The 144,179-nt window shown below is 40.2% G+C and overlaps 1 protein-coding gene across 3 annotated transcripts; it reads right to left on the reverse strand.

The window, feature by feature from the left end:
• Positions 1–13,293: 13,293 nt before the first annotated feature.
• Positions 13,294–82,221, reverse strand: epha4 (EPH receptor A4). 3 transcript variants are annotated; one of them, XM_023350914.1, is made up of 18 exons: positions 81,675–82,221; positions 80,174–80,241; positions 76,476–77,139; positions 52,970–53,125; positions 45,237–45,572; positions 34,939–35,063; positions 34,692–34,851; positions 33,105–33,216; positions 30,166–30,221; positions 29,583–29,696; positions 28,949–29,143; positions 24,295–24,356; positions 22,959–23,168; positions 22,705–22,854; positions 22,218–22,414; positions 19,848–20,006; positions 18,016–19,208; positions 13,294–14,838 (listed from the first exon to the last, which is right to left on the reverse strand). In XM_023350914.1, exons 1-17 carry the CDS (start codon positions 81,880–81,882, stop codon positions 19,094–19,096), a joined length of 3,087 nt encoding a protein of 1,028 aa, XP_023206682.1. In that variant the 5' UTR covers positions 81,883–82,221; the 3' UTR covers positions 13,294–14,838; positions 18,016–19,093. The 3 variants fall into 3 exon arrangements, with proteins under 3 accessions (XP_023206682.1, XP_023206681.1, XP_005805936.2); XM_023350913.1 differs by having other exon boundaries at positions 30,166–30,224; positions 81,675–82,213; XM_005805879.3 differs by having other exon boundaries at positions 28,958–29,143; positions 30,166–30,224; positions 81,675–82,209.
• Between the last annotated feature and the right edge of the window lie 61,958 nt (positions 82,222–144,179).

Below are 144,179 nucleotides of genomic sequence, written 5' to 3' on the forward strand. Positions count from 1 at the left end.
ACGGGATAAAAGCGATTCTTTTCACAAATCTGTAAGTTCAAATTCATTCATTATGAGTCGATACTTCGTAGGTCCACCCCTTCTGTTGCACTTCTAAGCATTTGGGGGTATATCTCTAAAAACTATCCTCTGTTTTAAACATTCTTCAGCTGACCACGTTATTTTTTAAGTTTGATTGTAGCTCTGGTTGTGTCTGAAAGCTTCTACAACGAGGTTTATCTTTTAGGCTTGCTCTGTATTTACCTCCATCTACCTTAGTGTTGGACCTATCCAGGATTTTCTCTAGTCTGTTTTGTACAAACAGTTGTTTTTGTACTGACATTAAATTAGACGGAGGTGTAATGTATTTATTTATTGGGATTTTATTTACTTACTATGTTCTTTTAAGATAATCATTAAAGCAGTTTTTTTTTATTTAAGGGTAACAGAGTGAAGGGAGCTGACTTCAAATTTTATTTGGACCAAATTTGGTGACCTGTGTATTTTTTTCCTGACACGTTACAATGAAGTATTACTGATCTGTCACGTAAATGCAAATAACATACACTGAAATGTACAAGTTAATTGTGTGTAAGTTCTTTATAATTAGTTTCATTTTAACAGTTTGATAACATATGATTGTCTTTCAGTGCTATTTTCAAACCGACACAGACCTTTTTCAGGGGTAAAATCTTGTATTATCTGTTGAACCAGAAGGCTTTTGTGCCCCTCAACAAGACCTGGAAAAAAAGTAATACATCTATTTTAAAATGAACTGGATTCTTCAAGTTTCCTTCAGTCTTTCTCCCTTTAGTCTCTTTTTTTCCCCCGTGGATACGTTAATCTCCTCTCAAACTACCCCCGCAGACACTTCATTTAGGCTAGAGATAGAGTAAGGAGAAGCAGGGGCGGCGGTGAGAGAACCCAGGGATGTCTGTGAGAAAAACTGATGCTGTTTTAAAAAAAGACATCCGATCTCTCACGTCCATATGGGTTTACAGCGTGTATCTTGCTTGAGAAAATTCTTGCTTAATTCCAGTCAAACGTTTTCAGACAAATCTTTGAGGCTGGAAAATTGAAGTGCTTGGTGAAGAAGCATGTCATCGTTCGAATGAGGTGCAAACCTGAAAACCAACAGAACATCTGTCACCGGGTTGGATGTGTCTCTCAGCTACACAGGAGTCCTGACTTGAAACAGAGCGGAGTGGAAAAATTAAAAATATTTCACAATACTGAGAGACTCTATTCTTTCTAAGCGTGTCTTATCTTTGTGTTGTCACTGACATGTGCTGCAGGAACAAATTGTGCAAGGAACGATCCAAAAAGTTGAGTAAGTGTCTTTATCCAGTTGGGTTTGGACATGTCTTTGTCCACATCTGGCGAAAGTAAAACAGCAACTGAGACATTGTTTTTAAGTCTGAGGTTTTTCCATCACTTTGTCTCTCCTGCACACAGTACACACTTCTTTAACCCAATATCTAGTTTCTACAAGGGCTTTAAGGGCAAACTTAGCCTTCATATTTCACTGCTGAGCTGCTTCCTTCATTATGGTAATATCACAAATCCTCACGAGACAGAGCGTGGCTGTTGGACGACAAGGAAATTTAAGTTAGTGGACCTATGTGGTTTGTTAGGAAAGGTTTCCTGACCCAATTTAATTGCCGTTTAATGAGAGGAAAGACTGGTTTCCATGGTGAATGTCTAACCTTAAGTTCCCTAGATGGATCCATTGACCTGCACTAATGATAGTAAAAATATACCAATTATAGTTATAAATGGGTACAGGATACAGAGCTGAGTGGAAAATAAAGGTTAGCGACCTGATCCAAAATTTAAATCTCTGGAGAATAGTGCATTTCAGTGGATTTCATGCTGCATTACTGTCACTTGGAATGATAAGTGACTTTAAATGTGCAGGTACATTAAAGCTTGTTTCCTTTTGACTCTTCTTCTTGTTTTAACTAATTCTTGTTTATAGCTACTAAATGGACAGTTCGATTAGTGTCAGGGGTTCAAAAAGAGCTAGCAATCTAACCAGTGAACCAAAGCATGATCTATTTCATCCAGTTAGCCTTCCAGTAATCTTATTATGATACAAGCCTGTCTCCATCAGGACCTGCTCAGTTGTCTTACATTGAAATAAAAAAAAAGTCCTAAATGTAACAATTTCTCCAACATGTATGGTAAAAATACATGTTGTGTTTGTAGGCCAAAGAGAACTGAAGAAGAATCTCAAAAGTTGAGCTTATATATTGCATGTCAGATGTTTATAATCACTGGATAAGAGCATGAATCTCATTTTGATTTTGGGCTTTATTAATTAAAGCATTTCAAATCCCAGGGTGGACTGTACAACAAATAACTTCAATAATTTTTAATTTGATGCATGAGGTTTTAATAAGTCATATTTAATTTCTGTTATCCAGACATAATAAAAATGTAAACAAGACCCTAGAATTGATTTTGATTGCAACACTAGCGGAACAAGTCAGCATCGGGCAGGGGGGCGGGGCTAAAGACCGGGCCCTATACCCAAATAATAAAGCTCATGATAATTTAACTTTACAACATAGATGTGCCTGCAACAGTGGATTTTACAAGTTCCACCACCACTTGTAAAACTGTTCTATCTAGTTTGAAATCTGCTGCCAAGTGACTGGTGATGATGTTGGTGGACGGCTGGTGACAAGCTTTACCCAGAATACACTTGGAGACAATATGGACGATCCACTTGTAATTTTGTGTGTCATTGCAAGTGGGTCATGGGTCATGTAGCACAATGTTTTATTTAATATTTTACACCCACTATGTCACTAAAATCAGTCGATCTTGTAACCATGAGTCAACAATGACTGGAGCAACCTACTATATAATCTACTGGGGCATCAGTTTACTGGTTACTCCTTGAAAAAGTAACTCAGTTAGATTACTGACTACTTGATTTGGAAAGTATCTAAGTTACATTAAAAGTAACTTTTTTAGTTACTTTCAGCAGCTGCTAACAACAACGCTGTGAAAATTACATTGATCTTTGCCAATACTTAATTGTAAGCTATTTTATAATGGTAACATCAACAATGTGTCTCCACCTATAAGGTTGAACTGAAGGGGAGATTTTTTTAATGGTTACAGTACAAAAAAAAAAACGTTAGTAATTTGTGCATGTTTTTGTGTGGTCCACTATTGTCTGGAAAACTCTAAGAAGGATTTTGAGCAAATGAGCAACTTCACATTCAAAAACGAGCCCAAAAAGCGCAACCCGCGACTCATTAAATTTGCTAGCGACTTTAAAATAATAATAATTTTTAAAAAAAAGCCCACAGCCGCTTATAATAATCGGACTTGGCGACAGAAACTCAAAGTAGTTCCTGTTTTTCTACCAACAAAATGCGCATCTCCCTTTTCCCTCAGTTGCGTGATGTAACGTAACGCGTTACTGACATCACTGCAGGAGCGGGCCCGTCTTCTCCAACTTTCATCAGACGTGATAAAGGGTTGGATCCTTGAAGTTTTTGCCTCCCATCTGGCACCCCTAGCCCCCTAATGCTTCGCCCCTAGATTGCAGCTCAACCAAACTCTTTGTCAGAAAGAGTTTTTGTCAACTCTTTCTGACAAAGCTAGTGATGTTAATTTAGAACGTTAATTATTACTGCTTTACTGCTTTATGCTTTCCAATATTTGGAAAGCATAAAGCAGGGTAATAATTAATTTGGAACACTAAGGTCCAATTAACCAAATAATATCTAGTGTGCATCTGTATTTCTACCTGTATGTACATATTATTTTTATCCTGTGGGGATTATAGAAAGTCCACAATCTGAACTGCAATGTTGTAATTGTTTGTAAGACTCACAGAATATGTTTCCTGTATCATCATTCCACCCAGCAAAAATAACACCTAAATCAATAAAAAAAAAAGTATATGCAAACTTCGGATTTTCGCTGCGCTCACAGAAATGCAACAACTCTCACCTTCTCTTCTCTTTTCCAAACTACTTAAAAGGTCTTGCTATTTTAAACTTTTATAGCCACAAGCACATTTTCTCACAAACGTACACAAACACTGCGCCTCTTTCCAGCACATTTATTTGTACGAAGTCTCCTGGGCTGATAACACACACACCCAAACACACGCACACATACCAACACAGACAGGCCGCAGCCAACTGGCCAGCCAGCCTTAGTTGTTTTAGGACTCAGGAGTCTAGTTAGCTAAAGCTAGCATCAATCATTTAGCTGGTGGAGAGCTGCTCAGTCGATGGGGTCGTCTGTGGGTGAGGAACTCAGCCCAGCTCCACCATTCCTCACACCAAGGGGGGCTTCGGGAGCCAGGACCGTGGGGGCCCAAGTTCAGAGAGTGGATGATGTCTTAAATACGACGCTAGGTCACTGAGACCAGAGGAGAGAAAATGTTTTTAAAAATATGCAAGCAAGTAACAGCCTCGCTTACTAGAAGTTCTCACTGGATGCTCATTATTCACAACTCATTTTAACTGTGTGAAGAACACAAGCTGTTATTTGTAGTGTCTGAAAACCATACGCCTTCCTCACATCCCCATATTCAATCTCTGGTTTGGCTGATTTGTCTTAATTTAGCAAGGCTTTAATGTTCTACCTGCTTTTGACCTTTTTTGGGATCACTGAGGGACTTCAGCCATTCCCAGCATGCAAGTAACTCTTTGGTTCTCCATACTGTACTTGAGGGCGATATGGGAATTAATGCATTACAACTTGTTCTGCACTGGGAAAGCAGTTTGAGTGTTGAGAACCAAAACGCAAGCTGCATAAAAATACTGAACCACCTTTTATTTCTCTCTGCTTTAAAGAGGCCATTATGCCACTTTTTCTTTAGGAAGATAATTCCCAAAGTGTTTTTTCTTTCTGGCTAAAACCTTGATGTATGCATGAACTAAAAGAATGACTTAAGAACTTGTGGTTGTATGACTCCATAGAATAATGTCTACCAGCTGTGGGATGGTTAAAGTTCTTTTGGTTTGATCATATTTGTTCACATTTTTGTAACAGCAGAGGCGTCATACAAAGTTTTTAGAAACAATTCTGTGAAAGTTACGTGTTTTTATTTATATATTATTAGGAAAAATCAACTGATATTCAATGGTTTAAATAATGGGTAGGTACAAAATGGAAATATGAAATGGGCAAATTGACCTGGAGACCTTTGTTCATTTTCATTGGTCTTTGTTGATTTGCTTTGTTTAATCTTGTATCTTAAACGGCTCAATATTTTATGTTATTGCTTGAACACCAGTATTCCAGTCTCCCAAACTTTTGCATAGCTGTTTACCCCTGCAATAATTTGTACCCCCATTTTGTATCAAAGCATTGGCATTTTGTTCATCCGTTCTATAAGCAAACATCTAGAACCAATGTTCTTTACAACTTAAAATGATTAAAATTTTATGGCATATTGTTTTCAGAGGATTTTTATTACAGTTGATTTAATAAACCATATTCCATAATTTTGGTTCTGATCCTAGTGTTGCTCAGCCAACTCTTAAGAAGTATAACTGATATTACCTCAAAAACAACCACTGATCAAAACAAAGTAAGTCTAAGCAACTTACTTCTGGCACATATTTACTGTAACAGTTTACTTAAAGTAGATTATAAGAAAATGACTTTACATTATTAGTTGCCAAAGCAGGTATGAAATTCCCCAGGATTAGTATAGTATTATGTGATTAAAATCTCCCCCTGTAACTGTTTCCATGTCCTACTCAAAAACCTCATAAAACAACTTAAGCTCAATTTGTTGAAGGTCCAAAATGACCAGTACTCAAACAATATTTCTTTAGTCCGTCAAATTGTTATGACTTGCAAGTTTTAACTGAAGGATTTTGCACTATGTTTTTGGATAGCTTCATGGAATCACTATGATCCTGCTATATACAGTGGTCATAAAAAGTCTGTAATATGTTCAATGTTTTATGACCCAATAAAACCAAAGCAAATCTTGAGTCTGGATGGTATTTGTTTTGGCCAACGAGTTGAAGTTGTAATCCATTCGCAACGTGAAATGTAAAACCACATTATCTTTCTTTATAAACCCTCATATCTCATTTTAGCAAACAACTCTGAGACATGGAGGAATACTTTTGTTGAAAGGCGCTAAGCTTTGACATACTGCACTTTTCCAGTTTTGATCTTATCTCACAATGTTGTACTACAATCCCCCCCTTTATGGCCGCTATTTTAATTCCTTTCTCCAACTTGCTGAAAAATGGGGATTAAAACTGTAAGGAATGAACCCTTAGCAGTGTATGCGCGTGGGGGTGAGTGTGTGTGTGTGGAGGGGTGTATTTGATACACTGTAAAGACCATTTTCCCAACAAATACTACTTTATGAGGACCCACTGCATCTTGTAGGGCCAAACCCCGGACCCTGTTAGAAGACGTGCTGTGCATTAGTTAGGCAAAAATTTATGGAAGTCCTTGTGAAGATAGAGAGACATACTTTAATGTACGTGTGTGTGGGGGGGGGTGCACGCATGCATTGGGTGCACACCTGTGAGCTCTGATGTAAATCTGATTGATGTCATCAGTCCAAAGGCCAAAGCCGTGGCGGACAGAGAAAACCCCTGAGCCTGACTCTCGATGGCATTACCCAGCTTTTTGTCTCCTTTTATCTACTCTCCTTTTTCTCACCAGAGATCAAACCAGCGGATGATGGATAGCTGTTATGTCACAATGTGTCTTTTTTCCCCCCCTCAATGTCGTTCACCCAATCATTTTCTCATATTACTTTTCAGTGTCAACTTTCTAAATTAAATAAAGAAAAAAAAAAGTCTTTGGAGGCAAAAGATTTGAACTGAATAACCTGACTATCTCAAAAGTTCTCCAATAGTTTTTTTTTACTTCTATTTTTCAATTTTCTGCCTTTGTCTTTCCATATATACATAGCTGTCTGTCCATTTCAGTCTTTCAGATAGTTCTCACTCTGATAACTAGGTTTCTGCTGGAGCTGATAGCCTGCTGAACCTTCATCAGGCTCCCATCCAGACCCTGTGGAGGGGGCCAGGAGAAAGAGGGGAGGAAGGGCTGTTTTGATTAACCTTCTCCTTTCTTGCAAGAATAGAGGCAAAATCCTCATAACCCCCAACACTCTGAGATCTGGTGGAAGGAAAACGTGTTTTGCTTTTGAGATTAGCATGTTTGATTGTGCTGATTTGGTTCTGTTCAGCGTGCGTATGCGCTTTGAGAAAAGTCAAAGGTTAGTCTATCAGGTGGGACCAGCAGTGTGGCCAGTTGTTCAGGATAAGAAGATCGAGTGGTCAAGTAGGCGTCCTTCGGTTGGGTTCATTTGAGAACAGACCACCCAGCAGCTCCAGTTGGTCTAGAGGAGAGATTAGTGTGGTTAGGTTGATAAAGCTCCACGTTCTCCCAGGAGACCAACAATCAGACAGGGTCCTGATTCTGGAGCGACAGAAGGTCTCCTACACAAATCAGGTGGTGAAAGTTACAAAATCCGTTCACCCCGAGGCTCTTCTTGCTATTGATTTGGTGTCTATTGACTTAAATCAACTCTAACTCCTTGGTTGTCCAGGTTTGCTGCAGCTGTTAATTTGAAAATAATAAAATATTTTCTGTAAACACTGATGACACTGATGCATATTATCAATCTAAAAATAGTTTAGCTTCACTGTTTATACTGAAAATGAACACTTTTTTAAAAAACATTTTTTAATCAGAAAAAATAATCAAAACATTTAAAAAAATAATCAAAACATTTTAAGATCTGGATCATCACATCCAGCATACGAGGTGACACAAAACAATGTTATGTTTATGAGAATGAGATTTCAGAAATTGGAATAGCTACTTGAATAATTTGTCCCAGCAGACTAACTAGGTTTAACCGTTCCATTAAAACTGTAAAGTGCTAAAATTAACTACTTTTGCATCACTTTTTTGGGATGCTTTTATTGTATAGTAGTTGAAGAAATCAAATCTGATATACGCTGAATCCAGACAGTTCAGGTAGTTATAGAGCTAAACTAGCAACCACTAAGACAAAGCTACTTTATGGTGGATAATATCTGGGGAGATCCAAACACAGTGTTCTGAATTTTTATTGAATTGAACAATACTATTTGTTTTTCTCTTTCTCTTAGTTCTCTATTTCACTTTGCATACTTTCCATTAATTTCATTTTAATTATGTCAGAGTGTTTGGTGGGTACATGGTGAGTATCTAAGAGAGGTTTCAAGTTAGACCTACTGTTCTGTCAGGTTTTACTCTTGTTTTTTATTTCAAGCATGCTTCACTTCCTTATTCCTTTGCTTTGGGCCTATCCTCTCAGGTGCTACACATTGTCAATCAAAGGTCCTCCGAGGTCACATACTAGGCCATCTCTAATGGAGGCCCCCAAATCAATATTCTGAGGCATTTTACAGGTCAGGTTATTTTTTTGGTTGTTTGCAATTTTCTTTCACCCTTTTATTTTTCAAATGAACATCACATCAACTTTTTTTTTCTCCTCAAAAAAAAAAAAAAAAAACACCCCATATTACCGCTTTTTTTAAGAAAAGACACTTTTTGTGATTAACACTGGGGGGCTGGATTAGAGATTTTAATACTGGATGGATTTAAGGATGCACTCAATAATGACAACACAAAAGACAAAATAAGTGTGAAGGGTTGCGCCCCATTGAGTGGCTTAGAGGTCCAACAGAGAGGGTTTTATCTGAAATCAGGAAATTTAATTATGAAACAAAGTGACCTAGTCAAAAAGATTGAAGTGACAGTCCTGAGAGGCAGGAGTTAAGCCTGTTTTCAGAGCAAGCACTTCACCTTACGGTTTCTTAATTAAATTGTCTGACAAAACCATTGAGCTTCCAAGCAGTGTGGGTGTAATCGGGTTTGATTGTTTGCTTTCACTTGACGATGGAGTCGGACCCCTAAAAAGAAATTACTTTAGGGGGACCTGTGATAACTCTTTGCATTAAATTTTAGTGCTCAAGACAAAGGTGTCTTGAGCACCTTTGTCAAGCTGCTTCCATCACATACCAACAATGTGATGGAAGAGTTCCTTCCATCACATTGTTGGTATGGTGTGGTCATTTTATGAACTGCAGTGTAATTTTTGTGCTAACCACACTGTAGAGTAATAGCCAAAAGGTTTCACTTTGGTTTAATCAGAGCATGCAGATTTTCCTACTTGATTTTAGGAAACTTTAATTGCCTTTTGGAAGTCTCAAATGATTTTGTCTTTTGCCTTTTCCTCAATTTTGGAGGTAGGATAAGTTCTTGATAATGTCATGGAAAGTCATGGATATTCTTTTGTACTCTTGCACTAAAGTTTTAACAATGAGAGCTCTCTGATAATTTGGAAACTCTCTGTGGTCGGTAATTTGAGATACAAGTAGGAAAATGTGAAGAAAAGCTAATGGTGAAACAAAACTTTCTCTACTTGGAGTGATGAAAAGTGTGTACTGCCTGGTATTAAACACAGGTTTGTAGCCAGATTCCACACCTATGCATCCATAGTATTTTAGTTTGTTACTTTTTATTTTTGCTGCACAAATATGTCAATATTATTCCCAGTTAGGCTTTACAGCTAGCAGGTCACATTACAAATCAAAAAGTTTGGAAAAAATCTTATTTTCTTTCTTTATAAGTGACAAATTTCACTATACAAAGGTGTGTACACCCAATGTCCACTGTCTACTGAGAGGACAGGAAAAAAGAAAAACCTGAAAGAAAGGATATAGTTCAGATTTGCATTATTGTGATTCCTTGAGAAACGTTATCAAATGGAGAAAACAGATCATTTATCAATACTGGTTTTCTTAGATCAAGTCTTGTTGTTTTCTACTACTGCTCATGAGCTGGTTTGCAAATTTTTATAACCTGCTGTGTGTTCTGCAGCACCCCAGTGAATGAGTGTTATTATCAGCATTAGTGTGGACAATGAGCTTTGGGCTGCACAGGGACATACTGTGAGAGTCATGGTGATCCGCAGTGGATGGCTAAGGTAGGCGTAAAATACAATTGCAAAGTCCTTTGTGAGTTATTTTCTATAATTGCTTTATTATTTACCACAATTCTTCAGAAAATTCAGAATTTGAAGAACTAGATTGACCAAGAAAGCTGCATAAATGATAAAACATGCAAAGAGTAACAACTGGCCTCAGAGGTAAGGCAAAACAAATAAATTGTGGCTCAATATTAGTGTAAAGGTAAGTTACCAGCCAGTGAATTATGTCCCTGGAGTGTCCCTATGAGGATGTGAAAATGAAAGTAACTCCAGGCTGCAGGCCTCCTTCAAACAGAATTTGTAACATAATTCTGGCATGACGTAGAAATGACAGACGCTGTGGGTTTAAGATGATCAGATGCTGTAATCAGTGGAACTGCTGGCAAAAACTTCTTATACTGCCTGCCTCTGGACTGCATTTCTAATCAGTCAGCATTTCATTCAGAGCCTCCCTGTGTTTGGACTGAGTGAGTTTTAGTAGTGAACAAACCTAATAAAAAGAGAGATCTAGTTAAAAATTAAATGGTATGTCAGAGTTTTCATCATAAATTCAAAGCCTCTGTAATAAGTCTATTGTAAAACACAATGATGGGTTTGTTTTCCTCACCATCTGTGTTTTATACTTAACCAAGCCACATTGTCTGAATGAGGTTTTGGATGATACTGTTTGTGTGAGGAAATAAGCAGCATGCCAGCTGACTCACAGCCACCTGAACTTTTCTTTCACTTAGTTGACGTTAGATTTTTTCCAAGTACTGCAGCTAGCCAGGTTGTCCTGCACTTCTAAAATCGTTGGGTCTGGATTGTGTTTTCTTGCTCTCTCCCTGTTCTGGCATTTAAAAATGCACTTATCATTTTTCTTTGTGTAACTTATCCTTATTTTGTTCTCTTAACACATTTAACACATTTTCTAGTTCTGAACTATGTTTGTTTATCCCTTTAGCTTTATACATATAGGTATTTCAATGTACTGTATGTTTCTACAGGCTTTTTCATTCAGAGACTGATTTTTCTTTAAAGACATTCGTCTCTTCAAAATAGCATAAGCTCAATCAAAAGATGTGATTCAGGACTTTGGTCTATTCCAACATATGAAGATGATTGGACTTAAATCAGTTTATAGCCACTTTGGCTGTATTATTTGGGTTGTTGTCCTGTTGGAAGGCAAAACCCTATCCCAGTGTTAAGTCTTTTTTAGTCTCTAATGGGTTTTCTTCCAGGATTATCTTTATTCGATAATATCCTTACAGATTACATGTCCCTGCTGAAGAAAAGCCTCCCCATAGCTGCCATCAACATGTTACACTGCTGGGATGTTGTGTTCAGGGCCTTGTAGAGTCAGTTTCTTCAGAAGGCAATTGGACAATCTGGATTTTCTTTGGGGGTTTTAGAGTAAAGGGGGCTGAAAACCTTTTAGAGATTTTTATTTTAAGTCACCTTTGACACCCATATGACATTTCCCTTCCACTTAAGAGTTGTGTATTTTTTGTGTTGGTCTAACAGGGATCAGAAACCTTTACAATCCTCCGAGTCATTTTAACGTTTGGTTCAGATAAAAATCTACTTACAGCCACAAAACCAACCTGAATCTTTAAAACAAAATAATTTATAGCTGCAATACACACTATAAGAAATATTTTAAGTCTTTTAAATTGTAGCAAGCTGTTTTATTTTAGTTTTTAGGTTTAATACATTTTCCTGTGTGGAACATTCAATTTCTGTGGAAAATTAAGAGAAATAAATCACAGTTTGCAAACTTTTGCAAAAAACCTCCATTATTTCTGTCATTCTATTTGAAAATATTAAGCATACATACTTTTGAATAAAAAAAGAACGATTTTTTTTAATTGTGCGGAAACTTGATATGGACACATGAGACACTCTTTAGAATAACATTAAGTAACTTTTCAGCTATAAATTTAATCATTCGCAATTTATCGAAATAAAAAAGGGTGTTCTCAGACAGAGGAAATTAATCAATCTCAGCCCGGCCAATCGTCTGTTTTACTTCCACGATAAGCTTGCCAGCAGTCTGCAGCAGAGGCATACTTTTCTTCTGAGGCAGATAGCCGTCTTCCTCTGCAACCTTCAGGGGTTTAATGCTTGTTAAAGCCTTTTCACTGCTGATGTCATAGAATGTAAAAAAAAAAAAAAACACAAACAACTTGGCTCAAGGTTTACATGAGCCCTGTCTAAAACCATCCTGTCCTCACCTCAAACTATCGGTCCTCCAAACTTAATTAAAGAGTCAAGACAATGAGAGTTTTATAGCTGCTGGAAATGAGAGCAAGAAGAATATGTTGTCCTGATTACACACAAGCACACGTGTTCTTTGTCAAGCGGCAAATGGCACAAGCAACAGCCTAAAGGCCTGACAGGAGTCGAGGGCCAATCTTTGAGACTTCCAGAGTTATGTTATCTCTGATCATGTGCTGTACTGAGCCTCAAGTTACCAACAAAGTGCCCATTTCTATCATTCTGAGAATCAATGTTTCTCTTTTCAGTTAAGTCAAGTAAGTGAGAAATCTTAAACAAAATAGATTGCTTGATGTGCTATTTTAATCCTTTTCCCTCTTACTAAATGGATTAATGTGACTCAGTGAAATACGGAGACAGGCTGGTGACTGGCTTAATGTTTAGCCTACTTGAGCAGAACTGGTCATTTGGACAGTCTTCAATGTGGACAATTTTACAGAGAAAAGAAGACTCAAATTCGGGTTATCTAGTGAGTCCCACCTGATCTAACCAAATGATCAGCCAACTTAACCTCAGTATCCCAAAAATTAAAACATTTGCAGATGTTATATGGCTGGAAGCGTAACAATGTCATTACGTCTGAGGCAAAAATTGTATAAATTAAGAATCCTACTAATATGAATATCGATCGCAGGTGGACTTGCTTTTCAGCAGTCCACAATGCCAACTTGACTTATACTAATCCCCGACTGCCAACCAATATATACGTAATGCTATATGTATGAGTATGAAAGTGTATTTCATACCACATTCAGTGTGAAAAAGTAGCTCTAAAGTACTTTGAATAGTTGGTATTGCCTGAAATGGAGTGTATAAATTCCAGATACACCTGTCTACTATAGGTAATGAAACATTTAGTGATAATACCTTAAAACTACCTCACTTAAAAGTGAAGTTCAAAAAATCCCAACTAGAAATGCCCTCCATGCTAACTGCTACATTGTAACATAACTTTCTAAAAACTAAAATTGTGTCTCTAGAGTTCTAGTCTCTCTAGTGTTTAGATGAAAATGTGTGAGGAACCGTAGGACGTGTGCAGAGAAAAGGCACAGAGTCAGTCACATAGTTTCTACTTTAATAGGAATGCACCTTGGCACCCCTTTTATTTACTTCACTTTAGGCTATTATTTTACAAACTAGATATAAAAGGACATAAATAAATGACATAAGTTACATGTACCTATAGCTCCTTAACCAAAAAACAAAAACAAAACAAAGAAATGATGTCCAAAAAAGAAAAAAAAATACAAAAAGGATCAAGAGGATGTTAGATCTACATGTCTAGATCATTATGGCATCGGAAGGCATACAATGACAAACATTAACCCTTGCGTTATGTTCATTTTTTTTTCTTTTTCTTTTTTTTAAACTTATCTGACATTTAAGTAAAGGAAAAAAGTATTTTACAGTACATTCTGGTTTCCTTCTCCTTCCAAGCATATCTTGCATATATCCAAGCAGGTCCATTTTCAAGAAATAACTCCCCAACCCGCCCAAAAAGGAAAACAATTAGAAAGGATTGCAGAGCTCTATTAAGGATGGAGGTGTTCTATTACTGTATATGAATTGTCTCTCAAGAGTTCAGAAACATTCATATGAGCATATAGTTTGTAGAGAAAAGGAAAAAAAATGAATATAGCCCATTGTGGTCAACCTGTAGCTTTATGATGTACTCCGGAAAATTAAACAAAAAATCCTCTTTAGACATACCCCACTCCCTCGCCCTCTGATCCTTTGTTCTGTCCAGGTGCGCAATTTTTGACCGCGCCCATTCTCACATCCAGAAAGTGTTTCCTCCATGATTCATAACGAGCACGGAGAGTCCAAACTCCAATATGCTTTTGTATGCACTGGAGACGTTTAGTGTCTCGGTTGTGTCTCTACGCGTCCAACTGCGTGCCGCTCCAAATGGGTTTCACACCAGAAAAGCTGTTCATTAAATGCTGTTGCTGAGGAAAGCATACATGACATGAGCAACACACCTTATGTTCTCTCTTTTTTTTTTTTTTACAGAAGACACAAAAAGAAAAAAATATAGTCCAGGCTTTTTCATTTTTTTAATATCAAAAACTATACAGCTCTGTTATCTCCTCCCTTCTCAACAGTGGCATGAAAACAGACACAATTACAAATGTCCATCAGAGAACACACACACACACACACGCACACAAACACACACACACACATATCTCATTCTCACAGTCAAATTAAACCCTATTTACTCTACATGCAAAGAGAACAAAAAAAAAATCACAATTGAAGTGAATTTAAAAAGTATTTTATCCACCAAAGCAGGTTTTCTCTGTTATATTACATTCTTCTTGTTGTTGTTTTTTTTTAAGCTGTTAAATTCATTCATAGCAACTCCAACTCATCGCCGGATGGCCACAGCCCCAGGGATGGCAACACTGTCAAGCCGAGATGCTGCTACGGTGAATATCCCAGGCGTGTGTGAACTGATTTGTCTTCTCATTGGTGGAGGAGACGCCCCGAAAGGAGAGGCTGAGAAGGAAGCAGGACGACGAGGAAGAAGAAGGAAGAGCGGCAAAAAAAATCCACTCGTGGCAAACGAGGCCAAGATTCCCATTATTGATGGACGGCAGCATCTGGGGAGAAAGAGAGAGGAAAGTTCTGAGAAGCTGCATCAGTCACGGCGGTTTTCAATGTAAACTGTTTCTACTCTGCATCTAATTCCAACCAACCATGCTGTTCTGCAGCTCGACGGCACATTGGACTCCCTGGCCAGAAAGTCCAGTGTCAGAGTGCCAGGCAGAGATAATGCAAAGTGTATGTGTGTGATATTCAATATGCGTCCTTGATTTATTGGCACAAATCAAAAGCACACAAATAGGCAGCTTTACAGCATCTGTGTTTGATAACTTTGAGCCGGTGCTGTTGGAGCAGGATATATTGGCAAGCTGTAATAACTCTTTTGTTCAGTCGTTAACAGTTTCTCATGAAGAAATTTGAAGAAATATGCATAGAGAAAAGTGAAGAAATAACTTAGTTAGCTAATAGCTGTTTAAGACACAAGCTTTTGTGATGATCCTTGAAACAAGAATCAAATTGAAAAACTTTATATCTGTGACGCAACGCTAGCAGATTAAGAAGATTCAAATCGTTGTTAAATTTGCAGCTGTTTTCTCAGCCAAATGAGGAGCATGTTGCTGCACTAAGGTGCTGTTGGTTCGCTAAGCTGCTACTCTGCAGATCAGTCCAAGTTCACCAAAAGTTACTGGTAAGCTTTTAGATTTTATCTGTTAGGATTTTATCCATCAACAACATGGAGCTGTGTGACGCAGATGTTAGAGCGAGTGCCCCGTCCTCTATGCCTTTGCTCTCTCTGCTCCCTTCCTGTCAGATTACGTTCAAATAAAGGCCACTGGTATTAAAAAAAGCTGTGGAACAACACTGAAGATAAGATAAGATAAATCTTTATTGTCATTGTCACAAGGACAACGAAATCGGTGCGTTCCTGTGCTTTTCTGTGTCTCGTCGTCGTTTGAGAATTTTCCTGGTGAACTCACAATCCGCTGAGCAGATGAAACGATGTGACGTGACAACTAACGTACAAACTTGTATGGTCCAGAAAATAGTGAGATACTAAACCGCAGACCATATTCATAATATTTAAAGTTTATATTGTTCTAAAATAAGCTAAAACAAACAGCTGCTTATCCAACTATTGCTTTCAGGATTTCTTCACAACTCTGCTCTAATATATTGAGGCTATGGATGGGCAATAAGGACTTTGATTAAAAATGTCTTGTTTTATTTATTGTGAAAATGATAAAAGTGACGACAAAGGGCTATTTGTGACTTCTCTGCAGTCTTATTTTTGGCAACTGTATGTCTGTGACTGCCACTCCCAGTTTTTAAAAAGGTTTCTATAGGATTTACCATTTACTTAAAGAAGTGGAATTTGTTTCACTAAAGTACAAACAGTAGCTGCATTTAAGCCCATTTTCAGACTACTTGATATTTATTGAGACTCTCATGAAACCACAAATAGTAAAAGTAACAATTGCAACAACAACTTCATCATTGGTATTTTCAAAATAACAAAAAAACAATCTTTTCACTAAATTTATAAATGATATGATAAATGCCCATATCCAGTTAGACCCAATATGGCTACTACAATTCACAGCATCTAACATTTAAAAAAATCCAGATCCCGGGTTTTATTTTTTTTAATGAAACTTTTCAGCACGGCTTGCTGAGTGGCAGGCTGAGAATTTTCTTTTCTTACGAAGGTGAATGTGGTGAAATTAGTAGCACCTATAACATATGGTGCTACATAATAATTATTAACCATAATAAATTTTTCTCTAACAATTTCTATTTTGCAATTTTTTCCATTTTGCAATGTTATTTGATTTCTACTTCACTTTTCTTGAATTTGGCCCAGGTCAAAGCATCTTTAAATATTAGCCAGTCAATAAAATTGCAAAGATTGGATACTTTTGGCAGATGTGCACTGATCACTGTTCTGCATGTCAGTAAAACAAGAATGTTAATATCTACAGTTACAGGAATAAATAAAACAATCGGAACAGGAATGTAATGTGTTAGTGATGGCCAGCCTATTTGGAATCAAACATTTCAATTTTAAAGCCCGTCTGAGTAAGGCTTTTTCCTTAATTAAAAAAAATCACTTATTTGCCCAGCATAAATATACAATATTTTAATGAAAAATCAATGGATTCAAATATTTATAGAAGAAGGATCTGTAAATTTTTGTAAATAAAAAATAAAAAAATCGAACAAATGTGAAACATGTGCATCTTTAAAGCAAAAGCATGCTGTTCCTTAAGATTTTATTTTAATGGGTTGATTTTTTTTCTATTCTTAATGTGTTCAGTCAGTTCTTTTAACAAAAACTCAATAGGAGTCCCTCATTTTGTCAAAAGGCTTGCAAATCGGCCAAGTTTGTTATCTGGTAAAAGTCTCCAGATGTTTGTGATTCCATTAGTAATAAAATGGCAGTATAAATAGCTAATAAATAAACAAAGACTTTACGTTGTAATTAACAATTTCCATTTTTAAAAAGTATAACAAAATCTCACTCTAATAGGGCAAAAATGCACATCTGCATCAAGTAAATTTCAAATGCTCACCATAGAGAATTGAAGCAAAGAGTGTCATTTTGGGGTAACAGTGGTGTTTTCATTAAAAAAAAATGTAAAAAAATCTCATATTGAGTTTTTATACACATCCAATAACACTGGAGCTCTGACTTGAGAAAGTGCTTATGGTGCTCAGTAGAGAATTAACTGGCTGTGTAAGCTAAATCTGTATTTCACCATCCTAATTAACTGAACTCATTAAAAAAATGCACATTTCTCAAGAGAGTACAGGCAAGAGGAGAAACTGTGACATCACTGATATTCACCAAAATACACCGAGACCGAAGCTGCACCTCGTGGTTGGATCTTTAAATTTTCCAAACCCTTTTCCAAAGCTCTGTTTGGCTGACTGGGTGTCAGCTGCTGATTAATTCTTCTCATTAAGATGCCAGAGGCAACAGGCCTGCAGACTGATCACAGAACAGTGCCTATTGATCTGCTCCGGTTGCCTGAGGTGGTGCAACCTGCGTGTTAATTAACACGGCTTCTGGAGCGCAGGGGCCAGTGTTGGGGAGGTCTGGGGGAGAGCTGGTGATTCTCACTTTGTAGCGACACATGCATGACATTAGAAACTCAACACCACAACAAAGGAAAGCCTAATTCAGTTTCTTTATGTGTTTGTTGGTTTGGGCAGCAGAATGGAAAAGTACTCACCTTAATGACAGCTTCAATAATCCTTCAATATTTTCTTGTTTTTCTTTTTTTCTTTTCTTTTTTTGTAGCTGATGATTGCGTTTCCATTTATATCCACATTGTCCTTTTGAGAGAAAGTAAAATCCATCATCTTGCCTCCGGTTTATGCAACCAATACAGGCGTTCCAAACAAGCGTCCATTCAGAGTGGTTACGAATAGTCTGTAGCTCCTGCAGTAACGGTGAGGTGAGGGCTTTGATTCCGATGGGAGACAAATGGAAGAATCCAAAGTGTGTGTTTATCGAAGGTGTAGGAGGGATTGTTTTTGGGAAGACGGGTGTGGGAAGTCTCCTTCGGAAGATCAAAGACATTCTCAGTAATGCCCAGCGGGCAGCAAAATCTGGCATTCTGGGAGAAAAACAAGGTCAGAAGAGAGGCAAGACCAAAAAAAAATCCTTGAAATAAGCTTTCACTGCACCAGCATTTCCCCAAAGACTGCAGTCCTCAACCTCTGAGATATTCACAGGTAGCATCCTCCACTTTCCAAGAGATATCAAACAGATCCAGCTGACGGAGAGAAAGAGAACAATGGTGGCCGGGGCAGCCTTTGAGTCCCGCAGAAACAAGTCATGTACTATAAACACAGTCACAGGAAATTCAAAAAGTCTGTTCCTTGGAGTATTCCAGAGGGAAAGTTCCAAGAGATAGCTGTTTGCCCAAGAGGAGGAAGAAATGTCAGATCCCAATACCGCCCTCCTTCCTTCCAGACCTTTAAAGGCACTCCAGATTGGCCTCTTGGAAGCACTTTTTCAGCCGCCCGCCCCGTGAATCCAAAAATGCTGCAGACAGAAGTGTTCCATTCTCCAAAACAACAAAAAGGGGAAGGTAAAGGTCAGATTTATGAAAAAGTGCCAGTTTAGACACCTTTTTTTCTTCATCAAGGTCTTGTTTTCTTTTAGATCCAATTTAAAGTGCGTTGATGAGGTAAACTATTTCTTCATAGTTTATTTGTCTCTTTTTTTATATTTAACTTTTTTTTATTATGTTTTCTTTCTTTTTTAAGAAAAAAATGTCTTTTTGATTCCTTTGCTTCCTCCTCTCAGACAGGAACCATTCTGCCTTGGATCTGTTGCATTTGGGACAGCATACTCTGGACGCTGGTCAGGATCTTGTTCTGATGCGCAGCAGAGGAGATGCCTATGCGTGCCATGTCCCTGAAAAAAACATAAGGAAAAAAAGTTTAGAACTCTAGAGGAAAAAAAAAAAAAAAATCTAGACGATGAATTTTACATCATGGGGATTGGCTAAACAGTTTCCCTGTATAAGTATTTTTTCTTACAAGCAAGCAAAACTTGTTCTGTGATCTTAGTGGTAGAAAAAAAGAGAAAAGATTAAAGACAAGAATGTGTTCAAATAGATGAATATAAAGCTATATGTTGGAACTATTGATGCTTCAGTTATTAAAAAACACTAACATATTTTAAATACACAGCAGAAAGAAATGTTTTAAATAGCCACCAATTAGCAGGCTATGTAGGAAGCAAAAAAAGATGCAGAATTTAACGTCTCCAGCTCGTGACATTGTTGTCATGTCTTCATGTATAAAAAACACACAGGTGTAGACATGAAGTGCATTATGGGGAACATCATGTTCTTTCATGTCTTAGAGGTGTGGATTATTTTTTCATCAACAAGTGTGATCATTGCTAAGGGATAGGTTTAAGGATTTTGCTAGCTATTTAAAGTCATAAAAACTTAAAAAGAAATTGCGAATTATTATTATGAATCAATTTTACTTCTTTTTTTCCAGTTTTTTCTTCCTTTTCTCTCTGTTACCACCCGTTTGTACTCACTCCTGTGTCATGTGGACCACAGCTTCCGGAGTGGTGTAGCCGGCTGCAGTGAAGTTGTCACTGTATCTCTCCATGCCAATGGCCTGCAGCCAGTCCTCCACTGTGCCCACTGCGGAGGATGCCTCAGGGCTCCCTGGCTCCAACAGGGTGGTGTTGGGCCTGAAGTGGGTGGAAGACAGAAAAAAAGACTATTTATTTTTGTCCTTTTTTATTTTAGTAAATACCACCATCTTCCACTCGAGCTCTGTTGTTATTATCTGTGTTGAAGTTTCTGCCTAAGTCATAAATCCAAACTATAACTTCTAAAGGAGTTTGCAAACTGACTTGAAACTTTGACTTGAAATATAAACGTACACATATTCCAGAGATGAAAACCAGTGACAAACAAAGACATCACAAACACGAGTCTCACATTTACCAGGAAACATTTTGATGATCCCTCAGAGTAAAATATTCAATTGACTGACGAGACAGTCCGCAGGCATGATGTTCTTTCCAGAAAATTAACTTAGTTTGAACTAAAATTTTATTGTAGCAACTTCATACTCCAAAACATTCTCCAAATCAATGTAAAAGGCTCATTGCCAGTTATGCCAAACACTTGATGGCGATCGTCGTGGCCAGTTATTAGGTTTAATTAGAGTCTCACACAGACCCAGTTTGGTTTGAGTAGCTTTTACCCCCTTAATAAAGAAAATGATCATTTGAAAACTGAAATTTTGATTTACTCAGGTTTTTTTTCTGACACTAAGCTTGTGTTGCCTAGCTGAAACATTTTAGTGTGCAAGAAACCAAAGAGAGAAGAAGTGTGTAAGGGGGAAATACTCCACAGCTCTGTCCAACATCAGTGCTACATGAAAAAATATCTCTCATTCTGCTGTATGATGAATATTACATCCTGTATGATGATGGAGAACTACCCACAGGCTGTGAAAATCACCACGCTACATTTCTCTTTAGCTGTTCTGCTTTGAGGGAAAGCGCACATCTGTCAGGGTCGCCTCTGGTTTGCGTCCCTGCCTTGTGGGTGCTACCAGAACGCAGGCCAAGTTCAACACCGTTCCCCCCTGATGTGACCGACACTGTTAGTTAATCCTTATTTTACACAAAACATGTAACCCCTTCACGAAGGTGCATTTTACAGCACAGCTGAGTCCCCGGCCACCTTCCCATATTCATCATCAAATCGCACACCCCTTCTTTTTTTTGCTGCTTCTCTCCTTTCTGTTGAAGCAGTCCTCTCAACCATGAAAAATCTACACGGAAGCAATGACTTATTCACTGTCGTCCCGCTCTGGTAACTTTCTCACCGTTCCATATTCTCTAAGCCTTTTTATGATCTTCTCTTCCATAAAAAAACGTATGCTGAGGTGAAGTAAGGTAATGTTGGACCCTTTAAGTCACCTCCACTCATTAGGTGGGAACAGAATGAGTCCGGAGATCCCTTTAAACCCACACACGCTTCTTGGTCCGTAACTGCAAAAGGCCTCAATTATAGGATCCAGCCCCGCTAATTATTCCACGAGGACTCCCTCCTAGCTCTCCCCTGGTCCCATTAGGTGACTGTGAGTCTGCGCAACCCGCTCGCGTGTGCTCACACACTCGTTAAAGTCAAACAGACTCCCGCTGCTCCGCGCCGAGTCTGTAAACACACACAGGTCATTCTTAACGCTTTTAGCTGCCGGAGAGTAATGGTGGCGGAGCTGCAGGGTCGTGTTTGTTTCTAACTCGCTGTTACATCGTAATTCTCCCCCCCTGTTAGAGCGACTGCATTCCTGAATGTACAGCGCCATTAACGCGAGTATGCAGAGAAATCCATTAGGGAGGGTATCTGTGCAGAAAACAGCCGCAAAATGCTGCTGGATAATGTTTAATGGTGATGTGAATAAAAAGCGTAGATGTGAGCGTGTGTCGGCGCGTGTGGCCAGATACTAACTACATAATATATTGTGAGTGCATTATGTGAGTTTAGTGGTTAGTACATAATTAATTACATATTTTAAACTCAAACAACTGTGTTTCCCCATTGTGTGGTTGATGTGCTGTCCATAAAATAAAGGCTTTTCATCAGTCTTCTTTGTGACAAAGCTCAAGCTCAGTCAGACTGGGTGGTGTGCAGTGTGTTTTATTTGTTGGACAGAAATCTCAAATTTGGCCCAGTTCTACCACAGCACTTTGTTCCTATTGTGTCCCTTGCATGGGTTGGTGCAAATTAAAAATGGGACTCCCATCTTGTCAATACCCTGCAGCTTTAAATCGGGTTCTCTTTTGATAATTTGTCTGCAAAGCTAAAACTTAAGTGTGCACAATCTTAACATCTGTAAAAATCGTCATCCCAGCATCACATTTTTTGTGGTCTCGCTCCGTCACCTGACTGCGGTCTCTCCCCCAGTCCTCTTCAGGGTGTTGGGGTTGCGGATAAGCTTATCCAGCATGTTGACGATCTGTCCGAACTTTGGCCGGTCAGCTCTCTCTCGTTGCCAGCAGTCCAGCATGAGCTGGTGGAGAGCCACAGGGCAGTCCATGGGTGGAGGCAGCCGATAGCCCTCATCAATAGCCTTGATCACCTAGCAAAACAGTAGATGGATGTTGATGTTAATTCCCAGGATTCTGGTAGTTTTTTTTTTTTAAAGGAAATGTAATTACTTGTAATCTACGTTTCCTTGAAAAAACTTTTGGTTTATGAGAAATTCAACTCTGTTTTATCATAAATGGAATATAAATGTCACAGAAACCAGGTCATGCTGCATGTTGTACATTCTTATCTAAATTAATGTTTACGGTGAAATGGTAAAACTAATACAGACTGTCTGTTATTTACGAGCTGTTACACATAATCATGTATCCTCAGACTTACGTCTTGATTACTCATGTCCCAGTATGGTCGCTCGCCATATGACATCACCTCCCACATGACGATGCCGTAACTCCACACATCACTGGCTGAGGTGAACTTCCTGTAAGCGATGGCCTCTGGGGCCGTCCAGCGAATGGGGATCTTGCCTCCCTGTAATTGGATGCTGGGCTGATTAATTAAAGCTGACAAATAAGGTGACCGGCGCATACACAGTTGGGCACACGGATGCAAAAGACACACGCTCACACACTCACCCTGGTGGTGTATGCAGCCTCCGGGTCGTCTTCCAGCACTCGTGACATGCCAAAGTCAGACACCTTGCACACCAGGTTGCTGTTCACCAGGATGTTGCGAGCGGCTAAGTCGCGGTGAACGTAGCTCATGTCTGACAGGTACTTCATGCCTGATGCAATGCCACGCAGGATGCCAACCAGCTGGATGACTGTGAAGCGACCATCGTTCTTCTGCAAAAAAAGGAAATTTCCACTGTTGTAAATATCAAGACTTCGAATCACTAGAAAAAGAAAATAAAAACCACCTGAGGAGATGGATTGTTTGTGAGTTTTTGAAATGTGAAAATCTGAGAATTGTGTAATCTTTGTAACAACAGCAACATTTTGTACTCGCATATATGATTTTTTTCTGCTTTATCTCATACATATACAGAACAACCTGCTGGGTAGGTCTACTGGGTAGTTTTTTGTGATGGCACAACACAAGACCATCTACTGTATCGGACATGACGATGACATAATGAAAACGATCAGGAGTTTGGTCCATTGTCCAAAGTGTACAGTATAAGTGGTGTGAAATCTTCCAGCATTTGGTTTTAAATAAAAATTTAAGCCACATTCTCCAAACTATTCTTGACTGACATGTTTTAGGAACTGGAAACATTCCCAACAAGTAAATTGCTTGTGTGTCTTTTTTTGTTTTTGTATGAATGAGAAAACTGTGATACCCTTGTCTTAGTAAATAGCAACAGCACTGCTGTTTTACTGTACGCTCCATACAACTGAAAAAAATTCTAGTTAGTTTCTGTTGCATCTCAAGTTTTGATGAGAAGTTGAAGGATTTTGGTAACCCTAACTTTGCAAAGTCTTGTTAAACTCTGACTTTGCCATATTAGTACACTTGTGTTTCTGAATGAATTATTCCATAAAGAAATAAAAAGTACCAAAAACTGACAACCATAAACGACAATGTTACAACTTTAATACTCAATATGTTGAAGAAAAAGGAGCTACTTTTAGATTATGTTATGTATTTTTGTTTAAAATGTCTAATGCATTAAGGTATTTGCAGCAGCAATTCCTCTTTTAAATGTCAGCCGACTTTCCCAGCATGTTCTGTGTATTGCCTAGGATCAGTGAGCACCTTGCGTGTAGTGAACCTGAAAAACAGAGGTGAAACCTCCTTGTCAGGAAAAGCATGAGTTGATCAAAGCGGATAAGGATTAGGGTCGGTGTTTGTGAACCAACACTTGTTATTTCAGCGGATGACATTACAGAGATAAGATGGCATCGCTACAGTCGTGTCACACACCGACACCCGTGCACAAGTGTGCGCGGACAGAAACGCATGACTGACCCTCAGGAATGCATCCAGCGATCCGTTCTCCATGTACTCCGTGATAATCATCACCGGCTTACCTGGAGAAAGAAAGAGAGAGAGAGAAGGGAGAAGCAACGGCAGATGATTATGGTGGAAAACGATGCACATCAGAGCTCCACACAGCAGGCGGGATGTTGAGGGAAAGCATGTGAGTGTGAGAGGATTTTTGACAGTCAGGCCGTCCATCTTGGTCCCATGGTGACTTAATTAGCTCGCCCGACCATCATGTCTCCCTGCACATTCAAAAATGTCCCCAATAAAACAAAACCCCGCCACACACACACATTAAAACTCACACCGTCTTGTGTTTATGCAAATATGAAGTGACATTGGACACTGCAAAGTCTGACTGCAGTCAAACACCCAGAATCCCCCCAGACTCCATACTTATGTCACTCGCTGCCCCCTTGCCCTCTCTCTTCTCTGTCAAATTTCAACGCATCTGTCACTCTCGGGTAGCTCCCCTATTTCTTCCGCATTTTTCGCTCAGACGCAAAAGCGTCCTTTGAACCCTGCCACTCCTCTTTTCACCTTTTCTTTTCTGTAGGGGGCGGGGAGCTGCTTCTTTATCTGAGCTGAGGCAGACGGCAGAACAGGAGGACTTTTCCGGGTGGGTCCCTGCTTAACGTTGGTCTCTACAAATGAGGGAGGTTGGGAGGAAGGGGGAGTTAAACATGATTGTGTGTGTGTGTTTGGAGGGGGTTGTGTCCATCAGTAAAGGGGCAGCAAGCTGGAAATTACTACTCCACACCCTTTGTATTCTGTTTTTAGTAACCCATTTCAACTCGACCCGCACCAGTATTCACCATCTTCCTCCAGCCTCCTTTACTCTAAAATCCCCAAATAAAAACAAATGCCACCAGTTGTCTTCATAATACCAATAACTGGGAAACATTCATTTAATCTCTGTAAAAAACACAAGTGTTCTGTGAGCTGAGGATAATTAATGAACTCTGGTGAACCCTGCTATGATGTTTTATGCTTACCCCTGAACACTGTACACCACCTCCCAGTTGGAACATTGTGGTGGTGGCAGCATCATGTTGTTCAGATGTTTTTCTTCAGCAGCGCTAGAACCAAGTGTAAGACATTAAACATGGGGGAAATCCTGATGGATGACTTGCAAGCAGCTGCAAAAGACTGTGAAGATTCAACTTCCAGCAGGGCAATGACACTAAACATACATCTAGAGTTCCAATGGTATTATTAATAAGGAAGATGTGTGCCAAAGGCCAATTGTACCTCCGGAAGAGCTTCAGAGATCAATAACTCGGGTAGTAGACTCATTTAAAATGACAACTGCTCACAAATGTTCCCAATACGGAAAAATGGCAAGAGGAAAGCCAGTTTCTAAAAAAAAAAGAACATAAAAATCCTCATTTGTGTTGGTCTAGCACATAAAATCCCACTAAGATGATTGAGGTTTGTCGTTGTAAAGTGACAAAATGTAAAAAAGTTGAGGAGCTATCAACGCATTATAAAGTTTATTTATTTGAAGAAAAACCCTGACAAAATCTTGCTGGTTGGACAAGTTTTGTGACCCAACAGAATGAGAAAAGGAGCAGAAAGCCACCTGAGCAACTGAAAACTAGGGTCTTCAAGGTGAAGTTCTTCGGCTCCAAAGCAGGCTTCCAGCCACACCAAGAGGCCGTCAGTCAGCCCCTTACATGCTGCATGATTGGCACTCTGTTAATTATGGGGGACTCCAGTGATGCCCAAAAAGAGGAAGTGGAACTAAAGTTGGAGGAGAAGTGGGGGCCCTCTTTGTCGGCCATCTTTGTTCTCTTTGTTGCAAGCCCCTGGCCTGGGGCTGCCGGTGATTGACAGCTGTGCAATAAACTCTGAGGAGCGTCTGACCTGCGACCTTAAACTCTCGCCTTCCCAGCCCCGCCCTCTTCCCTCCAGCCCATTTGCATGCTAATTCCTTGTTTACTGAGTACGCCCTGCCGCCTTTGGCAATGAACTCTGGGCGAGGGGCTGCATCAGAGGGCCGATTATCACCTGCCAACAAAACCGTGGAGTTTGGTGAAAACGCAACAGGGGGTGCAGTGCTGGGGGAGTTGCTGGCTCTGTAACGCCTGCACCTCACCACAATCTGCTTTTAAGAGCAGATCGGTTGGAAATTAGCATTCTCCAACTTTATGTAAATTAGCCTTGAAACATATCACATCTGATTTCAAGCTCTAATGGAGGCTAGATTTTAATTACACACTGACATGATAGAAACACTAAGTATACACATGCTTCAGGATGGTGGACTGCAGCCAGCAGTCTTCAGTGACAGATCTTTGCACATTTATGGAGTTTAGTGCCTATTTGGAGTTCTTCCATTATTAATAAGCCTTAATTGGCTCAGTTGGACATGCCAGCAAACTGAGGCCAAATTGAGAATTCCTTTTAACTTGATTGTAATGGAGAGTGGAATGCAATTCAAATAATGGATTTTTAATAGATTCCACTGACACTCTCAAGTGTGAAGGACTCATTTGCCCAAACCTTGTATCAAGCTCTCAAAAGTATGGGTGGAGAGAGTGGGAGTTATCGGATGTTCTATTTGCCTTGGTGTTTGTGTCGGCCTTTGTCACTGCCATGCAAATCATCTGTTTCTTCTTCATCTCTCAGCCAGTTCAGTAGTTCGACCACTGTCCACTCCTGCATTCTCTCTTTTCTCAGCTCCTAACTACTTCCCTGCCTATTCCTCTCTGCAACTGTTTGCAACTTTCTTAGCCACCACTCCTCTGCAGTTTCTTCTCTTTCCTCTTATCCCTCTTTACTTTGTCTTTCTCCCTTTGTCTGGGTCTGAGAGGTCATTCTGCGTGGTGAGCGCTGTGATAGGTGATAAGCAATTCAGCCTGTGCCACTGTGCACTTTTAGCTCCAGCAGGACAAAGGGTGTGCTTGTGTTCGTGCATGTCACTATTGCTGTGCGTGTGTGAAGGCGAGCGAGTATGACAGGAGTAGAGACAGTGTTATCTAGCTAAGATATGGCTGGGCTGTTGTGTCGCAAAGCATTCAGACACTTCATCCATCTACGCCAGGCCGGCCATCAGCTATGGTAACCGCCAAAAAGACTTTCCTACATGCTTGCACATGCACTCACCTATTGCTTCACAAATACCATGAAGCGAAGGTGTGAAAGGGGACGGGGGGTTGATGGGGAAGTAGAGAGAGGAGGAGAGTGCCAAGGGCAGAGGGAGAGAAATTTGGCCGGTGTTCTGTGACCATGCAGAAGCAGATAGAGAAGGGATAGGGTATCACTCCCTAACCCCAAACACATTTACAGCTGACACCATGATTAATGAGTCTGGAGCTGTGCTGAAGGGCCTGTTCCTGGACCCATTAGCCCCCCAACACACCCCCATCCTAATGCCCAGCTACCTCTAACACTGCCTCCCCCACCCCAAGGCAGGACCCAATCCATCTGGACAAAACCTACCTCTACCATACAGCACACATATATTGTGTCTTCCGAAAGTGTTCACACCTCTGTATTTTTTCCCCTCACATTTATCATGTTAAACCACAAACAACAATGTATTTTAGTGGGCCTTCATTTGATAAACCAACATAAATCAGTACAAAACAGCAACATAAAATGCTGCCAAAACAGTGGAAGGAAAATGATGCATAGTTTGAAGAGATGAATTGTGTTTAACCCCCTATGCCAAGAATTTGTAGAACCACCTTTTCTTGCAATTACGCCTGCAAGTCTTTGAGGGTATGTACCAGCTCTGCTGCTAGAGGATTTTTTTTCTTTTGTGCTAAGTAGCTCAATCTTAGAAAGATTGGACAGAAAACATTTGGGGACATTTTCAAGAGTTGTCACAGATTCTTAGTTGAATTTAGGCTTGATCTAAACCAAATTGGATCTAAACAATCCCTCTATATCTCTGGCTGCTTGTCGTGCTGAAAGTCTTCTAGGACTACTAACTGGTTTTCTGCCAGGATTGTCCTGTACTTTGCGCCATCCATCTTAGCATCACTTCTGACTAGCTTCTGTGTCCCTACTAAAGAAATCCATGATTCTGCCAACATCAAGTGTCATGGTGAGGATCCAGTTTTCAAAGTGAGGTGTAGCGTTGGTGTTCTGCCACACATAGCATTTTGCATGTAGGCCAAAACGTTTAATTTTGGTCTAATCTGATCAGAGGACTTTCTTCCATGTTTGCTGCGTTTTCTACATGGGTTTTTAGCAAACTCCTATCAGGGCTTCTTCTGCTTCATCTCAACAATGGCTGCATCTCTAATTAATGTTATTCTTGCCCAGCCTGTTGGATTTGATGGACGACATCACCGTGCTCAGTTAGCTGTTACGTTTGAGCTTGTAAAAAACTAAATGTGAAGAATTTAAAAGGCTACTAAGACTTTTGCAAGGTATTGCATATACTCAATTATATGTATTATTATACATAATATACATGCTGTCAAATATCCCCATGATCACCTTCCCTGAAATATGTAATTTATTATGATTTATTGTTATTGTTGTTATGACCTTTCTATGCCTCTAATAATGATATAACAGTAACTGTGTGTGCAAATGTTGGGAGTGTGGGAGCTGAGTTTCATTACAATCCCTCCCACCCATCTGAGTCCTATTTTAATGCTAAAAGAACGAAACAGCCACATACTGAACGTACATTTGGTGACCACACCCTCCAGGTGAATGATGTTGGGATGGTCAAACTGGCCCATGATGCTGGCCTCAGAAAGGAAGTCTCTCCTCTGCTTGTCAGTGTACCCGGCTTTCAGCGTCTTTATGGCCACGCAGATCTCCCTCTTGCCAGGCATTTTCAAGCGACCGCTGCAGACTTCACCAAATTCTCCTGAGAACACACAGGCTGCATTCAAGATGTGGTGCAATGATAAATGAACATTCTGATTCAGGTACTATAAATCAAATCAAAAGTGTTTGTGTCTATGTGTGTACGTGTGTGTGTCTGCAGGTTTGAAGGGTTCCACTTTTAACATTGATCAGGGTCTTTTTAATCCCCTTTTGGCCTCCTCCTTCTCTTATCCATTGGAGCAGAAAAAGAAGAGGAAATGGATATTGATTCTTTCGCTTTATTATTTTGTCATTGGATGACTTTTCTCTGGCCACAGGAATAGCACAGACAGAATATTTAGCTTGTGTTGATTTTTTTTGTGCCTCGTGACTTCTCTTAAGGTATAACAAATGTCTTCTAGCATTGTTTTAATATTGCTCTAAAAATAAAGTGAAGTCTGAAAGCATTTAAAGAGTCCAAACAAAGCTTTTTTACTTACCGATACCAATAACTTTCTCGATCTTGATACAGGAAGCGTCAATCTCTTTGGCAAACTCGCGGACGGCTTGATTTGGGTCCTCATAGGTAAAGGGGTCAACATATATCCTGACTCCTGAGAAAAGAAAGGATGGAAGGGAAAGAAGCAAAAACAGAAAAAGAAAGGGTGAGGTTCATTCATTTAGGCAACTCTGCTCTCCGCCCTCCATCTGTTCTTTATTTCCATCACGCTGCAGGCTACACTGCCTTCCTCTCTGGATCCTCTCCTCCTCCTCCTCACTTCCCTCCATACCTCACTTCACACTGTGACTCTATTGCTTTTCATCTCATAGTGGCGGACTCTGATGAAGATGGAGCTCATTAACTTGAAATTCTTCTGGCATGCAAATAACAACGCTGATGACTTGATAATGAGGTGTTTGAAACATGTTAGCAAGCAAGTACATTAACTTCCAAATAGTTTGTTTTTCTCCCCATTTTATGGGACTCGTTTGTGGTTTAGAGTGCATGCACATGGGCACACCTGACAGCACTAATGGTTTTCAATTACGGAGTGCGTAGGTGGACGGCAAACTATGAGTTACCTTGGTGTAAGTGCTTCTCTTCGTCAGAGTCCTGCTTGGCCTTGCTGTATTTACTCCTTCTGGGGACAAAAAACAGGACAATCAGTCATGTTAGCTTTTCCAAATATGTCACAAAATATCTCATATTCAGAGTTACAGTCAGACTAGAAGTCAATGTGTCTCGGTTAGCCTGGAAAAAACTGTAAAGCAAGGTAGAATGCCTTGCAGTATTTCTGACGTTTGCTACACAACATAAACACTCAAGTGAGCATGAGGTAAATCTAATTTTATTTATTTTATTTTCCAATTTAAAAAAATTTAGGCCAAATTTTGCCCTTAATTTGATTATTGGAAACAAAAGATTATTTGTTTTAAACCTTTGCCTAAATATGGTAAACCATAGCATTTTTACCCTAGGTTGAGAATACCATAAACAATACAGATCTATATTCAAAGAAATAGAATGTATTTCAATAAATCCATTCATTAAGTGAAGCACATTATATAAATAAATTATATAAAGACGGATGTTTTGAAGCCTTTCTTTCTGCTATTTCTGATGATTTTCTGGCAAATCAAAACAATAAATTATAATATTACATCAGACCAATAAAACGTTTTAATACAGGATTTTGAGCTCAATGTAAACTAAATTTAACATCTGCTTAAAGGTTATTTTCAAAAAGCATTTTTAATCTGACAGACAAGCCTCACCGAAACATATTTTGAAATGTATTGAATATGACTGTAGGTTTAAGCCTTACATGAATCTCTTTATTATTTAACATAAACCTTGCAGGGTTTTTTTATTAGCAAAGAAAGTCAACATTATTATTATTATTTTAAATTTTTTTTGTTAGATCAAATTAATTAATGCAGTGGTTAAAATATGTGTTGACAACTTGAAAAACACACAGAAGTGACAAAGTAAATGCATATTGGTAACATATAAAAATTTTCTATTATTGTTAGAGATGTAGCAATTAGAATATGTAACAGATTTTCGATCACCATTTTTGTAAATCTTTGACCTAAATAATAATGTATGTAGGTATAAAAGTAGCATTAAAATAGTTTTTTTTTTTTTTTTAGCTTTTCCAGTGTGTTTATATTAAGAGCAAAGAAGGGAGCATTTTGTGATGAACCCTGAATAACTTAGATGTTTGCCATAACATTCAGACTACAGGCTACAGACTTTTCCAGTCCTGCATGTTTCATAAATAACAGAGGTTCAAAGTTTGAAAGGAGAAAACAGAGCTATTTGCTATGCTCTGCTTAACCATCCTATTATCTGTCAAAGTCTGACTCTCTTGCAGTCTGAATGAAGTCCAGATATGGCTTTTAAAGGCTGAGTTATAGTCGTGCTTTTAAGTTCAGAGGTGCCCAACCCGGTGCCGCAACAGCAAGCGAGGCCAGGGGAGGGGACGGCCCATTTGGCAGGCACCCCTTGTGCCCTGTTCAATGTGTCAACTATAAACCTAGCTTAAATCTTTTTGCTTCCTATGACGGTACTTTTGAACACCATACTGATAATGAAAATACCTATCTTTCAGTCTTCTGTATTCAGTACCTCACTAAACAGTACTGAGGTTACCTTCTTGCATTTACCAATAAGTGAAAGTTGGATTTTTAGCAACCAGTCAGTTGTCCTGTTCGGATTACCAGACAGAGCATCATTATTAAAAAATGTACTTTTTTTTTTTTAAATAGGATTGATAGTGATATTCAGCTGGAACTGATCTTGAAGAACATTAAAGATGGAACCGCTTGATGGACTTGAAAAAGGGAGGACAAAGAGAAAAACTATGAATTAATCCTTACACAAAAATGCTCTAAAACTCCCTCAGGAAGCCTGACATCTGTGTTCATATTGATGTACAGGTCAGTGGTGGAAATGACCACATGGGTTTTGTCCTTGAGCAATGGTTGTGCAATGATGGTAAACGGCAACGTGATTGCAGTCCCTCCCTACAATCACAGGCTGGCCGCAGCAGCACAATGACAGCGGCCATCGCATGCATATAAAAAGGGCCGAGACAACCACCTGCTCGGCTGGAGAGAGAGAGGCAATCGCATGGAAAAAAAGAGGACACACACACACATGCACAACCAGCTTCCCCTTTCACTCATCATCATTCTCAACACCAACACACTCATGCAAGCAATGATCTAGTGTCCATATTAGGCCACACAAAGGCAGGGATCAACACACGACATTTATATTTCCTCTCTATAGTCACACATGCAAAACTTTTTTTTATTCCTGCATAAGAATACACACATTTACACCTTCAATACACAAACACACACACGATGGGAGTGTGGTTAACACCCTGAGGTGAGACAGCCCATCTGCATGTAATCCCATCTGTGTGATGGCGCTTTGTCCTGCTGCCTGGTTAACACTCTGAGATTGGGTCACTGCAAATCCACCTGATGCCTCTCCATCTAACTCTCTCTGTATTCTAGCTTCTACTTTTCATTGCCCGCTTATCTCATTGTCCCTCCTGTTGCTCTTTCTTTTTCTTTCTTACTTCTATATGTCTCTCTCTCATTCTTATTTTTTTTTTTGCCTGGCGGACAAAAAACCGCAGCAGGGGAAAATAACCAGCAGCCGTGATTACCACAGCTAGAAGGGAGATAGAGGGAGGGGAGGGGGGAACAACAAGGAAGGAGAGAAGTGGGGGATGGATGCAGGAGACAGGGAGTGAGGGGTCGCTGATTGCATCTCTTCAGCTGTCGGAGCTGTCAATCACGTCTCCGGTGTGGCAAGTCATCACTCATCTGATGTGAGCCAGTTGTACAAGCTGCCTGGCGGTGTGGATGTGCGCATATTTGTGAATGACTTTCCTGACAGCTGCTTTTTCCGACCCCTGAGGAAGACATCCCTCAGCTGCAGGGAATGAGGAAGAGACAGAAAGCAGAAGGGATAGTGGAGGGGAAGAAGGGATGACGCTCACCTTCGGCTGATGACGAAAGCGCTGATGAGGATAATCAGAAGGACCACGCTGCCCACCACAGACACCAGTAACACGGTGGAGTTTGCCCCGTCGCCTATAATGGGAGCTGGGACTGTGGCAAAAAGGATTTGAAGGGAGTGGAAGAAGGGAAAGAAAAGAGAAGTAGAAAGTGAGGAATGTTAGAGGGAGACAAAGAGAAAAGTCAACATCATTATACTTGGCCGAGCTGCAATGCATCAAAGAGCTGCTGTGCATTGTGTGTTTGTCAAAGTAACTGATCTCCTCCTACATCCTCCCCTGTCGCTCCCCTATCCAGCACAGTGTTTGTTCCCCATGCATCCATTTTACAGTCCTCCCCACAAAATTGGCCGCTCCGCATGCTTCATTGGGAGACAATGATGACCCATTAGGATGTGTGCTTGACCGTGTCATTATCATGTGCCGCTGTGCCTCTGCATCACAAAGAGGACACCTGGGTCTTTAGTGCACCTCTGTCACTTTAATTTAATGTACATGCAATGAATTTTACAAGGTGACGGTGAATGTTAGGAAATAATAGACAGTTATTTGGTTGGATTGAGTACGCAGAGTTACTGAAATAAAAGGCTCACTTTGGTAAAACAGCAGCAAAGTCAAACTGATTTTATAGTTGTACAGAGAAGTGCAAGCAAATGTAACCACTTCAAGTGCTGATTTAGAGCATAATAAAATCAACAGATACATCAATAAAAATTGACTTACTCCAAGACAGAGATTTGCCCTGCCTAAACATCAGGGCCAATCTCTGATGTTTAGGCAGAAATTTGCCTACACATCAGAGATTGGCTGTTTAAGTGATGTGGAAGTGACAATATGGCAACATGTGGGAATGAAATTTGGGTAATAACTGACAAAGAGGCAGTTATTACCCAGTTATCCTCCAGGAGTCCAACAGACTCCTCAGTTTACAAAAGTATTGCAGAGTCTAACCTAAGTTCAGTTTAGCCCAGCAGAAAATCTCCAACAGAATGATGGCTATGTTTTCAACACCCATGCATTTTCTGTAATAGTTTCATAGCAGCTAGACTGAGAAAACATTGTATAAATAGATACAAAATGCTAAAGAGCTTAAGTTATATTCAGAGCATCAACATCTAATGCTCTCCGTTAAGTGATAATCTACAGACTGGAATCTCAAAAATTCTAAATAACTTTCTGTGACTAACCAGTTATGTGGCTGTACTGTGGGACACTGTAATGGGCGATACAGCAGCCAGCTCGGTGCAATTTGAGAAGCTGATGCCAAGTTCTGAACTAGGTTACTAGGTTCTTCTATCTTAAAACCTCCAGTCTGAACCGTGGCTGGCTCAGATGCTGAGACATAAGTTGCCAGTCAGGTTCTGGGGAGCAACATAATTTATGTTTAATAGACAACAGATTATGATTAATCACTGAAATGATGAGGAGAAAACCTCATAAAAGATGCTATCAATGTGAGATTGTTCATAAAATTATGTGGCAACTGGCATGGTGCCCTGCCAGTTCTGCTCTATGACAGTGATGTCATCAAGACAAGTTGAGGAGAGGCTGCGCTGTTATGAGACTCACCGGAGTTAGTCATGAACTCAAAGGGTCCGCTAAATTCACCGTAGCCGGCAGCAGTCCGAGCACGCACATGAAACACATAAGAAGTGAGGGGGGTGAGGCCCTTGATGTCTGTGCTTCTGGATGATGTTTTTATGATGCGATAGCTTCTTTCGTTCTGGTCCTGAGGATGACAAAGAGACAGTCAGTTACTCAAAAGTTGCTTTTTTGAAACTTCGATGTGTGAAAATTCTCTCATAGCACCACTTACCTTTTCGTAATACTTGACCTCATACTCCAGAATGACACCATTGGACCTCTCTGGTGGCTGCCAGGCCAGTGAGATGGTGTGTCTGGTGATATCCTTTGCTTGGATGGAAGTTACTGGAGAAGGGGCTGATTAAAGAAAGAGAAAAAGAAAGTATAGTTTGCTGCTTTTGACTAGTTTAGCAAAGAAAGAAGTAGTAGAAAATATATCAATCAAGTTTATTTGTGTAGCACAATTCAGCAACAAGGCAATTCAAAGTGCTTTACATCATGAAAATATAAAAACATTACAAACACATCACATAGTCAAATATTGTGAAAACCCGTAACAAGTATTGGATTTTGTCAAGTGCCAGTGTTAAAAGTAATCAAAACACATCCAGTATGTTGGTCAATGTTCCATTTATTACAGTTCAAAAGCAATCTAAATCGGTGTTTATCATGCTAACAGTTTCCCAGATTACAGCTGGATGATTTTAGCAATTTAAAACATCTCATATGAAACGTAAATTTTTGAGGGATACAACTCTATTACTAGATTTTTACACTAAAACACAAACGTTGTTTTGTGCGTTTGCCATGGTCTGTAGTTTATTTACTTTTGTTCTAGTCAGTTGATGAGGTTGTTAGTGTTTAAATAGTAAATAATAACCTGTTAAATATGTAAAAAAAAAATAAATAAAAGTACATATGTATATTATTTTACATATGTAGAATATGTAAAAAAAAATTTAGTTTTTTTTTTACACATTCTATATGTGAAAAAAACAAAATATATAGAATATGCAACCTGTTTACTGGTAAGATGTGTCTGTGGTGGCAGGACACATGTGCTCTGAGTTCATAGAAAACACAAGGAACTTCATCATGTCATTAGTTTGGTTCTCTCACTGTTTAATGAAAAAATGGTTGGACAAGTAGACCTAATGGATTTTTATTCCTTACAAAAAATATGCTTTGTTTATTAGTTTGTTTATTGTACGACAAAATACAACACATACTTGGCTTTGGGAAAGCATTTGGATTTTCCTGACCGTGTACACCTGGTAGCTGTGCTGAATCAAACATAAACAAAGGGCTCTAGAGTCTGTCTGGAAATGTACCAAGACCACCTGCTGCAAACGGTCTCAGCATGGCTATTTCGGTCTGCCCCCTAATACATAAACAAACTGAAATAAGAGGATATGGGAACCAGAGTTTATTTTATATAAACTAAACACCTCATATGTGAAAACATGCTTAATATGTCAGTGTTTTCTTGACCAACGAGAGTCCAAGTTCCTACAAAAAAGGTAATGTTGGCTGAGGCAGCCAGCTGTGTTGAGCTACCTCATAAGCTGCTACTTGTCAGGCCACTCTAAGTCTGAAAAGACTCTAAGTCTCTTTAAGTTGTTTTGGAATTATCCCACGACACCAATAATCAGAGTGATTTGTACAATCAGCAATTTAAAACAAGTCAACGTGAAAATATTCTATAGTGGCCATTACAGCTTTTGCAAGAAATTATAGTTAAGTTTGTTGCTATTTCTGCTTAGCGGTCTTTGCGTTTGCACACATCAGTGTAGGACGTAAATTGCATCACCTGTTTGAGAGCTCATGAAAATGTCTCCCCTGGCTACAGAATGAGAACAACAGAAACACAGAAATGTTCTATCATTGACACCGCCGCACAAATGACAGCCTGACGAGAAATCAATTTGCCCCACTGTTTAGAGTAGATGGCAGATTTAGAGTAGATTGATGAGTCACAGATGATCAGGCAGTTTGATACAGCCGTTAGCGTCCATCAAATTAGCTTTACCACGTTAGCATGGTTGGTTATTGACTGATAAAACTGCAACAGCCTTGACAACAGTTTCCTAAGAAAGTGTAAACATTTACCATCGGTTAATATTGTGGTGTATCCTATGGATATAAAAATTTTCACTTGAGTTTTAAATCTCTAAAATCAGCAACGGATTTCTTAACTTTTCAACAATCTCTCCGTGACATGTTCTTACTACAGATAAGGAATTTATTACAGATGATAAATTGACAGAAATGCATTCAAAAAAGTCTTATCTATCCCTTTAAGTCTAGTTTGCACAACACTTTTTAATCTTACCATTTCTCCTGCTGAGAAAGTCAAAGTTCAGGGCCAGACAATGATGCAATTGTTTTAATGCGTCTGAACTTGACTTACATTCAAAATTGGATGTGCAACACAGGAAATGCCAAAGATGGAGTGTATTTCTGATCTAATGGTGTGATTCAATGAAACTGCCTCAGACACTTTTCCTAACTTCATTCATTGCAGATTGCCAGGTCACCCTGAGAAAACCTGCACAGCTACAAAGAGATTGAATGAAGTTAAATGAGCTCAACACCTTCATGTTTTTTTCTTGGCTTTAAACAGAGAAAATCAATTGGTTTTCATTAAAGCTCCAGTGTGTGATCTTATCTTAAGCTCTTTCTACTGCAGCTGATAATGAGGCCATATTTCAAACAGCAGCGCTGTCTGCGCATAGATGCCTTTAACACGTGAAGGTTAAAGCACAGATTACGGCCTACACTTGTTCCCTCCCCTCGGCGCATCATCGGCACACAAATCAAACCTTTATCTTCAGGAAGTGTGACAGGGCCAAAATTGGGTTATGCACACTCTCATTGTTACAAAGGGAGATTTAGGGCTATGGGAGAGATGGTCTTGAAAGCAAGAGAAACTCTTAAGGACTCAGTTGGAATCAGACAAGAAGGAATGATAGATGATCTGCAGTGAGAAAAAGAAGAAAACGTCTCCAGCACTTTTGAGGAAAGCTAATTTATTTTCCACAGCAGCTAAAACAAAAACATGTCCACAAACTCCCAGGTAACCTCATGTCAGACATCTGTTCTTCAGGGTCCAAACAGGGGGAATCTTCGACCTCTGCCCCTTTGCGATTACTGTAACCTTACTTATTCCAGACCATCTGCCTTTTAAGAAATTACAGTGGGATGATTAATGAGGAGACCCCGATCCACCGATTATGATTGGATTATCTATGACACTATATACATTCTCATCACTTTGACTGGGGACTCCAGGGAGGAGAACCTTCAAGCTAAGCCTCCCTTTTAGTCAGGGATTGAGTTCAAACGGGCCTGGAATTCAAGCACCAGCCATGGATTGGGTTTCATTGAGCTGAAGAAGCAGCAGCAGGAGGAGGGACGGGGTCGGGCAGACGGTTTGGGGTGGGTGGGTGTCTTGATGGAGATGGAGAGGGATGGAATTGCAGACATCACTTGGTAAAAGGATTAACCCAAGGTTGTGTCATCCTGTTGGCCTAATGTGTGGCGTCTCTGTTAAACAATTAGATGGCGGCCATTTGTATCCCTCCCAATCAATCTTACCCGGCAGCGAGAGGCAATTTAAAGGCCCTCATGGGGCTGACCGAGAATCCACTGAATCAGAAAGGAAACACCTGAGAGGTCGGGGGGCTTAATTCCCCAAAGATCATCCCAGCATCAATCTTTCCTCCAAAGATGACAGATATGGCGACGTAATCGTGTTCCGCTGCTCTTGTTGCACTTTTTATTTTTCCCCTGACCAATGTGAAGATAAAGATGAGTGATTTCCTGAGTGGTTTCCCTTTCAGGCTCCTCATCTGACTTTGCAGATCAGATGCAAACAAAATAATCTATCAAGGTTAAGTTTTATAGCATGTTGAGATAAATTAGACAAATAGATGTCAGAAAAGGAAAGTGACATAAAGTCAGATTTGAATTATTGTGAAGTCTTGTACAAAACATTGACATAGACACAATTATGGTCAAAACGCATATAAATGTCACATTAGTTTTGGCCTTTTAATAGATAGCAACCTTAGAAATGTTCCAAACTAGAATTGGTTGCACAAGTTTTAACATATTTAAAATGTTCTAAAATTCAGACAGGATCAAAATTATGCTCAAATATACAGAAACCTACTTAAATATTGATTCCTACAAACATACTTCCACACACTTTTCGTAGCTATGCTTCTGGCCTAAATCTAACTGGATATTTGTCCACGCTGCATAGCACAATTGGGGTTCATTGAAACAGACTGTTCTTCTGGCACAACCCCAACTTTTCAAACAATTACTCTACAAATATTTAACAGGGTTAAGGTCGGGGCTTTGAGAAGACTTGGGGAATCATAATGCAAGTCTTCCAACATCTGCCTGAGATCATGGTCCTCCTGAAACACTCATTTGTGTCTAAGTCTCATCTAACCCAAAATGTTACTCTTAGATGACAAGAAGTTCAGGATCACCTAAAGAATTATTAAGGCAAGGGAGCCATGAACTGGAAATTGTAAGAACGTAATCATCACTGTCAACAGCAAAGCTTTTTTTACCATCAGCATGGACTGAGATGCTAGATCCAGATCCAAATTCAGCACCTTTATGCTCTCCATAAATTTGCAGCTGCTCATATTGATGAGGCAAATCCTGTCCAGAATAAGGTTTCATGATCACAGGAGACAAAGACTGAACTTTCTGACCCCAGCGACAAGAAGTATCTTTGGATTAGTCGAGGTGAGGCATCCAAATCTGGGTACGCTCTACCACCTGTCAGGAATGGTAGTGGCAATGTCATGTTGTGGGGTTTTTTCTGCCAGTGGTACTGGTGATGTCCACAAAATGGATGGAATAATGAAAACAACATCTTCATTTTTCAACTTCAGATCAATTCATCAGCTAGAAACCTGAGACCGGGACACAGTTGAGTATTCAAACATGAAAATTACCCCACAGTTTAAACATGAACTGGCTGTGGAATAAATAAAGCAGGGAAACATTAAGCTTCAGTAATGTCGTGACATTTATTTTATTGAGTATTTATGGACTGTGACTAAAAGTAGACTCCCTGTCAGTAAACTAGCAACTTAGGTTGGACTGTGCTCTTTCTGTTAAAGCAATAGCTGAAATTGCGAGCCACATCAATGCCAGAACCTTATTAATAGCTACAAAATGTGTCTGTATGGTTTCTCTGCATCGTTTTAAGAGACGTTGAGCCAAATATTATTGAGGATTCATATATCTATGTTAAACTTCTAACCTGTGTAGATTTTAGAAATCTCACAATAAAACCAAATTCTTGTTTTTTATTCATCGAAGTTATATCCTTCCAACACATTATCAAACCTTAAAAAACCCAGTGTTTGTAAACATCTGACAAGGACTGTGAATTTAAATAAATATTTTACCTGTGACTGTGTCTCGGAAGGACCGCATAAGACTTTAAAGCACCCAGTAGGTGAATTTACATATGTGGGCCAAAGCTGCAATTTGTTACTGCCTCCTGGAAGCGTGGGCAAACTGAGGCAGTTTAATAATAAGTGTTAGACGTAATGAATATTCACATCTCATTTCAGGATGGAACACTAGCACTACAGACAAACACCCACACACACACACACACCTGCAACAAAAAGAAGGGCATCATTACTCATACAGACCACCCATGTACGTAAAATAATGACTAAAATCCTGACAGAGGTGCATTGAGTCAGGGTGTGATTTGTGTGAACACCTTCCCAAAGGAATCTGAAGGAAAAGCTGTCCTTTTTTTTATGGTTTTGAGGTTTTGTCTTGGCTTGTTACGTGAACGAGTTTGTCTTTGCAGTTGTGTTTGATGCAAAGTATTTGCCCTGCTCGGAGCAACTGCGGTGAACCCGAGCATTTGCAATAACAGCAGTTCAACATGAAAAGACACACGCAGCCAAAGCTGTACATGTGGCCGCCAGATTGGAGCCCGGTCGCCAGATTCGAGTCGCTCAATTTCACTGCCAACGAAGAGAAATAGTCACGCAGGGAGCCGTTTTTTAGCGAGCAAAGAAGCCTGCTCCTGCTTACAGCGTTTCCCCTCCCCTTTGCTCCGATCCTGCACAAATAGAGTCTGCTTTCACCTCCCAAAACACATTTCCACATGTACGTCTGTCCGGTGCATTTGTGGAGATGGAAACTCTCGTCCATGTGGGCCGAAAGACTTGCCCACACACACATGTACTAATTCACTTTTAGGCACCTCAGCCTGCCAAGTATTTTGTATTAAGACATAAACATGTCTCTCTCTCACTCTTTCTGTTCCTTTTTTTTCTCACACATAGAGTGCTTCATCCCATAAAGCAGGAGAAAACGTTCATTTACAGCCAGGGGTCAGTTCAAAGCGCAGACAACCCCTTGGCCCCTCCCGTTCTCCATGCAGTCTGAGTCAAAGGGTTACGTCCTGTTTGATTTACAACAGTGGAATTGTTCATGGCGACACACGGAATCTGACCTCCTCCAACACAAATCCAAGCTTGATCACAGATCTACGACTCCATTTGACTAGATTGGCTGCACCTTCTTCCAGTCCACCGTTCTGCAAACCCACAGGAGATCCCACTCTTTCCAAGCTTTTTCTTTTCCAGCTGAAACCTAAACCTTTATAGGAAGGCGGTGGCGTGGGTGTCTTCACAGCACATATAAATCCCAATAAATCTATCATAATAACTGTGATCCACAATGTCTGGATGAGGCAAAGCCAATTGGGTGAGAGGGGCAGCAGATCACTGGGTGGATTACAGAGGCTGAAACCAGAACTACCAAAGCCCCTACTGAGCAGTAGGAGGAAGAAATCCAATCAGTCTTGAGCCCTTCACTTTTATGTGCACATAAATTACAAGATGCACATGGATGGAGACATTGTTCATCGTTAGCAATAGAGACACAACTGAGCCAAGGCAGCATGAGGCCCTAGGCTGAAATTCTTTCAGGGGCACACTTCCAGCTAAGCCCATCGGAATGAACGCAGACAAAGTTTAATATTTTGTTTTGTTGATCTGCATGTGGCTACAGTATGTACAAAAATAAATAAATCAATTAATCAAATACAAAAACTGAAGTATTATTAATAACATTGTTGGGATGATGTTATACAGACCATCAGAATTAGCTGTTATGTTAAAGGTGTTTTCACTACCCACATGAATATGCAAATGCAAAATAACAGTTACAGAAATGATTTAATTTTGCTTTCAGATCAATAAAGTATTTTTGAATTAGAATTTAAATCACAATGTGTTTTTAAAGGAATGTAGTTTGTGCAAAACATTCTAACTTACGTTTGACTACTCTATAGATACTGGTGCATCCTTAATTCTATGGACTTTCTGCTTTGTAAAAACTCAATTTGCATATTTTCTAAAGAATTTTTTTGGGGTGAATCTCAAACTGTGTTATAAAGAATTACTTTAGAGTTTGAACTCGAAATGATGAAATATTTTCAAACTGTGAAACGATCCTTTGGCGATACTGTCCTCTGACAAAGGATTTTTATATTCTGTCTTTCACTCTTTTATCACTGAATGTTGTTAGGGAATATCTCCATTAGCCAACTTTGTCAGCTGAACAGGACAACTCAAGAATGACTTCCCTTTTTACTTCAAAATAAGAGTCTCAAACATAGCTATAGCAAGTTAGCCTAGGAACACACATGCTAAAAGCATTTTGAAAACAGATCTCACTTTGCCAACAAGTATCAACAACTATGAAGGTGTTTAATTGTTATAACCTCTGTTTTAAACAACCTTCAAGGTTTTATACAACTGCTGCGTTTGCAGACTTGTTCTACATAAATTTAAGAGCTTATGGGGCCCCTAGGCCCAGTCGCATGTTTCTTCTGTAACTTGGGTTGGCTCTAAATTTTGATGTTGCACGTCCACCTTTCAACAAATACACACCAAACACACAGACAGAGCTTCCAGCTGCAGCTTCGAACTCTTGTGAAATATGCACAAGCGAGGAGCCAAAGGCAACATCATCCATATCTTACAGCTTCGAGTCAGGAGATTAGCCTCCAGCAACCTCAGGGGGACACTGCTCGGTGTGTGTTTTTGTGTGTTGCTGTGTCTTTGTATGAATTCATGTCTGAAAGAGCTCATTTAGGAGCTTTGGCGCAACGGAGAATCCGTGTGACCAAACTGACATGCTAGTAAGTGCATTCGACCCTGGACTCTAGGGTACGCTCCATTACGGCTCCCACATATGCTTGTCTGGCAGGAATCGCTGCTCTTCCCACAAGCTGCACATCCATTCAATGCTGTCTTCTGGATCCCATCTGATAAATCAAGCCACTGTGTCCTTAAATTGCTGAACCAGGCTCTATTGGAGGCGTTCACTTTTCCCATGGAGGGAAATTAGAAATAAAAAAGACACAAAAAGGCCCTGTGTTTGCCACCCAAGAGCAGAGTAGTAAAGCAAGCCAAGGTAATGGTTGGCAATGGAGACAAAGAGGAAAGATCAAAGGCTGTAAAAATCCATTTGCACAACAACAGGTAACAGAATGACTAAATGACAAAACAACAGAAGGCTCTGAATGCATCCTCAGGCTGAAGGACTCCTCTTTAGCTCTGTATTCATAGCTTTATTCTACAGGAATAATTAGAAACATTTACACAAATACACCAACATTTGTAATGAATCCTACAGATCAATAGAAGTCATCTAATTCATTAACACCACAGCTAAAGGTAGCCCAGTGCCCCTATCTTCAGCCTAGGTTTCTGAAGCCTAATTATGCAAAACTCCAGTCAAATACTGCAGAAAATAATTTCCAGCTGCTTAGTCTATCAGCCCACAGTAATCAACCGGGTGCCGCCGAAGCTACTCACCACTTTAGCAAACACATTTTCACATGCAGATCGTCACCATGAAAGCAAAAGTAAAAATAAGTAAGACTCTGACAGCTTCTCAATTCTATAACACACTCGCACACAGAAAAGCCAAAAAAAGCTCTGTGGATTTTGAGGTTTGCATGAAGCAGACCTACATAAATTACAAAACGTTGTCAAGTGAGAGAACATCATGTTGGTAATAAAACTGCTGGTTTTTTTTTTTTTTTTTTTTTTTTTTTGCGTAGGAGCCTGTGGCAAAGCCAGAAAATTTTCATAGGTGTGGCCAGGCAGGCAACATTGCTCGCTCAGCGGTGGCCACCGTGGCCCATGGAAACAACCAATGACTTGGCAGGGATGGCTGCAGAGCGAGCCAACCCTGCGTCCCTGCTAGGAACAACGCTGAACTAATGGCCTTGTTTAAAATAAGGAACCATCAATAAGCAACATGTGTTTTTTTTATGATAACCAGGAAAGGCCATGTATCATTCGTTCCTTCCTTTTCAACAGACTACCAAAAGTTAGGCTGTGTGCAAGAAAAATAAATGGCGGTCCTGGATTGGCTGCTTTGCACACGCCACCCAATTGCGTGCAATGCAGCGTTGTGCCTGGTTATTTCAGCTTGCATTTTACTTTTGAATATTAACAGAGCTTTTTCGTGAATATAAAAATACAAACAAACAAAAAATGGGTTTCCCACAAATTACTAGGAGCTACCTTCCTTACTAAAATCCTTGAACAGGCGAGGGTCCACTGCACTCCAAAACATTTGCTCGAGTGATGGCAGGAAAAGTCGGAGGACATTCTACATAGCAATGCTTCAGGTTGGGCTGAGAACAAATGTATTCCAAACTTCTTTTATTTAATTTTTTGTAAAATTGATGAAAACCAACTCAACCATTATATTCCCACCTAACAATTACATGGTGCTTCATGTCAGACTTTCACATATAATTCAGTGAAGTTTGCAGTTGCAACATCACAAATATGAATAAATATCAAGAGATATGAATACTTTTGGAAAGGCGCACTATTATCTTGTAGTCAATTCATAGCATCTGAAGACCAGCAGTCGGCTGCCTTACTTAAATTGGTTTGTTCTCTTGTCTTTCCCATTTTGCAGAGTGCCGCTGAACCATTACCCACTAAATAACATTCTATTTATTCCTCAGGGAAGCAGGAAGTTTTGGATTACAAATAAAAGCTCCTCAACACTGATCAACTTAAAATAAAAATGTTTTAGTTACTCTTAATTTATAGAATACGCTGACTTTGTAAAAAAAAAAAAAAAATTAATTGATAAATAATAAAGAATTATTTATTATTACAAATATTCTTTGTGTTGAAATAAAAACAATACTAGTTTTTAATAGAAGGTTTTGCACATTTTTACCAGAGGTACTAATGTGAAAGGTGTTATACATGAATGAAGAGTTAAATCCCTGATTACTCATTTCTATCTTTACAAAGGAATATTTTTTAATATTGCTAAATAAGACATAATTTTTTCCATAGGAAAACCATACTTTTAATAAACCCTAGCAATCACAATCACCTTTTTGCAAACTGGTTTCTGGTTTAACAGAAACCAGGCGCACTTTATGTGTTGTGTCACCCACAATCAGCCAATCATTTCTCCTCTTACCAGCCTGGTTGGTGGTGACGGTCACAGACACCGCCTGCTCCGGCCCTGGGCTCTGAGGGGAGACGCCGTTCACTGCCCACACCTCGAAGGTGTAGTTGGTGTGCGCCTGCAGCTCGTTGATGGACACCCTGGTCCCCTTCAGGCTCAGCTGCTGAGGGCTGAAGTGAACGCCGTTGCCGCAGGGCTGGCAGCGGCGGCCGTCGGGCCCGCAGCGCTTACACACAACGTTGTACGTCAGGTCCTGGCGGCCCCCAGAGCTCCGAGGAGGGCTCCATTCCAGGTTTACGGAGGTCTCGTTCACATTTGAGATGAGGTGGAGGGGTGCGGTCGGAGGGCCTGGAGAGGGATAGAAATCACATTGGCAACAGCGGGAGAGAATAATAACTTGCGAATCAACAGTGGATGAGATTAGAAGATTAAAACAGTTATATCTTTCAGTAAAGACTTCAGAGATCTCATTCCCCTCTGGGTTTGTCAGTCAATTCTCTCCACACATATACATATGGCCGAGATGTAAATGCATAATTGACAGGGTTGTCCCTTTAATGGGAGCTCAGGCTTCTTGAATTCCCTTTTAATGTCCTGTCCATTACAGCTGGAGAAGATCCAATTTCCCCTCAGTTAGTTTAGAATGTTAACTGAAATCCAATAGGGCAGCAGAGCCCCGTTCAGATCTAAAAGCTGAAGGTGGCGAGTGCCTGGGATTTATTTGGTTTTGCTCCTGCTCCATGACTTTAGACAAAGTCAAAGTTGCTACTATAATGAATGTCTATGTGCGGTTTGAGCCTCGTAAAAACAGCTAGTGTTTCTAAGTGATGCAAACTCTCCAGCTCATCACTTCCACTTTACATGTCAGCTCTGTTGTGAGTAATGCGTTTGATTTTTGTTTTTTTGTTTTGTTCATAACACTATCAAACAGCAGTAATTGACTTAACTCTGCCTTTCTCCGTCTGCCTCTGCCTCTGTTTTCCCTGGCTGACTCGCGCTCCCTTTAACCAATGAAGCGCACGCGAGTGAGCTCGAGATCGATGCGGGGTGAAATATGAAAGCTAGTCAGTACGCTGATGAATCGTTTCACAACGGAAATTAATTATCAGTGTTATTTTTGGAGGAGCGGAGCGGCGATGAGTGATTTCACAGAGACACCGGCAGCGGAGGAGAGGACAGGAAGTGCAGGAAGAGGAGCTCCTTTGTAAGGAGAAGAGTTCACACTCGCATTCAGTCACTGAAAACAGTGACTTGTTTTATTTTTAGAAAAACAACATTCTCGTTCAGCAGAGGTAGAAACCTGGGATAAGCATTAAGTAGTAAATCTATTTAACCCTGCTATATATAAAGAAAACTGGAAATGAGACAAAGTGCAAAGTGTGCAGAAATTAGGCAGGTTAAGGTGTAAAAGGAGGTGAGTTCCTTCTAGATTTTGATATAATTTGGCAACATCTACTTGGTTCCATACCTCCAGGGAGGAACACTGAAATTTAGGAGGAACCCCAGCTGGTATGGGTTTACAGTTCAGTTCCTGTATTCACTCTGTAGGCTGCATTAGTTACCCAAGTTGAATCTTATTCTTGGACAAAAATAAATAACATTTATCAATTACTTTTAAATTACGGAACCCTTAGGTGGTTTCTACAGTTATTGATTTAAGTGTTGCAGATATTCAATTAGCCTTTATAGCCCTATGGCCACAGATCTCGTAAAGGTTTTCACATCCTGGAATTGTAAAGGCAATCTGCCTGAACTTGAGCTATTTCACAAAGAACAAATGACACAAAGTTTAGATGAGCACGTAAAGACACCGTCTAAAAGTAAAAACTGTACATTTGAACTGTCTCATGAAATTACAAAAGACGCTTTAACTCTTCACAAAAGCATGACTGGAAAAAGAAGTGAACTTGATGAAAGAAGAATAACCATCGATGACGTTAATGATGAAGTTTTGCTGCATGAAAGGAGAAAGCCTTCATCCATGAAGCAACATCTGAGAAATGTACTTTTAGAGAATATTCTCTAGATGTACGGATGCTAGTCGTCTATCATGTCAACATTTTGTGAATGTGTTTCTGGTAAACGTGCAATATGGAGCGAAAAGCTGAGAAGAATGAGATGAAAACGCACAGAAGGAGAAGACAAACACTGTCTGTTCATCTAAAAAGAAGAAATGAGCCTTAACAACTTGAAAGGAGCAGCTCTGAATGGAAGGATTACAGCAAGGAGGAACAGGAAATAGACCGAGAAGAGCGGCCTGTCTGGGTGCACAAGCTGGAAGGATGTAGACCGTTAATATTAGCAACATTCAATTTCCCCTCTCACAACTGCAGCCTACAATGAAAATCTATTAATAAATTCCCATTAAAAACTGTGACAAAGCGACCCCTTTTTGTCTGCTGCTCCTGACTCTCCTTCCCTCTGTTACTCTTTCACCTCATTTCCCCCATAAGCGCCTCAGACAATGAGAACAAGTTAAACATGAGGCGTCCATACGATGTTTCCAACAGAAACTGTCCCACTGTGTTTTTCAGAGCTCTGTGTTTAACTAATACTCACTGTGGAAACGTATCACTAAAGAAGCTTAGAACTTATAATCAGGGAACAAACTGGTAGGGATGTGTTTATTCATATCACAGATTGTTTGTTGCCATGGCAAACATGACAACACTGTTGTGTAACTTTCATGACTATAAAGTCTTAAACACCATGTCAGAATTTCTAATTTTATTTTATACACACCTATACGCACGCACACACATGCCCACAGACACAGCACCTTTGGCAGTACCTGTCGCTCTCTGTGAATGCACCAGTGGGAGCGTGGGAGAGCCGTCGGCTGTGACTGACACCCGGTAATTAATCCTGGGAGAGAGAACTGGGCCACTGTGCTTCCAAAACCTTCTCTAAATGTTCGGAAAGTTTTATCCCAAAAACGCATTTTCCTTCTCGTTTATGGGCTGGTTAACGTGTTTGATTTTTCTTTGTCATGTTTTTTCAATTGCCCTTCCAATCTAAAATCCTCTCTACAAACGCCTATACTCTCAACAGCATCGCCTTCTTGCAGCTCTCTGTCTTTCTGTTTCTCTTTATCAGTAATTGTTAGTATTGCATGTGTTGAGTGTTGAGCAGGGCTGAGTTAGAGAGTCGGCTAAATTGGCCGGAGCATCGACCCCGCTATTACAATCCGGCTGGGGTTCATTCAGCGCCCACTCCTCCCGCCTCCCTTGAGTCCTTCCAGTTTATGTTCATTCCCCTCTCCACTCCTCCCTCTTACTCTACAAAGCAGCGACTAAGAAAACTTAGGAAAAATCTGAGAAACACATCAGGGTTTCAAAGAATCCCGAAACAGAAAAAAAATCCCTCCATTTAACCTGAACACGGTCGAGCAGCTAGCTCTTGGGGACGTCCTTCTCTGGTCATTATTACTATTGTGTAGCACATGTTTGCTCACTCAGCTGCAGTTAATCACCAGGAATGACCATTTTCCCACTATTTTAATGACTTTAATGTTGCTATCTGAAATGGATAGATTGACATGCATTTAAAATGTTTTTCGCATTTTTTCGTCAATGAGAAACAATGCCATCCACCAAAATGAACAGGCAGTGCAAGAGTATCAGTAAAACAATCAAATCTTGCTCAGGTGTGGAGAATTTGTCAACGTAGAAACTGCTGGACATGTACTCCACAGATTTTAGCTTTTTGGGAAAGCGACATAGAAAAAAATCCAAGGGTCTCAGTTTGGGAGTCACAGGTCATATGTGATAAAAAGCAAATGGTGGTGGTGGTTGCAGCATTATGATGTGGGGATGTTGGTCCAACACTGATGGAAAGATGGATGGGACTAAATATGGGTTGATCCTGGAAGAAAGGCAGTAAAAGGCTGATGGTGGCTTGAGGACAGAACCATAAACCAACACCCAGAGAATGCAGAGACTGCAGCAAAAGGTTAATATAGAAAGTGCTGGCTCAGGAAAGCTTAAAGCAAATCTACACCGGACATGTAGCGTTCCTGTTTATATCTATCACATAAATTACCAATAAAACATGTAGAAGGTGGATGGAACATGACAAATACGGACAAGTTTAAGGGTTCAAGAGCAATTGAACTTTCACCAGATTCTTTTAAACCCTGATGTGTTTTAGCTAAAATAAAACAAGAAGCAAAACAATTATCTAAAATGCTGAGTCACGATGAACCAAAAGAACAAAAATAAAACAAGAACACCAGAGCAAGTCAACGTAATTGTCACAGAAAGTCTCCACTGTTCTATTTGGTCATGTAATTTTTTTCATCATGCCAGCCATCTCGCAGGTCAGGCTAAAGAGTGGGATTTAAAGAACTGGAGGAAGATTCATATGTGATCTGGAAGACAATTGTGATCACATACAGCGGCCATTACCGGCCTATCAAAACAACAGTCACAGCTGACACGAAGAGGAGCAACACGGGTGTTAACAGCTAGAGTACAGCTGAGGTAACACAAACAATCTCACTATAAGAGAATTACACGACATCCAACTTTAACAGTCGTCTTCCAGTGATAAACTGAGAACCAAGACCTGTGAAAAGCATTTTCAGTCTGCCCCCCAAACCTCCCTCACACACACGCACCCCCTCCCACCTTCTCCCCCCACACACACATACAAATATGTGTTTCCCATTTACCAGAGATGCTGGTTCATATTCCAGGCTGACCTTCAGCAAACCAAACTGGGAGATCATTTCAATAGATTTTTTTTTCTGCTCTGTTCGTGACTCTGAGTAGATTTTGAGAGAAAGAGAAACCGAATGAAAACAAGATCCCGATGGATGCTGCGTGAGTGACAGTCGTAATTACAGAGCTCCAACATGTGGGTTAAAAGTTAGAGGAAAAAAAAAAACGCAGAGGAAAGAAAAAAAAATAGCAGTCGACAGACAGGGTGAAAGTTCAGAGATCAAATGTTGACCGGCCGACGGGGAGCGGCAAAGGTCGCTCTGGGAGCCGGGCTAATGTTCAGTTCCTATCCGCCGAGTTAGGAATGTCGCGGAGGTGATGAAGCTGGGTCTTATGAAATCAGCCAAGTAATAAGCTTCGACAGCTGTTGCTTGCAGCAGTCACCGCGAGATTGCACCCTGACTAACAAGACAATGAGGATGACCTCCCAGCTCGTCCATTTAAACGAAGCCAGTAATGTAGTAAAAATAGTGAGAAAATTTAGAATTTATATATTGCACTGTTATTAAAGCCTTGTCTATTCAGTGCACACAGACAGCCCATGATAAAAAAAATTATAAAATGCATCAAATGCTTCTGATAGAATAATCTCCAACTGAGTTATAAAGAAATTCAACATTTAATCCCTTTTAACAATCCTTTTAAAGTAGTGGTTGATTTGTTTTAGGTTGATCAGAGCTTTTAGGAACCTTAAAATAGTAATACATGATTTTCTGTTACACTGAGGTGTTATTATTGTATTACAAAACGCAGCTGCTGGTCACTCGGCTGGATGAGGACCCTTATTTATCTTGCCACCACCTGAAGCGGTGATGGCAAGTACAGGGAGGTAAGAACTCATCCAACAAACATCAGACCCTATCTGCTGAATGTGACAACCTGATTTAAAAAAAAAAACTGTCACTCGTTTTCTGAACTCCAATAGGACTTTAACTGGAACTGTGTACTTTAGTCAGATTAGAGAAATAACACTCCAAGTGGAATGTATAAATGTGAGAAAAAGCACCTTTATGTCCACTGCTAAGTATAGAGGAGGATCTGTGTTGACGATTTTTCTTAAATTTTTCTTAAGTTTAATTAAAAAAAAAAAAAGTAAAAAACAGGACATTTTAAAGAGCATTCTGAAAAGTGGGCCATCATTTGATGTTTCATAAGGGTAAGTATCCAAAACATATAGCCAAACCAAAACAGATGATCTCTCTCTATGTTCTAACTAATGGGCATGTTGCAAAATGGGATTAAAAGGAATGCCAATATGATTTTTTTCATAATATGTAATATTAACCATTGAATAAATCTACTCAAATCAAAGTTAGGATTTTCCTAAACATTTTAGTGTGTGATATTATGCTGCTGCAACAACACATCTTTACCAGGGTGGAGAATAAAATAGTCTATGTCTAGTACATCAAAGAACTAAACAGAATCTCAGGTTAACATCTGTAAGTAAAAACATCATTTTCAGAGCAGATACTTAAAATGAGAACAATTCAGGTTTTCTTTAGGGAATTTATAAACAGCACGTCCTTATTTCTATTACAGGAAGCTGAATGTCCAGAAGGAGCTTAAGCTGTTGAAAACAATATTGCCTGCTGTAAAGTGGCCTATTTCAACAGGAAACAAGAAACAGCTTTAATAGGTTTAGAGACAAATACCAACCATAAATCATTCGTCTCCTAACCAAATTGGGTATATTGCTTGAATAACAGTGCAATTTAATATATCAGGAATAGCATAGAACTTTACATTCTCATTACAGTCTGAAGTTATTTAGAGGTTATCATTCTGAGAAGCACCTATGTTTATTAGCGTAGCTGGCTCGTCATATGTGTGATTAAACAATAAAAAACAAACATCAGTGTTATTTCACTATGCCTAAGACTTTTTTATGCTTTTCTTCTTCAGTCCAAATATGTTTTTCAACATAGAGTTTCTGTGGTTGAAAGGCCTTTTAATGAGAAACCAGAAAAAATGCAAAAGAGTTTTCTCTCACAACTGGGAACACAGAGTGGCATAGCTCTGCCCCTCCCCCTCCTGCTGCTGCACATTTCCAGTCAAGTGGCCAAAAGATGACTACTGCACTTTTCCCTACTTTACAAGAAACACTAATCCTGCTGCTTAGATATCCTTTCACTTCAAAAGACATTATTAGAGGAACACCACGTTACGGTTTAATCCAGGAAACATTGCTTTTAAGGCTCTTTCCCAATTGATAGCCTCACTAATTAACGAGTTAATAGTCTTGTTATAAATGTGTTAATCAATAAAGAAAAGAACAGCAAAAGCAGATAAGTTAGTACTGCTCACTTAAGAGTGTTTAAACTACATTTCTGATTATGTTGCTTAAGTATCAAAATGAAAATAAAAATCTAAATGTAAAAGCAATGCTATGCAGTTTCTCACATTTTGTGTAAATCCCTGGCTACCATGAAATTGTGGTATTTTATTCACCTTTTGCTCATAATTAATAAATAATAAAATGCCCCGGATTTTAAAAGCATATAGCTTGCTTTTTTCCCCAAAAAAACTAGGGACTTGTTTATTAAGAAGATTTTCACAATTTGTTCTGTTACAGTTACAAACTTTTAAAAACCAAGAGAAAAATGAACACATATAAGAAATGTCACACTGAGCATATTTCTTTCCTCGTGTATTTCATTTTTAGCACATTTACTGCCCCATCTGACTGATTCACCAACTTTATTTTTACCACCTCCTGGAAACATTCAACCTCTAGTGTTTTCACTGTCCACTGCTCTTTTACAATGAGGTGTAACAGTTTATGCCATAATTAGTTCTTCATGTCACCATGACTGATCATTATGTGCCACCTGTATCCAGTAGACACCTATTAAAGCATCAGCAGCTGGTTTAATGTTTGTGCAGGATGATTAGTGTGTGTGTGCAACGGGCTGCTTTTCTATGAAAGGGTAAGGTTGATAATACAGCTTAGCAGTGCATGCTAGAAAGATGTTCTAAGCTGTAATAAAGAAATGTAAAATTATGGAATACGGGTGTACTTACGGGTGCAGGGCATTGATGCTGGGTCTGTTTCCGAGCGGAAGAATCCCTTGTCACAGGCACAAGAGGTGGAGCCCTCCCTCACGGAGTAACTGTGGAGCGGACACTTGGAGCAGGAGCCATCAGTGGCCAGAGCACGGTAGTAACCGATTTTACAGGCTGGAAGATAACAAGGAGGAAAGGAAGCTTGGGTTAAATGTGATCTGCATCAGCATGCAAAATGTTCAGCAAACATTTGAGTTTTCTTTATTTAAAAGATAAATACAAAAAGAATATTGGGGATATGAATACCCAAAGCAAGAAGCACAAATGGGTAAGAAAAATCACCTAGAATGCAATAAATCCTTTAATGAAGCCATCTGTCAGTTGCTGCATTTGACATTTCACCGTAAAAGAGGACATAATTGTTTTTGCTCTATGTAATCTGAGAGGCTGACAGAAGCTGTTTTCCAATGAAGGACAAGTAGAGAACATACTGATCTTTGCCATTTTCTGTCAATTTAACAATTTTTTTCTCTCTCTCTTTTCACTTTTCTCATTAATCTCTATTCTGGTATCAGAAAACAAGAGAACTGCGGTATTGGTTGCAATATTCTCTGACAGAAAATAGAAGCTCAAATAACCATCTTTTGACGCTCTTGCACAACCCTAAACGAAGCTACAGCAAGACTTGGCACTGCAATGGAGCACAAGACTGTGGCATTTCAGACAACTTAACAAGCAAATGCCACCACACTTGGCACAGTAGGGGTTCTGTCACTCTCACAGGGCTGCTTTTATTCAGCTGGAGTCCAAATACACACCTACATACACCTCAATCTAAAACGGTAACCAAAGTGACACTTTTCCTACTTTTGGTGACAGTGCTTGTCTTTCTTTTGAGCGACAGTTTGATTGGAGGTCTCGTCTTTCAAGGAGTTTCTCCTTTGTCTATCTGTTTCTGTAATGGCCGGGGGAAACCTGGCAGGGTTATATTTCACCCCCTGAGCGCTGAACCAGAAGAGGAGGACAAAGGAGCAATTCTGGAAGAGGCGCTTCGCAGACAGTGGCAACACCGATTGGACCAAATAAGCTGTCATTCAGGGAGGTTGGCATGTTCTTGTCAATTGGAGAGTAATGGTATGGTAGCTGGGGTGTTGGTAGTGTCATGTTAAAACTGGTGCGATGTGTGTGTTAGTACCCATCTTATCATGGAGCATAAAGAACCAATGAATTCATGTTACATTTCGGTTATTAATTTATACACTTACAATGATCCAGACTAACTTTATAATCACCTGACTGATATTGAGTTGGTCACTGTTTAGCCCTGACCCAACCTGGCCATTGACTTTCTATGCAATTCCACTTGATTTTCATCTACCTGTTCTGTCTGGGATTTCTCCCAATGAATTGGATTTCTCTCATTGAATTTCAACCAGGCCAATCAACAAACAAGAGGAGTTGTTATGAATAAAGATGCCTATTTTCTGTATTGTTTTAGAATTGTAGTCTGTTCATGGTTGTAGTTTGGCAGCTTTGAAAAATTTTATCAGCATTAAGCCATCCTGTTTGGCTCCGCACTTCTCTCTTTGCATTTTGAGGATAGTTGTTCCCAGCAAACTATCCTTCTGGTGAGCTTCATTGAGATGGTGCACTACATACATCATAGCCAAACATTAGCAGTTGGATAAAAACAGAACCAATTGCTTAAAACTTCTACAGTGCCAACACCTCCAGCAAGCAATCATTTCACAATAGCCCAGTGTCCAGATCCTCTGCACAAAAGTAAAGTGACATGACTTTCGTGCATTCGCCTTCCTTGGTGGCCTGTTGCACAAATACTTGATTTGATTATGATCTGGGGAATGTGGAGGGGAAATAAATACTTAAGCATCATTGGTGTGCTTCTAAAACCATTCTTGAGCCTTCCTTAACTGTTACACTGCCCAGTTCTGATGCTCACATGCCCATTGTTTGAGCTTTTAAATGGACATCCTAACTAGTCTTCAGCTTGCTGCTGGTTCACCACTGTTTCTTCCTTGAACAACTTTTGTTAGATACTAATGGTAGTTTTGGAGCTACTTGGACTCAGAAGTCTTGCCATCACCATGTAGATTTTGTGATGCTCATATAAATCCTTACACTTATTCTTCCTGCTTTAAGAGCAAATTGAGGACTAAATGTTTTCTAGTTGCCTAATTTAAGTAAACCTACCAAAAGGTTACATACTCTGAGGTATTCAATTCACCTTTTACTGGTCATAATGTTATGCCATAACAGTGTTTGTCTGTACCCCTTTAGTTGAAATGACTCACAACCAATCCAGATCTCAAAGTATGTTTCTGATGGTTTCCACACCGCAGCCCTAAATACATCAGAGGTTTCTACATAAATTCAAGTAACTCCCCCATGTGTTAACCACACTAGAAATTAAATCAGCAAACGTGCACCACAGCAATGAGAAAGTCCAAGAAAAACTCTCATTCCACCAAGCAGCCAACACATTCACATATACAAACAGCTGAGGAAACCCTCCACAAGCCCACTAAAATACCGGAAAATCCCTCTATTGTAAACGTAATAAACTCTTTGCCTCGCAGACTCTGCTCTGGAGCAGCTGGATTAGCGTACCAGAACGTCAACCGAGTGGGGCTAGCTGATACCTGCTGAGTCATTCTTTGTCGGTTTCCATTCACTCAATCGGGGCTAAATCCCTGCCGCTTCACTCACTAACGCTAAGCTACGGCCTCATTGACTGCAGCCTGCAGGGGTGAGTGAAGCCTCTTCTTTTCTTCACAGTTTCACAAACAAAGAGAGTACAGATTAGTCAGGAGGTGCGTTCAGTTATCTCTGTATCTTTGAGGGAATCTCTCAAACCTCTGGAGACAGAAGAACAGCAGGATTTTGGGTGTTGTTTTAAGCGGTTTTGACCACCTCAAGTGACAAAATGCAAAGTTGCATTAGGGATAGGCACTTGTTCGCTGACCAGGAAAGTGTCTGAAGTTTAGAGTGGGGTCAACTGGTTGTGTTTGATGCTAAAAGCTGGAGGGAGAGTTAATTGAGTCCCAAACTTCATGGTCTTTATTGCAGAGTATCTTTAAAGCCTAAGAAACCACCTAAGATTGGGGTACCTCCAACTATGCACAATTCATAAGACACTTGCATGTCAGTTATTAAGCCATCCCAGGTTGTCTTCAGAGTGCCCACAGGCCATCCCAAAATTTTCTGTGAAAATCCAGACCCACAGAGATGTGCTGGCATCTTCATCTGCACTCTAAAACATCGGAGTTTTAGAGCATATGTCTGAAAAACATGAGGACTTGTTTATAGCACCAACAGCCCTAAAGAAAGGAATGACAGAGGAAAAAAAGAGGTCGATATCCAAGTAAAGCTGGGGAATTTGCTTCTTATTAGGAGCATGAGAGTGTGTCTAAGGGGAGAAACCACAGCAGTGGGTGGTCTGAGATTCCCCCTTAAGACTCTCTGGATTTATCACTGTCCGGGCCAGCCATGGCAAACCCTCACTCAGCCGCAAATACAGACACACTTGAACACGTGTGTTTAGTTTTTAAGGGAGATGGGATAAGATCCCTCATCGTATCCCTTTTGTAAAGCTTGCAAAAGTCGAAACCAATTTTTCCACACCGTCTTCGATACTGTTTCCCTTTTTGCCCCTGTCACTCTCTAGCTCTTCTTTATTATTTTTTTCTGACTCTCCCTCCGCCTTCTATCTCTTTCTCCCGCTCTCCTTGGCATTCTCTCGGCAGGCCTCCTTTCAGACAGAAAGGGGTTTGTCAGGTGCCAAATCCTCGAGCTCAGAGATCAAAGGCAGACAAAGACACTGGTGACTTACTGTTCTATTCTGGAAACGCTGGAAAAAAATGGAATCCCTCATAGACAGGGGCATCGTATTCTTCCTCTATTCTCTCCCTGCAGATCCTTCTCTCATTCAGTCCTCTTCTCCGGCTTTAGTCTTTCCCCCCCTTTTGTCAGTCTTTCTCCTGCCCAATCCTCATTCCTGTTGTCTCCAAGCTAAAGCCCGTTTAGAGGAGAGGGATGACAAGGGAGGGGAGGGGAGGGAGCTAATGAGTAGTTTTGCAAGTGTGGTGGGGATTCCTCTGGCTGAATTGGTTGCAGTGTATGTATGGGGGCAGGAAAATCTGTTCACAACAAAGCAATCAACACAACCATCGACAAAAATAAGAGTGTTTAAAAAAGCTACTGATGCTACGATCGCAACCCACATGTATGCCAACTGAAGTTTTCTTCAGAGTGGCAACAACCCACACAACAGGCTTTGAACAGGCATACATGTTCCCGATATTGCAGCCAAATAAGACCACATCTACCCACACGCTGCAGCCCACCTTGTGCGACCCACATATAAAGCCCGATAGGCAAGCTATACTGCAGCCTACACAACAAAGTATCCGATGCACTGGGGAGTGAAACTATGAGAGCAGACCACAATAGTGGTTCAAAGCTATTGGAATGTAACACCCAGCACATAGAACACAATAGCTAGGCCTTTCCAGACAGACAGCTGCTCTTTTAATCAGAAGAAGAGAATTAAGTTCAATCGATGGCATTTTCACTGCTTTCATGGTTTCACTTTATCTTCCTTAAGTGATGAAAAGACAGACCCTTTTTTTAGTCAAAACAGAGAGTAAGCACTCTTTAGAAGAGCAGTCAGAGGCATCCCCACAAAGCAGCTCTTTGAAAAACCAAGCGATCAACTTTCAGGCCTTGAGGCAAAGGAGAGTCTCTGCTTCAATCTCAATGCGTCTCTGGACCTTGAAGAGTCAACCATCTCTATGCAGTATGGCTTCTTTGTTTTTCCTGTAGATTGATGATAACTGTGAGGCTCCTGTTAGAAACCATTTGTATTTTTTCAGTGCTTTATCTTCTTGCCCATTTCAGTCACAAGCTGCATGTTCCGACTGTGCTGAATGCAGACAATGAAAAAGCTTAGACATCAAGTCACCTGAGCGGCTGGTATATAAGCACAGGATCACTAGGAACTGACCGTTAGCATCTGTCACTGGAACAGCAGGAGAGTGGAGCAGGTTAACTCATTAATTCTGTCACTCTACGTTATTAATTACCTCCGGCCCCGACAGCAACGCAGAGCCACGCGGCAAGCAAAACACATCAGCATGATGGATGAGGGACACACGGCCAGCGAAACTGATCACCATGATTGATGACGAATACTCGACACACATCTTGACCTTGACCTGGATTGGGGGATAAGGTCCTACACTAGCTGTATCATCCTTTAACATGCAAATAGTAAAGTCGGATGGTCACATCTGGGTTGACATCCTTACTAGTGGTAATGAAGGATTTAAACAAAAGCCAACAGGGCTAACAACATTAAGAAGACAAGAGCCAACATTGCTGACAATCACTGCGGCTTTGGTAGTGGTCGCTAATACCGGGGGAATGAGACTTGGCAGCAGTTTGTCTGTCAAATGTTGGATGATTTATAACTGTATATTAGCAGCACCAATCCATCAACTGAGTGCTACCAGAAATGTAGCCCTCATTAAAATATATGTATCCAGCAGACAGGAGCATCAGCCAAGGCCCCAGATGAGTAAAACACATTGTGACAATCAAAATTATCACCAAGCTAAGCCCTGAGAACAAAACAGGGTATACCTAATGACAATCTTGTGCTGATCGCTTGGCTTTTTACCCAGATCTAAAAATTAGGTACAAGAGCTAAACTCCATACAGGTAGGGGTTCACAAAGTTTTAATAATGTGTATAACATAATAAAACTTAGATTGTACACAAGTTTTCCAACTACCAAAATTATCTAATTGTCTCAAGGTGATTGGTATGCCATGACAACAAACTGATAACTATTTAGTGGTGGTGGGTGATTGATTGAAACATTTTGCTTTCGTTATGCTTGGCAATGGTAACCAAATGTCCAACTTTTTAAGTTCTAAGTAGCAAAAAAAAAAAAATTACCGTAAATCAAATTTGGATGCTTTTCACCTATTTGAAATGAATAATCCAAAATGGTCATCATAAGACAGAGAACTCAGCTTTTTATTTGTGTTTCAGTTGGTATGTACCATTCACAATCCCTAACAACTTTTGCTAGTTAACATGTTGGTATTTGAATGGAAGACATACAGAACAATTATTGCTATTATATTAATCCCATGCTATAATCAAATCTTGAGAACATCCATTTTATTTTCCACCAGAGGTTCTAAAGGTTGAAAGTAATGGGAATATGATACTTTTTTATTAAAAATATGAGCAAGGGTACACTAAATTAATATTTTAAGGTTCCATAAGCCATTTCTTCTTCAATATTGTCCTGTTCACTAAAATTGCAACATAGGACCACCTTTATTGTTAATCCTTGTGTTGCATAAGTGGAAAAAAATTAAATATTGTTCTCCAGACTTCCTGTTCAGCAAGGTCTCCTTGTTCATATTGACATGTAGGCCTTAACTTCCTCTTTAATTTCTCCAGCCTGGCTTTAAAAAGGAATATCAGCACAATGGTTATATCATAAAAATCTAACGTATTCCACCCAGCCTCTTCAGAACGTACACCGCCACTCCTTAAAAAATAAGGGACAAGCTTCTGAAGGTGAATGTGAGGAAATGGATCAAACACTAAAGAAAGGCCCATGAAGGAAAGCATAATCACAGAGGGTAAAGTGAGCAAAGAAGACAAACAGCTTAAAATGAGAGAAGGGGAAAATAATATCTTTCCTTGATGAAATCCTGCTGGACTTGGACATGTTGGGTTTGTGCAGCTCAGACGCAGCCTTTGTGCCAGAGGTGGCACCACCAAAAGCTGGGCACGACGCCAAAAGATTGAGGGCCTTTTGTGACCTAAGATCCACACAGAAGGTGGATAATTGACCATGATTCAAGGCAAACAAGACCAGAAATTATACCTCATCCACAAACAGAGGCGTACAAACCTCTACACACCTGCACACAGTCAGGTCTGAACAAAAAGCCCTTCAAAAGCCCTCTGCGCTTCGGAGGCACTCCGCAGCACCACCCATGCATGCAAATAAACAGACACACGCACATCCACTAAACAGGCGTGTTTTTCTGAGAGCAGGTTGATGAAGGGGACAGCAGCACAGAGGGGACAATGCTCAATAAACAAACAGTCATGTTTTGTGTCAAACCAATTTTGTCAAGGTCTCCAAAGGATGGAGTGTCATGTTGGACAGTGCACATTTGCATATGTGTGTTTTTAGCATCTTTTCCTGACATTATTTAGAATGAAAAGAGCTTCATTTAGATTCTATTACCAAAATAATAACAGAAAAATAGGCAGGAGCATGAGAGGGGAAGGGAGAATGCTAATGTTCCTGTGCCGGAACACACTGGCAAACAATCGGGAGAGTTAAACCATTCTGCTCTTGGAGAGCCGTTGAGAATGGGAAAGGAAAATGGAGGATGTGTGAGGAGAACACAACAAGCACACATTAAGAATAGGTGAAAAGGAAGAGGAAGCGATAAGGAAACAGATTGAAAGGGGCCTCACATCCAATTCTGTAAACAAGTATGAAACACGTGTCTTTCTTTAATGCAAATCGATAACAAATCAGTGCAGAACATGCTGGCTAAACAGTGTTATTCATTTATTTTACCGCAATTGCATCTATAAGCCTCCTCTGTCAGGATCTGTGTTTTCTGTGTTCATTTAGAGTTTTTTGTGTCCTTAAGTCTCTTCGTTGTCCTGTCCTCCCCTTGATTGTTCCCAGGTGTGTCTCGTCTCTGTGATTACCCTCCCGTGTATTTAACTCCACCTGTGTTCTTTGTTCCTCGTCGGGTCCTCGTCAATGTTTAGTCTCCTCGTGTTCAGTTTGTGTTACTCCTGCTCGTTGTTTGGACTAAGTTATTTTCATTAAAAACATCATAATTCATCATTCCGGGGTCCGCTGCGTCTGCCTCACCAACCCTCACCACACTTCATGACAGTAGGACCCGACCAGACCGAAAGGTGAGGCTGCTATTATGGACCCAGCTGGAGTGCGGAGGCGGAGATCCGGCAGGGAGGACAGGGCGCTGGCTGACGCTCTCGCCGAGCTGCAGCGGGAGCTTTTCCGAGGGACAAGACTGGTGTTGGCGCCCCCCGGATTCGGCCCGCGTCGGTTCCTCCGTCCGGGTAGTCAGCGACGTGAGCCGCCGGTGGAGCCGGCCCCTCGTCGCTTTCCGGAAACACCACCTCCGCTGCCTGCCCGGAGACAGCGACGTGAGCCGCCGGTGGAGCCGGCCCCTCGTCGCTTTCCGGAAACACCACCTCCGCTGCCTGCCCGGAGACAGCGACGTGAGCCGCCGGCGGACCCGGCCCCTCGTCGCCTTCCGGAGCTGTCACCCCCGCGGCCGGTTCCAAGGCTTCGCTGCGGCTCGCCCCCGCGGCCGGTTCCAAGGCTTCGCTGCGGCTCGCCCCCGCGGCCGGTTCCAAGGCTTCGCTGCGGCTCGCCTCCGCGGCCGGTTCCAAGGCTTCGCTGCGGCTCGCCTCCGCGGCCGGTTCCAAGGCTTCGCTGCGGCTCGCCTCCGCGGCCGGTTCCAAGGCTTCGCTGCGGCTCGCCTCCGCGGCCGGTTCCAAGGCTTCGCTGCGGCTCGCCTCCGCGGCCGGTTCCAAGGCTTCGCTCCGGCGCACCCGAGGCCGAGTCAGCCGGCGTTCCAGCCGGCGCACCCGAGGCCGAGTCAGCCGGCGTTCCAGCCGGCGCACCCGAGGCCGAATCAGCCGGCGTTCCAGCCGGCGCACCCGAGGCCGAATCAGCCGGCGTTCCAGCCGGCGCACCCGAGGCCGAGTCAGCCGGCGTTCCAGCCGGCGCACCCGAGGCCGAGTCAGCCGGCGTTCCAGCCGGCGTTCCTTCCGAGACTCCCAGTGTTCCTTCCGAGACCCAGACCCCCAGCGCTCCGACTCAGACTCCCTGTGTTCCTCCAGAGACTCCCTGTGTTCCTACCGAGACCCAGACCCTCTACGTTCCTTCCGAGACCCCGACTCCCGAGACCCTCTACGTTCCCTCCGAGACCCCGACTCCCGAGACCCTCTGCGTTCCTCCTGAGACCCAGACCTTCTGCGTTCCTCCTGAGACCCTGACCTCCTGCGTTCCTCCTGAGACCCTGACCTCCTGCGTTCCTCCAGAGACCCTGACCTCCAGCGTTCCTCCAGAGACCCTGACCCCCAGCGTTCCTCCCGAGACCGAGACCCCCAGCGTTCCTCCCGAGACCGAGACCCCCAGCGTTCCTCCCGAGACCGAGACCCCCAGCGTTCCTCCCGAGACCGAGACCCCCAGCGTTCCTCCCGAGACCGAGACCCCCAGCGTTCCTCCCGAGACCGAGACCCCCAGCGTTCCTCCCGAGACCGAGACCCCCAGCGTTCCTCCCGAGACCGAGACCCCCAGCGTTCCTCCCGAGACCCCGACCCCCAGCGTTCCTCCCGAGACCGAGACCCCCAGCGTTCCTCCCGAGACCCCTTGTGCTCCGACCGAGACCCCTTGTGCTCCGACCGAGACCCCCTGTGCTCCGACCGAGACCCCCTGTGCTCCACCAGAGACCCTGCCTCGGGGGGCTCGTCGTCGCCGTCTGTGGGCGGCCCCCGGGACTCATCGCCACCTCCAGCGCCGCGGACGGCCGCCGGACCGCCTCCGTGGTTCCCGCCTCCAGCGCCGCGGACGGCCGCCGGACCGCCTCCGTGGTTCCCGCCTCCAGCGCCGCGGACGGCCGCCGGACCGCCTCCGTGGTTCCCGCCTCCGGGGTTCCCGTCTCCGTGGTTCCCGCCTCCAGCGCCGCGGACGGCCGCCGGACCGCCTCCGTGATTCCCGCCTCCAGCGCCGCGGACGGCCGCCGGACCGCCTCTGTGGTTCCCGCCTCCAGCGCCGCGGACGACCACCGGACCACCTCCGTGGTTCCCGCCGCCGCGGACGACCACCGGACCACCTCCGTGGTTCCCGCCTCCTTTGCCTCCGCCCACCCTGTGGGTAGTTTTTTGTTTGTTTATGGACTCTTGGCCCTTCTTGTGTTTCCGCCCACGATGGTGGGTAGTTTTTTGTTTTTCTGGACTCTGGCCCCCCGTCCAGCGCCCCTCCGCCCACCCTTGTTGTGTTTTTGTTTTTTTCTGGACTCTGGCCCCCCATCCGGCGCCCCTCCGCCCACCCTTGTTGTGGTTTTTTTTTTTTGGGCGTCTGGTAGCCGCCCTTGAGGGGGGGGTACTGTCAGGATCTGTGTTTTCTGTGTTCATTTAGAGTTTTTTGTGTCCTTAAGTCTCTTCGTTGTCCTGTCCTCCCCTTGATTGTTCCCAGGTGTGTCTCGTCTCTGTGATTACCCTCCCGTGTATTTAACTCCACCTGTGTTTGTTCCTCGTCGGGTCCTCGTCAATGTTTAGTCTCCTCGTGTTCAGTTTGTGTTACTCCTGCTCGTTGTTTGGACTAAGTTATTTTCATTAAAAACATCATAATTCATCATTCCGGGGTCCGCTGCGTCTGCCTCACCAACCCTCACCACACTTCATGACATCCTCTTATTTATTTATTTTTTTTACCCCTCCAGGGGGTCTTTTGTGGGCTCTAGTGTCCCTTATATGAAAGTAGGCTGACAGGAAAGAGGGAAGACATGCGGCAAATATCATCGGGTCTGGGAGTTGGACCCGCAACGGCCGCGTCGAGAACTCAAGGCCTCCAATCATGGGTCGTGCTATCTCCTACGCCACGCCCAGCGTCCTATTATTTTTGCAGCTTTACAATTGATCTACATTGATTAAATTATTCTGTGTGATCACTACTAGAAGTAATAATTTAGAAAGCAGAATCATATATTAATAGCATATTAAATGTTTTATAAAAATATTCATACCCTTTGAGTCTTTTCTCTGTCTACAGCCACAAACTGAGTGCTTTATTTGGAATGTTCTGTGATGTAACACAAAACTGTAACATGAAGAGAATACATGATTTTTTATCTGAGTCCTTACTTTGTAGAACACAGGTGTCAAACTCCAGTCCTCGAGGGCCGCTGTCCTGCAGTTTTTAGATGTGCCACAGGTACAAAACAGTGGAATGAAATGACTTAATTACCTCCTCCTTGTGTAGATCAGTTCTCCAGAGCCTTAATGACCTAATTATTCTATTCAGGTGTGGTGCAGCAGAGGCTCATCTAAAAGTTGCAGGACAGCGGCCCTCGAGGACTGGAGTTTGACACCCCTGTTGTAGAACCACCACTCACTGCATTTGGCTGCTTAAGTCTTTTACACCTTTAGAAGGTGATTATTTCGCCTGTTCTCCATTGACTAAATTGAGTCAGATTAGATGGAGAAAAACTGTCGACAGCAAAGTTTAGATCTTGGCATAGATTAATAGTTGAGTTAGAGTCTGATCTTTTACTGGGTCATACTAACACACAAATACATTTTGATCTCAATCTTTCCATTGCAGATCTGTCTGTATTTTTAAAAGTGCTGGAAGATTTTGCAGCCTCTAACAGATTTTCTTCCAGGATTACCGTGTACTTAGCCTCATTCACCTTCCAATCAACTTGGGCCTAGCTGCCTGTTGAAGAAAACCATTCTGACAGCATAATGCTGCCACCATGACATTTTTCCACAGGGATGGTGTGTTCAGTGAGGTGGTGTACACTGGTGAACTCCTGATGCATCCCTCAAAGAGGTCAGGTGCTATATAAAGTAGGCGGTGGCTCGAGGGAGGAATATTGGCAGTTTGATTCTTGGCAACAGAAGCTGGCTCTTGGGAGTTAAAATGTCACTCTTGTTTTATTATTATAGATATTTCCTATAAAAAACCTTGAAGTTGTACCATGACAACATGTAAAAATGTTCAAAGATCAGCTTTTCAAAGAACTGTGCAAGTTTTTATTACCAAAGATTTTTTTTATGCAAAGTGAACTGGATGACAGATGGCATTTTTGTTCATTTTTTGGGGGAATAACGGTTCTAAGATGGGACTCTCTTAACATCATAATCTGGTCATTTAGGGTAAATATGTGCTACCAGTAATTCAACTAAATGTCTTACCTGTTTTCCTTCAGGTGGCTTTTATACCATGGAAAATTACTTCTGTCTGATGTCATTACCACATTCTAAATCTATATGTAAACCTGTGCAAATCTGTCTGTTTTTCAAATGATCAGATTTTTCCATTATGAAAACTTTCCCACAACAGTAAATTTACATTAAGCTCAGACGTAATCCTATCCAATCCCCTGTAGTGAGTCAGATTATAAACACACCTCACAGTCACATGTGACCTACACTATGTGATACACACATCTGTCAGTGCTTAAGCATATAGAAGCACATGCAAAACTTTAATTGCCTAGTTGTCAGTAGTCTCAAGGGCAAGTTTGCCATTAGCCTCTTGCGGTTTTTCTGGATGTACGTGAGGAGGGCTCGGAAAGGGTCGATTCACGGCTGAAAAGATTATTTTTAGTTTGTTTGTTTAGGTAATCTACAGGCAGCTCCCAGACGACAGCCTGTCTGGGGCCTCAAAACACCTTCTATTGTGCGTGCATGTGTGTGTGAGAGTCTGAGACTAGCACTAGTGCTGTGACTGCTGTGTGTGTGCGTGTACACTGAGGCACATAAAACTTTCTCGGGTCAGTAGCTCTTCATGTCAGGTCAGCGATGGTCTCCAATGTAGGTGTCAAAGCATTGGCCTTTACTTTATCCTGGTGTTGCCCCCTTCAAGTTACTTTCCCTAATTTTTTTCTTGTTCCAAACAAGACTGAGGTCATTGCTATATGGAAGTGCAATGGCCTTAAAGGGGACCTGTGACTAAAAGTGATTTGGCCTCATGTTAGCATGGCATGCTTAGGCACTATAAATGTGTGCATTCCTAGGCCAATCGGACACATCAGCATGTATAAATGTTTCATAGTCTGAATGCGTAGCCTTCTCTAACCACAGGCAGCTTGAACCCGGCCTTGCAGTGGGGTGAGGGCGGGGGGGTTACAGCATGTCCCGGGTTAATGGCTGCATAGACAGGATTGCTATGCTAATATGTTTTAGGACGTAGCTTTGATGTGACGAAAGATGCATAGGCAGAGTGATTAGAGGAGAGACCAATCAGTGTGAGTGTAAAATGAACATCATGTGTTTGGATAGAACTGAAGCTGAATTCTGTGTTATGTTGGAATATTTCTTCCCTCCAAGGTCATGAAAAACTAATCCTTCTTATCTTTTGTTATGTAAACAGGTCACTATAAATGATTCCTATTTGGTTTGCAAAAACTTCAAACGAGTTTTTGTGTAGTTTTGTTTCCATAACATTTTTTTGCCACTTTTCCAAAAGGCCCGAGTTTTTGAAAAGCAGAATATAGCTATCAACTGATTTCTCACCTGAGCTCTGCAGCTCCTCCCGAGTTACAACAAACTTCTTCTTCTAAAGGTTGCAATGGATTTTATTTTATTCATGGATGTTATAGTAAATGGGTCTGAATACAAGTGCATACCTCCCTTTATAGATGTCTTGAAATGTTAATTTATTTGTGTTGAAATTGTGCATCATTTTCCTTGAACAGTTACGCACTACTTGGTGTTGGTTAAAGTAGATTTAAACCCCAATGAAGTTTGAGGTTTTAACCTGGGCAAGGTTAAAACCACAGAGTGGAAAGGTTTAGTAGGTATGAATAGTTTTGTAAGGCTCTGTAGGGTGATGCTCAATATTTTGGGATCTTCACCAGCAACTGAAGCCAACTTAAGCCTCCAGGCTTGTCAGAAATTTGCTCATAACTGTATAGTATTGCCTAACTCTTTTCAATAATGTATGACCACAAAAACAGGTCTTACACCACACAAAATCAAAGTTGTTTGCTGGAGGTATTTTGTTCTGTTAAACAGAAGAGTTGTTGGGTATCAGGCTGTGGTTCAATAAAAAAAGGTCTTTTCAAAGGTGCCCCCATTCCTACTGAAATCATTTCAGTGTCAGGTGAAACAGCTCAACTACAAACACCAGCAATATTGGCTCTGATATCAACCGCAGCTGCTGGAGGTCGAGCTTTGACCACACCGTGCTTGTTCAAAGAGCCGCATCACTCTGTACCCATAACCCCCCACTTCACCTTTTATATCTCCAGCCATTTATCAGAGCCAGAAGGCAGCAATTGATTCATCATCCTTTCTTCTCTATTGTACACACACTGTTTCTGTCACGTATACACACTAGGTCATCAAATAAACTTCTCTCAATCTCTATCATATTCTTCCTTCGGTTTTCTATCCACTCATGTTTCTTTCTTCCTTTAATATACCACCTTGGAGTGAAGCTTCAAGAGAAACATGTCTCATTTTCTTCTCCCCGCCCTTCCAGCAGTATTCTGCAACAGGCTTGGGATCAAAACGGATCAAGATTTTTAATCCCAGAGACATGCCCTGGCATGGATGCACCTCTGCCTCTGGCTGGAGCGCTGCAACTTCAGGTCTCCCAGCGCTGCAAGACCTCCACATCCTCAAATTACATTTTGGCTCTCCCACAGGGAGGTTGCACCTCACAAGAAACCCCACAGTGTGCTTGATACACAAACAAGATTGTATTTTGAGGTGCAGAGGATTCACAGGAGGGCAGCCAGCTGATCTCAGAGTTCTGGGCTGAGACCAAAGATTTTTATATGAACACAAGAAAAGAAAAATACTGGCTTATTTCCTTGAAGAAACGTTTGATTTATGTTGTTTAGGGAGAGGGTGGGTATTTATAAAAACAAAATAGGTGGGTCAAAAATTCTGAGAGTACATCACAGAGGCAACTTAATCTCTTTCTCTATACTCTCTCTCTCTCTCTCTCTCTCTCTCTCTATATATATATATATATATATATATAAATTCCCGTCAGAGCATCACCTCTGACCTTCACACCATGCTCAATGCATCTTGCTATCCTGGAGATGACAGTGCATTAAGCTTGCTTGCATCTACCTCTGTATGTGTACTGAGATTTATTTTGACATATTTTGATGCGAGTGCGTGTGATTCTGGAGAGCATAAAGCGGTGTTCGGTTTCCTCCACCACCATGATTAGAAAGAGGGGATCTCAGCTCATTTACATGGGCACTGTGTCCAGTCTCCGGGCCCATCAGATTGCACAGCGGCTCTTTATTGCAAGCCTTTTTAGTCATAACCCTTAACTGATTGCTGCAGAGAAGCTCTTTGATTTGGCCACTGAACCCTGTGCCCCGAGAGAGCAGGATGACGGGGGAAATAGAAGAAAAGACCACCTACTATTGGCCCGGCGGGACTGAGGGAGCTTAAGATAGAAATCAGTGGGAGAAAGAGGCAGGGAGAGATAAAACATTTTCAAGGTGTTTGCAATCAGCTTCCCATTGTCAGAAAGCGAGCAGAGAGCGGTTCGTCCACCTGAGGAGCCGGCAGGCCGCTTTGTCTCCAGGTTCAGATCGTGGAACCAGATCAGGACATTAATAGAGGTTTTTGATACAGCATGTGATATGCCTGTTGAGACAGATGCAAAGAACAAATACGGGACAGATAATGGCTCACACACCTACAGCAGCACATTGCCCCGGATCAAAAGGATTTCTGTGCAATGGTGAACCGATGGATGAAGTGCAGAAAAAGCACAGTTGCCAGACTGGAACTAAATCTCTTTCCACTTCACTTCCCCCCATGTTTTTTGTCTCCATTTTTCTCTCTCTCCCTGCCTCCTCATCTCCATCTCCTCTACTCCTCTTGGCGAGAGAGGTCCGTTCTGCCTGTCTGTCGGCATAAAGAGGGTGGCAGGGGCCCTTTTTTTTCCCCGCTCCCTCTTTCCAGAGCCGTCCAACCCATGCCCACTCGATGCCTGTCCACTTCTCCCTCCCTACCCGTCTTTCTCTGCCTATACATCCGTCCATCTCCCTTTACAAACTCGGCCTCCTCTCTCTCAGCCGTCTGCCAGCTGAGAGAGCGGTGAGGAAGATTTTCAATTGAGATCAGCAGAAAAGAGAAGGGGCAAAGGAACAAGAGCGAGAGCACGCAGGAGTGCGGGAGAAAATGGAGGGGGATGCAGGGGAAGCAGTCAGAGGAATGGGGAGAATAGCAGGGATGGTTAGAGGGAGACGGAGGGGGTCGTGTTGGTAGAGAGCTGGGGTATTGATTCAGGGCCTTTTGACATGCTAATTTGCTTGCTGACTGCTTTAATCGCTCCCTCTTCCCAAAGCAGGCTTCAAAGAGAGGATGCTTTTCAGAAGGATGAGTGCAGAGGAGAGAGGAGGAGAGGAGAGCAGAAATGTTTGTCAATTTTTTTCACTTCTATGCCACATATGGCGCTGATGCCATCTGACAGCCGTGCTAGCTCCTCCGTACAAACAGAGAGGACGCTGGCAGGGAAATGGTTTACTTATTGTCCCATAAGTACGTTTAATTTTGCACAACTTCAAAGGTGATCTAAATTGTGTACAGACACCACATTGACATTTTATCAGCAGGTTTGTGACACTATAATAAGTATTTAAGTTGTGACTTTATGAATCTATGCACTGTTAAGCACCCAACATACAAAATGAACAAAAGATTTGGATGCTTTCTGCTGAGCCATGCCTTTCAAATTATATCTAAAAAAATAAAAGTAGCTTCAGATGTCAGAGTACACTGAAGAGGTAGGCATAAGAAATTAAAAGAAGAACAATGAAGGATTGAAGGGCTAAATGACAAGTACCTGCTGAATACTTTCTGATTATCTATCCAGATTAATAAATGTTTTACTGTGCTATTATTTATTTATTTAATTTTTTGAAATGAAATAAATTTAAAACTTTTTTTTTGAAATATCACTATCAGATGATAGGTAATATAAAATTATGACGTGCTTCTTTTAAAAATAATGAATAAATAAATATTTTTGCTTTATATTATTTATCTCCATTGTGCATAAGGTGCTTTGACTAAACAAAAGCATAATAAAACTAGAAAATATATTTTATTTTGGTGAGTTTGTTTGGGTGGTTGTGCAAGTTTGGGCGATGCACGTAAATTTGATAAACAAGTAATTATTTTGAGTCTATTTTTCCAATTTTGTAGTGTAAAATTGCCTGATTTAGAAATTTAAACTATGTGGTTGTTTAAATAATTAATAAATAAATAAATTAATTAATTGTACCATGAAGCTAAATGCAAAGCACAAAGGCATCTGTATGCACCTTATTGTTTTAGCGTTGAGTAGCTGTTTAGCAAAAAGAAAGTTATGAGTTTGAGTACAGCTTTTTCCCCTGCTACATGACAACATGCCCTCAGGCAAGGCACTAAACCCATGTTGCCTGTCAAATTGTGCAAATTGTGCGTATAAATGTGTGTGTTTGTGAAGTTCTGTCGGTGGATGTGGCTCCGGCATAAAAGGTGTTTGGAGAAACAAATATGACAAGAAAAACACTGTGCAAACTCACTCCATATATGATTTCAATCTATTCTAAAAACTTCAGAAAACACCTCTGTAAACAGACTTTCTGATCTGACTGAGTGGTTCTGAACGATGGGCTCTCTTTTATTAGTCAGTTATGTTTAATGTTGAACCGCTTCCTTTCAATTCACTGTGTAAGATTTATTTAGAATCTGCCAGTAAAGCACTTTGCTGAAAATGATGCCATCTATATTAATATCCAAGGATCATTTCTAAACTGCAGCTCAGGCCAGTGTTCTTTATTTAAAACCTAAGTTTGACATATTACATATATTTGCACTTTCCCGCAGCAGAGGACGGCTGGTTAAATAAAAAATAAAAAAGAATCCAAAGCAAGGTTTTGAGTTTTTTTGGTTCTAATAAATGAGAGGTTAAGGAATAAATAAGTAGAAGCAGTTTTTTTTTTCTTTTGCAGCAATGCGGTAATACACACGCGCTGCGGTATGCTCGGCACTATCAGCGCGGAACACGTTCTATCACTGATGGCTTCCTGCCCTGAAGAGGGGCACGACAGGAGAGGGTGGGGAGGTGATTTGGGGCTGGAGAAGGGTGTTGAGTGCCGAGAACTGCAAAGGGAACAAATACTGAGGCGGGACGGCCGGCCGAGCAGGAAAAACTTTTCAGCACCTCAGCTAATGATGTCTGAATTACCACCAGCAGCCCCTCCTCCAGCTACTAAAGAGAAGATTTGTGCATTCAGGGGATTTTAGCTTCAACATTTAGGAGAACAAAGTATTAAAAATGGCTTAAATAATTATTTCAGGAGGAGTGGGGGGAAAACCTCATGGGATATTCTGTCCTCTCTGTCTGTACCTGTTGTTCTATCCTGCTTTCAGTTGGTAATAGATTCCTCGCCTCTATTCAGCAGCACAAAATGAGCGTCTCTGGTGGCAGAGAGAGTGATGAGTACATTCACCTCTATCCTCCTGCACTCAGCTTGCCTCTGACTGTGCATGCATCTGCTGTACATATGTGTTTGTGTACTCTTGAGTTTACTGCTTACCATGTCATTTTGCACATGTGCATGGCAGGATATTCAAGCATAAGGCCGTGCATGTGTGTGAGCAGGCACATTGATTTCCCTCTTTCTCCTCATGAGACTGAGCATTTATAATTGGAGTTAGAGTGAGCACTCACAAGTGTCACTTGTGAATGCACGTCTGAGAGAAGAATGACGGGTGATGATGTTCAGTGAGCTGCTCCCCCCCAATCCCCTACCGCTGAAGGTATAATCTCATTATTCAGCCCACTTCCTGCTGCCGCCACCACAGACAGGCTGACAAACTCTAACCACCTCGACGGCCGGCGCAGAGGGAGGGGAAAAAAAGGGAAGGCGCGAGAATAAAGACAGTGTCAATGGGTGAAAATTACTAACAGGGGCTCGGGAGAAAAAAATAAAGGAGTATAAAAAGAGGAAGAGATGTAAAAGAAAGATAAATGCAGATAACGGATCACTGAAGCAAAGGGAAATTTAAGGAGACGGATGACATGGAAGAGAAAGAGAACAAGCAAGCGACTAAGCCGGCGTAAAAGAAGATGCAAATACCTAATTTGTGCATATGCAGAGGAAGAGGGGGGGGGACATGGGATGAAATGGGAGAGGGAGAGTGAGTCTGTGTATTTAAAGCCATCGGGGACCGGCTGGCTAAATAGAATTACGTGGTGAATTTAGAATGATGCTCCCAAGCGCATATTTAAAACTGTCAACAGAGGGAGAGAGAGAGAATGGGAGACCCAGATACACACTCACAATGAGCAGAGAAATTTCATCCCTAAAACCTCTTAATCCAGGACCACTGAGGGCTTCCAGCTCAACAGAGACAGCTGGGAATAATGCAGGATTGAAGGGAAGGGAGCAGGGGAACATCAGGTGAAGAAAAAATCCCAACCCAAACTGACTTCCCAGTCTGTTTAAGCTTTGATCCACTCATGCAGGTAATACAAGTAAAATATTGAATGGTGACATAATGGATCTAGAAAGTGAAGTGTGGTATTCATGTAAGATTTGCATTAATTAACATCAAGGTACCTCTAGTCAGAAAAAAGCTACAGCAATCTTTAATGTAAAAGAATTGCATTAATTATGTTTGAGTGATCAACACTCTAAGTGTAAAAGAAAAAGCACAAATAATATTTTAAACTTGAATCTGACATCTAGAGCAATGCTTGGCTAAAGTTTAGGTTTGGATTATTCTTCAGTAAATTGACTATAGGTAAAAGCCATGTCCAGCCTCCAGGATCAATTGAAGCAATATTCCCCACCATATATATTTTTTTACTGCATTAAATCAATCGAAAATGTACATTAAAAGGTCTGAGTCAGGCATGCAGGCTTTTAAGCAGTTCTGTAAAACTAATCAACTTTGCTCTCCAAATACTTCTTGAGCTTCTACTTGTTGGGTTTTCAAATAGTTTGTTATATTTTCTCGTGATTTCAAAGGTGCTCTACAGAAATATGCCCAAATTAGAGAAGATGTGTAGCATGTCAACAAGAAAGTAGACCAAGTATAATAGAAGTGTGTCATGACTGGTCAAAGTGTCCTCTTTTTTTGAAAATCAAAATATGGTCACCATAGTGGACAGTGTAAGAATACCATGTAATCATTAGCCTCTAACTATGCTAAAGTTAGTATTAATCTTAAAGCTTCCAACTGGTCCCAAAAATGTGTTTTAATTTTACAGTTTTTAAACAGTTGGGAGGACATTTGTTCATCTACAGTTCCAATCTAAAATACCTGAATGAAATAGAATATGAAATACATAAAACATTGATTTCATTTGTTTTAAAAAATTGCATTTACGTTTGTTTTTTTTCTCTTCTAAGCATAACCATAGATAAAGACTAACATGAAACCACAATAAATAAACTGGTCCGACCTGGACTGAAGAATTGTAAACTGATCAAAGAAAAATGTTAAAACACAGTTTGCGATTTATATCATCTTTGCTCTTTTTGTGAAAATGAAAAACCTTTAATATTTTGTTTCCACAAAAACAGCAGTAAAATATCTTGGTCTTGTTCTCATGAAAATGAGAATTATGTATGGTGACGTCTTGTGAGCGCAATTAGTCATACAAACATGACAGTGTTGTCCATGGGACTAATTTTCCCAAACATGTTGCAAAATCCTACAAAAAAAAATCAAGTACACATACTGAAGGGGAAGGGAATGCAATTGTCAACAAGAATCTCACAAAGGAAACAAAAGACATGCTGTGTGTTGACTGAGATGCAGGAAACCTGTTCACAGCTCAGCGAGCAAGCAATCTGCAGTGTCACATGAAACTGCTGACGCCTCAACAAGGCTGCATCCTCAACATACACAAACCTATACAACATGAAGGCAAATAAATCATAACTTCAAATCCACTGATTTTAATGAAAGCACACATGCCTGCTATGTGTGGCTATTGGAAGAAAGTTTTTCTTTCACTGTCAAAAATGCTGTAGAGGCAATAATTATGTTTGTATAATGGCCTACAGAATCCTTACTAATGTCGTCCTCCAAATACCTCATCTACATTGCGGCACCTTCAACAGTAAAGACGCTCCTCACCAGATGAGGAGCGAGAGTCTTCCATGACCTTCATCATCCCTACAGAACATATGGGGTGGGATGAGGGTAGTGAGGGTGAGGGGCATAGTTAACAGAGAAATGGATCTCGAACACAAACAGACAGAGCCCTCTCCTTAGATCAGGGGGGCCCTTGGCCCTCAGTTTCTCTTGGTTGTCCCTCTTGCCTTGGCCCTGGGGGTACACCATACTCACCCAGGTCTATGTTGAGTATAGACTCACATACAAACTCTACCGACACAGCTGTCAAAATCCTGACGTCTTCATCAATCCTGGATCCACAACCCTGTCAGACAGAGCAGTAAGATGGATGCAGAAGGGGGCAACCTCTGACCTCAACCAGGGGAGGAGAATGCAAGTCTTCTGTGCCCCATAAGCTCCCCCTCGGCTCCCTTTTCTCCCCAAACATCACCCTCCTCAGTCGGCTCTCCTGTCACCCAAACAATGATGGAGGAGATTCCATTCATCTTAGGCTGGGAACCAGGGGCCAAGGTGCCCTTGTAACCTCACGCATACACAGGAAGAGAAAAGACACACAAGCCTACAAATGCACACCTTCTAACAACGATACCATGTGAAGCACAAAACACCTTTGAGTATGAGGGTGCACAACTATCTAGTCTAAGTACAGACTGACACACTGTTTAGTTAAAATTGTTTCAAATCACAAAACACACAGAGAAAAACAAAACCCTCAGGTTGTCCTTGAAAACCACCCTGCCCCCAAAACTAGCTTCTGTCAGAGTTTCTTGGTCAACATGTCCTTCGAGATGTGGAGCCATTCTCCCATAGAGACTGTCACTTGTGGGAATATTAACCAGCTCATCAGTGCACTTGAGAACCAATAGTGAGCAGCACCTTTTAACCCTGGAGTCAGTAGAGTTCATTTGCTCAGTCTGCACTCGAGACATGTCACCCAGAGTACGACTGCAAGTGAAATGTTAAAATATAAACATTGTAACTGAAGCTAAAAGGTAATGGATTGGCTGGCATTGTTAACTTAAACACAATCAAGGAGCTGCAGTGATATGTGACCTAAATGGATACATTGGCTTAAAAACAAGCAGTGTCAGAATAGAGCTGGCAAAATATAACAAGACTGCATTAGTCCCATAAAATCTATGGTTGCGTATACATACAGCTTTCTGTAGCAGCTACTTTTCTCAACAGGAATTACTCTGATAAGGACAATACTTCAATTTCTAAAGCCAGTATAAGATAGAGTTAAGTGAATAGGATCAAAGACATTTCTTATTCCAAAAATTTAGGTGGTATGATCATAAACTGCATTACAGTGTGCCAAAAAAGCATTATGTCAGCTATGCAACTAACCATGTTTTGATCTCCTTACTTCAGGAAAGAAAACCTGGTGGGAATCGTCTGAAACCAGTAACAGGGAAGCCATTTTTGGTCATATATACAAAAAGAACCCACATGCCCCATCTGTGACTACTTGAACCCTTTTACCCGTCCCTACCCCCAAGTAGCCACTGGCACCCCTAAATCACCAGACCTGTTTGTCATGCAATTAGTTCTCCAAGATAAAGGCTCCCTCGTAAATTAGGAGAGGTGTAGTGGTCCGTCCCTCCTGTTAATCACCCGTGCCCAGCCTCTGACCCCTCGCTGCTGCAGCTCACTGCTTTTTGTATGTGATGGTGATGGGCTTGTTGGAGGTGTCTACCAATAAAGCAGTGAAGCAAAACTGGCATCCGCCCTACAGGACGACTTACAACCCTGGGTCAGATTGGTAAAACACTCAACATGATCCACAAAAATGGTGCTGTGCCACATGTGCTTCACTTTACACTGGGTATAATAAAACAGACAGCAGACTGTCTATTAAGGAATTACAGAAATGAAAAAGAAACTAGAAGAGGGAACTCTAAAATTACGTTTTAATCTTTGCTCAAAGGCCAGGTTTAGAATCACAACAATCTGATTTTAGAATAATTGTCCAAAAAGGATAGTCCTTCAAAACAAACACTGGCATCTCAGCCCAGTCTCACCGCAGCATTTTCACTCCTCCCAAACATGCTTGGAATCGTAAAGCCTATTTCACTCTTTCCCACTCTTCCCAAAGCTGTCTATTTCCTTTTCAAGCTTTGGGCTCCATTGGGAGCAAGAGAAAGAACAGGTGGGGTGAAAGACACAGAAGTAGTGTGAACCAGTTGGAGCTCTAAGCTACACTCCCAGTTTCACCAATTCTCCTGGGATACATCCCTTTGCACAACACCTCCCAGTGGGCCTGCTAATTACTCCACTTACAGTCATCATTACTTCTATCACACAAGAACACCATGAAAAGCCTGGAGAAAGCAAGTGAGCGAGGAGATAAAAATTTCCAGCAGAATGCTAGGTGGGTAAATTGAGAAAGGAAAGCACAGGACAAAGAGAGAAAACAAAGGGGATAAAAACAAAGAATTACAGGTGGGGGGAAGGGAACATTACTAAAGGATGAGTGTGGTCAGGATTTGAGGGGTTAGTTTGATGTAAACATTTAGAATTAGGCAAAAGAAAACAGTAAGAAAGAAAAAAATAAATGGCAGTTTTTTACCTTGGCATTCTGAATTGCGTTCCTCATATCCAGGGTTGCACAGGCAGTTCCCTATGGGCACCAACCACTCTCCATCAGCTCCGCAGTACATCTTAGGAACTTCCTTTTCTTCTGAATTATCCACACATGAGCCACGAACTTCCACCAGCGATGACGTATCGGCACCAGTGATAGTATCAGGAAACTGGGCTAGGTTTCGCACGGATAATGGGCATTTCTTGTAGAAAACCCTAACAGAAACAAGGGCAATGCACGCTCCAACATCCTGGAATGCCAAATAGAAACCCTTCCGTGTCAGGGCACCCACATCCCGGACCTCCGTGTTCAGCTTCATGATGCGATCCCCAATATCCACCTGAGTGAAGCTCTCATCTGCGGCAATGGTGTCTATCTTGGTGAACTGGTTCTCCCGGATGTAGCGCTCCTTGTCATTGTTGGACTCGTAGTAGTAAAGATTGAAGGTTTCCTTGCAGGTTCCCATGACCCCCGGCAAGCTGTTGCAGTCCCGCAGGGTGAACTTGATCTCGATGTAGACACGCTGGGCACCTCCACGGGGGATCCAGTCAGTACGGAGCCAGTTGTTCTGATTTGGCTCCATGACATTGCACACCTGGTATGTACGGATGGGGATGTTCTTTTCGTCCATAATGCTTACTTCCTCCCACTGGGGAAAGGCCGAGAGAAAAAAAATGTAACAAGAATGAAATTAGACTTGATGGATCTTACAGCTTAAGTTGTATGCCACAAACAATAATGAAAAAAGTAGTACAAAAAAACCTGTTAAGGTTTAAGGACATCTGAAAAACATCTCATAATCATAACGGGCTGTGCAATGCTTAACATGACTGAGGTAATGTAACCTCAAAGGAGCATTTGACTGTTTTAGTCAATATTTGAGCTGACTGCTTAACTTAATGCATGTTTTATGAATTACACTTAATAGACTTGTTAGACCTTAATATGGAATCACAAATCCACTTTTATTCACTGCCTTTACTGAAGTATCAGAAAGAAAGAGTGTGTAATGAGGTTTATGCCTCAATGATCTTCAGTACAATTACTTAGGGAGTGATATAGAAAGAAATCCATTTCCAGCTCACACACAAACATTGTGTGGATGTTTAAGAACATTAGAGTAGTTATAAAGGAAAGAATGCCATCACCGCATTGCACAGACACAAGTCTTTGAACAAGTGCTAACGATCTAATGGGCCCTGGCCTGCTTTGTGTCTCTATAATCAAGAGAGACCTGTAGACCGAGACGCATATGTTCACTGAGGTTAGCATGAACTCATAAAGAGAAGGGAGGTACTGATGTGAGGTGCATGGATTATTTTACCCTGTGCGATTTGGCTTATTTTTGCCAAAGGGTAGTGTTTGTTTTACTTACGATATAGTTCCCCCTCTCAACAGAGCACTGTTGAGCAAATATGGACCTCATCTTGAGAGGCTCAAAGCACTATGCTTCCCTCAAGTTTTTTAACTGTGAGTTTAAAAAGAGTCTTTGACTGAGCCGGACTGTAAACAGAAGCAGACGAGCCTTTGGCTGGCGTAAATCTAGCTATTTGGAAAACCATACAAAAACGAATAGAACCGGGATGATGGGAGATATGGGCGATGCTGGCAGATATGACTCAATGGCTAATCGTAAACACTCCGGATTAAAACCTTATTTCCCAGGAGGTGGAAGGGATAATACTAAATACAGCTGCAGCTGTATGATTTGAGAAAATGTCTATCATTCCCTGCTGTTCTATTCCACTCTGTTCCCTCCCTTTGCATCCCACACCCTCCCACCCTTCCCCTTTTGTAGTGAAAATCTAGCGCCGTTGAGATAAGGCTGCCCCTTTCCCTGATAGCAGGAAAAAGGCAGAATGAGATCAATTGGTCATAATGAGAGGGTGAACGCAGGTTCGCAGGAGCTGCCAGGACCCTGTCAATCAATGGTTTGTGATAAAATGGCCGATAGCAGGACCCGAGCGCAGCACAGAATTGTTTGTGCAGGGTCAAAAGCATAGCATCTAACATCTGTGTCAATGATTTTAGATTCAATAACAGACCAAATTGTTGCAAATGGTATAGTTTAAAAAAAAAAAACTTTAAAAGGTTCACTTGTGTTTCTCTTTTTATTTGTGCAATTCAACTAAAATTCAGTAGCGAAACATTCTTGTCTAATGAAAGCCACTATTCATTCAGGTTCTTGAGGATATTAAACACATTATCAAAATGTACCCATTGTAGAGCTGCAGAAGGTGTCCAAATTTTATTTGTGCTCTGATATCTAATATCAGAGGCAGGTAGAGTGTGGTATCACACATTTAGTCGACCCTTTTCCTCTCTGGTTTGTTGGGGCTGAAGCCCACGGCACTTTCCGCCTTATTCATCAGTTCCAGAGGACCCTCTCTAAGCTGCCAAGTTCCCCCCTCTCTTTCTCTCTTCCTCTTTCCCTCCCTCCTCAACTGAATGGTGGACAGGGATATAAAGTTTCTCCACAAAGACCGATTCAATCCAACGTCTATTCAGGAAACCTGACGCCCGCTGCAGTATCAGCCCCTGCATCTGACCATTACGGAGTGGTTAGAGGCAAGGGGAGCAAGCAGAAAGGGAAACAGGGGTTTCTGGCATTGGAGGTGGGGGGTTTGTGTGGGTTCTTGAAGCAGACTCTGGAAACTCATGGGACCCTCCAGGTGTTCTGAAGTGTCTCCACATGTAAAATAAAGTATCACATTTTATTTGATCAAAATTTTTGGTTTACCTTGAATGAAATGATCTCACTGCAAGGCATGGCCTAGTTACCGTCTCAAAGTATGCCAAGGTTTAAAAGTTACATTTTCAAATCCACTCAAATTTATCGTCACTGAAGTCTGTTTAATGAGATGCCAGAAAAAGTGCCAGAGGGAGTTTTATTATGGCTGCCTGGAGCATTGGGTAACACAGAATTGCCCCACTTCCACCTGTTGCTGTGCACAGCCAGTCAGCTGGCTGAAACATGGCACCTATATTTTCCCTCACCTACAAGAAACATGAATATCCTCATGTAGTGGACGATAAAGAAACCCCATCCAGAACTCTTAATAAGGTAAAGTTACTATAAGTAAATAACTAAAATCATACTGTAGGCTGGCTACCAGTGCAGATAGCCTGACTAAATTATCACTAAATATCAGATTGTTAGACTTGTGTTACTCTGATGGACAGGATGACTAGATAAAACCTGATTACTTCTAAATGTAGTCCCTGGTTATGGGACACGATTTCCAAAGTTTTCCTCAAGTTTATGTAAAAAAAAACACAAAAAAACAAATACCAAATAAATATTTGCTTTAACTGACATTAATATTTGATTATTTATGCAGTAGCTTGGATAACTGACACTTTTCTGCTAAAAATCCTGCTACATTTTTGAGTCTTATTTGTTTTCAATAATTTTTTTAGTTTTAATATTGTGGCATTTTTACTCAAGGTTATCATATATGAGAATCTCAAAAGTCCTGTGCCTCCTCACCCCAAGAATAAATACCTTGACAGGTTAGAGAAATGACAAACTAAATATCCAACCCAGATATTCCTGGAATGGTTTCACCAGGAAAAAAAAACTCTTATCAGGGAGGACTGTTTATTTATCACACCCGCCTCTCCCAAACCTCCTGCAAATAATGGATATCTTCTCTCGGTGGAGCAGTTTTTTTGCTACATACCCCTCCTTCTGTCGGGTTGGCGACCCATCCCAGCTCCCCCTGTACGGCCCTGGAGTCCAATAACGTGACTGGAAAACAAGAATAGGAGACGTTCAAGCATGTAAGTCTCAGACTGTCCACACAACATCAGCATAGCAAGAAAAATGGGTTCCTAATTTTTAACCAAATAACAGTCAAACTGAAAAATATCCGCACATGAGAAATATCATTGCGGGCAGGGAATTAAAATTAAATTTGTTGTCCGTGGGTATGTCGTGTTCTGCGTAATTCCCCTGCTGTGATGGCCGCTGATTGATTTTCGTTGAGGAGAATGATTTATAGCGTTTGGTGTATGGGTCTCAAATTGTTGTTTTTTTTATTGTTTTTAACGCGTTTCATTTAAGCTTGGAGATGTTCCAAATGCAGACATGAAGAGTCTAAAATTAAAACAGAGATAAAACATAACATAATAGCTCAACAGAGCGTTAATCGCAATGAGTTTTCTAGACAGAACGGCAGCAAGTAGTGTGCGTAAAATGTCTTATCTCCTGCACTGAAAAGCTAATTCCATTCAATATAATATATAAATTTCACATAGTAACAGAAATTAAATCTATGGAAACAAAAGTTTATGTCAAAATGTTAAATATTTCTCATGTACGAAACTAAAATAAGTGTAAATGAGTGCGTCTGTGTGAGTCCAATGCAGATTTGCTCCTCCGATGGGGACACACAGGGTGTTGCTACCAGATTACTTTATTTCAAATCCCGCTCTCTGTACACAATTAAAAAAATATTCTGCAAAGAAAAGACGCTGCGCGAAGAGAATGCTGTCCAGGCCGATCAGTAGAAAGTTAACCCCCAAACCCTCTGCTCTTTTGGTGTAAACATTTTTGCATTATTCCGTCGTTTTATTTAACCTCTTGATTTTAAAAAAAATAAAATAAAATTAAATTTTTTTTTCTTTCTCCCCCTAAATTTCGGTACATATCTTACACGCGCAGAGTCGCGCAAATCAACTTTTTGAATTTGTCGCCGTCTTCCATCAAAACACAAAGTGACAGAGAGAGCGATGAGCTTTCACACTGCTGGGTCCGGAGCTGCGTTGCTAGTCTCATTCCGGAGTTTTTGTCCTGAATTTTTATTTAATCAAATTTTTATTTACACGCTTACGCTTACATTTGAGCGCATGTTGCTAGAGCTCAGCTCAGTTTTTGTTCGTCTTCTTGACTAAACTGCATGCGTCGGGACCACAAGCGAGATCTGTTCATGCACACAGGGTCTCCATGCAGCCGAGACGAAAACGAGCAATGCGCATTTGGACATCCCTTACGCGCCGAATCTTGAAGGGGAAAAAAGTGATCGTCGCTGTGTTTTCCTTTGTTAAACTCTTTGAGGGGCCCCCGTGCAAACGCAACGAGGGGCCACGGAGTGAGAGGTCTCCGCTGCGCAAACACAAGCACAGGGACGGTGCGGAGCAGGGAGGGTGGATGAAGTCTAAAGTCTGCTGTAGTCTTCTTACCTTCATTTGGTGGGTATATCCGTGCCGATGAACCGAGAGTAGAAATCCCAGAAATAAGAACGGTGACCATGAACAAAATCCCTGCCATGAGTGCCATTTGCGACGCGGCTCGGCTTTTTTCCTCTCTTCTTTTTCTCGCGTTTCTCTTCTCTCTGGTCCCGCTCTCTCGCTCCCTCTCTCTCTCTCTCTCTCTCTCTTTCTCTCTCATACGCACACACACACTCTCCCACTCTACCTCTCTCGTCCTCTGACTTTCCCCAGCGGAATATGGGTTTGAAGCGGACAGCAGGAAAGAGACGCACCGAGCGATCCACAGGCTGGAGGCGTGTCTGTGCGCTCGGACGCGCACTCCGACAATTCAAGGAGGAAACTTCAGGGACAAGGAAGTGGGGTGCAAATAATCATTAACTGCCCCCCTATTCAAGTGTCATCAACCCCCTCACAGAGGGGTGCTGCAGGGTATTTTCTTGTAAAACATGATTTGTGAGTTGCCAATTGGAATCAAATAATAAACTGTAAGCAGTTTAATTAGTTTTATTCTGCTTGGGAACACCAGCTCATCTCTTACTTTACATGAGCAATCAAAGCTACAAATAAAGCAGTCGGTTCATGGGTGAGGAGGAGTGCGTCTCTTCTTGTCCTCTACGCTTATCAACAGTCAGACTGTGCTGATCCTGCATGTCTGCAGTCCGAGGTGAGCTTCATCAGCCCGAGGTCGCCACCTAGCGGACACATCGACACCTGTTCTGGCTCCGGAATTGGATTAAAGAACAAGCAGGAGCGTGACCTTCCCTTGCATTACATGGTAATGCACTTTGTAAAAATTGACACGAGCTGCTCTGAGATCGGTGGCAAACTTGTATGGATTATTGTCCTTTTGTCTTTTTGTACACTATAAAGAAAAGTACATTGCAGAAGACGTCAAATATTCTGCAACATATCTAAATAAAAAAATGAATTTCTTAATGTCACGTTGTAAAGTGGTAAATAAAAACCTTAATAGAAAATTAGAAACATAAGCTGTTTTGTTTTGGTAACAAATTCTACCTAAACATTTGGATTAGATGTTCCAGTATGTCAACAGAAAACAGTATAGAGATATGTTTAAACTGGTAGTGCAATGAGTGAATGTATTGATATAACAACACAACCTCTGATAGTTGATTGTGTTATCATGGTGTCCAATAGTGGACGGTATATAAAATCTAGGTAACATTTCCTTAGATAAAGAAACATATTTCTTTCTTACACTATGCCATTAAATTGTGAAAATATTTTTCCTGTTTTAGGATGTTAATAAAATAATTAAATAACAATTAAAATAATTATTTAATTTGGTAAATAGCAAAAATAAATGAGAAGATCAAGTCATACAATTTAAAGGCAACACTTGAAACTTTATTGTTAGTCAGTTTTCTGTTGTGTTCCACTTGCAACAAACCCCCATAAACAAGATTTTATTAAATAATGTGGGGCACAATTTCAAGAATTTCCAAGGCTAATGTTATGTAAGCATACCCAGAATATCACATGTCCATTTTTTTCCATTGTTGTTAACATAGCCAGGGCTTACTGCTGAATTGTGGTCTGGCAGGACTGTGTCTGGTTAACCTGGAGATGAGTATGATTTCTTTTAAACATCAGTCTTTGTTTTCAAGTAGACAATTGTTATATTTCTTTATAAAGCTAAAATCCAGCATTTTTTGTGATTTTGGGCCACAGCTTTTCACAAGATTAAGTGTAAATTGAGTGACATAAATAATCCCAGAATTTCATCTTGTAAAACTTTCTTTCTTACACGAGTTTTATCTACTTTTGATTATCAGATAAACATTGTCTTTTAGCAGTTCTGCTAAAATATCAAAAATAAGACCAAATGCTAAAGTACTAATTCTGAAGAAAGTGAAAAACCTAGAAACCAAAATTTCATTGCTGAGATACAGAATCCGACCCCCTTCTTGACTGGCACCATGCACCTTCATGGGCATAACTGTTTGATGAGATGACGCCTTCAAGCATCCAGAAACTGTACACAAAGATGGAGGTCCACAATCCTCTTCCTGACATTTTGCGTGATTTCATTTAATGTTTTTATGATGGCACACAACAAAGTAGTGATGTTAGAGGTGTTGCTATGTGCTCTTCATCATGTAAACCCTTTAGTAGTAATAGTATATCCTGATGTTTGTGGCCTCCTTTAGCAGGATAATGAGGCATCCAATCAGGCATCTGTGGGATCTGGCCTATGCATGGAGGCCCAAACTTACAACAAACAGGACTTAAAGGATTTGATGCTAGTATCTTGTTTATGGATATCATAGCAAGCCTTTAGGCTTGCTATGAAATTATTCTATTCTCAACCATGTTGGCAGCAAAATGGAGACCAATACGCTATTAGGCAGGTGGTCATAATGTTATAGCCAAAAAATCTACAACAACTTAGTAAAAGTAAAAGTAAAAGCATTTTTGGTTAAGAAAGTTTCTGCACTGGAGTAAAATTTCCATCTTTATTCAGCTTTGGCTAGTTTAGCCGTCATGCTAACATTAAACTTGCTAGCAACCTGAGCTGCTTCACCCTGAGGAAGTCACAGCTCATTAACGCCACACCCGGCTTATATATTTTCAGTTTTATGCTTTGTTCTTCACAAACTAACTCTTATATTTTATCTTTCTTTTCATAATAGGAGCAAAATATTCTTAACAATTCACAAAAATGTATTTTAGCAAATTTATTTTATTTGTTTCAGTTCAAGACTTTTAAATTAAAATAATTTGTTGGGATTTGGCAAAAAAGAGAGAAGTTTTTAGCTGTTAATATTTATTGGTTAAATTTACATAAATCACAAAGCAGTTTTTCATAGCACATTTTTTATTTTATTAAATTAGTGTGGCAGTAAGTACATTTTCTTTGAGCCTTTGACTTTTTGATCTCTGTCTATCAATGACCTAATTCCTTAATTCCCCTCGCCATTACAGTTTTAAAGTCAACCTGGTGTTATAGTGTGCAGGCAACGATGGTACCGCTGCCTTTTCCGTCTAACAAAGACCACTTTGTTCATGTTTGCGGAGAAGCCAGCTGTGTCCAGGGCTGAGGTTAGTGCAGGGTGCTCTCTCACTTTTATGTCCTCCTACACAGGTCGGCCATCGCTCCCATGAGAAGGGCACGTTGCTGTCGTTGGCAGGCAACCTCTCAATGATCTGCAGAGGAGATTGCCTCTGTGTGGGCAGGTCAGGGCGTTCCGCATCAGCACACACAGCTGCCGGTGAGCACAGGAAGGATCTGCAAACCACAACTGGCACCTCCTGAATATTGTGTCTCGGCTAAATTGGAATGTGGCCTTTTATAGATTACAGACATGGTGATTCAGCAGGGAAACATGCGCCACACCTGACTATCCTTGGGCAAATTATTGTATCCATATCAGTTGCTTGGCTGCTTATTTCCTGTGAAGATGGACAGTCAAAACAAAATTTAATCTCTCTTCCTGTGATTATAGTCATATAAAACTTTGAATGTGTCTGAGTTGGAAAATTGTATCTGTAGACAGAAGCATTTACTGCACCATGCACAAATATTCAGTCATCTGGATTTTTTCTTCTCCTTTTGACATATTCCATCCATTGTGAAAGTCGGCACATTTTTAAAAATCTTAAAGTATTCTGCACACAAATTTTCTTTCAGGATTATGCTGTACATATCTGAATCCATCTTCCCAAAAACTCTGACTGTCTTCCCAGTCTCTGCAGAGGAAACGCATCCCCACACCATGATGCTGCCAACACCTTGTTTCTGCTTGGGAATGGTGAGTGCATGGACATGTGTAGTGTTAGATTTCCAATACAGAGAACATTAAGCTTGAGAGTGGAAGTTTTCTTGACATTTTCTTACCACTTTTCCTTCAGGGGCAGATTTGTCGACTGATCACTTTACAGTTGTCCTGTAAACAGATTCTTCCCCTTCAACAGTGTGTCTGCAGCTCCTCCAGAGCTACAGCAATCATCTTGATTGCTGCTGCCATTCATTTTATGCTTGCCTAGATGTCAACTTTGGTTGATATCCATGTCTTTGTAGGTTTGTAGTTGTGTGTGAGGTGTTCAAAGTTTGGATATTGTTTTACAACATGCTTTAAACTTTTCTACAAGTTCACCCTGACTTATCTGCTGTTTTCCTTGGTCTTCATGATGCTTTGTTCACTATCATTCTCTAAGAAACCACAGACGCCTTCACCGAACAGATGGATTCATATCAAGATTAAATTAAAATAATTAGGTGACTTTTTTATATAGAAATTCTAACCAATGAATTTTTTTCAGGATATCAGATGAAATGAAGTTGAATGTACCTTAATACAAAACTGTTTTTAAGTGAAAACATTTGGAAAACTATGCATTTTCCTTCCACTGTACAGCTATGTGGTAAAATTTCTTCAAAATTCACCTACTTCTACAAGACAGTTGCATACTTGTCAGATCACAAGCTCTGTATTGCTCATCTCTTTTGTTACTTTTATACCAAGCTCAAGTCCATACAGAGGGAATCCAAGCCATCCAAATAAAGTAACCTTAACTGAAATGTATTAAAATGTGGCTCTGTTTGCTTTTCACAGACACACCTTATATACAGTGTTTAATCTAAGTATGAGGATTAATCAATAGAGGTGTGTGTCTTCTGGGGCGGTGATGTCATGTCTTTGTTGGGTGAAAGGTTCTTCGGAGACTGCCCACTTTTTAATGAGGCAAGCAAAGCATCTGGTGCTTCAATGGAATCAGTCAAAACTCACCCAAAACCTCAGCTGTTAACAACCACGTGCAGATAGTAAGAATTTCCACTCGCATTTCCCCATAAAGGCGAGCCTGGCAACCTAAACAACCAGAGGAGGCAACCAAAGGGAGGCTTTTGATCTGGTTCAATCAATGGTAGCAAACCCTCAACTGGTGATGACAGCCGGCGATGGTGGTCGGAACAGGGCGGCAGTGGGAGGGTGGTGTCTCTTGTCTCCCGTTATTTGAGTCAGAGTCTTTTTGATTGATTACACTCCCATCGTTTCCTTTATTCCTCTGTCAAACCATCGGCTTTTTCTTTCTTTCTGGAGGGGCATCTGCCTCCCCCCGTCTCCCTCCTATTGCAAACCCACTCCTCTTTCTCCAGATGGCATCTGCTGCCCACACATCTGCATTGTGTGCCAATCATCTGCACCGACTCCAAAGCTTTAGCTTGAAACTCACACACACACACTCACACGCAAAGGGGCAGTCATTTGCCAGTCTGATCTGCAAATCATATGCTTGGAATTTATCAGCTTTGTTTGTGAAGATTTAGATCTTGGATCTAAAGGGATACTTTCTGGGTTTTGATGCAAGGTTCAGGTAGAAGGTTGTAGGAGCTGTTATTTTAGCTGCTCTTTGTCATCTTCATTTATCCAGTACATATCCAGATGGTCTGTAGTTAGCAGCTAGTCGGAGAGCAATCAAGCTCTTCTAAGTCACCCACTGTCTTAAAACAACGCCAGCGACCCTTTAAGCTGTCTTCATGTAATATTAGATATTACTATTATTCTCACTTATACTGAAGCTGGAAATTACATATAACAGAAACAGTGGTAACCAATGATCTTTCTGTTTGAAACCAGTAATGAGAATGGAACACATAAATTGTTTGCTCAGAGTGACCACCAGATAGAAAAGTAAAACAATGTAAGAATAATAACGTACTGTTCACTTGAATTACTATATTAGCTTGGATTTTTAAATCACTCTACCTTTATGTCATGTAATTACTCGAATGCTTTATTCAGTTCCAAGTATGCTTTTTTTTTCCAAGAAACCCACTGATGGCGAACCTCTGTTTATGTTATTAGTCATCGGGTTCTTTGTGAATAACCACAAAATGGCCTTGATAAAAATCCCAATGGTTTTTTTTTAGGATTGGACTTGTTTAAGACAGTAAAAGTCTGCTTAGACACCGTGTTATTTTAAAACAAGCATCATTGTTGTTTCACTTCCTTTCCTCAATGTTTGATACACTTTTATTTCCTTTTTACTTGCCTGTATGGCGCCACCTTTAAGGGATGTTTAAGCGCACTAAGGGGTCTTACCGTTGCTCTAGTTGGACACTGTCAGCACGGTCACAAAAATCTGGGTGCACGTGTTTGTCTGAATACAGACCTTGGGGACCCTGGAGAGTACATTTACTGTACACAAGGTCAGAAAAACTGAAAAACATAAATTATGTCTAAACCTAAAACATAAAGGATGACATAAAGCTGAAGAACAAAAGAACTAGATGAGATACAAAATAATGGTAACAATCATGTTTTTTCCAATCAATATTTTCATAACTCATCCCTTAGTTGTTCTGCTTTTGTTGCAACAAAACAAGAACCCTCTGTGGCCTCTGACTACGCCTTGGAATTGAACCAACATTAAGTGGAAATTAAATTGAATTATCAGCTTCAACCTGACTATCATTCATCATCCAGGAGTGCACCATTGGTTGTTGGGTTCCCCACCCCCTGTTATTTTCTACACCTAACTACTGTTTGGGCATTTGTTCCAGCTGCGGTCTCTTTGATTCCTCCTGCTGTTCACTAACCCCCTAGGCAACTGGCCCTTCCCAACACCTTCAAATCCCCAGCCTCATGCAGTGTTCCTTGGGGCCCTCCAATCAGGGACTGAGAGTCCCCAGAGGTCCAAGTGAGTGGGAGTCAAGAGTTCAGAAGTGAAAAGGGATGAAAAGATCAAAGAAGTAGCAGGAGCGTCGCTCTGCGCCAAAATGTCAGGAGTGAGATTAAAAAAAAGTCCAGTGAGCTGGAATTATTGCTTACACAGATACATGACATCATCATGTACACTCCGTAAGCACATCTGTTCTAGGTCTCCAGCACCAACTGTTTCACAATTTCAACACTCACAAAGATCACAACTCCACCATATTTTCCAAACAGCCAACGGAGACAATGCCATGTTTGTATCTATTTTCTTTGTGTTTTAATCCAGGTAGCTTTGAGTAAGACCTTGGTAGCAATCCTATTCACAGTTAAACAAAGAAACGTGAACAAAAGCAGCCACTATGCATCAGATCCTTAAGTTTCTTTGTCTCCAGCTTTAGTTTTGGTCCTTTTTTAAGAGCAAACTATCATTTTAATTTGAACATTTCTAAAAGCAAGCAACTGGACAGTTTTCTAAGCTTCAAAATTTCCATTCAGGTGAGTTTTAAATAACATGTTTCATGATTCCTCAGAAATTAGCAGATATTTCTTCAACCCAAAGCAATTCAGCCTATTAAGATGAAAGCTGTCTCTTTATACTTAATGTTTACTGAAAGATGTAAATGTAACACAAATATTATTTTCTATACTTTTGCTTTTTTATTCAGTTAGCTTGTGTAACAATCATCTTCTGATTGTTATATCCTTGTATTTTCACTTCTAATGTGTCAGTTTGAGTTTATGCAGCTGAAATTTTTAGTTACCTGTGGTGAGATTTATAATAAGCTCTTTGGGTTTTCTCATCTCACCTGCAGATTTTGTTTATTTCTTTGTGGATCTGTTGTAAATAGTTGTGTTATATTGTCCAAATAAAGAACTAATCACAAGAACTAACCTATATCAGGCCCACTTTATAATCTCTTCTGCACTAAGCTGAACAATTGACCTAATACACGTACGCAAGTGTCATTCTCCTGGCAGCTTTAAGGGTTTGATGTAGCAGCTCGATAATGAAAATCGAATTCCATGAAGCTCTCAACACTGTCCTTGAGATAATCTGAAGGTCACAGGAAGTTTGGTGGGTTGCAGCCAACGACTTTGCAAAAAGTTAGTGACCTCTGTGGATTTTGCCCCTCAGCATCTGCTGACTCCACTTTGTGATTGCATGTGGCCTACTACTTTATGGCTGAGGCGTTCCCAATTACTTCAGTTTTATTACAATACCAATAACAGCTGACTGTGGAATATTTGGTTGCGAGGACATTCCCAACCGGATTTCTTGCATAGGTGGTAGCATAATGTATGTGGTAACTTATTGGGACTCATTATAGTGACCCAGTCTTTCACAAATATTTGTCGGAGCTTCTAGATTTCGTACACCTGCAAGTATCTGGAATAGATAATTTGCATGGTGAGTTATTACTTTTAGAGATTTAAGATGGCATTTTAAATATAGTTAGACATCCTTTGCAGAGCTCATTGCATATTAAATCACCATTTGAACATATCCTTAGCTTGATTGTGGACTGTCACTGGCTGAAAACATTTGGTAAAATGAGCAGTGAACATTTCTGCATACTGACAAATTTCAGGCTGAAATAAATGAACAAACAACATCTGACAAAGAACTCTTCTGAAATTCATCTTTCTATCCAGCATGCAACATCCACTTCAAGTCCCATGCCAGGTTGCTCACTGTTTGGTGACCTATTCGTTGCCCTGCAACCCAGGTCCTTACTCCCTGGCAGCAGTGTTTCAATCAATAGCACACGGCAGGTCCGGCAGACTAGCTCAGCAGGTGGAGGCTCTCTATGTGGATGTGGAAAAGCAAGCGAACAGCAGGATATCCTTTGTGTCATTTCAAATTTACCTGAGGGTTTTTAAAGTGGACCGCTGTTGAGGCCGCTGTGTTATTTGCTACCCTTCATGTTCCAGTCCTGAATCGTTGTTGTGAGAAATGCCAGTGGTTTGTGAAGTGACAGCAGGATATATGTGTTCCTACAGAGCATTTCTGCTCCAATATAACCTCTCTGATCAGAGCATGTCTGAGTCCCATTCCTTTCACAAGAAAGGCTTAAATAAATGCTGGGTGGAACTGAAAAGCACATTTCATAGAAATCCCTAAAGGTGTGACTGAGGTATGCGCTTTACAACTTGCTGTGTCTTGTTTATAATACCATGAATACCCTCTTTCTGTTTTGTTGTTGAAACATTTTCGGGCTTTACGGGGCTGGATCATAATCCAAGAAACTATAGTTCCCGTCACATTATTCTGCTTTTACGTTTAGATGTGCATGGCAGTGCAGTCAGAGCTTAAAGTCCCAACATCAGCAACAAATCACCTTCAACTTTATATGTGAAGAACTGCACCGAAATTACATTTAGGAGCTTCAAAAGGGAATGAGCACTGCAGGGGGGATAATTTAGGTGTCTGAGTCATTTAACGGTTTCGGGTCAGGAGCTCTTATGCATCACATTTAGAGAAAGACAAGAAGATGAAGCCTACGTAGGGGTTACAGAACATCCTGTTAAATGTGCACCTGCTAAATGTAACCGTGATATTTAAAATGCTGAAAGTGCATGCTTTCTATTCCTGTGTTAAGAAAAGACAACTGCTGAACTGCTCACTTTCTACTGTTTCTGCTGGAGGGCAGAAAAAGTAGACAGTGAGTATTACAAAGGAAACAAGGCAAAGCAAGTTTATTTGGATTGCAACATTTACATATCTAGGAAGTTTAAGGTGATTTCCAGAAAAATACAAAAAATAGATTATATGCAAAGCAAAAAGTACATTAAAATAGAATTATCACAATTACCTGGTGGAGTGATGGTAGTTGAGATACATCATACCTCACAGTTAACTTTGTAATATATTACAAAAACAGGAATCTAGTGCAGTGACTTGTGACATAATTCCTTTTTTGGGAATTTGTAGGGTTGACATTAGACACCAATAAAGACAAAGTTTCAGTAATATACCCTACTTATAATAACACTATGTTCTAGTTTTACTTTATCATGATTTGTCAGGAAACCTTTCATTTTGACAATGTTTTTATCTGATGTAGACTGATTTGGTAAAAGACTTCAGGCTTTGCTCTGAGTCACCATGGTTTCTGGTCTGCGCTGTGGCTTTTAGCCTCATTGGTTCTAGTTAAGTCAAAAACAATGACTTCTGTATTTCTGCAATTGGCTGCAGTAAATTTTGACCAATCCAGTATTTCATATCTTGCATAGTGGCTGTAAGGGGTTATAATCATGCAGTGATGAAACTATTAAGTTTAGTATCATCATTATATGACCTCTGTAAACATTTGCAGTGAAAGTGGCTCAACAACGGAGCTATCAGAAACTCCACATGTGATCTTTGTTCATTCAGACCAGTAGTACCTTTCTGCCAAGTTAGATCTGAAACTTGATATTTGGATGCCTCAGACTACACATAGCTGTATAAAATAAAGATGTACAGTGAAGAACTATGGTTCATGCTTTAATATATTCTTAAGTAAATAACATCCTTGATCATACTACAGTTATTAGGGACAGATTACATTTTCTACCGATTTAAAATCACGTTACCCATTCCTTGAAGAAAATGAATTGCCTCTTTTTCCCTGTTTTCAGCAGTAAAACAGGCAAATTGAGCTCCATCATTTAGCTCCGTCCAGTAACATGTAAAATTGATAGCAGGCCAGCAGCTCAATCTGGTGATTGACTCATGCTACATGGTGACACTTACAACACAGCCTGTAATTGGTTGGATTCATAAATCTGCATATTGTTACACAAAGCGGAAGTACACACAATTAGTTGAAACTGACAGCCATGTGAGAATTTTTAAAGAATTACTTGTTTGGTTAAAGTAAATTCTTCAGAATGGCATTTGTTTGTTTGTTTTTGGAAAACCATAAATATATATATTTTTAATTGAAATCCAAAAATTACTCTCCATCCGTGGGTGTGTGTTTGTGGTGGGATGGATTTGAAATTGTAACTCAGTCTTCAAAGATCTTGGTGAAAATTACAATCAGTGTTGCGCATTAATGCGTTCAAATGAGTGTTCCTCTTCAGAGAAGTGCTTGTATTTTACATAACAAACTTGAACTGATTGCAGCTCTCTCCGGAGTTATTGGACTGCGCCTTGGTTGGAATTGAACAAAAGCTGTAACAAACCAAACCTTTCAGGTAAAACTGGTGATATTTGAAACCGACAGATTGTGCAACGTCATTTCTACACCATGGTTTTGTTGTTACTATGCTGAGCCTGCTGCAGGCAGGAATGAAGACCAGATGGTCTTGCAGGTGCAGTACAGAGGGACAGAGGAATGGCTAAATTCATTCTGTCACTTATAACAATCATCTCTGTTCACCTCATAGGTATCTATGACCAAAATAACGAAAGAGATATTGTATTCCTGAGAGACAATTTTGTCAGCTGATATGTTTGAATTTTTATGAAAGAGGAACATTAACTTTAGAATCCTTTGAAACTTATTTCAGGGGGAAGTTGATGTCATAATACTTTCTATTTTTCAAAAAGTTGTTTTTGAACAATGATGATTATGGCTGAGCTGAAACCATTTTCTGTAGCAGTCTGTATAAGAGCGCATCTGATGAAGCCTCTAACTGAAGACTATTTTGTTGGATGACAACCTCATGAAGAAGATGTTCAGGGCTGTTCATAATTTTCTTGATATTATGGAGAATTCTTCTTGGCACAATCTTCTCTAAGTGTTCCAAAAAAACAGTGTCAGTTAGATTTCAGTCAAGATTCCAGACTAATTTTGCTTTTTGACAACTAAAGCAGAAAAACATATTCATCAGAACGGCTTTATTGGAATTTCAGCAAATTAAGAAGACAATAAATGAGGACAAAGAGAATTAAAAAGATGTAATAAAGATGCCGAAAACAAGAACAACACAACTCAACAGTAACTATTGTACCACTTGAAAATCACACTGACGTTATTTAATTAAGCAGTAACAAAAGAATCTTCATGCAGATGTTTAAGCTCACCAAGGGGTCTTAAATCTTCCACTTTCCCATTATTGTTAGCTTTTTATTGTTGTAGGTTCCACACTGGTATCATTACATAAGACTAAGTGTTATACATTTCAAAACTTTAAGAAAAAATGTGCAGCTATGAGCTCCTTCAAACAGCTGCCTCGTTTTCTGAAGATGAACTGATGTCAACCATCAGTGAGACAATTAGACTACAAGAACGCAGCAAAACACTTTCAGACAATCATTTGTCTCTATTTGTCATGTAATTATGAAGAGGTAGTTAACAAGAGAATTGCTCTTAAAAATGTTTGAAAGACAAGTTCTGGAGTGGGCATTGGCCCAGCTATATCGCCATAAATGTAACTTCCAGCTGAAGTTCTCTGACAATCAAAACAAAGAAACAGTAAAAAAAAAAAAAAGAATATGTTGAATTTTTCAGAATTGACATTCTGAAAAATGTGCAGATAAAAATAAAGGACAAATACACGGAGCAAGCAACAAAGTCTATGCAAGCTCTGACTGTGGGGCTTCTGCAACAGCAGAATCATCCAAAACACAGAAAATGCCAATATGAACAACCTCAAGAGGTGTGAGTTAAGAGTTTTGAAATTGCCCTATAATCAATTTATTAAAAAAGAAATCTAGGTTTTAGCTTTTAGCTGCATGGTACATGATTTTACTGAACGGTTTGTCCAAAAGCAATATGAGTGTTGTAAGATAACTACCAATGGTTAGAAAAACAAAGTTTGTTGAATCATAACTAGTTTATGAATTTATAGCTTGCTAGGATTTCTCAGTGGCTTATCTGCTTTTACTGCTCATGTTCTCCTCATATCCTCTTTGAATGTTTAGAGAAAATGCAAAACATTGCAACTGCGCACCATTCACTCTAAAATCACCCTGCAGGAGTATATCTAACCCTGCACAGATATACACAGATCTTAATATTGAATATGTCTCTGTCAGTCTCATGCTGCTGGTCCACAAAGGCGCTGGCTGTTTTTAGATGATGTGCAATGATAGCAGGGGAGTGTGAGGTAGAGCTGAGCGTGGTAATCACAGAAAGGTGGACTGGTTGCTATGGCGTTCCGTCGTTGCACAGTGACACTTACAAGAGCTTATCGAATTGTGCAAAGGAGGGGATGCTGTCAGAGCATGGAGGATTACTCACATATTCAGTGTCCTGTCAAATTACTGAAATGTTTCAACCAGAAATTGTAATGTATTTTATTGTGATTTTATGATTAATTATTGTGAAGGGGGAAAGGAACATGCTTTCTATTTAATCTGAAAAGTGTGGTGTATGTTTGTATTCAACCAAAACCAACTTTCCACAAATACATCATCAAGTCTTCTGGGGTTTGTATTCCATCTAAGGGACATTTTGGTCCATCTCTAGTTTTTAACTTTGATTAGATCAATCAAAAACATTTCTTCATATACAAAAAAAAGGGGGGGGGGGTCCATTTCCACTAACAAAGTAACAGCTTGTGGTAGGCAGTGCATCTGTAGGAGGCAAAGAAAACATGGAAGAAGGAGCTCTATTTAGATGATACCATGTGCATGCATAACACCACTACCCTGAACACACCATTGTTTGTTGAAACATGACAATATTATATGGCACAAATTATTTAATTCCAACACAACTTGTAAAATTCTGAACCTGTTTCACACTTATACTCTATGCTGGCCTGTCACTTAAATATATAGAAGTTTGTGCCGTGACTTAAGTTGTGCATGATACACGTACATGCATAGTTGGTGACATCAGTAAATGGGTGTTCTGGATAAAGAAATGGTTCTTCTGTGACTGGAAATAAAAAAAATGAAAAATATATATAATTAAGGTGCAATTCCTGCTGAAAAACACCCAATATGATAAAAAAAGCCTATAAGTATGTTTAAATAAATGTATTTACTAAGAGACAAAGTCATCCCATGCTACTGACAGCTGCACACTTATTTGTGTGGAATAAGAATATTCAAACACGCACATAAAAAAGAACAAACAAGGGAGCCAGCACATCATCCATCTAAAACACACAGCAGCTCACTTCCAGCATGGGATAGCATGTGCTGATAACAAGCTGCGCTAAGCCAGCGCCAAACATCTGACTGTGGAGCCGCAGCCTACACAGGCATCCCGCTGTCTCCCACTGGACACAAAATAACACAAACTGTCATTCAGGCATGGGCTGCAAATCAAGAAGAAGAAGAAAAAGAAGCTATTTGGTGAGAAAGCAAACATGTGCATACACATAAGTAAAAATTCCTGACAAATTCAACACTCTGTGCATTCTGCTGATGCCTGCATGCACATACACTGTCATGCTTTGCCACACACACACAAGTAGCCTCTTTGCCAAAATAGCAATTACCGACTATGTGCTGCGAGATAGCAGCTGCCGGCCTCCGAAGCAGCCGACTGTTATTACTTATGTAAATATCGCATAGCAGTGTCTCTATCCAATTTGAAAAGGAATGACAGTGCATCTATGTGTGTGTTTAGGTAAAGTACTGAGCTTTATCTGCATGGCAGTAAGAGCAGAGTGTGTGTTTTCTGTCTGCGGTGCTGTGTGTGCTGTTGTGACGGCAGGATATTTTAAGTCATTTCACTCAGGAGGAATTGGGGAAAAGCAGATGCAGACGCAACTGTTACTCTGAAACAAGAAAGTCAGTTTATTCACAGACAATGCAGCTCACATTGTCTTTTCATCTGGGAAAGGAAAAAAGGGAACTAAGGTAAAGGAATGAAATTATACATATTTAATGACTAAATTATTTTATCCCTCACTCTAATTTATTCAAAAAGTAAACTAGAAACAAATTGTAGCAATTTTAGAATTTAACTGAAGATGTCATGAAGTGCTCTGTCTTTGTAAATACAGAGGAGCTAATGAGAGGGTCAAAGTCAGCCAGTAAAACAGAGCACAAAGGTAAAATCAGGCCATAATAACAATACTTGACTTTGTTATCAGTGATCTTCAGACTGCCTACACAGCAGTCCAAGTGTGTTTCTGGCTTGGGAGTTAATACTAAGAGGATGTTTTATGTCAGCAAAATACTACTGGTTATCCCAAGCTTCAAATATGGCTTCTCTGTGTGAAAAATTTGCAAAAACTCAAACTGCTGTGTTTCTAACTTCCTTTAGCAGCTAGCTGTGCTACACTTGCTATGCTAGTTGCACAGGACAAATAGTGGAGATTCAGTTTCATGTGTGTATTTTTGTTTCTGGCCATCTCTAAAAGAGCTAATACCTTCAGATAACAAAATGTTAGTTTTCCTGCTTATGACAAAATATTTCGTTCTTTGCTCTAGGTTTTGTAAAGCTGGAGTTCTTCGTATTTTGCTGCCACCATTATATTTGATGTGGAACTTGCCTTCTTATTCTAGGTCTTTCACATTAATTCAAAAACAGATTTGTTCTCTATCTACTTTTGTGGCCTTAGATGTGTATAATCCACCAAATAGGCATGCAGACCACTTCTTCAAATATGTTTTGAAATAATGGGTCTCTCAGGAGCTCAGTGAATTCCAGCATGATACCATGATTCAATGCCATCTCTGCAAAGAAATTTAAAATGGGCTAACAGTGTTGTGTGACTAAATCTGATTACTCCACTGTCTATGCTGGTGTAATTAGTTTATGCGATCATGTAAAGCTACTTGGATCATGCTTATTTTATATTAATCCCAATGTAAAAATGTCACCAGCTAGGATTTAATGGAGAATGACATAAGTTGACAGTTCTGACGATCATGCTAATCCAAAAGAGAAGCTGAAGAAGGTTAAAGCACAGAGATCTCCTTCAGGAAGATTACAGTAACTGCTTAGAGATTTGCTTAAAAAAAGAGAGAGAGAGAAAGAGAAAAAAAAACATTGACCAGAAAATACATTTTTACCAGATCAGAGAAAATAAGACTCTGAAAGGAATTTTGTTTTTACCATCTCCCGGTGTAATACCTGCTGTACAGACCTGCACCAAAAAGAGTAAGTGTTGCATTAGGCCACTTCAACAACACTGAATCCACTCACAGCTAAAAGCAGGTGGGCTCCCATCCATCCCACCACTATATGTTCCAATATACCTTTGGAGTGGTGTCCCCTGTGTCCCCCTCACAACCTAAACTCTGCAATGAAGCTCTCTGTGCCCCCTCTCCAGTTCCCCCTTAAAGGTTGCAGGTAAATGGGATAATCTTCTGCCCCATCGCCCCTTCCCTCTCTGAATAGATGAAACCCAAAACCCCCCAACCCTTCACCATCCCCATCGTCGTAGCATTCCCACCCCCATCCTGGCCACTCCCGGCAAGGTCCACCTATTTCTCTCTCTCTCCTATCTAATCACAGTCCATTAGCCGCCCCATTAAAATTCTTTTGTCCAATTTGGTAGGAATGCTCCCCTCATGGAGAAACAGAATGAAGCCACAATGGAGCCTTTTCAAATCATGCTGGACTTTTATTACTGAGAGTCACTGAGGAGTACCACCCACCTCAGAGTACCACGAAGCCTTCTCCTCCACTTCTGCTGGCTCCCTGTTGGAGTGTGACTGTGTGTGCTGAAACACCAGTGTGTGATTCCCCTGGACTGCCAAATCTGTGTTACCCATCAATATTACATCATCAGTATGATGCATTCTTCATATTCTGATTCTAATCAAATCCATATAAACATAATATATTTGACAGTGCCTTGCAAAAGTATTCATGCTTTGTGTGTTTCAAAAGATAATTACGACAGACCAGCACTAATTATAGCATAATTGTGATCCATAGTCACGTGGAATACATAGTTTGTACAAACTATTTAACAAATTGAACTCTGAAAAGCACGGAAAATTGTGCTAGGTGATTATGACCGTCTTTTCAAAATGTATAATGCATCTTTACATGCCATCAATCTAAAACCACTCTCTTTCATCAGGCTTTGTAGGTAGAGATGTTAAATTAAATCAGGTCTAGCTAACTCATTAAAAGTGCTTTGAGATAATTTAATTAAATAATTCCAAAGCCATTTTGTGTATCTCCTTTAAGAGTAGCACACACTGCCTGTCTTTATTAAATAACATTTTATAAAATGAACAAGAATATTATAGCACTTATAACAAGTAGTAATGAGTACCTCCTTGTTTCTGGATGTGTAACCTTTTCTGTCATACACACATTAAATATATCCTCTTTATTTTACTGGTGGATTCTTTTTGTTGCTGATTCTCTCTGCCCGTTACAAGCTCTGCTCGTAAGGTAACAAGGTGCACTTGGAAAGCTATTAGAACTGCTCAGTAACAATTAAAAGTGAGGTGCAGGCTATGCTAAAAGTGAGGTAAAATGTTGTATAAAAATATACAAAAGGGTTTTGAAACCAACTCCACTAAAGCTGCATTAGGTAAAATATGTTTTTCTTTCACTTATTTGTTACCTCTGTCACTAGTCATTACAGCATAAATAATGTGGAAAAATTGTGCAGCTCTGCCTCCTCCCTCAGGTTCTGCACTGTAATATATATTTGCTGTCTGGAGAATAGTGCTTTGAAGAAAAACAAGGCTTTATTCATATGTAATAGTTGTATTTAGATTCCACTGGCTCTATTTTGGCTGCTCCACCCCACCCCACTTTGTTCCACTCATCTCCAAAGTTGTCATGTTTCCACAGGCCCTGCAACAAGTACAGTGTCACGACTGGGAAAAATGGTAGTGAAAATGCTTGTAAAGTGAGCAAGCTTGACTAGAGCTAGCCACAGAAGAGACTGTGAAAAAGGGGCAAAAGATTGGGTAGATAATGAGATTTCTTCTGCTCAGTGACATCAGGGAATAGGGATCTGAGTAACAGTTTTCCTGGCTTCTAATAAGCGAGAAGCAGGATCTGACTACCTGTAGTTAAAGATTTTCAAATAATTACTTTGCTTTTGCAACCAGCACTAAACTGCTTATTGTTTTATTCTTCAGAATTATTCTAATTTCTTGCTAAGCTTGTTATAAATTACAACTGAGTCCCGTTAAAAACAAGGGAAGTTTCTTTTTTATCCAACAATATATTCAGGTCGTAGCTAACCAACATTGCATGTGGCTAATTGAATTTCCTGACAATTAGCCAGAGTGCCTCATTATTTTTGTGCCTAAGAGAGACACAAGCTTCTTTTAATTCAAGGAATGTACATATGTTTCATTGCATAACACAAATAACACAAAGTCTCTCACACTGTTGTGGAGAAACTTCTTCTTTCCTTCAGTTCATTCTAGAAAGCTTTCTTAGGGTACCGTCACAGCTTTTTAATCTGACTGAATGTACATTGATAATGCGGCAACTTTTTTCTGCCTTTGTCTGGCATTGACAAACACCTTTTTAAATAAATTTAAAAAAAAATCTAAAATCAATAATTTAAAAGGGAAAAAAAAACATGTGGCAATTTTAATTTTTGATATAATCTTCTTTAATGTTCAGGACTAAGAATGAATGAAGAGACATTTTTGACCACTCCCTCTTCAGTTATTCACTTCTCTTTTTTTTAACATGGAAGGCTTTAGAACCGAATACTTCTGTATAGTTGGAATTGAATACATTTTTGGGATTATGTAAAGCAGAGTGTTCTCTGTATTTTCATAAACTTAAAGCAACATCAAAAAGCATGCAGTGAAAAAAGGAATAATGAAATAAAACCAGTATGCCCTTTGATAAGTAATCGTTTCACTGGCGGAGCCTTATTTCATGCTCAGTTATTGCCATCAAGTACTGCAGCAAACTGATGTCATGGTTTAGCATCTTGTCTCTCTGCTACAACTATGTCTACACTGTGTCATCTTAGCGTGCGTCTTCGTGATCTGATTTGGAAGCATGTGGTTGTGTTTGCAGGCGCCTGACAGCGGTGGGGATGTCTAACTATGTGTGTGTTGTCTGCACAGAGATAGCTGTCCGGTTGGTCGGATCAGAAGGAGAGGGCCTGAGATTAACCCAGCAGAACGTGGGAACCCCTTAAAGGTGTTTGAGTTTTAAAAAGTGCACACTGATGCTTGACTGGCACACACTCAGCCACATGCACACAGAAATACACACGCTGCTTATCTGTCAGCATTCTGGGACACGGGCTGCAGACGACAGGCTGGTATGACAGGCCAAGACATGCTGATAACAGATAGGACTAGCTGTTTGACAGGTGGTCTACGTGTGCATGTGCGTGCGTGTGGTGTGTGTGTTTGCTTCTGACACACTGGCTAGAGAAAAGGAAAGAGAGTAAAATTCCAAATGCATCAATCCAACAGGGTCTGGAAAAGACATCCACACGGTTTACTAAGATTTTAAGGGATTTTCCAGATTTAAGAAAGTATTTTCCAGAGTCACATTTCTAATTTTTTCAATTGGAATTGGAGCCATTTTTCATAAATTCAAAAGGAGTTGAAGATTTTTTTTCTATTTGGCCATGGATGGATGAATGGGTAGACAGACGGACGGATTGATATATTGACTGGTGGAGGAACCAACTGATTAATGGATGGATCAGTCTATATGATGACATGGAAATAAAGTCTGAAAGTACTAACATTTTTCCATATTCTCTTTTTTTTCTTTGTGGACTTATCCAGGCCTGGAAAATATTTATAAATCATCAATGTAATTATTTTTATTCCAGAGCTTTCAGGATTGTGTAGCAACCAAGCAAATATGACATGCATTAGTATGAACCACATTTGGCTGCAATTCCAGCTGCAAGTTTTTGGGAACATTTCCACCAGTTGCACTTCTAGAGACTAAAATCTTTGCCCACTGTATGAAAATTAGCTCAAGCTGAGCCAGATTGGACAAAGAGTGTCTGTGAACACAAATTACAAAGTATTTCCACAAAATCTCAATTATTTTTTTAACTTGGATTTTCACTAGGCCATCGCTTCCCCACAGCATGTTGCTGACACCACCAGTGAAGGCTGAACTCATATGCACGCTGCACTTTTCTCATTTTTTATTGGTAGAATTAATGAAAAACTATACATACTATACTTTTTCCTTCAGTTTCAAAATTGTTCCATATGGAGTTGGCCTATTACATAAAAAACTATAAGTATAATAAAGTGTATGGTTGCAACATGACCATATGTGGAAAATTTAAAGCACCGTCGCTATGACCATGTACAGCGACAGGCTAAATGTGTCTGTATACACTGAGAGGGTTTTGGCTGTGTGGGTGTGTTTGTGTGTGTGTGCGTGTCTGTGGGCTACCATTACACCTTCCTCACAGTAATGACTAAAACAAGGCCAGCACATAGCAGGGGCTCTCCATCAGCAGGCTTGTGTTTGTGCATGTGTTAAACTGAGCGCTAATACTTTAGGTTTTCTGCTGCTTGTCCATTAACAACACTAACAAACAAATTATAGCAAATATCTATTAATTGGAATACAAAATTGCTTGAGTATCATTGTGTGTGTAGGTCCATGTGAGCAGGAAGTACACCTTAGTTTGGATAAGCTCTGTGTGAATTTGAGTAGGTGGGAAATTGAAAAGACAGTGGGGAAAAACAAAGTCTCAGCATTCACTTGTGTTGTCATCTACTGTATGCCCAAGGCCTCAGTGTAATCCAGGGCAGGAAGCAGTGCTGGGCGTTACAGTAGGTGTTAAAGCTCCACTGCTTCCCTGAAACGCTACCGATGACTGTTTCACTCATTGCCTGCTAATATGGAACCCCGATTAGGTTTCAGTGCCCGGACCCAAAGAAAACCTCTGACTCTTTGTCACTGCAGCAGGAGCCAGCCAGCCATGCCATCAAGGTCGGCCTGCGCAGAAACAAGGCAGACAGACGTTCAGAAAGAACCAAGACTGTGTGCAGCAGTGCAGAAACAGCTTTATGATTAAAAAATGTTCAGCATTGAAGAAGTTGTAGTCTTAAGAACATAGAGTATGCTAATGCTAATAAAAAATGTGTCCCCTACCAAACACCGGTCTCAAAGCAGATGTTTGGAACATGAATGCAGGATCAAAGATTGGGCTCCAGATGGTAATGTTTTCTCATAACATGCATCCTAGCTTTGTCCTCCTTTGACAGTTGGGGAAACATTTCTTGGCATGTTATTTCCCCAACTGTGATCCAGGCATTGCTGAGTCGATCCAAAGGAAGGCAATGTTATACATTACAACTTGTCAAGAAGTTCCTGTAGCGAGCCGTGGCACCACGAGAGATGCTCACTTACTTCCTGGACTGACGACTACAACATGGGAGTCCAGCTGTCTCTTCAAAGAACAAGACACGTCAACAGCACTTCTGTGGCAGCCCTGTCAGACAGAGACTGGCCCATCGCGCAACTACCTGTCAACAAGATCTCTGTGCTTTATTGCCCTCCCCTCCTTTTCCCAGACCACCCATCCCCTCTTCATGTGGAGATAACGACAGGCAGGACAGTGTATTCGAACCGTGGTTTTGGAGGTGAGAGTGACACTACTGGTCCATCCTCCTAGTTCCCACTCTTTGAGAACCCTTTTATCTTAGACAGTCAATGTTTGCTCTTTCATTGTCTTCCTGAGCTACAAATGGCCTCTCATTAGCATCTCTCTCTGTTTAATAAATGGATGTTTATTAAGTGAATTCAAGTGTTACAGTGGCATGCATGAAGCATATCCTTGTCAACTTAAAACCGTGAAGATCAGTTTAGCAGTTTCAATTTATAGGTTTAGTGTAAATATCAGAAATATCATAGCTGCGAAATTTGTACATGTATCTGGTTTCTGCTGCATGACCAAAATGTGAGAAATAGCACAAGTTGTTGGAGATTTCTCAGGTTTGATAAAATCTCTATTTTGTCCTTATTTTGTATTTAATTTTTTTTTCTTCATTTTATATTCAATTCAACATACTGTCCAACATACTGGGAAAGGAGAGGGTGAGCTCAATCGTTTGACAGAGAACAGTGGTGAACTTTCACAGAAGTGGCTGATCTACCATAATTATTCTAAAAGCACAACAATCACTCATCCAGGAGGACAAATAAAAGCAACACGTCACAAAAAAGCATGTCTAATTTATCTACAATTAAATCTAGTCATATAAACGAATTCAAAGTCCCTCATACAAAAGTAGCAAAAGTAGAAAGAAACATTTTAAAAGCACAAAACCTCCAGCAGAACCTGGCTCAGTGTGAGCAGCCATCTGCCGCCACCAACTGGGTGACTGAGAAAACAGAGCATACAGATAAAAAAAAAGCACAGAAACACTGAACCAGGAGTACCTTCTATGTAGCAGCAGCTCTTTCAGTAACTAAGAAAGAAACCCAGTTAGCAGATAAGCTCTGAGCCAGTAGAAAAATCTATGAAGTGAAAAACAGTCCATGACCAAAATGAACCAATTACAGGAATAGTTCCTTGATTTACTGTATTTTGGAGTGAAACATACAAACACAGTCGAGTCAGAATATTGAGTTACTGGCAGCAGCAGCTCAGCCAATGGTGCTCTCTACCAGAGGGACAAAGCTAAACAAAACCACGGGGCCAAATGTATAAGTTATGAAGAAAATATGGTAGAGTGGAGAGAAGTGGTCAATGTGATCTCCAACAGACTACAGAGGTAGCTCAGGATAACCTAAGCCGCTACAACTATAAGCTTTATCAAAAAGGAAAGTTTTAAGCCTCGTCTCAAAAGTAGGCAGAGTGTCTCCCCTCACAGACACAAACTGAGAACTGGTTCCACAGGAGACGAGCCTGATAACAAAAAGATCTGCCACCCATTCTACTTTTAGAAACTATGAACCACCAGTGAAAACTGTGTAATCAGCTGAAACCTTTAAGTGATAAAAAAGCAAAAATACAAGAAATATGTAAGAGAGAAATACTTTTTAACACCACTGTACTTTCATGGACAGACAGACTAAGCATTCAGAGGGTTGTTTATTAGAGTGGATAAGGATTAGGAGGATAACGGCTTGATAACGAGCCGTGATTTAAAGACTGGAGAGGGTGAGAAAGCTCAGGTGGGGGGGCATTAAGCTAGTTTGGAACCTGCTGGGAAGAAGCCATCTCTGGAGTAAAGTTCCTGCTGTAAAGCTCCTGACGTCTAACTTAGCTCAGACAAAAAACAAGAAATCAACCTAAGTGTTAATCCAATGTTTGTACCAATTTAAATTTTACTTAATACATTTCTATTTAAAGTGTCAAAAGATGTGCACTTTAAATGTATTCTTTCCGCTGTAACGTTCACCACTGAGGTATCATTAAACTGATTTGGAATAGCTGATTTGATGGTGGAATGTACAGCTCATCAATTTTCAAAGGAAGACATGAGAAATATTTTTTTACTTATGTGAAGTCAGCTGACTGGTTTACAAGGTCTGCATTCATCACCAACCGTTTTCTTTAGTGTGGAATGAGTAAAGACAAAAAAAGCAGCTCAACGGATTGACTAAAAAAAAATCTACTCAAGCTTTATTGTAAAAATAGGACTGGGTAAGCAGGGAGAAGAACCAATGATTTGCTTTGTGTTTTATCTTCACTCTAACACTTCCTTTTACCCCTGCCTTTCTATTTACTCAGGCGTTTATCAGGCCAGACTGGGGCATTCCACTAAATGTGTTGGTGCAACGCGCGGCCGCCGAGCTGGGAGCTGGCAGGACGATGTAAACAAACACACAGACACGCACATACAAACATGTGGTTGGCTATAAATCTCTGTCCCTTTGCTACCATCATTTGACTGTCTGACCTCAATGAGAAAGCGCATGCAAATGGAGCAGAGATATGCATGAAACATGAGCTGCCTTTGTTTAGTCTGTGCCTGTGTGTGACACGCTGCTTTAAATATGCACAAATCTTGCCGCACTAAAACAGAAGGGGGATGTGGAGTTGTCACAGTCCAAAGTCCTGCAGAGGATTAAACCTAAAGCTACTGTAAGACTGTTCCTTATGTTACTATATATGCTGGAGTATTAGAAATGTGCGACATGAATCCAAGTAAGAGAAAAAATAAAAGGGATTTCAAGGGAATATCAAGTCCTGTCACTTCTTTAAAGTGTGTGTGTTGCTTTTGATGCATTCCCTCTCCGAATGTGTGTTTAATGGGATCAAGTGTGTGGAATTCACAGTGTTCTGTTTTCTGAGCACTAGGTATATAACTTTGTCTGTGATGTTAGTATTTTATTATTTTACGTTATTAATTTCTTTCATTCATTTCTAAACTGATCATCTGGGAATGATATCTCAGTTCTCTACATGTGTCCCCAGGTGTACAGATAACGATGCATCTATATGGCATAGTGAGATTCAAGCGTTTTATTATTAGGACAGATTTTCGGAGTCACTGTTTCATCAATTCTGTTTGATTTCCAACAAATTCATGTCTGCCTGGCTTACGTGTCGATAACATTGTGTACACTACACTGCTGAATGCATAGCATGGCGATGCCTGAACAATGTTTTCCTATGGCATCATGTCTTTGCCAACAAAAGACAACCACACAATAATTGAGTGGCTTTTGTGTTCAATTTAAATTTTTTTTTTTTTTTTTTTACATTTTGCTTTGTTATTACAGCCAAATCCCAGGAAATGAGTCTTTGGGATTGTTTTCGCCCTGCAAGAACAGAAATATGACTCCGGTTAACTTTACTGTAAAAACAGCAGCTGACTAAACAGTCCCACCTCCGGGTCTGCTTTCAGCTGATTGCTATGAGGACATTAAATGACAAAAGCCCAAAACCCAGGTACAAAATAAAGCAACAAACTATACATTATTTGAAGGCTTCACCTCATTGCAAAGAATGGACAAAGTCAGAAGACTAGGAAAAAAAATGCTTCCCAAATCTTCTAAATATAGAAATCAGCAAAAGGAGCTGAACAACGAATTTTTACAGTAGAACATATAGATGGCTGATTTTCCTTATATTCCTCGCTGAGGAGCACTTGAGGAGTGTCCAGGGCGCGGAGCTCCGGCGCATTGAGCTACATATGAGCCGTGAACCTCTGCCTCAGGCAACGGATTTTCAAATCAGCTTTTGTTATTGCAAGAGGCCAAGAAGGAGAGCAGATGCTTTGCTCATTTAATCATGCATGTCACGCACCGGATTGCTCCACGACTGCTGAGCGCAACCTCTGTGCTGCCACTGCTCTGTGGCATGCAGACTTGCTCACCGGCTGTGTTTTTTTTCCCCCCTCCTCTGAGGACGTATATATCTGTGCTAATTTAAGCCAGGTGGTGGAAAACCCCCTTTGCTGTTGTCATGAATGTGACAACAAACTGCCAGTCACCTCACACCCCACACTGACCCCACACTGAGGAGGAAGTGTGCGTTTATCTTTTCATTCATGCATGCGTGTTATTCTGACAATTGTGGCTTCTTTTTCACGCCTCCACCTTAACTCCCTTTCTTTGCATAACATGACATAAAGTCAAATCCACCAAAGCGATATCAATATTGAGCATAAACATCCAATATCAGCGTTTGAGGGGACAGTCTGTTTTTCCACAGAAGCCCACCCGTATCTCAGCACGTTGGGGATGATCAGGGTCCTGGTGGAGTGTCAGTGCGTGTCAGAGGTCTGTTTACCAACCATGACGGATGAGAGTGGGGTCACTGGAGAGACAAATATTCCAACCAACGCCAAAGACTCCCTACTCCGTGACTGCACTGCCTCTTCCTTCTTGGATTTCATTTAACATGTGAACTCATTTAATTTGCATGACATTTTACTGCATTGCTAATAACTATATTTTATTTACTTAAAGAATTATGCAAATTATATTTTCTTGAAGGCTTAAATGGATTCAAAGTATTGTGTTTCTTTCTCATAATATAACTACATTTTAACAACATTCAGCTCATTCTGGACATGCTAGTTACCACTCCTGGTGTTTATTAATTTAGCTACCGTTTTAAATATTAAAACACCTGCAAATATTTTTTCCAGTAGAAATTAATAGGTGGAGCATTTAAACCATGGTGTCCATCCACACATGGTTAGTACTAACATCAGGTGTTACTAATATTTGTATAAGTAAGCATGTATATTCAGCTAAAAGCTATTTTTAAAATTTGAACTCTGTCCCAAAGGATTCCAATCCTGAATAGCTGATGGTTCTTTTTAATTTTTCTAGTTTGTTTTTTTGGGGGGGAGGGAGAGGGTTCTATTTTTATTTACTTTTTCACACAAAGTGACGAAATCAAAAGTTATTCATTCAGGTAAGGCATTAGCTATAACCTCCCCACCAAACCCCTGTAAAAGAAATGCTAAACTACCACTTTAATGCACGCAAAGCTAATTCTTTTCAAAAACAGACAGATTGCTTTAAAAAAATATCTCAACCACATCCTAGATTAACATACATGGGATCACGCTAATTCAGTCCAGCCCGTTTCTGCTCACTGTCCCAGCTGGAGTTAACGGTTAGAGGCGAACGGCTCTCCGGGACAAGAGAGTAATTAAAGGGGAACTAAAATGAGGACAGACACTAACCTTTGTCACCTGCAGACACATGCATAGTCATTCGTTATAGAACCAGCATGACTTTAATTAGTTTGAAACCTGTTTTCAAGAACAGATGTGAAAAAGCCATCAAATGAAATTAAAAGACAGATTTAGTTGTTTGAAGGTTTAGTACAGTAGATATTACAAAACTATAATAAATGCTACAGAAACACTGTATGCTTCTTCCTTTCTTGTAGGGATCTACACTCTCTTAAGCCATATACTGTAGTTGTAATACGTTGAACAAAGGGAGAAAAATTCCCAACTTTCTAATCGCCACAACTTTGTCCCCTGCTTATCATTTTGGAAATAAAGGGTGAATGAGCGAGTGATTGCAGTAGAAGCGTAGGGCTACATGTGTCAACTTTTCTAATCCTGTCAGCACAGCAGAGCTTGTTTCTTTTTCTTTCTTTATCCTCACACAGAGGTTCTCCAGCTCCAGAGTGGGCACTATAGTGTCCAAGAAAAACAGTCCACTGTGAAACTCCCTGAAGCGCAGAAACCCGGTTCTGGTTGCCACGGCGGGTAGTGAAAGCAAAAGAAAACACCTCCATCCTCCCCGTTAACAACATCCTGACGGACAGCCAGGCAGCAGCAGCACAGCAAGTTTACACTGCTACCACATTTAAAAACAGAGCAAAGAGCAAGATAGATAATTGCTACGCGCCAGAATAATGTGCTAGAAAAAGAACGCCTCGACCTCCGCAGCTCCAGGATCACCTTAAATCACAGCAGTCTGAGCAAACAATAAATCAGTCTGTACTTGGATTTTCTGCAGATTTGAAGAAACTGTTTCACACCTGTCCATCTTCATTCATTCATGCTAATTCTTGTGATTTTTCACTTCTTACAGCACATACATGGTGCCTAAACATTTTTTAAATAAAAGTATACAATGAAACATGAACTAAAATGCGGTAAGAAAAGACTTTGGAAGAAAAAAGTTGTAAAGACATCATCTCTTTATTCGTGGCAGGACTGTCAAAATGTCGCATCTGCTAATAGGAGCTCTGGAGCTGAAGGCCAAAGAGAGATGACAGCCTCCTTTTGTCTCTAAACTGCCTCTCAAACAAATCCAACCATCTCTCCATGAAATCTATTCATGGTACTATTAAAGTAATTGTGTCGCGTGACATGTATGAAATCAACATCAATGCTGCGGTGCCTCAGCCTATTTAATAAATTGACAGGCCAGAGAAAGTGATGGAGAAGAGGATAGAGAGACCGGGATGGGAGGAGAAGAAAGACAGCTTTGATGACAGAGGCTCGAGTGGAATAACAGGTAGGTTATCTCCATATAAAAGAAGAAGTGTCTTTTGAGACTTCTTTTAAGATTGAAAACTTCTAATGGCAATTCAGAGACACTTTTCTCCCAAAATAAAGACTGTAAAATGACTCCTTGAAGATATTCAAGCTGGAACAGAAATATTTGGATTGAGAAATTCTGCGACAAAAAATATTCACTTCACAATGCTAGCAGATACTTCCATAATCCTGACATAAAATTAGAAATATATTTAGGTCCCGGTTAATGTTTCAAATAAGATTCAATTTGAACTTAGTATACTGAAAAAATAATGTACATAAACGTTTATACAGGGAGTGTTTGAAATTCTTCATTAAGTAGAAAAGTTCAATATCTTTTGACACTGACTTCACAAAGTGAAACCCATTTCTTATATAGATTCATTACAACCTCTATTATTTTAATTCTTGTAATTTTGCTGATTATAGCTTGCAGGTAATGGAGTTGAGTATCTCAGAAAATTAGACTATTGTAAAAATGTTAATCTTTAAAAGCTCATAATGTCTCTCAGTCTGGATCAGTTAGCTACAAAAGATGTACATGTCAGAAAAGAGTCATTGACATCATCCACAAGCAGGGTAGGCAAAAAAGATCATTGTTAAAGAAGCTGAGTGCGGTAGAAAGTTGAGTGGAAGGAAAAAGTGAGGTAGGAAAGGGTGCAGCAGCAACAGGAATAATGATGATGTTAAATTGCCCACCAAACAGGCCTGAACCTGACATGGAGTGTTATTGAGAAGAAAATGAGAGAGGCCAGATCCAAAAATGCAGATGTTATCAAAGAAACCTGAGTTTCCATCACACATCAGCAGAACCACAGTGATTGTTTCCATGCCACATTGATGAAGTAATTCATGCAAAAAGAGCCCCAACTCAATAAGTGTTGAGTGGAACACTTGCTGGGTTATGTGCAACATACAGTACTTTTCAGAAGCCTGATATTTCTGTTTATAATATTGTTTTTTTTTTTTATCTCATGTAATCTTCTAATCTTTTGAGACAGAATTTAGGATTTTATAAATCTGAAGTTTCATCACTTCATACATTTTCTCAAAGTGCAAATCTTAGAAGCAGGAGTTTGACATCAGAGCTAATTTTATTTCCGAGTAAAAGCAAAAACTTCTGACTTAAATCTAATGCACCAACTATGAGATTAGTTTTTTTCCCATCAAGAATTTTTTATTGTACCAGTTTTTCACTGCTCTCATCAAATGCATCCAGCCCCTCTCTACTCTAATTTCAAACATATTACCATAACACTTTAAATCTACACAGCCTCGCTCTAATTTACAAGGGTTTCATCTTGACAAATCAGAGGCACTCATCTAATCATCTCATCTAATGCAGAGACTGATATCTCTACAAGCCAATCTGTTACTTTGAGATTGCTCTCATTCACTTTCACTCACAAAACACACTTCACACTGTATCCACAGGAACTGCCACCCTCCTCCCAGGAGGATGTGTTACATTTCTATATGTCGGTGCTAACTGTCGCCATATGGTGCTTCCTAGAGGACTGGCTGTGGCTGTTGGAGCCAAATCTGCCACTGGGGACAGCCCCACGGGCTACTGACGGATGACAATCGCCACACCATTAAAAACCCATTAAAATAGTCAGGCAGAATGGCAGAGGTGATAACATGCTGAATTTTTTATTTTATTTAGGAAGTCGGGAAAAATGAGCTCATAGTTCTGCTGTAATTGCACAGAAAGTGTTCATATGGAGAAAAAGCTGAGTTCGTTGTGAATTTCGAGCTCTGCATGGGGGAGAGTGTTGAACAATGAGTTCATCTGCGGATTGATACCTTCACCAGTTTCAGCCTGAGGGGATCTGCTGAAACAAAAGCAGCCACATATTTCTCATTGACATCTTGTGCATCTTCCTCCCCACTGTCGTCCTCTCTTTCCCCCCCGAGATGCATCTCTCAGCCTTATTTACCATCAGAAAAGAGCCAGCGTCCTCAGCGCATACTTTCAAATCTCCTGAGTCCCGCTCAGAGTCACTTACCAAATACTTAATCACGTTTTGGGATGTCGGCCCTCTCCACCCATTTTACTAATCCATCCCATGCCACATTGCCATTGTCTCCAGCTAAGACTGAGACTGAAAGGGTCTTATCCTAAGAGACAGAGCCCTGGTTTTGTTGGAGTTAGATTGAGCCCCCATGAGGAGTGAAGTTTTCCACGGGATCCCAATTACTGCTATACCATTTACTGGAGCATAGTATTGACTATATTTAGGGCGAAACCCAGCAGCACGCACGTTTGTGTATGTGTGAGTGCTGCAAAACAACGGTGTATATAAATATTCACAAGTCAGCACAAAGTGCTCCAAGTGCAGCATGTGTGTGTGAGACCAGAGCAGTGTGTAGCACCCAATGTGACACAGAAGGTAATCAGTCTTAATTGGTTCAGTCTGATTATTATTTATTATTATTTCCTCTAAAGTCTTTATTCAGCAAGCCTCTGGATACACACTCAGGAAACAGCTCCTAATTACTAATGGATGATGATTAAACACTAAGGTCAGCCAGGGCGTCTGTGTGTGTGTGTGTGGGGGGGGGCGTGCTCGGGCGTGTGCATGTGTGTGTAGTTGGGGGGCGGAGAGGGTACAAGAGATGCGAAAAAGATAGAAAGAAGCAGGGAATAAACGCTCACTTTACTTTTCAATTTATCAAATAATTTCCACAAAATGTCAGCATGCTTTTAATGTTCAGAAGTGCAGCACCTACAGTACGTTTAGTTCAAAAATAAAGATTTAACAGGGTGAAGCATTCCAGGGCACTCTGGAGCATCCTTTACAGCACCAAGTTCTTCTATTGACTATATAATGGGTAGTTCCCCATTTGAGTCATTAACTTTGTGAAAAGAGAAAACCTGTGCTCTCTAAACCAGGGGTCTTCAAATCCAGACCTCAAGAGCTAAAAGTTGCTGCCCTGCAACTTTTAGATGCATCTCTTCTTCAGTAGACATGAATCAAATAATCGGCTCATTACCGGGACTCTAAATCACTTTTCTGCAGACTGAGGAGGAAGTTCAGCCATTTGACTCAGGTGTATTGGACCAGGAACACATTGAAAAGTTGAAGGAGTTGAAGGCTCCTGCTCTAAACATTACCCAATTGTTTCAGCTGCAGTAATCAAGCCTCCAAGTTGCTTCATTCATCAATCATCTGTTGATGAAACAGATGATACCAATTCTGCTTCTCTCTGTGTGCCTAGATCCATGAAAAGACGGTCTTCAATGGCCAGTAGTCTGCCTGCTATAGTTCTATTCTTGGTTCAACACATCTGAATCAAATGATGCTTTATGAGTAGTTCACACCATGAGCCTGGAGGCACCCCAGCATGTGCCTGGTGTTTCCTGGCAGTACACCTATATCCCTACCCCCAAGCTCATAAATGTTGCACCAAGCCGACAGCTAGCCTCCTCCGCCAAAGAAAAGCCACTCCACTGATTGCCACCAAACACCACTGAAAACCTGGAACCCGCTGAAAACCCGAAGCCAAACCACCAAACCAGGAACAGAAATGAAATAAAATGAACTACTAAAATGAAGAACAAGAACGTCATCTCCAGTCTCAACTGACTCAAGACTTGCCAGGCTCGGAGCGTTGATACATGTTGTTATATACTGCACTTAAAATGGGGGAGGAGGTGGTGGTGACCACTACAGACACCCCCATTTCCACTATTTAAAATCCATTATATTACATATGTGGCACTAGAACCTCTAAACTAGAACCTCTAAACAAGTGAACAGAGTCACAATGCATGTAATTGTCAGGTGTACTGCCTGTGCACTGAGCTGGTACTCGATGATGCCAAGCCCACTATGAACATCCATTCATCCGTATAGTATTCTCTGTAAAGGAATTTTAGACTTTTTAAAGTTCTTAGACATATATGACACTAGAGGTTTTGGTCAAACTTTTGACTGACAATTTATCTTTAGTCTTCATTCACAAAGACCTAAAGAGGATCAGCCAACCTGTAAGACATAATTGTAAAAGAATGGTCTGCTTCTCTTATCTGCATTTACCACCCTGTCTGGTCATCACTACAAGTATAATCTGGAAATCCGTCAAACAGAAAAAAGAAACACCAACATCGATACTCTCCATCTCCTCCCCAGCCGCCATCAAGGCCCATTTACACCGAATGGTAGATATGCAGACACATAAGAATGGTGTTTTCTGTCCATCATCTGGGATCACTGAGCATATTTTAGTCCATCACCCCCAAGACTTTGATTGCAGATCAAAGTTTTGGGGGTAGTATACCTCATCTGTGATTGACAATGAAACAAAGAACAATGACAGAATTAGTGAAAATGGTTCATCCACATGAGGTCATTTATTTACTGACCATGCAAAACACCTGCATCTGCTGCTGTGCCTCTTTTAATGTCTTTTCCAAGAATGTACTTTTCTTCTTCTTTCAGGTACACACACCCCACTGCTCAGTCATTGACCGCCCTGCCACAGAACACATTTGTTTTGTTTTTTTCTTTAAATAATTGACGTTCCAGGCAGCCGGGTGGACATGCCTGCTGGGGGTTCAGCAGTGGAAGGAGGAAGGAGGGGAAGTTGATTGAGGATGTGTGTTGGTGTATGTGCACACTCAAGTTCCACCCTGGGGCTAAAAATCACATGGGAGTCCCCACACATGTACATGTGTGCACCAATCGACATGGACACATGCTTGTGTCATAGCCTGAAGGGGAAGGTGTTCTTCCACCTCCTGGAGGATGGGTGTTAAACTGCTCATTGATTTTCTGTTGCTCTCCCTTGGTGTAAATCTTAATTTAGCTGGTGTTGGGGTGTGTAGGGGTGTGCATTCCTTTCATTCAAAGAGATAAGTGTGGCCTCCAGACATTCTTGATTCCCCCTCCTGCCTTGTTCTGTTTTAGCCCATCTTAAAATCTATCAATCCCATTATTTCTGCTTCACATCCAGTCTTTGTCCTTTTCCTCTTGCCCCTTTTCCATTGCGACTTTACTGCCAACTTTATCTCTTTTTTTCTACTCTCTTTTGTGTCCGTTTTTGTTTCTTCATTAGTTTACATCACATTACAGTCGCCTTGATCCTTTGGCCCTGGATCAACATCATTTATCAAGGCAGACTGATGTTTCCTTCTCCAATTCAAACAGGAGTCACGCTGGCTGAAAAATGGCATTCCACAGCGACAGGAGTGTGTGTTTTGGGGGGATTATGTTTTGGTTATTATGTCACAATCTCATCAGCGTTTCAGTGTCTCCCTTTCTGACCTGTTGCATGTAAACAATCACAAACTCTCCTCAGGAAGTCACACGTGCACTCCGACGTCCATGTCTGGAAAGCATGTGAATGTTCACACATAAGATTGATCCGTTCCCACACACACCAACACCCACAAGAATCAAGCAACCAGGTGCAGAGTCTCCCACTGATAAAGGCCCATCAGGTCACGAGGAGTATAGATAGACATGCTGGCTTTCGCTAATGGATGCAAGTTAACATGAGAAGTAACACGGCCGAACATCTAAACATTTACACGTGTGGCTGCAGAGGCGAGATTGATCGCTGCTTTTCGGTCTGCACCCTGCGCTTTGTATCCCAGAGAGGTAATTAGAGGTTGACAGGTTGAATGTGAAAGGTGACATTATTGCTTGGGCTGGGATAAATCATTGAAATAGGACAGAAATGCAGCCCGTCAGAAAACCGGATTACATCCCAGTTAATCGATTTAACACCATCAACACAAAAACCAAGAGGAAAAATAAATTGCAGTAATTGATAACAACTTTTAATTAGATAGGGGGGGGCTGAACACAATTATTTTCTCCAACAGTTAGCCATTTACCTATTTTGTGCTACATGCATAAAAATGTTATATCTTAAAAACTGTACTTTAATGTAACACTCCTCATAACATCATCTATAGATATCACAGCAGTCAAATATTTTTATTTAATCCAAAGTGATTGAGAAATCCAGCAGGATTGAGCCTTAAAACAAAGAGCAACCTTCAAAATGGCTTCCTGCTGTCCTGGCAGTCCAGGTTAGGATGTGTTTGAAGTCAAAGTTCAGTTTTAGCGCAGATCTTTCTTAGGAAGAGGTCCTTAAGACTAAATGGCAAAGAAAATCACATTCAAAGCCCCTTGAGGTGAATCTTACAATGTCATGCTGTACAACATGCTATTTGCTAAGTTACTTTGTACTGTACTACAATATCCAAAACAATACAAACAATGTTAAACACCGAGTCAGATGAGTGAGTCCTAGTGACACACCGCCGACCCGTTCGGCTCATTGCCGACGATTCCAGCAAGCTACTGTGAGACACCTGATGAAACTCTCCCACTGCTCAGACACAAATATAAAGGAGAAACAGGAACTCAGATGATTTATTTCCAGCAAAATTTGTTATGTTGTGATGGAAAATAAAAACCCAACTGAGAAGAAAGAAGCTACAGGAGAACCGAAGGAAAAACGTTCTCTTCTTCTGGTCCAAACAGGAAGAAGACATTTAAATTTATTTTAGACATTTAAATGTCTTCCGGTTCTAGTACTAAATGTTCATTAGAATTGAAAGTTTATTGATCCTTGAGAATGAGTTTCTGCTTCATTATGCTATAGCCGATTAGCTGTGATTGCTTCCTGGAAAAGGGCATTGGCTGACATGATGCTGCCGTCACCTAATCGTTATCCCTCTCCTTTTCACTTCCATGAACATGGAAAGTTCTCCTGATCAGTTTACCTGTTGTTGTGTTTCTGCTTTGTCTCCTCTCTGCTACAGTCGGTCATGGCAAATGGCTGCTGGTACCAAGCCCGGTTCTGGTTCTGCTGTTGGTTTGTTCCTGGTGGAGGGGAGTTCTTTCTTTCCACTGTCACAGCATGCATGCTCTGCATGAGGTACTGCTGTAAAGACAACAACTCAACACAAGCAATTTGCTACCGCCCCCTGCTGGTCCGGGGGAGTGAATGCTATAAGTAATGACTCCAAACAATCTGCTGGGTTTCGTTTGGTACAAACTTTTTAAACCACTTTATAATTAACTGAACTTAATGAATTGATAACTTGGATCAATAGTAATCTGACAAAATTGAAATGACTTTTCGCAAAATGTCTTGACAACCTTGTTGTGAATTAACATTAGAATTATAAGCTTTGAACCTTTTGGCATCTACTTTTGGGGTTTTTGTATGTTTTGGGATGAAACCTGATGAAAAAACAGGTGATTCAGGAGGATTACTGAAGGACTACTGGACAGAAAGACTACAAGACCGGTGCAAGTTTAAGGTCAAACACTTTAACTACGAAATCATCACCTCTTAAACAACAGTAAAATACCTTCTTGAGTAAGACTTCTGAGTCCGATGGCAGGCTCACTGAGGTCATCCATCAGTAGTGGGGGTGATGAAGGCTTTTTCCGTCAGTCATTGTCGGCAGCAGTCAGGGAGTGGGTGGGGCACTTGAGAACTTTTCTCCCCATGAGTGGTTTGTCTTGACGGTTTTTGTCATCACTGCAATGTTATTTTTATTGTTACTTTCTTAGTAATCTTTATAATGGATTTCATACAAATATTTGACAGAAAAATGTAAGTTTGGTCGGTTTATTTTCACACCTCTACCCATCGGTAGGGGTTGTTCTGCACAAACTTGACCAAAGGGCAACCAAGCCCTTACCCATCAGTAGATTCGTTTTTGCACAAACCCGACCGAATGGCAACTAACCCCTTTAAAAAAATTAAAATAATAAAATAAGTGAACAATGCACCAAGTAAATAAACTTAAGCAATGTCTCCTAATGAGGATCCATGTGATAACAAGACTTTCCAAAAAAACTTCCATTTAGTATTAAGACTTTCCAAAATAAGGTAAACACTGTACCAATTATTTAAATTGGTTAAAATTTAAGCTAAAGCAATGACTCGTACTGAGGATCCCATCTGGTGACAGTGGAGAGGAAAAACTTCCCTTTTACAGGAAGACTTTCCAAAAGAAGTTTACACTGCACCCATTTAAATTTGTTACGTTTTACAAGTAAGCTTAGGCAATACCTCGTAATGAACATGCATGTAGTGACAGTAGAAAAGAAAAGCTTCTCTTTAACAAGAAGGCGTTCAAAAAAATAAAAACCGGTTATCAAACATTGGTTAAAAGTTATGAAAGCTTAAGCAATGCCTCCTACTGAGGATCCATGTGGCAACAAGAACTGAAAAACTTCCCTTTAACAGGAAGATTTCCTAGAAGAAAGACTTCCCTTTAACAGGAAGACTTTCCAAATTAACACTAGACCAATTATTTAAATTGGTTAAAAGTTAAGCTAAAGCAATGACTCGTACTAAAGATCCGATCTGGTGACAGTGGAGAGGAAAAACTTCCCTTTAACAGAAAGACTTTCCAAAAAAAAAGGCACACACTGCACCAATTATTTAAATTGGTTAACAGTTAAGTAAGCTAAATCAATGCCTCCTATTTAGGATGCATGTAGTGACAGTAGAGAGGATAAACTTCCCCTTAATAGGAAGAACCCTTTCGCAGAACCAGAATTTGGCTCTGTATGAAAGGCCATCTGCCACTACCCCCGGGGGATTTGAAAGGACAGAATGAAGAGAGAGACAGAAAAAGAAAAAAAGCTGTTCCAGGAGTGTTTCTATAGGAGAAAAGAGAGTTAGTTGTAGTAGAAGCTCTTTTGATGGCTTCATATATGAGAAAAAAAAAAGTTATTTACAACCAAAGGTCCACTAGTTGCTTAGACTAGGAGAGAAAATGGGTTAAAACAAACTAAAACACTGAAGGACAGGTCCCAGTCAATCCTCTCCAGAAGGAAAACATGGAGTTCAGCTGAAAACCTGCAAATAAGAGATGGTGGATTACAGTGTGAACATTACCTCTGTGATGTCCGGCCTGCAGCTCTAGGGGATCTCTCCGTTGTCAGTCGTCGTCCAGAAGAAATTAAGTCAAATGACGAAATTGCACGAGGCCACGAGTTGGTTCGGCGCAAAAATTAATCAGTTTTCACGTTTAAATTGAATGTAAATTAAATTTGTTTGAGTTATTGAATTATTAAATTATGGACCGTAAATTCCAAACTAAATATTAAGTAGGTACAAAAAAATAAAAATAAAAAATATGTATGTTGAAATATACAGACCTCGTCTTCACCCAAAAACATATTTGTTATTCATCAGAAAGATAAATATTATCCTAATGCAACTATACTAATGTCAACATAATAGCCACATAGTATTTGTACTAATAAGTAGGTATGCTATCAATGTTTATTATAGTGATATTTACAAAGCCTTTGCTGAATCACTTCCTACAGCCTCAAAACTGTATCTGCCAAGTCCTTGGCAGCCTTCTTTCTTTCACATCACAACTGACTTTAAGCCAGGAACTTCAGATTGTAGATATTAGTTTCTAGTCACACCTAAACCTCCACCACAGCAGACCACAGCAACTGCTTCAAACAACAATAAAAACCCAAAGACAGAAGAATTTACAACAGCAGAATCCTTCTCAGCTCATTGACTCTCAGCAGAGAATCAAACCAAACCAGCACACCAAGAGGCCTAGCGCTGGCCTTCAACAAACAACGTTAGCATCAGCAGCGTAGCATAGTAAAACCCACAACAGCTCCTACCCTGAGATGCCTTCCGGACCCGCCATTGGAACAGTTTTTTGACTTAACAAAACCTTTGATGGGTCGGGCGGATCCACCAGGCACCTTGTAGGGAATCCTCCGCTTGACGGAAGCGATTCCTCAGCTTGATTGAAGCGATTATCAGCTTGATTGTAGTATATCCATAATCGATCAACTGCTAGCTCCAGATGCCATTATATCGCCTCAGATGTTTCAGGGACACCAGCAACCAAACAAACTGCCGCTGAGAGGCCTTGATCGGGTCTCTCCTTGTGTGCTGCTCTGTTTAGACATAAAAAATGCCTTCCCTAACGTCATCGGTGGAAAAAAGACAAACAACTTAGAATAAAGTTTCCGAAAAATAACTTACCGAATAACCAGCGCAGCGATTTCAAACGTCCAGCGGCGCTCCGGCGGCCTTTTCATTAGTCAAGTACAACACCCCAAACTAGGCCTCGATGAACACTGACAGGATTTCAATTGGATCCACAAAAGTTTCAGTCATAAGACTGGGCATCCACTCGCATTCAGCGTCTTGGGAGATCAGAAAATATCATTTTTAATCCAGGTCCAAAAATTTATGAATATCAGACCGACATTTTTGTGTTTCCGTGCAGCCAGGTGCTAGCCTGAACTTTTTTTGTCGTTGTTTTTTAAACGTTCACATAGAAGCTGCATCATGGACCTTACCAAGCTCCGCCCACAACCGACCCACGTGACCGCAAGTCTCACAAGCAAAGCCTAGGCGCCATGCTTCTATGTAAACATGACTGGATTAGTGCATCATTTCTACCAGATTTTCACAATATATCAGCTACTACAATGGACAGAGGAACTAACAGGTTCATGTCATCATCTGGGAGGAGGTTACTGGTTTCTCAGTCACAAGCTGGTTGCAAACCTGAGGCCAGCAGGTGTCAGTCAGTTATGGTAGATCTGAAATTTGCTTTGATGACCTCAATATGAGAAGCTACAGACTGATAGGAGGAACCAAAGAGCTCCATAAAGGTAAAGGCAAATCTTCTGAAGTTGGGATATAATTAATTCAATTTCACATAATTATCGCGGTAGAAGCCATTTGTTTGTTAAAATTTTATGAAATAACTTTGTTCTATTTGATGTTTGCTGTGAATGACGTAAATTCACAAACGAACGAGGTAATTAGTCCAATGTTTAGAAACTACAGCGGCTGTAATGCGCCACAGCAAAGGTAAACAAAGGTAAAATAACCCGAACAGGCGATCAACTCAAAACCACTCCTACCTTTTTACTCTCTCTCTCTCTGTAGTTTAAGCACACTTGTTACCGTGGCAACCGCCTGCGCCCCTCAAGTCGAGCAAAGATTACGTTAAAAACATAACATTTAGTCCGTTATGATATCAAGTTTCCAGGCTTGATATTTATTTCTCGATTATTAATCAGCGCTTCCCTGAACACAGCGATGGTTGATTGACTAGCTGTACTTGGTGCTAGCGTGGCTAACACGAGTAACAGTTTAGTCCAAAGCCTTTTCTGCTAAAATAAAATCTTTAGTGTATGTCAGATACAGACACATTGCATATTGATCTGTTTAGCTAACGTAAGACTGTGTAGCAGACAGGCTTCAAGGTGTAGAAGTTGTATCAGTTCTGCCATTATGCTGTACTTAGCTAACGGGAAGCGTGTGTTTGTGAGACGCCCACGCACGTGACCACGTAGAATGGGCATCAGCCAATGAAAAGCGGCTCCTGTGGTAAGGTCCATATTGCTATCCAGCATGGCGCATGCGCGTCATGACTATTTAAGACATCTACATTTACATTCTGACTAGTAAGAATAATAATTCAAGATATCTTCAGTTACATTTTGACGAGTCCAAATTCCTTTCAAGATATCTCAAATGATGTCACTGGATCTGTCATTTGACGGGACACATATCCATAAAGCCTTTAATATTTTTACATCAACTACTTGTGTTTTGAGCATTATATAACTATTTTAACCCAATGACTATTACACATGGGATTAGTTTGGCCCTTTGAAATGAAGTTTAACAAAACTTCCAAAATAAAAGCCTTGACAAAATTTTAAATCATACTGAATGGTGCACGTCCACCTTACTTAACGTTCTTGTGATTCTCCACATGCTATTGATTACGTTGCAGCGTTCTTTAGCATCGATGCTAATTTGTAGCATGACAACGCCGGGCCCAAACCGAGGGGCACGCTTTGGCAGGCCCCGGACTAAATTTCTTCAGAAATTTTCTAGTTACTATTTAAGATAACTTGAACAATTATGACTTGTCAAAATAACAATTTTAGATATCTGAATTAAGAATAATGTGGAAGACCCTTTGAGCTGTCCAAACAGTTGCCTGCAGAATTTTATGTTTCATGCACAAAATTGTCAGTGCATGCCACAACAAAGGGCTCAGCAATGTTGGAAATGCGGAGATAGCAAAACTTCATAAACTATAAGACTGCTTCTGAAATCTGCAAAGAATTTCCTGTTTATTCATTTTCAACAAATGTCAGAAAGCTTTTGTTTTGAAAGCTTAGAAAAACTACAATTGCTATTGTCAAACTATTTTTAACATGAAAGTGGTGCATTTTCAAACATCTTTTTTTCATTTTTTTCTATTTTTCATTGTTTCATTAAACTTTCAAATTGCTACCTAAGTCAGGGACATTTTGACTATACAGAATACATATTCAAGATATCAGTAATGTCATACTGACTAGGCAGAATGTTAATTTAAGATATCTTAAATAGAAAAGCTGTTTAATTATTTGTGTTTTATTCACAATCTATCCCTGATACATTTTTAGAATAATTTTATAAAACAATGTATAATGTACATTATAATCTTTTTTTAAACATTTTTAACTTTTTAAAAGTTTTTAAAATGTACATTTTTCTAAGAACAAGCTAATACAGGTTTAGAAAAAATTCTAGAAACAGTAAAAATGTTTTTATATATCTATATACGGTATATATATGACTTTTTTTAACCCTAAAACTGTATGAGGGATAAACGTCCTTTTTACATTTTCAAAGTTCAACGCCAAATTGCTGCTCCAGTGTGTCCTGACTCTTATGGAGAGTGAAGAGTGTCAAATGACAATAAATAACTCATGTAATAATTATTTAAGTGTGTCATTAATTTATTGAAACTCTTCACTGTCCATAATTCTTTGTCTTTTGATTAATCTTTAAATACTATAAGTTTATTCATAAGTTACTTATTTAAAAATGTACAATAAAGTTTTGTCAAATAATTTTTTCTATATCTTTGATTAATTTATGCAAATATAAGTCAGCAGATCTTAATTAAATGTTCAGCTTGGATTTAATTTTAAAATCATGAACTTCTTGTCATTTTGATGTTTCTGAACTAATCAAACTTTATTTACTGGTCAGAATCCAGAGCTGTGCAGATAATTACCAGCTGTAATCTCTACAGATACAGAGATGTTTGGCCTTCAGCGAAACCACCAATCAGATCCACTCTTCTGTCGAAAGATCATCTGGTTTCAACAATATTTATTATCACATTGAGACAATGACATTTACAGGATGTGGCATTGAATGCTTATGTATCTAAAATATTTCTGAACACTCTTGTAACCATTCTTCGTTATACTAGGTTATGAATGTCGTGATTTTTCTTATATGTGTATATAGGCCAGATTTGTGTAATTCAGACTATTCAGTTTCCCACCGGCAACAATTGTTGCCGAGTATAAAACCTACATTTTCACTAACATAACAAACATTAAATGTAATAATTCATAAATATTGTGTGTTAGGGAGGTCCAAGGATTGAAATGCATGCACTTATTTTGCAGGAAAAAATGTGGGATTAAACAGGTAAAATGTTTCATTTTGCAGACCATTTAGTTATGTAGATGAGTTTGTAAATTAGATTAATAATTTTAATCATGTTTTTTTTGTTTAGATTTAGTTGCTTGGTTTGACCTGTTTTCTCATGGTTTAGTCAAATGAAGAGCAGGTTTGTTGGCAGTTCTGTATTAAACCAGTAAGATTTTGGCTTCTCATGACTGATGTCAGAAAACAAAGATGATGGTAAAGAATAAAAACCACCAGAAGAACTTGAAACTGTCTGCTGATAATAACCTAATTTTCTGACTTAGGACCAAGTATCACCTACATGTCTTTAGTGTAAGAGAGAAGCAAACTGAACTCTTTGTTTTTCAGAAAGGAGACAAAGAAATGTCAAATGCATGTGATAAGTCAAAAGATTTTCCTTTGCCTCACAAATTGCCTCGGATGCCTCAGTTTCACAAGATTTACAATTCTATATGACACCCGAAAGTATCCAAACACTGAATGAATCTGAGGATAAATATAGACAGGAGACAATGTCCTTGCCTCGTCTTGTAAGTTGATTAAGTTGCTTCGCTCTAAGCCAATCCCCCACCAAGCTGCACCTGTGATTCTGTGGCTGTTGGCTGATGAACTGACTGATAAGTAAATCTTTCCCCAGTCGTATCCCTCACAGCTTAGAAAAGAACAATTGTGTGTTGCTGTGCCTTGAGAGTCCCCAAATCCCTGACCTTGTGACCCTTTCACCTCTACAGTCTCCTGAGACCACAGCTTGCTCTAACCCACTGACCAGTCTGAGTCGGAGGCAGGGCTGGCTTTAACAGACCCTTGTGTAAATAAATAAGGGAGCAGAGGGAAGCTTTACTGTGATTGTCAATATTAAGGAAGGCCTTTTGATTGCCGGGCACTGATTATGTACAAGTCATCATCTGAGGCCCGAGCCAACTTCTTGTTCCGCTTGCGTTAGCCTGTTGGCCAGGATCAAGTGATGAATTAAAGATCAATAGGGACAGTTTGATTAATCCCCAGTAGGGATACCACCACTGATTTTTATTTCTTAATTCTCCTTGATGTAGCGATAAATATAACATTTTGTAGGCTGCAGGCTTTTTTTTTTCTTTGAGTCTTGGATCTTGGCAAGGCTGGGTTACAAACTCGCAGGAAAAGAACAGAAAATTGTAAAACCCTTTCTGAGCTGTAATGCTGATAAATAAAAACAAGCAAAGCAAGAGGAAGTGTTTGGAAAATGGCTGTACAATTTATGATGCTGGTAAAAACGTGTGAATTATCGCCATGCCATGTGAGCAGCCAGTTCATTTTGCTAAGTAATCAGATGAAGATGTAATGGGGGGTTGGGGGGATCCTGCCTGGCACCACTGCTGCCCACTAGTTTTACCCACCATCCCTGTGTGTAGTTTAATAAGATGCCTCATACCCAGGAGCTCATGAACTTTAGGCCCAATTAGACAAATTAAAACCATAAAAGCAGTCTGAGGTCACTCTTTGTTTAAAGGTTTATGACCATGGTTGCGAAAGTCCTTATTAAAACATGATAATAGTGGACTCCTAGATGCTCTGAATCAACTCAGGTGGTGGTGACCTCTCCACATCAAGAAGAATCTCGCCTCAGGCATATAAATGCAATTATCCAAATGACTAAGACAACCTTTAACATTGGCATAATCATGTTCCGGATGTCCCATTTGTACAATTTGTAGCTGTTAATTATATATTTAGATTCTGCTGGTGCAGGGATGCACAAATAGTCTAAGGGAGAAACAATTATTGCAAGCATGTGGGCTTTAGAGAGGAAACAGAACCACATCAAGCATTCCTCCTAACAATCCCCACTGGAAAACACACCAGTGTTTTCTCCTGTGGCTGTGCTCTAAAGAGAATAATTTCAATCTCTTATTCATGCTGTTTAATGTAACCGTTTAATCTGGTGAGAACCCACAAGGCCTGTAATCCTAGAGTGCCTGGTGTGTCCTGTATACCGCTCTGAGTACATGAATCCCTATTGTGGTCGCAATCAATCACATACTCATTACACCATTGCTAAAAATGCCAAAACAAGCCAACAGCCATGCCCAAAGTGCCGGTCTGCTGCTCTTTCAGATCATGTTTTTGCCAGGCATACCAGAGGGTGGGCATGATTACCACTTTGCCAACCCGGCTATCTGTTGTGTCAATGTGTCCAGAGAGTGCCAGCGCCATATTGTTGTGATGCATGGCTGCTGTCTGATGCTGTCACACAACAGTGCTTTCAGGCTGTAGGAGCCCTCTGGGAACTCTGGTGGCTGTTACAGCCACTTGTGATTATTCAATCTGATTTGTTTGCCAGCAAGTGACTTGCATAAAGGGAAAAGAAATGCAAAACAGAATGATGAGATATAATCAGATTTACATTATTGACATTTTTGTTTCCAAAGGGGGTTTATTTTATGCATATGTAAAATGAACACCAGATCAATTTTATACTGTTGGGTAAAAACAAGCATTTGTTTTACAAGGAAGCTTCATTTCTCCTTCTGATAGGACTTCATCACAGAAGTTGATCACATAAACAAAACAAAAACGCTGAAAATCAGTCTAGGGAATGAGATAAAGCTCAACAAGGTTTCTAAAGGGAGAGGAGCAAAATAAAGTTAGAGCTACCTTAACCTTCTGCCACTGTGATTATTGTAAGCAATGCATAGCACTGACATTTATACATCCCTGACTATTCCATATCTGCCCTGTGTTTCAGTGGATTATCAAGATTTGCTGCTATAAGTAAATAACCCGCCGTTATGACCTCTGAATTCATTTGATACTGCATCACAAGCCAAGCCGGGATGCCATACATTTTCTGAATATGTTGGAAAATGTCCCAGCTTTGAGCTTTATGACATGTACTCACCTGCCATTTTATTAGGTACACTCATTCAATTGCCTCTTGACAGGAAATGTAAATTAGGTAATCAAATGGCATAAATAGTACTGTCAGTGCCGCCTCCTCTTTTACAGTATAACTAAGAGGAAATGTAGATGCTATAGCACAATGTTCTAAGTATCATAAAAACATACTGTATTTCACTACCATGAATCAGCTTATAGAAAATCAATTCAGTAACCTCTAGCCATTTAGCATGTTTTATTGTCATCCTAAATTTGACTTGGACTTTGTAGGCAGACTCTACTACATTCTTATTGTTCAAAAGTAATTGTGTAAGACAATGTTATGGTATTTTCTTTGGTAGTATAAGCTCAATATGAACAACCAAAGATTTTCATCTTTATTCATATCTAGAATTACATCATTTAGTCCATGAAAACAAAAGAACACTATCATCTTACCCATTTTAGCCATTTCATTGTGAAATTAGTTTTATATCCAGCTCACTCATATTTGGTCTGTATGCCAACAAACCCCCTCAGTTCTGGTCATCTGTCACCCTCTGGAGGCCTGTTTGTTTAATGAGGATGCAAATACTAAAGGTGCTGTAAAAGATTGGCTTTTGTGCTTCTCCAAACTATTATATATTTCTAGGATGTATAATAAGATATGACCACTGTCTTGAGTTATTCTAGCCTGTTGTTTTACAGTTAGATGTCAAATACATATCTTAAAAAGTATATGACTTTAATAATTCTTGAGGGTTACTTTCCTTTTCTTTTTTGAAGTCTGGATTTATTCTTACATCGAAAGAAACATTTTTAGCCCACTGTTTGCCTCAAGTAATTTCCCTCATCAGCACTGGTCTGGGCTAAGGACTAATTTTAAAATGTAAGAGGTTTGCAGATGTACAGGTAGAAATTGAAATGTGGCTTAGCAGATCAGTTTAGTCTCGGTAGCTCTCTCCTCATCTCCTCCTAAGGGCAGCTTCAAACTCAGGGCTACATTAATCCCTCATGCCACAGCCCAGGTATCTTGTCCTTTCAGACTTAATGGGGCTTTGAAGAACACTTTGAAGTTTTTAGAGAGATTTTTTTTTTTTCATTTACAGCTTGTAACATTATATGGATTTGCCATGACCTTATGTAATAGATCTAAGTATTTTTTTTTCTTAATTAAATAAAATGCCTTCAGGAACATGGTCATTTGAGCATTATCTTTTCTTTAAAGTTTTGCCATATCCTTAAGGAGTCATGTTAATGACCGTGTTGAATTCACTGCACTTTAGCCATCTCATGTATTCAATATATTTACCACTGGTATGATAGACCTTTCAGTGTACAGCACCACTGGATTTGTGGTGACAAGCACAATCATAACAAGTTCTCAAAGCAGATCAGAGGTAATTGCATTGGAGAAGAAACCAGGAAAATTCAAACACAAGATTTCTGAAACCTTTAAATATATAAACAAAAATTAAAAATAGTTCAAGTGGAAGGATGATTCTCCACAACAAACCTGCATCAATAAGACAAACCACACTGAAATAATCAGCATGGATAGGTAGGCAGATCCACTGACAGAGAAGCACTTGGATCCAAAAAACGGGGCAGTCCTAGAAGAAAATCAGTTTTGACATGATACTAAACATACAGACATAACTTTTGTGCAAATATCTTCAGATGTGCAAAGCTTTGAGAGACGTATTCCAAAGAGACGCAGCCATAGATGAGGTGAAAAGTTATAAAAAATCTAAACTTGGATAGTTTTGGTGATCATATTAAAGTCCCCCCAAAATACATTATAGATTTGAGGTTGTAATGTAACAATATGTGAAAATGTTCAAGGGGTATGAATGCATTCACACCTTGGAAAAGCTGTGCTTTGCCTTGCAAAAAGCATTCTCTTCCATTATGTATATACTAGAAGAGAAGTGTATTTGACTTGTATGCTCATCCCCCTCTGGTTATTCTTTGGCTATAGTGTTTCAACTGGAAGGAAACAGTGAAAAATCTTTTCAGTCAGTCTTTTCAATCTTTTCAGGGACTGATTCTCAGATAGAGACATCAGTCCCCACCTTCAAGGAGGTTCCAGAAGTTGTTTGGTTCAGCCTGTCTGATGGTAACCAGGATCTAAATGAACTACAGAACTACAGAGATCAGCCAAAGAGCAGCTCATTCCGTTTTACTATGAAAAAAGAAACAGATGTGCAAGAATATCGCTAATGCACCATAGCAAAGAGTTAGCCTTTTGAGCCCGTTGGAGGCTAGAGACCCATGTGATGCTCCCTGGAGCGCTTGTCATATTGACCTTTCAGAAGTGACAGATTATTATGCTAACCATGTTGTAAAAAAAAAAAAGAGTTCTGTAACGGCATTTTGCTGCTCTCAGCCTCTTAGGATTGAATCCATTGGTATATTTTTTGCTATTCATGACTTTCAGACCGTCCTGATTACTACTATTGTTTCTAAGAATGCAAGTTGAATTCATTTTATCATTTCAATTTTAATGTTTCACCCCTGTTTTGTGTCAAACTCCAGCTGGAAGAGCATGGTGTCTTTGCCAGAGGAAATCAGCTGAATTCCAATATTCCAGCCCTTCAAGACTCACAAACAGCAGAGGCACCAAGGGCACAGACAATGTCAGCCGAGTTGTATTGGCATCATTCTGCAAGCTTGCCAAGTCTTAGCCCGGTTTTAATGGGTTTTTACTCAATAACAATGAAGAGACAGAGAACACCATAAAGACAGAATCCGACTTTCCTCTGTGAATCTTAATAAGTTTGGATGCATTTTAATACAAGCAGCTGTGTACGTAAGACTGCGTTTGCATTTCAACTTTCATGCACTGCCAATCACACTGGCTCTAGGTCATTCACAGTCTGGAAAAAGTTTAGGGGAAACAGCCCAGTGGAGTTCCAGTTACAGGACACATTCACTTGTACAAGAGAGGGAGCAGAGAGGCTTGTCTAATTATGGTCACTGAGGAGGAAAATAAGCTCCAAACACATGTCTGCAGTAATCTGACCCGGAGCGGCCCCGCCTAGCAAACAATCAAAACACTCATGTTGTTTTTCATGCTTTGGATGGCATTACAAGCTTGGGATGATAAATCACTGCCATATCAGCAGAAGTCCCTGTTTAAGCAAGACAGTGTGTCGCTAAAATGATTCCTGTTTTTCAGTTTATTTCCTTCGTTATGCTTCTTATTGTTAATGTCTCCACAGTGGAACATTCGATTTAAAGTGCAAACTTTAAATGAGCACTTTAGCAGTCATGACGTGTGTCATCCGAGATACGCAGAAAACATGTAGCATTCTAATAGACAAGCTCTTAGTCTCTGCGGTTAACAGCTGTAAACTTTGAGTTTGCGAGTCAAAAAATAAAGTTTTTATACTCACCAGTATCCCTTATCAATGTCATTATTAATTAGCTGCAGGAATCTGCTATTTGATTTATGTGTGCCATTTTATTTAGTTGTGAAACTCTTAACAGTGGCAGCCTTCCAAATGCTGCTTGAATCGTGAGTTATGAAACAGAACATTTGTCTGCCAAGAAGATGGTTTTTATAACTATTCATGGAACATAAAACTGTGTAGCAGCTCCAAATGTTATATAAATAATAATTAAAAAAAAAACCTTTAAAGTAAAACAAATAAGTTGAAGTTGTGTTGCTACTTTTATGTTTGAATAATTTGCTTTGTGAAGTTTTGTTATTGGTGACAACAGCAGAGATATTTTGATTGTGCAAAACAAGCTTCCGATTTTTCCATTGTTGTAGCACATCCAGTCCATAGGCGCTGAGTGTCTGTCTGGGTTTTGCAGAGTGAAAGGATTGTAAGAGACAGTGCTGTGCACCACAGGTACATGAGGAGACTGGAGTTAGAGTCTGAAACGTAGTTTATGATTCTGTGCCTATTTAAAGGGCGGTTTCTGTGTTTTTTAAAGAGTCTGGACTGGAGTCAAAATCTTTAAAGGTGGAAGATCTCTTTATCATCACCCTCATTTTTAACTCCCTCCACACATTCTCCATTGAATTCAAACCTCGACTCGGGCTGGGTCACTCTACACAGTCAACATTGTTTCCGGTCATAAGAAATGGGCATTAATTCTGGGTTTAACTGCTTAGCTAGGTCAAACCTGAACTGAATTATTCCACTCTGATTGTGGATGCTTTCTAAACTATTTTGTAATTTGTAATTGTGAAACCTGAATGTAGATTCTCAATTCCACCAAAAATGTTATTACATCTATCTGTTCAAATAAATGTTTTAATGTTAATGTCTAAAAACTACGAGACGAAAATGTTTTTGTTGTTCCGTTAAGACTACGATAAAACATTTAAACTCCTGTATGAAATGTAAAGCTTGACAGAAAATCCACAGCAGTATAAAACCGGTCTAATCTGGTAAGACATAAATAAGCTTCGTAAGTGACGTTGCTGTAAATGTAGTGAATGTGGTGCTAAGTGGGGGAGTTGTATTCTTGTCCCACAATATCGTCATTCTATTCTTAACATCCCGGGACAGTTAATCAAATCAGAGACAGACAGTGTAAACAGAGAAGGAGAGTTTTGTTTCTGTGGTCTGTTGCTACTGTATCAAACAGCTGAAACTCCACATGTATGAGTCAGAAGCTGATCTGCTTCTTCCAGCAGCAAAATCTCCCCCAGGCCTCTCTCCTCCAAGCTGAGTGCTGAGGGCAACAAATGCGACAAGGCCCATTTCCCCAGTCTTTGTGTTTCTGCAGCGGATTGCCTCATCTGTTAAAAATGGGTATGTGATGCATCTGGAGGGATGAAACATTTATCGGATGACGATTTTTCATTACGGCAACAGGAGGGCCGACATCAATATTTCAGCACTCCTTCTTGCCCACAGGATGCGTGTGTGTGTGTGTGTGTGACAAAATCTTAGACAAATCCTTGAGAAATCCTTGAGATTTCGGTTTTGAGATAAGGATTGATGGCAAATGTAAAGAGTGGAATTGTTAGATGAATTTTTCAAAGAAAACTATCATCTTGTTCTGTTACAACCAACTTATTGTCCGTACACATCACGTTTATCTGTCAATCATCTACAAACTCACCCCGTCTTCTCCTTCCTGTCACCCAAAACAACTCTCCTATGTCGCAGCTCTCCCATCATTTTGCTCCTAGATGGCTGCTGTAAGCCGCCGTCTTCAGAGCATTTCCAGCTGTCACACTTCCTCAGAGTTCACAGCGCTGGTTTTAGTCTCCTGCATGAAATATTTATTGAGCTAGAGACCGGAGAGGCAGGTTTGTCACGTGCTCTTCTATCCTCCATCCATGTGACTTTCATTCCATCCATCTCTCCAGATGCTTCCTTTAATCTTTTCTTCTCATCTGGTTGTCATCAGCTGCTGTTGTCCACCTGCAGACTTGAATCTGTCATGAGTTGGACGCTCCTTAACGGGGGCGAGACGGCATGCCTGAAATATGCCAGATATGCCGTTGCACAGTGATTGTGATGCTTTGGTTTTATCATAAACAAGATGACATAGGTAAAAGAGAGTTTATCTTCCTGTAGAACAGCAGTGCTATAACAAATGCCACAAATTGGATCAAGTGAACTTACTGCCAACCAGAATTGAACAATTCTTCTTGTTCAGAGAATTGACTGATGTAGACTCAGGCATGTTTTGACTTCTCATTTCAGGCCCACTGATTCTTGAGGGGACTACCAAGATCTTCAGTTGTTGCTCAAATACAGAAAATCACTTAGAGAGTATTATGTATGTTCCAGACACACAGAGTCATTTTACAGTACAACCAAGTAACTATTTTATGTTCAGTTATTATAAAAATGCTGTATAAATCAAAAATAACTTCAAAGAAACTTGACTTTCTAATTTGATTGCAGCTTCAAAGAGGAGCTTTGGAGAAATTTGTGGGAGCAAACAATGGAGATCCAAGAATTCATCAAAAATGCTTTTCTTTTTTCAGATTTATTATGCATTCAGCTCCATCCATCCTTCCATCATTTCTGACCAACCTTCTTGTACCTCCTGAAGAAAAGGAAGATGATACTCCAGATCACTGTTGGATTCATCTAACCAGAGCACATTCTAAGAGTTATATCACCTGGATGGCTTGTAGAAAACTGCCTATTTTTTTTTTTTTTTGGCTTTCTTTCAATAATAATTTTCTTCTTCTCTTTCATAAAGATCAGATTTGTGGAGGGCTAATAGTCAGCCTAAAGACAGATTCTTCCACCTGAGTTGTGAATTCCTGCAGCTCCTCCAGAGTTTCCACTGGCCTCTTGATGGCTTTCAGTTTTTTGTGGGAGTCTTGTTAAGTCTACATGTGAACTCTGTTTACGATAGGTCATTTCTGGAGCCACATTGTCTCACTGAATTTTATTGAAGGGTATCAGATTAAAGGAGGCTGAACGTTTTCTGTTAATGTAACAGCTCAGTTCTCAATAAAACAGCCAGTAAGTTAAGCTACTATAGCACCATGAAACTTTGAGTGGAAGATAAGATTTCCTCTTTAAGCTTCCAGCAAGAAGCCTCGGTGCCGTCGCATGTGTGTCATGATGGAGGGGCTATATTGTTGCACTGCTCCTTTATTCTCTAATCCTACTGAAATACAAGTGAGCCACTGCTGCGCATATGGCTCCCACCTGATGTGTTAACTGCATGTGAAGTGAGACCCCAACATGACACACATATGCTGCCGCCGCTTCCCTCGGAACGGCGCTCTACGAGCATATGGACGCAGGGGGATACAGGAGCTGAGGCAGGGAGATGTGAAACGTGAGCAGCAGGGACGAAGGCAGCCAGAGTGGGAGTGACACAACTGAAAATGACAACCCGTGGGGGTTAAACACACCGAGTAACATGGAGATGAGGAGAGAGATGATGAATATTTGAACTCTCGGCGAGGGCGGGGGCCCATCTCAGAAGTCCTTGTGATGAGCGATGCTGTAAAAATATTTACCTTAAACATAGCACTATGGGACGTGAGCAGCGGGGAGAAGTGAAGAGATGTGAAGTCTCTCCATCCTCCCCCAGTCGCTGCTTCCTTCATCCTCGCTTGCCTTTAGTTAAAGTGGGTCAGCGTTACACATCAGTAAAACACGCTGGAGGGGAGGGCTGCAGCTGAGACAGACAGATGGGGGGCGATGAGCGGAGCTGCAAGAGGGTGTAAAAGTAAAGGAATGCTTACAAAGAAACAGTGATTTTGCAGGAGACTGTGAGAAGAAGCAGACGAGGAGGAATAAAGGGGTGCATGGATGCGCACAGCAGATGATTAATTTATCTTCGTGTTTCTGTGGACCATTTGCACACCGCGTTGTTCTGATGCAGGGCCCTTAGAGGCTCCGCATGATGGAGGAGCAGCCATTACTGCGCTTAAAGAGCTGAATCCCAACACTCCTCATCGTCCTCCTGTCTTCTCGTTTAAAACTTACAGTTCACGAAGGTCTGGCTAAAACTAGGAAATGATGAAGCCATGAATCTGAGGGAGAGGGAGGCTTTTAACGAGAGATGGATGAAGAGTTTAGAAGAGGGATTAGCTCAGCAGTGAGTCAGCCTGCTCCTGCTGATCCAGTCTTTCTGAACACGTTCATTCCACTTACTGAAAACTAAAGGCAACATCAGCCGACATGTCCTGCAGGTTAGGACGGATTATAACAGGCAGTTATAATGTATAAAAACTACTTTGTACTTTTTATACAAAGTAGAGTGACATTGTTCACACAACGCAAGGAATAGTGCACAAAAGCATTGTGAGGGACAACCAACCACAAGGCATAAAACAGAAAAGCAGCCAAGAGGCTGATGGTTACTCTGGAGGAGTTGTGGAGCTACAGCTCGGGTGGGAGGATTTGCTAACAGGACAATGATTAGTCATACACTCTGCAAATCTGGATGTTATGGAACAGTGACAAGAAGAAAATTATTATGAGGAAAAACCGAAATAAGTCATAATTCTCTTCCTCCATGTTCCTTCACCATGGAGGAAGAGGTTCTGGTCAGATAGAACCTCATTTTTTTGTCTCCATGTAGAGCACTATGCCTTACACTGTAAGGCTTACAGAAAAGGCTTTCCCATCCTTCACGGTCAAGGAGAGAACGCCACAACTTTCTGCTGGCACCCTCCTCCATGGACAACAACTTTGGAATTTTTATCCTGGAGTTTATTTAACAATCCTTGTGGGTATTTTGTTGATAACTCCTCACCGCATCTGATAATCGTTCTTCAAGAGTATTCATCTCACTTGCGGATACAAAAACAGAATAGTGGAAGTGGACCAGTTGAAGAGAAATATCAACATTGCTGTCATTTCCATATAAAACACGGCAACAAGCTTCTGGCCAATCGCACAACACATCACAAAGAGATCTGTCTGATTGATATGGATCAATACATGTGTAAGTGTTAGAGTTGTTCAGTAAACGTTTATACAGAAATGCAACTGGAATACTCAGCAAAGCCTAAAAATGTATAGTCCAAAAAGCTCTCCATTCAATCCTGCAGATTGAATGGAGAGCCATTTTGTAGAAAATATTGGGTAAAACATTTCAGTGTCAAGGCTTAGGGTTATATTCCGCTGGGTGTCTTTCGATAAACCGGCCAGGTCTCATTCAATTATAATTCACTCTTTGTGTTGGTTATCCATATTAGCTCTCTAGACAACACCCAGGCAGGGTTTTGAGATGCTGATTTTGCTTGGCAGGAAGAAATTCTGCATATTCAACCAACCAAGTTTTGGCTTTCTGTTTCTCACCAGTTCAGAAAAGTCTTCCATTTTCTGTCGAAGCATCTGCCAGGACAAATCAGCCATGTCTCAGGATGCTCAGATTTCTCTCACCTACGAGAACATCCTTCACTTCATGCCATCCCAACCCTGCCAGGCTAGTAGATAAAAACTTACATTTTGCTCATATTTCTTTTTTAAAAACCTCAAAGCAAAAAGGTCTTTCTGCTTTGCAGTTCTCTGATGCAGTCCCTGACATCAGAGGGTTTGCAGACCAGCTGGGGCAGATGGCTGAACTCAGATTAATCAGGTGAAGGTGAGGCATTAGCAGTCTGGACACCCACCAGATAGAGGCAACGCACACATCTATGCATCGCAAAGCAGAAAGCAGGTGAGAGTCTATGCATACTTTAAGGAGGGAGATTGGGCAAAGCAAACCATCTTGGAATCACAAAAATACAGACATCCACACACATCCATGACCATTGCGCATGTCAGTCTGGCAGCTCAGCATGTCAGGCTTGAAACAGCATAGGCTAGGCTCATATTTCCGTTGCAGCGCTGAGAGGCTGAGGATTTTTGCAACTGGGGGGCTGCGGCGTGGGGGAACAAATGGGTTAACGGGTTCATCGGCCCAGATCAACTCCATGTTAGCACTGCCATCTGGTGGACGTATTGGGGAAAAAACTGTGATGGATGATGAAGCAAGGTATTTTGTAGATACTTAGCGTGAGGAATATCCAGGGAATCAAAGTCTCTTTAGAAATAGACATGCGTTAAAAATGTAATCAAATCAAAGCATGGGGGATTTCTTCAACCTCATAGATGATGATGATAGAATGGGATTGTGTTGTTGCAAAATGCATTTAAAACGTATTTGGAACAATTGATGATATCCTGGAGGTAAAGCATCATTTTTTCCTCTAATGGGAGAAAGCAGACGGAACAGAGGATGTCTGTTTATAGAAATGTTAATGCGGTGCCGACTGCGCTAATTTGTGTATGTTTTATTTGTTATTTACACTAGAGGGCGCTGTCACCACAGTGCAATTCAGCTGAGAAACGTACAACGTGGCTATTTATTTACTTTCATGAATTTATTGCAATTATTTTTAATAAATGTATCTTTTTATAGAATTTTTTTCCTTACCTTTTTTTGCAACACTTCCAAAAATTTTAAAGTATTACATTACATTTACTTCTGGGGAGAAGTCAACTAAAATTCCTCTTCTTAGACTCCATATTTTTCTTATACATAAAAAAATTACACCATTTATCCAGCAGAGGGCAGTGTTGAGTAGTCAAGTCAAGAATGTGCACACGGCACATTTCAGCAACAAGGCAATTCTAAGGGCTTTACATGAACGAAAAATTATAACAAAACCAACAAATAAAAAAAAACAATTACATTATAGGGACACAATAATGAAAAATAATAAAATGCTGTAATCCAGGGATTAATTAATCTAAGTTCCAATTATTGTTAATCAGAGGAAATGCTAAACAAATGAGTTTTTAGCTTTGATTTAAAAAAAAAAAAATTATGATTCAGCAGCTTTTTAGTTTTTGAAAATTTGTTCCGGATTAGAGGAGCATAAAAACTGAATGATGCCTCTCCAGGTTTGTTTTTTACTCTGGGGCTGTAGGGAATTTGAGAGCTTAATGGTGTAACAACACATTCATGAGAAAAGTTTATTAACAATAAGAAATAATTCAATATATTCGACAGAGAAGCACGTCAAGCATGATTTTATCTTAGAATTCTTAGCAAATAAAATTGTTAAAGCTGATATTGTTTGTCTTTTTTATTTCAAATATAAATCAGGATCCTTTATTAGTCCCTGAGGAAAATGAATAAAGCCACTTATTTAACTTATTTTGTGAAAATAGTGGATATGAACCCCCCAGAAAAATCAATACAAATTAAATGACACCAAATGCCTCATCAGAAGAGAGATGCTAAACTCTGCAATTATATTACTCCAGGCAGATTATAGTCATATTATAACTTATGTATGTAGGTTTAATCCATAAACCTACATAAGTAAGTTAATTGGGGCTTAAAGGACTTAATTGGGGTTAGATCTAGGTTTTGAGACAGATTTTATGAATATTTGGAAAACTGAGCATTAGTTAAGAACATGAATTTGTTTCCTTCTGCAAGAGTGTTGGAGGCCATCGAAACCAAACCTGCCACATTTAGATCGTCATTTATCTGAATCAGTTAGAAAATTGTTTTTAGTGTGTCTACTATTGGAAGACATTATTGTTTCATCAAGGAACTGCCACTTCAACACTTCATGTGTTTTTAAAATCATTAAATAAAACTCATTTTAAATTGTGTTAAAACATAGAAAAACAGGTAATTAAATAAAATTGCTGCCACCATAAATTCATGTATTTTTCGTCATTTCAAGCTCAAAATTGTATGAAGTTTGAAATTCCTGCAATGCCCATTTAAGCTTAAGTCTATATGTAGATCGACATGTGTGTTAAAAAAAAGGTTTTTAACTTTTTATATTTTTATGTATATATTTTTATATTTTAATCTGGTATATGTATCAAGGCATTAATATATATGGGTTATGTTATGCCTTAGGATAACATAGACCACTAAGATTTAAAAATAATAGCGTTGTAAGTCTGCAGTTCATTCGTGTCAACCCTTTTCTGTTTTCTCAGCTCTCTGCTCTCTCTTGTAAGGCCACTTGATCTCATTACACTCAAATTCTCAATAAAATCTGAGCATTAATCTGTGGACGCTGTCAGGATATTTCCAGCCTGCTGCTCAGCCCTGATAATATCTTGGTTTTGTGGCCACAACTGCCATCTGTCAAAATCACCAGCCACATCAGTAAAACACAATGACTGAACAATGAATTTGGCTGTTTGCTCGCATAATGATCAATTAAGAAAGCTAGATGCAACTCAATGTGTGTGGGGGTGTGCATGTGTGTGTGTGTGTGTGTGTGTGTGTGTGTGTTTCCTTGATTAAATGGAAGTAGGATGAATCCTAAACCTTCGCTGTTTGAAAGAGTTGATGCTGCATTGGCTGTTTATTCTCATCCCAACTAAACCACATAAAGGTGACTGGTTAAAAACAGACCTACAAATATTTTTACTTATCAGTGATTTAGAACTACAAGTCAGGTAAAGGAGCAAGGCTGATGGAACTCACTCCCACTAGAGAAAATGAGAGTTATTCTTACATTTTATATCTTATCTTATAATACATTGGTGCATGATGAAGATTAAGCTATTTGCAGATGATGCAATCGTTATTCTGGATACTTTTGCATTTTCCAGATGACAAAAAAGATTAATAACTAGTAAAATAATAAATCATCTTAAGAAAAGCTTTCATGAGTAAATCCTGGCTCACAAAGTATCAAGAGAAGATGCAACAAAGTTATTTTTTTCTCACTCTTAAATCTGAAAAAAAAAATTCCAGTATTTACAACAATGTCATATAACATTTTTGAGCTATATTATTTTAAAAAGCAGTTTTAATCTTTCCCTCTACACATTGAAACAATAGACTAAGCATCGTACAAAAGAAGCAGCTCTAAACATTTGCTAGGGGTTGTAACTTTGTTGAATTCTCATTGCTGTTGAAAACTGCAGACAACCAGTTTTCAGAGACAAATGAAATGCTTCAAATTCTAGAACTCCAGACATAAAAGTTTGGTTGTGAAAGGCGAAACGGAAATTCTACAACTTAAAAGATCGAATGGAGATCTTTAAAAACTGATCATAAGTCCATCTATAGTGCTTTATAGGAGCATTTTCAACTGAGCATAAAAGCTGAAAAATACAAAAATCCAGAGCATTTTGGTGAAACATGGAGCACAAAATCTAAATCTTATTAATTATTAAATCATTTTTAGTTTTCACACATATTATTTAGGCCTCATATTTATTTCTGCTGCATTCCTTTTGGTTGTGTATCGTACACCTAATAAAAGTATTCGATAAGAGTCTTTTTGTATGCTTTTGCCTGTTTTTCTGCGCAAAACTTAAGAGCCCATTGTTTCCATCTTGTTTGTGTGTGTGTAGAGTTTCAGCCTAAGCTGGGTCAAGCCAGGGGCCCATCTGGCTCCTGTAAGAGCCTCCGCTTCACGGTACCTCATCCTGATTCATTGCTCGATGGACAGCTTCAGCTGCTATCCCACTTCCAGAGTTTTACATCCCATACTTGTCCAGAAAAACACTCGGCATACCTCCCAGCTCTCTTCGCTCTCCCACAGCTCGACGAACTCTGCAGAGACACAATATTTCTCTAAGTGGGCAAAATCCTAAAGAAAAAAAAAGTTGGCCGCTGTTTACATCTGTCTCTGTCAATTTGTTCTCCATCTTGGGGTTTTCTCTTCCCTCCACCACCACCCCTCCCCCTTTCTCTCAGGGATTACCAATTTACCCCTGCATGCTGTAAATACCCCTCTGTGACGTAGTGGCGCTCACAACCACCTTCCCTCTGTGTGTTGTTTTGCCTTTCTCTCCTTCCTAATTCGCCCCGCATCTTCATTACTCATTTTCTATCCCTGTCTTTTCTGCTTTCACACTCATCACCGTGATGTTACCACAATCGCAGCGCTGCAATGTTATTCTCATGCTGCGGGCCAAGCCTCACAATGCTGGCTGTGTGGAGTTTGGGCGATTCCGTTGCACGATCTGGAGCCATGAGGCGCTCGTGAAGTTCAACAGATCCACTCATTGGAGCGCTGCTGTCAGTCACACAGCAATGCCACAAAGCTCATGAAAAGACAAAAGGAAATAAGTTGCATAAATTGTGAACAGATATCGACTGGATTCATTTTCTCTTTTGATGTGGTGGTGTAATCACTCAGTGACCTATAAACTTCATTACCTCTACTTGCTCCAAGCAGGAAGTGTTGGTTCTTCCACGAATCCCACCCAGGGTGCTGATGTCTTTTTACACACCACATATAAGCAAACACGCACACACACAATCACCCCCACACACCATCCCATAAGGAACGTCACTCCACAAACAACAGTCTCTTTTTTATAACATCAAGAACTAAAACGGATTTGATCCGGGCAAAGCAAGTCTTGTGTTTTACTAAAAGAAATGTACAGATGACACACAAAGGAATCATTATAAATGCTCTTTAAAAGATTAAGAGATCCAGTTTAAGTTTGACCCGGTTAGGTATTTTAAAGTTTTGAATTTGAGATAATAAAAACAAACAGTGGAATAATCTTTTATGGTATCTTCAAATCACACACCAACTTCATCATTTCCAGCATAACTTCCAAGCAATTGTTTTCAGCCATTTTGTCTCACAGTGCAAATGTTGGAAGCGGGGACCCTTTACTGATTGAACAACAAATAAAAATGTCATTTTGGTTCCAACTGACGAGCCTTTTTTATGCTAATGGGCCCTCTAGGCACCATGCCACTCTGGGCAGAGAGCCACATCATTTGTCCCCATTATAAAGGCAAAATACAATTTATGGAACATTATGATTTCTTGATTGGAACCAGTTAAACTCCTCCAAGATAGTATTCTTTATATCACCATCCTTTATCTTTTTTTTTTTTGCAAGATTTTAAATCAAATTTTTTTTTAAAGTAAAACCTGCATTTGTGGCATCAAATCTTGTGTAACTTTAAAATGTAAGTCTTGTTTTTGCAGCTTCTTTTGCACTGTGAAAATCGGAAATTAAATCAAGCACACTTTTTTTGGAAACAAATTTAATTGATTTATCAGCCTTTCATTGGGTGAAGCGTTATGTCACAAGGTTGTGGTTGTTAATTATACATTTCTTCTCCACTGAATTGCTTTCTATTTCTGCTAATGAAACCTTCATGTCAACTTTTAGATGAAGATTTATACATTTATATTGTAAAGATCGGATATCTTAGAAGAGTCACAGTGATTTGTCTTAAGAGGTTGGAATAGCTGAAGTGTGTCCACTCTACGAAACACACTCTGTTTGTATAAGAACTGTTACAGTCCCGAATGTTGCTGCCAAGGAGCGCAACCATTGGAAAATTGCAACAGGAAAACCTTATCTATCTTGACAGCTGGATAAGGTTAAGTGGCTCAGCATGAGACATACATGAGACTGTGTTGCTGAACAAGTGGTTTGTGAATTTATTATTTGATGTCAAAGCAGTGGTGTAGTAATATTACTTCTAATGGTTGTTATTTTGCTGTTAATAACAGGAGGCAAGTTATGTAACTTTTTTCTGTAAAGAAAATTTCTGAAGGGATAATTGATGGTGGAGGCAGCAAGTCTGTTGACTCTGGTGGGGAAAATGCTGTACTATTGCCATTTTTTTGCCCCCCTTATTTTGTTGAGTATTTATTTTATTCCACTTTTATGATTTAAACGTTTCTATTACCCAATTGGCTTATCTGTGTAAGGTATGTATGTTTTACATAAATATTTTCTATTGAGCTGTTTTTGCTGCTGCCACAGCTGGTTTCATCATCAAAAGTGAACAAAATTTATGGTGATTTTTTTTCTAAAAAAAAAAAAAAAAAAAAAAAGCAGGGGAAATAATATAATTTCCAATGTTTGCTTAAGCTAAGTAAAAGTCTGAAATGAGAAAGTCCACATGAGCCCCCTGGCTCATGTGGACTGCCGACAGATGCCTCCATGTTGGTCTAGATGACTGTCAGGAGGCATTAGACATGAATTCAAGGCCTGTTGAAACTTTTCAGTGCTGTAATTTCCAGGCCTGTAGGCAAAACTCTGTTTGCCTTGTGGCGTGTTATTGTTTTACGATAATAACACTCTGAAAGTTGGAGGATGTTGCAGAAAAGAGGCTGGAGCTCTTGATAACGTTTCATCTGAGCGGGGCCAAAGCTGTTCGTTTCGGACCTGAAGCGCGACTCTGTGTTTGTGTCCATCGAGTCACGTGGCTCTTGCTTTGCTAACCAGAATCTTCTTGTCTTTATGAGCTGACTTCATTCCTCCAGCTCTTCCTCTGGATATGCGTCACCATCCCCAAATTGCCCCCTTCCTTTGCAGAGAAACACGTGCAAGTTGCATTTGAGCTTCCGCTGAGACAGTTACAAAACACTGTGCATATTGTCCACAAACCTCTTCTCCTGTTTTCTCAATGACTCACAGCATCATGTGAGGCCATAAAAAATGAATCAAGGCAGTCTTCCTTTCACAAAACAAGGAGAGGTCAATTATTGAGTATCAATATTCACTATGTCTATTGATACTTAACATTCACCAGCTGTTGGTGCTTCAGGAATAAGGTCACAAAGCATTGGAGTGTGACAGCAAAACTTGTACCTGGACCAGTTACTTCCTGGCATAAATGTTGGATGACAACTTCAGTGTATCAAGGGCGGTTTGTGTGAAAGAATCTGTGCTCCAGTTAAGGTTTGCGAACATAATGCATCATTTGTAAAATGTGTCAACCCATTCTCACTCCCGACTCGTCATATATTGACGTTTTTGCAGGTTCCCTCAGCGTCACATGTTGACGCGTCGGGTACTCCCTTCACGTTAATAATTGATGCGAGGGGGTGAATCCTAAGCCTAACCGTAACCCTAACCAGATCGTCGGTTTTGGACGCTTATTGAGCAATACGGCATTCAATGATAGAACCCTTCTCGTCAATTATTGACGCAAAGGGGGTTAACCGACGCGCCAACATGTGACGCTGAGGGAAGCTTCCCAAATCGTCACTATATGACGAGTCGGAAGTGAGAATGTGTTGCAACGTGTAGGAAAACATGCCTGATATCTTATACCTGGCAGCTTAGTGCACCAGGTTCCTATGCCATGTTAAATGAGGAACATTATCATCGTTCAAGTCTGGATAAGCATGGAAAATTGAATATTGAGCATGGAAAATGTTTGACTTGTCAGAATTTATACATATACAGTACAGACCAAAAGTTTGGACACACCTTTTAATTCAACGAGTTTCCTTTATTTTCATGACTATTGACATTGTAGATTCACACTGAAGGCATCAAAACTATGAGTAACACATGTGGAAATATGCACTAAACAAAAAAAGTGTAAAACAACTGAAAATACCCCTTATATTCTAGTTTCTTCAAAGTAGCAACCTTTTGCTGTGATTACTGCTTTGCACACACTCTGCATTTTCTTGATGAGCTTCAAGAGGTAGTCACCTGAAATGGTTTTCACTTGATAGGTGTGTCCTGTCAGGTTAATAAGTGGGATTTCTTGCCTTATAAATAGTCATGAAAATAAAGAAAACCCCATTGAATTAGAAGGTGTGTCCAAACTTTTGGTCTGTACTGTATATATATATATATATATATATATATATATATATATATATAGGCCTATACATCCACTGTGTGACTTAAATCTGGGGAATGAATTTGGAGAGAAAATAAAGAAAAAAAGTCAAAAAGAGGAAGAAGTCCTTTGAGGTTTAGCAGGTTGTAAATCCAGAAACCAGCCATAAACAAGCTGATATGGAACCACTTTACTTTTGGACTGGGTCGTAAATGAGAGAATCTGCAGGTTCATCAGGTCCAGATTGGATTCAAGCGCGTTATTTAGCAAACTGCATGGTTGCTTCTGTAATGCCGATGGCACAGATGTGTCGCATAACGCATTGAGCGTTTTATGAAAAAAAGAATAAAGAATAAATAGTGGATTTGTTGTTGTTTTTTGTCTCATGCAGAAAAGGAGACTGGCCCACTCTGAATTAATTTCCTCTGTGTGATGTTGTTTGGTGACCTGTTGAAAATGCCAAAAAAAACAAAAAAGTGTGTGATCGCTTTTCATCAGAAGAGTCAGAAAGTGAAACAAGGACTTTTACAGCTGCAGGTCATCCTGGGCACTCGAAGGCACAGTGTAAAAGTGCAAATAATTCCACTCTCTCAGCTTTGGTCATCCCTGTAAAAAAGCTATCTTAGTTTTTTTCGACACATTTCATGCTGAAACTTTGCTAAAGCCCAGAGGGAAAACACCAGCACTAAATATTTTATGAATTCCCGGTAAAAAGGGATAATGAGACTTTCTCCTCGAATCTAATCAGAACTGTGAAGCTCAGTGGTGCTTTGAGATAATAATATAAAGGATGGAGGTCAAAACACTAATTTCTATCTTCCATGCAAGTCAGTGAACTTTTAGTGAAAATCTGTAGTGGAGAAATAGTTTTAGTATTTCTAAAGCAGGAAGAGATCATAAGTATATCATGAAATTTGACATTATTCTGGTAGAATAGAATAGAATAGAATAGAATAGAATAGAATAGAATAGAATAGAATAGAATAGAATAGAAAAAGCAGCAACAGATGTAAAGGTTCACACCAGAAGCTGCCAGTTTAAAAGGATTCACTAGTTTCAATATGAAACCAATGAATAAAACTGAATTGTTTCTTTTAAGCCATAAACATCAGACTTTTAAAGAGTTGGTACAAACATTACTGTTGTTAGTGTTAAGCATATCCATAAATGGAGGGCCGGTTCTCCTATTCAGCAGTCATTGAGTGAGAGGAGAGTTACAAGGTGGTCAGCTTTCACTTTCTGATGTTTCAGTTCAGATTTTAGTTGAAACAACCTGATTTAACGCCAGCATCCTCACAGTATCAATTATTTTTTTCATCTTTATCTTTAATGAAATGACGAGTTTCAACAAAAGAGAGACCTACACAAACATGTGATGACGTAACCTACCAGCTGATATTCCTGCTCCTCACTATGAACTAAGTCAATTTCTCTAAAGTCTTCCAGATAATGATGGGTGAATTTCAGCTACAGCAACCTCTGCTGTACTCATTTTATTGCAGTTAGCTGCGATTCTTCTGGATTGCTGCTGTTAGTTTTCTTCATCTCTGACAGTTTTTGGCCAAAGCTTGACTTCCTGACTATTTTCCAGCCCGTTCTTCCATCTACTAGGGAAAGAAAGCATTAGATGGCACAGGGTTTTGTTGTAAAATATGAGAAGGAAACTCATCCTTTTCTATCTTTATTCAGCGAGGGGCAAAACTTCTACGTTTCTAAAAGTAATTATTC

The sequence above is a fragment of the Xiphophorus maculatus genome, chromosome 18, assembly GCF_002775205.1.
Source record: "Xiphophorus maculatus strain JP 163 A chromosome 18, X_maculatus-5.0-male, whole genome shotgun sequence".
In the NCBI taxonomy this organism is placed as follows: Eukaryota; Metazoa; Chordata; class Actinopteri; order Cyprinodontiformes; family Poeciliidae; genus Xiphophorus; species Xiphophorus maculatus.

Excerpts from the sequence above, each read along its gene's own strand:
- epha4 (XM_023350913.1), bottom strand. The coding sequence starts at position 81,882 with ATGAGAGAGAAAGAGAGAGAGAGAGAGAGAGAGAGGGAGCGAGAGAGC. Across the intron at positions 45,573-52,969 it reads AGCATCAATGCCCTGCACCC|GCCCTCCGACCGCACCCCTC; the intron begins GTAAGTACACCC and ends ATCCCTCTCCAG. Across the intron at positions 22,855-22,958 it reads AGGCTGCATACACCACCAGG|GGAGGCAAGATCCCCATTCG; the intron begins GTGAGTGTGTGA and ends ATCCAATTACAG.